We start from the raw sequence: 144,179 nt of genomic DNA, 5'->3' as shown, positions 1-144,179 counted from the left end.
GGATGAAGTTACCTGTACCCTGCAGTAGCTCGGTGGAACCTGGGGGTGGCTGGGTATTCCATGGACCCCTACAGTTCTTTTTAAATTTTTTAAGGAAAGGGTACTGAGTCTCCAAGTCCTAAAATGGCTGCCACCACATCTTTGTTAATGTGGTGGCAGCCAATCTGATCCTATTTTAAGATCTGTCAGCTCCACGGACCCTCCACGTCATGAAAAATCCAAAATATAAAAAAATGTTGAGCCTTAGTTTCTCAAAAGCTATTGAATGGATTTTCCAAGATCTTGCTTTCTGCTGATTTTGTGTAATTTAGTTGAGCAGTTTTTGCATTATTGCTGCTCAATTTTCCAATGCAAAGTAAAAGGGAAAAATGCATTTTGTGACTTACCCCTTTTCTCGGCCCCTGCTTGACGAATCACCCTACCCTTTCCAGAAAGGAGTTGAGATAGAATAGACTTGTTTTGGAAAGTTTCGAGAAGATTTGTCAAATGGAGCCAAGTCATAAGCAAACGAAAAAATGCTTCGGAAACACAGTCCGAACTAGAACTACCCAGGAGTCTTGTTGCTCATGGAATGTTTCAGAGTCATCTGTCAAGTGGGGGCTGAGAAAAAGGGGGGTAAAAAAGATATGTTTCCTATGTTAATTCTCACAGATGTCATCAGTGATGTAATTTGAGATGTCATCAGTGATGTCACTAACCATGTGATGAGTGATGTAGTATGTGAGGTCATAATCAGTGCATTTGCGGGGGCGCAACGTATTTGTTGCTCAGCTAACTATAATTGCTGGATTTAATTGGTTTTGTATGAGTGAAATTTGAGACTTACTAGAACGTCCCAATAACCTCTGTTTTTTTCAGTGAATATATATAGCCTTTTGCTACTTCAGGGACAGTATTACAGCTTTGGAAATACCACCCAAGCCAACCTGGAATGCATAAAAGCAACACTTCACACGTCTTTTGCTCAGAGAGGTATAACTTTGTCCAGACATAAGGGAGCACCCAGTATAAGTCAAAACAATGGCCTTTCAGGTTTAGAGTGCTCAATACATTATGCAAAATAGGAAGCAGAGAACTCCGAGTAGTTCCCAAATTTGGGTGGAAAGCAGCTCCTCTAAAGAGCACTCTTCAACACCAGCGATACTCTGAATCTGCTCACCTCAAATGTCTGTTTTTCTAGCAATGTTTTTATATATATACATACATATAAATATATTACCTACTGGCGGTCGCCAGTAGGAAGTTATAGTTAGGACCAATTTTCTATAGGAAATCCACAACATTCTATTTCCAATAACTTTGGCGCCGGTCAACGAATCTTCGCAAAACTTTCTGAACTCGTGGGGTGCTCTGGTCCGCTCTTATCCTGAAAGTTTGGGGGTGATTGGTCAAGCAGGGGCCCAGAAAAAAGGGGGTCCCAAAATATTTTTTCCCCATGCAATTTTCCATTGGAACCTTTAGCCGCGGCTACAGCCCGAACTGCTGAACGGAATTGCACCAAATTTGGCAAAGAGGTATCCCTTGGTTCAGACTCGTTCCTTTATGTTAAATGTTGTAAATCCATTCAGTAGTTGCTGAGAAAATCAAAAGTAAAATCATATATAAATCTATGGGCACGCAGGATCCGCGCACCACCCCGATCACCAGCTGTATGCTAATTGGATGTCAACACTCCAAACCAGGAAGTGTTGGCAGCCATCTTGTGCCTCGGTAGAACCAAGGCACAAGAAAACAGAGAAAAAAAACTGCGCAAAACACGCAAAGGGGGCAGGGTAGAAACACCCTGACCCCCTAGTCCCAAAAGGACTCCCAGGGCCCCAAAAACTGTTTTTTTTTTTTTTTAAATCAGCAAAATCCACGCAGGGTGCATGGATACTGCCATGAAAAAAAAAAAAACAAAGCACAGGCTCCCGCGCTTCTTTAATAATTAGAGCTATTCCATAATCTATACTTTTCAATGGGACGTTTTATGGAATTAAAGGCTTTACTGCCCTGTGCCCGCCACTTGCCAATGTCCCCTTGAGGCATATTGTTTGTGTGCCCCACAGACTGGGGAAAGACCCGAGGAGAGATCGTACATTGTAGCCACTAGGGGACGCCCAAACATAGTCTTTTAGTTAGTCAGAAAGAAGGAAGAAAGAATGGAAGATGTCTGCGGACTCAATGTTGCTGCTGACCAGGGGTCTCAGATCGGCGTCTGCAGCGATGCATTCCGTGGTCCCAGGGACTTTAAAGGCAGGGACCCGAGCTTTGCATGTGGCGGGCATACTGGACAGGGGGGTTGTCTGTGGCATCCTGCCAACGCTCTGCAGAAATAGAGGGTTCAGCGCACCATTTGAAGGCTCTGGATTCAGCACCGCCGGGGGGAAGCGGCGACACTCGTCCAGCACCGGGGCAGAGAGATCAAGGTCTGGCACCTGATGGGGGAGCACGCGGGTGAGTGACTTGAACCCAAGCTGCGGCGGCGACACTTTCAGTCATAGAGACTTTCAGACAGCTACCAAGTGGCTTCATGCCACGTGAAATGCTGCAACCAATGCTGCCTCTTTAGTCAAACACAGCTGTGCATTCAAGGACTTGAAATGTTGCTTTGACCGTAAACAGTGGCTTTATAATATAGAAATAAACGTGCCTGACGAAAAAGCCAGATTTGTCTGATGCTGTAACACGGAACCACTTGGCAGCTCCCTCACCAGTGCCAGCATGCAGACACAGCCAGAAAGAGGTGGGGGAAGAGGAAACTTACAAGTAGTGGAGCAACTTTGAAATTATGTCAGGGAAGGCAATATGATTCTCAAGTAAGCGAACCTTGTTCTTCTTGTTCAATTCTGGTACTTAACTAGGCATCACACTGCACGCCGAGAAAGCAGAACTTCAAGTCCCAGCATGCACAGCTCTGTTGGCTAAAAGAAAGACTTGACAGAAAGTGAAGATTATGATAGTGGTTTAATTATTTGTGATTTCCGGATGATGTGTCTCTCACACATACGTGTCGTTTTGAACTACCAAGAAAGGCCTTTAGGATACTTTTATCTCCTCACCTTACAGACAGTGTGATTTCAAAATGCAGTGCTTTAAACATAAATAGCAGTCATGCGTGCAAATCAAAGAGGGTCTTATGGAAGTGTAAGTTCAGACGCCTGCGTTTCTCACGTTTAGACTGCCGACAGATGCATAGTTGGGGTGAAGCCTATTGGCAGAACAACATGTATTGAGGCCCCCTCCCCCCGCGTAATGACAACATGAAAGGGTGATTGGGGGATGTGGCAATCCCCTTCCTTCCCAGATTGTTTTTATTTTTTAAAGTATACAAAAAGGGGGCAGGATAGAAACACCCTAACCCCCTAGGCCTGCTTAGGGGGTCCCCCAAATGTATTTTTATTTAAAATCGGCAAAATCCACGCAGGGTGTGCGGATCCTGCCGATAAAAAAAAAATGAAGCGCTGGCACCAAGTCACGGGGGCAATAGTGTTATGTAATGGGGTCCCAGAGGGTCCCCCCAGGGACCGCCACCCCCCGGGGCTTTGTAAAGTTATGTGGGGGGCTCCCAGCCCCCCCAGCCCCGGGGACTGTCAGCCCCGGGGCTACAAAAAGAAATAGGTGGGGTGGCTCAAAGGCCCCCCCAAGCCCCGGGGACCGCCACCCCCTGGGGCTTTATTTACATATTTGCGGGGGGCTCACGGCCCCCCCGCAGGCCCGGGGACTGCCCCCCCGGGGCTTTAAATATGAACGTGGGGGGCATCCAAGCCCCCCCAAGCCCCAGGGACCGCCACCCCCGGGGCTTTAATTAAATAATTGTGTCATGGGGGCACACGGCCCCCTGCTGCCCCGGGGACCGCCACCCCCGGGGCTTTTTAAAGAAAAAATAAACCTGTGGGGGTGGCTTGAGCCCCCCACACGCCCCGGGGACCACCAACCCCCGGGGCTTTGAATTAAGTTTGAGGGGGGCCGCGTGGCCCCCTCGGAGCCAATGATGGTCCTGGGGACCGCCACACCCCAGGGCCGGCTCCTGCAGTGTCCCGGTGTGTGCCCACCCCCGGGGCACTGCAGTTTGCTATGGTATTTGGAAGAGAGAGCAGGAAACCTGCATGGTTTTGTACAAGTGAAATGTCCAGCTAACTATAACGCCCCTGAAACCTATGGTTTTTTCAGTGAATATATAGATATATATATATATATATATATATATAGAGATAGATAGATAGATAGATAGATAGATAGATAGATAGATAGATAGATAGATAGATAGATAGATAGATAGATAGATAGATAGATAGATAGATAGATAGATAGATAGATAGATAGATAAAATAATGTGTTGCGGTTGTTTTTACCATCATGCCTGTGAAAAAGTTAAGGTGTTCACGAAACACGTTGGTATTTGTATTGATGCAAGATGGCCATAAGTCCAAGTTGCAGCTTCCTGAAATAAATATGAAGAAATTCACCTACCTGTGTGTGGCTCATCTGAAAGGGTAACTTCGTTTGGTGGATATAGATAGATATGTATATATTTGTAATTTCACTGCTGGGGAAGAACTGAATTTTATCAGGGAGGACTGGAGATACACCTTGCGGCCCCGCAAACCTCAAACGCAGCAAGGGGAACAACTAACCAGCATGGGAGGGAAAGGCGGGCCAGACACTGGCAACACTACCAGGAGAGGGAAACCAAGACAGAACTGGAGGTAAAAGGCCAAGAATGTTTCAACAGAGTCATTAACCTTTCGGATACTGTATTGAACAACGCAGAGATCCAGTTGTTATCTCTCGGTCTCACGTACTGTCTACCTAACCAATTCTCTTATAATCAAACCAGAATTGATGTTTTCAAATTTATCCGTAAAGTGAAACGTATAACATTTTTTCGTTTGAACAAACCAATTGAAACGTTGCCTAGTTTATCCAGTTTATCGATTACTACAGATGCCCTTCAACTAAGAGATATGCAGAGCCTACGAACGTTACATTCTTTGTCCACAGACACTGCTGAATTATCGATACAGGAACGCATGTCAGAAATGGAGATTAGAACTAATAAAGCAGCTATGAGTCCCTTTAAACCGGCTTCCACATTTCTCCCCCTTATGCCCAAAGATGCGGTGGATATTTTCAGCGATAGAGTGGTTGAGGAATTAAAGTGTCTGAATAGAGCTGTGATGTCAAGCAAACATGCCAGAACTTATAAAAATGCTCAATATCAGTCCCTCATTAAAAAACTGAATAATAATCATGACATTATAATCAATAAGCCAGACAAGGGGAGCAACATAGTTCTCTGGCCTCACCAACAATATATGACTGAAGCTGATCGACATCTTTCTAACGGTTGCTGCTATAGAAAATCTTCTAAACAAGACATGCGACTGGTCCAAGACAAAGTGTTCAAAGGTTTGTCAAAGTTGAAAAGGATGGGGCTCCTTACTAAAAATGAATATGAGTTTCTTAAAGTTGAGCATCCTATTACCCCTGTTTTATATTTCCTTCTTAAGTTGCATAAAAAACTGTCCCTATTCTTGGACGTCCAATTATCTCAGCACAGAAAAGTCTGCTTGAAAATGTGTCTAAATACGTAGACTTTTTTCTCCAACCTCACGTAACATCATTACCATTTTATGTCAGGGACACTACGGACTTTCTGGGCAAACTTGATAAAGTTATCTGGCATTCCGGGTATTTACTTGTGGTTATGGATATTGAGTCCTTATATACTAGTATAAATCATCTGGATGGATTGTCAGCTACTAAGTATTTTTTGGACAGAAGGGATATTAGTATGAAAGAACACAACAATATGCTAATTGAAATGACAGAAATGTGTTTGAATAACAACTATTTGTCTTTTGATCAGACAATTTATCAACAGCTTAGAGGTATGGCCATGGGGGCATGTTTTTCTCCCAGCTACTCATGTCTCCATGTAGGCTGGTGGGAGGAGCGTGTCCTCATGGCCACACACAGGGAGATGTATGAGCATGTTGTATATCACTGCCGTTACATAGATGATGTTTGTTTAATTTAGAATGGAACACATGAGATGGCTCAGGATTTTGTTAACATCATCCATCAAAACGAGTTAAATTGGAAATTCACTGCTCATATTAGTGACACAAGTGTGGAATTCCTTGATACACTAATATATATTGATAACAATTCAGTTCACACCAAATTAAACCGTAAACAAACTGCTGGTAATTCTGTACTGCATGCGGAAAGTTCTCATCCCGTCATCTGATCAAGAGCATTCCGTACGGCGTATTTTTGTGGATTCACCGTATTTGTAGTTCAGCTAATGACACACATATCTGTCAGCAGGAGGCTCTCTCTAGATTTTTGGGTAGAGGCTACAAAATGTCACAACTGACTATGGCCCTGGAAAAAGCGAACAAACACCCAAGAGAAGAACTGTTAAAACCTAAAGAACCTATCATTAACGTGGATTAAGCCTCCACTGAAAACAATATTGAAGATAAACGGCAAATATGATTAATAACTACCTTCAGTGTACAGGAGCACAAGATTCGTAAAATAATCTACTCCCAATGGCCTATCGTGCTCACCGACATGACTTTGGGGTCTATTTTACCTACTTTACCCGACATTACTTTCAGGTGGGCTCCATCAATGAGGGATGCCCAGGTAAAATCGAGCGCTGAAACTCTCCCCAAATGTTCATTGTTGGTTAGTAAGGATTTCCATAAATGCACTTCATGCCGCACATGCACTTTTGCATGCAATATGGCCCATTATGTGACGGCTTTTAGTGATAAAAAAGTTGAGATTATGGATAATCTGACTTGTCATACAGAATTTGCTGTATACATTCTTAGATGCACCTGTGGCCTAGCGTATATAAGAAGCAGTATACTTCCTGTACACAAGCGTATTCTTAAACATATCAGGGCTATTGTGAATTCTGATGCTAGTTACCCGGTTGCCCGACACTTCAAGCTAGTTCATCACAATAAATTGAAAGATTTTACTTACTCAGTGCTTGGTGCTGTTCCCAACCCCGGCCGGGGAGGGAATAGAGAAAAGAAATTGAGGCAATTGGAGATACATTTTATCTTAGCCCTTGATACTAGAATGCCTAATGGATTAAATACCAATGAAGATATGCATAATTTTTTATAAATTTTGCCAGTTTTCTTTTCTTATCTTTTATGCATATCTATAAATGAATGCTTCTTCAAATATCAGTCTTTTTTAATCATTATTCATCAATTTATTGGCTCACTTTTAATCTGACCTCTAACTAAGACTTTTCGACTTTTATATCTTTTGAATTGTATGATACTGACTTATTTAGTTTTAGGGTATCAGATGCTGCTATTGAATCTTACTATTTTGCACATTACATATTTTGCACACCTCTGCACATTTTGTACAATCTTTTCTACACTTTAAAAAGATCTGTATTTTTCTGCTTCTAATATAACATAAAGCGTTGCTATTGAGTTTATCTCTTTATGACATATCATTATTATGCTTCTAATGCTGCTAATGAATGATATCAATTCCCATATATGTTGAGCGTTTTTAAATGTATTGATATATTATGTTGTTAGTCGGTTTTAGATCCTGTGTTTTAATATCATATGTCCCACATTAGAACATTGTATATTTATGCACGTGCAATGTATTAATTCATCGATTAGCGAGCAGATAAGTGCATTTGCACTTCTTATTTATATTTACATGTGATTTTATTGCTGTTCGCTACTATATGCCCCGATATTAAGGGAAATATACAATCTTGCAGTGGTCCTTCTATTGTATATTCATGCACTAGCATTGTATTATTCTAGTTAAAATAGTGGGTCTGTAACTTCAGGAACGGTTAATGCACTAGCACCTTATTTACATTTCTACATTGACATCTCATCCAATGCTCATGGGATTGCATGTAATTTTCTTTGCATTTTTTTGCAAAAATGTGTTTTGTTGCAATGATGTAGTTATACAATACTGTATAAAATGTGCATATTGTATGATTTCTAAAGTTTTTTTAGCCATTTTTATATTAACTGAAATGCTGCTATAGTTGTTATTATGGGTAATAATGCCGATATCTAGTCTGTCTTTCATTTTCTTTCACGGTGTTTACTTGTGTTGACAGGCAGTTGAGCACTTTCCCTGCCTTGTTCTGCTATTTAATCTGCTTTCCGATCACGAGACACGTCATGTGATCAAGCTTGCGTGATGCGAGCGAAATGCGTCATGGCAGGCAATATGCCTGATCAATTGGTGGTGATTACTGCTTAATAAATGTTCACTGCTTTCTGCATCAATTTGATGTTCTTGTGATTCTGTGCTGAGTACGCTGAGGTTCGTGCCTGTGGTTTCCTGGAGCGACTGCCGGGCCAGGATTTGAAGTTCCGATATATATATATATGTACATAATATACACACACACTCACACACAACACGAACACACACACACACACACATCCTCACACTTGTATCCACGTAAAATGCTCAAAAGGGGGCTGTGCACCCTTCCCCTTACAAAAAAGGTCCTGGGGTTTCAATTACAGGGGCTTGTAGAGCTTGAGAGGGGGTTGGGCACCCCACCCTATATGAAACAAAAACTGCCCTGGGGGATGAGTCCTCCGAACCCATAGTGGCTCGGGCAGGGGGGAAACGCACCCGCCTCCCTTAACATATAAAGACAACCCTGGGGGATGGGGCCCTCGGGCCTGTAAATGCTTTTTGAGTGGGGCTGCACACACCCTCCCCAATATTTACGAAAAAAGAGTGTCTCAGTTCGGTACCAGCACACAAAAATGAATAAATGAGGGGCAGGAGCTGCAATAGCATTAATCACTGCTCCATGAAGAAGACCCCTGTAAAGCCCCGAAAGGGAATTTTCAATACCTTTTGCTTAGCTTGGTGATGCCCATAGAATAGGGAGGGCACCACCAAGCATTGTTTTAATGTTAGGGAATTGCAAGTAGTGAACGAGCCTCCGGCAACTTAAAAGAAAAGTCTCCTGGGTCATTAAATCCATGATCCTAGCTGGAGCTCTGTGCTCTTCAGCTGACAAACATGTCTCTGAGTTTTTATTTCAACATTTTTCAGCTCACAAAATGCAATCATATAAACAACCACAAGAGGGCCTTGTTCTCCATCTCAAGAGCATAGAGCTCTACCTCAGAGTGCTTTACAAATATGGTTCTTCTGGATTCATGAATTTAATGACTCTGGAGACTTACTGTTTATTTTATGTTCCTGGGGGCTGCTGCAGTTTCTGCCGCCCCCCAAAACATTACAAAAATGATTGCTGGTGTCTCTGCCCCTTCTAGGGATTTCACCAAGCTAAAATAATAATAAAGCTAGCACTCAGAGGGCATTATGGGGTGCTTCTTCAAGGAGCAGTGAAAAATAAATGAACATCACCTGCCACTCATTTATTATTTACTTTTTATCCAGAAAAAAAATAGTTTTGCGTGTCTCAGTGCCCACCCAGGGCACCCACATGTTTAATATTAGTTGGGGGCATGGAGAGAGCCCTAGGACCGTAGGGGCCCCTGTCGGCTCTCCTGCTGGCACACATCATCCAGATATACAGATCATTTTGTATCTTAATTTCTCAAAAACTACTGAACGGATTTGCACCAAATCACAAAAGACATAATTTCTGGACCAAGAGCTAGCATCCTGCCATAATTGGTGTAATTTTGTTCAGCAGTTTTTTTGCAGTAGCACTATTAAAAAAGTCTATGGAAAATGCATGGGGAATTTTTGTTTTGAGTCCCTTTTTTTGGCCCATTTTAGACTGATCTCCCTGAAACGTATGTTTCCATGAAGAAACTAGGCAAAAAAGAGCACTTATTTGTAAACTTTTGTGAAGGTTTATCAAACAGTGTCGAAGTTAATAGCCAACCAAAAAAGGCATTTCCTAAGGAGAATCAGATCCATCTGTAACTACCCAATGGGGACCGTCATTAGTTAATGTCATATATATATACATATATAGATTTTATGCATAGGATCAGCACAGTGCTATCCACGCCGAAGATGGCAGTGTGGTAATCCGAGGCTTAAAAACATTGCTAGCCTAGAGGTGCTAAGGAGGTTTATCCAAAGCCCTCCTGGACTTATGTCTGGGTAAAACTGACGCTAGTCTGATTTCTAATTTGGCTGACAGTGCTGATGTGCTTAGTACGGATATTTGGTGGTGATTATGTTGTGGACATGAGGATCCCAATCTAGCATCAAGGAAACTGAGCAAGCAGTAAGCATTGCACATAGTTTGTCAAATGAGTCTCAGCCCAACTGAGTAAACTCACTGCTGCAAGATTTTTATTCGGTGGACCTTGGTTCAGATTTTGGCCATATGCCGTACACCTTCCAATTGAACCTATATAACATCTTAATTCCGGGGTGGTTCACTAGTGACTGGGATAGGAACACCAACATGAAATTGTTTCTGATTAACTGTCTGATCTACGGTCTCATGCTTTCCTGTTTAAGGCAGATCCTTATCTCAGAGTAAACAACTGTAAACACATTTTATAAGAAGTGCCCTTTTTGGATGGTTGGCCTGCACTTTCTGCTCCAATGCTGATTGTAATGACCCCATTGACAGTGCTCTCTCCCTAAAACTGTTATGTGTAAATTGGCAACCCAATTGACAAAGACTTTGCCCCCCTTATAAGTCACTAGTATATCGTACCAGTGGTATCCAGGCCATGGGTGTGAGGTTCCGTGAGAACCATAATGGCACTTTTTGGGTGTGTTCGAATATGGACGAGTTTGGTATCTACGAACCGCAAATGACGAGTTTAGTGGGTGTACGCGTTTTCGCTACGCTACTATGTACGGTTCGTCTCATTCCTGGGCATGTCCATCTGAACCTTTGGGTTCCATTTTAGATACGGCATCCATTTTGTTTCTTGCCCTCAAGTAGCCAGCGAACAGACCTTGTCCGCTTTGTGACCCTGGGATTCCCAAGCTTTTGTGGAGGACACGTGTTCCTTTGAAGGTGTTTTATGATGAGGGGGATGACACAGCAAAGGCAGATGGTTCCGCTCGAGGCTCATCTTACCGTGCCAGTCTATTGTTTCAGTCATGCATGCATTAGGCACGAGTCCTTTGATCCTGCAATTGAGTTTCCGATATTGCTCTTTACACTCTTTTTCAACCTGTTATACATCCTTGTTTTTCCCTTTGCATCTGTTTCTGTCCCTTCTCCTAATTTGTTTACAGCCAGAATGGAATGTGTTTAATGTGGGGATAGTATGCTTTTACAGTTGGGAACCGGCAATGTTGCTGTAATTATGTTCCGGGCTTCTGAAACATGAATGCGACCCTTTTGAAGTTTACTGTGGGAACTGAGTTGTAACATTTTGTTCGTCATGTTGTGCAATGACGAAAATGTGTATAAAAGGAGCGATCCACTTGTTCAATTTGAAGCAGTCTCTCAGAACCTACACGTTGTGTACTTCTTGCGATTTCTGTATCCCTGCAGTAAATAAACGCTGATCTTTGACGCCGCAGGAAGTGTCCGTGTCTCTGTGTTTTGTACGCCGGAACAGGTAACCCACAAAGGTTTCAGGTGTTGTCCCCTGGCACCGCTGGGTCTTAGAATAGCCCAGTCCTTCAGTTGGCGCCCATAGTGGGGCGACATCAGCGGTACCGGTCCAAAGCCCGACGATCGTGAGGAACTTCGTGTGAAATCTCCGAGGGAAGGTGCACCCCGCTTCATCGATCCAGTTGTCGAAATAAGTGGCCCGAAGACTTTTCCCGCGAAGATTCCCGCCTCCTGACGGCTGCGACGGACTGATGCCCTGACTGTCGACCTGTTTTGGCGCCTGGCGTAGTCCTTTGTACGGCGAGACGATAGACGGGCCTTCCTGGTGACGCCATTGCTCTTTCAGTTAAGTATTTGTGGGTCGCTCCCAGAGTTCTTGGTTAAACTTGGTTGTTTGCATGGTTCCATTGCATTTGTGGTTCTTAGTTGTTGGTTCTTAGTTGTTGGGTTTTATTTGACGATTGCATTTGCCAAAAACCGAGGGTCTTGCATTTTTTTGCGAGGACATCGTAATTCGATAGCCCTTGACGTTTGTAAACTCGGTTAGTGTGCACGATGCCTGCCCGTAGTACTTTGTTTGGTTTCCTTAAATGTTGCAGCACGGATTCCCGATTGGAGGATTCATGTCCGATACCTCCAGTTGGAACTCCAATTTATGAGCTCTATAGTCGCCACGGAGTAGGTCCTATTGTATACAATGACTATTGGATTTGTTACACTAAAAATGATGGTGTTCTTAGTTGGCCATCACATGGTAGCTTCGAAACTGCAATATTAGATAATCTTGAAGCTAAATTGTTTAAAAAGAAGGTTAGGCCGGCCATGTTTGATTCCTTTCGATTATGGCGTTAAGAGGCCAAGCAGAAAGAAATCAAACAGATTAAGAAAAATAAGAGAGAAGGTGTTATTACGGTGATGCGAAATGCAGAACAGTATCAGAGAGACAAAGACGAGAAGGAGCAGGAAGTTTGTGCTAGACTTCATCATATGGCGGTGGATAAATGTTATCCGGTTTTACCGTCTAGTTCTGATAAGACGGGAGAAGAAGCGATAGAAGATCCCATATTGTCTTATCTATTGAAATCACCACCTCCCTATGCACCAGATACTGTGGGTCCTGTGATTCCTCCTGTTCCTCAACCTGTTGTTCTGGCGGCTGCTGGTCAGCCTGTCGTTCCTCCTGTTCTTCCGAATCCCCTTGTGCCACAAATTGTTCATCCTCCTTTACCCGCTCTTTTTCCTACTGCTCCCTTGCCCGTATCTCATCAGCCCAATCTTGCTACTACTCCCGTTATCCCGACTACCGCTACTGCTTCTACGTTTACTCCTAATGTTGTTGCTCCTGTGCTTCCTTCTTCTTCTCCTTCCGTTCGTAGTCGTATATTTAATGCTGTCACTAATCTTTATTCTCCACTTTTCGGACCAGTACTCGGGTCTGATCTTTCTGATGTCGCTCAGAGGCGCTGTCAAATTCCTGATGGTAGGGAACGTGAGTCGTTAGTGAAAATGGTGCGTAAATGGATTCGGCATCCTGCGAAGTACACTTCGCGTATAGTTTTTGAGACATTTTCCCAGTTCAATGAGCCCACACAAAGATTTGTGTTCGAGGAACTGTGTAAATCCTTGAGAGAAGAGTGGGATAACGAGGAGGTAGACAATGTACCGCCCGAGCTCACTGAACTTCAGAATCAGTTTTCAACTGGTATGATTGTGGGTGGTAATGTCCGACGTGCTTTAGAGCGACTGTTATCTTTTCGATCTACAGTACAACCTCGAGCATTGTTTAAGGACGAAACTGAGGAATGGATGGCTCAACCTGGTCAGTATCCTATGCGGGAAGTCCCCCCAGTATGGATGCCAGGTGATCCTGCTGCTAATCCTGCTGTTCCACCGCACTTTCAGAGAGTTTGGATACACCTCCCATGGAAGCGATCGGAAGTTTTGCAGGTAAAGCAAACTTTGCCTGACCCCCGCAAAAATCCCGCAGGTTATTATAAGGAGTTGTCCCAATTAGTGGATGCTACTGTCATGAACCTTGCCGATATCGACATGTTGTTTGGTAATGTAGTCCCTCAACCGATTTGGGCGAAAATCCGTCAAGAGAATCACGTAGCTGAGCTAGGCGGTGATTGGGCTGCTCTTGCGGCGGCTGACGGACGGCAAGTTGGTGGGGCAAAACCTGAACAGATCATTGAGAATCTGCCCCAGAGGATAATTACACTTATGAAGACACTTATGCCAGCAATACGCGTTAATTGGGACAAATTGTCTGCATGTAAACAAAAGAAGGGCGAGAGTGTCTCCGATTTCTTTACGAGATTTGAGGAGGCATTTATCGATCATAGTGGTCAGGATATGAGCTCTGAGGGAGGTCAGCGATTGTTCGTTGATAAATTTGTATCGAATTTGTTGCCCGAACTAAGCAACAAGTTGAAGAATTCTGAAAGTTCGTGGGCCATTTCTACTACTGCTCAGATATTAGCCACTGCCCAATACTACGAAAATAGAGAGAAAGAAGAAAGCGAACGCGCAGATAAGAAAACGAAGGATCTTAAAACTAAGGTCTTATTGCAGCAAGCGTATCCTCCGCGCTCGAATCAAAATGACTCACTACAGCCAAATCGATTACAATCGCAGTTTTCTAGATCGCAGTCGCGTACTGACTCCTCTACACCTCGCTTTATGTTGGGGTATAACCAATGCACATATTGTAGGGGTGAGGGCTATATGAAGTTTAATTGTCCAGTTTTGCGTGACCGAAACAATGGTATTTCGGCTCGAGGAGGTCGTAGTGGTCCTCAACAAGCATCGCGTGGTAGAGGTCGTGGTGTTACTCAGAATCAGACTGAGCGTCTTGCCACTTCATCAGACTCGCAAAATTGCTTTGATCGGCGCGATCCATTGTCTGGTAGATCTGCACAGTATCATGTGGACGACTATTATGTCGAACATGATGTTGATGCTGACGGTACTTACTAGGAATGCCATAGACAAAGAAAGGGGTTAGTATCAGTTCCGGTTGATCAGAGAGGGCCTTATGTCGCAGTTGCCACATTGGGCGTAGTTGAGCCTTTTCTGTTGGACACTGGTGCAGCGAAAAGTTCCATAATGCACTCGAAACTCCCTGGCGCGCCTTTGTCTGGCTTAACGAATGTTTCCGTTGGATTCTCTGGCGCCCCTGTTAGCAATCCAGTTTCTAGCCCTTTGCCCCTTACAATTGGGTCTCGTGAGTTAGAAGCTCCTCTGATTTTGACTACTGGTTGTGGTGAGAATCTCTTGGGCTTGGATTTGTTGAAGCGGTTATATGCGACTTTGTACTGTTCTCCTGCGGGAGTGGAGCTTACGTTGGGTCAGAGAGTGATCTCTCCTATGTATTTGTCGACTGATAAGCTCCCACCGGAATTGAGTTCTCTTCCTGAGTCTTTGTGGGCGACAGGTCCCAATGATGTGGGCCTGTTGGATATACCACCTTATGTTGTTCAATTGAAATCAAATGTGCGATTGCCGCGCATTCCCCAGTATCGTATCTCTCTTGATGGAGAACGAGCATTATTAGCGATCATTTACGATTTGATCGATAAAGATGTCATTGAAGAAACTCGGGGTAATGTGTGTAATAGTCCTGTGTTACCTATTTTGAAACGAACTGATCCATCCAAGCCTCCTGTGTATCGTTTTGTAATTGATTTAAGGGAGGTAAATAAAATTGTTATTCCACAGTTTCCCGTGGTGCCTGACATTATGGCTTTGCTGACTCTGATTCCAGCTTCTGCATCATGGTTCTCGGTAATTGATCTGAAGAATGCTTTCTTTAGCATTCCAATTGCTGAGGAAAGCAGAGATCTATTCGGTTTCTCATTAGGTGGTCGCAGCTTCAGGTTTAAGCGCGCACCTCAGGGCTATTGTGAGAGTCCATCGATCTACAGCCAAGCTCTTAAGAGTCAACTTGATGCGTTTGTGTTACCGGCTGGTGCGGCCCTGATTCAGTACGTTGATGATCTGTTGGTAGCTGCTGACACTGAACAGATTTGTAAAACTGCTACAGTATCACTGTTACAGCATCTATGTGACTTACATCACAAAGTGTCACCTTCTAAACTACAATATTGTTGTCAAGAAGTAACCTATCTAGGTCACTTATTGTCAAAGGCGGGAAGAAGGTTGACCCCTGAAAGAATCGCAGCAATTGCTCGAATGACTGTGCCAATAACTCAGAGAGATGTGCGTGCCTTTCTCGGTATCACGTCATACTGCAGGCAGTGGATTCTGAGCTTTTCACTGTTAGCGAAGCCATTGATAGCTCTCACGTGCAAGGATGTTTCGACTCCTTTGCCATGGACGGAAGAATGTCAGAAAAGCTTTTCTGAACTACGTGATGCGCTGTGTTCGGCTCCTGTGTTAGATACTCCTGATTACAGTAAGCCATTTACACTATACGTTCACGAGAGAGAAGGTTGTGCGTTGAGTGTTTTGACGCAACAATTTGGTGGTAAGCAGCGTCCGTGTGCGTATTTTTCCTCGACTTTAGACCCGGTAGCTAGAGTGTTGCCGAGTTGCTTGAGAGCGACAGCGGCAGCTGCGGTGTCTATTCGACAATCCGCAGGTCTGGTCATGGATAATATGCTCATAGTGATGGTTCCGCATGCAGTTGATACTCTTTTGAATCGGACAAAAACTCAACATCTGACGAGTGCAAGGTTGTCCGGTTATGAGTTGACCCTTTTGGCAAGTCATATACAGATCAAGCGTTGTAATGTGCTGAATCCGGCGACATTGTTGCCGACTAATATGGAATCAGATGATGTACCACCACATGATTGTTATTTACGAACTGAGGAAGAAACGAAGGGTCGGGTGGACCTGAAAAACACTCCATTGACAGACCCCGATGGCACTTTGTATGTTGATGGTTCATGTTTTAAGTTGCCGAATGGTGATGTGACGACTGCGTATGCTGTAGTGACGTTGAGCACGGTTGTGGAAACTGCAAGATTGAGTTAGAATTCAGTGCAAGCGGCAGAATTGATTACGTTGACAAGAGCGTGTGTTTTATCTAAGGGAAAGCGAGTGAACGTGTTTACCGACAGTCAGTATGCGTTTGGTGTTGCACATAGTTTTGGTCGATTGTGGAGAGAAAGAGGATTTATGACATCGCATGGTACGAAGATCCAACACGGACAGCTCGTGAACGATCTTTTGGATGCACTTACATTGCCTAAACAGGTGGCGATCATTAAATGTAGTGCGCATCGGAAGGTTACGGATGACGTTGGTCGTGGTAATGCATTTGCGGATGAGATTGCTAAAGAAACGGCTAAGAATCTTGTAACCCGAATGTATGTTACGAGTTCAGTAAGGTGGCTGACGGAGACTGGTATGTAAGACACTGTTGAGAGTGTGAAAGCAATTCAGAATGAGGCCACTGAAACTGAAAAGATCAAGTGGAAAGAAAGTACGGGAAAGTTAGACACGCATGGATGTTGGGTTGACTTGTCGGAATGTCAGAGGTGGATGTTACTGGATGCATATGTGCTAGCTGTTGTGACTATGGCTCACGGTTTGTCACACATTAGTGCGAAAGGTATATGTAAGTTATTGTCCCCTGTATGGAAGAACGATGGTATTGCCAAATGTGCTGAGAGGGTGGTTAAGAGTTGTATGGTGTGTTTGATGCATAATCCTGGCAAGGGCACTCCCACTCCACCTGGTCATTTTGCTCCTCCTGCCTGTCCCTTTGAGGTTATCCAACTGGACTTCATCCATATGGAGAGATGCAATAATCTGAAGTACGTTTTGGTTGTGGTTTGTGCGTTCTCCAGATGGATCGAGGCCTATCCTCTTAAGGATAATACTGCCCTGTCCACAGCAAAAGTCCTACTGAAGGAATACTTTCCTCGGTATGGAATGCCACGGATTGTGTGGTCAGATAATGGAAGTGAGTTTGTGGGAAGCGTGATGCAGAGTGTGTGTAAGGGCCTTGGAATTCGACAGAAATTCCATAGCGCCAATCATCCCCAGGCAGCGGGTTTGGTTGAAGGGTACAATGGTACTCTGAAGCTGAAACTTGCGAAGATACAAGCTACGACTGGTCTGTCATGGCCTGATGCCTTGCCTCTGGCTCTCTTATCGACCAGAGCGACTGTGCACTCTCGAGTAGGGCTCAGCCCATATGAGATAGTGTTCGGCCGCCCTGCGAACATTTGGGGAGTCCCGAGGCCTAAGGCCTTTGATAGTCTCGAGTATCCAATGCTAATTGATTATCTTCATGATCTGACTGCTAAACTGAAGTTAATTCATCAACAGGTCTTTGAAGCTTTACCGGCACAGACAGAGGGTCCTGGACATCGGCTTCAACCGGGTGACTGGGTTGTTACCCGAAATTTTGGCAGAAAACGTAACTTGGAGCCGAGATTTGTGGGACCCTTCCAAGTGCTGTTGGCTACAAGGACTGCAGTTCGGTTGGAAGGCAGAAAGAACTGGGTGCACGCCACCCATACCAAGAAAGTTCTGATCCCTTTACCAACAGACAGTTGGGTGAGAACTGGTATTGCGGCAACGGAAACCGAGACCCCTCTATGTTTTGTGCCATTCAGTGATGCTCAACCTGTAAGAGACAATTCATCGCAGCCAGACACATCTGTTGAGTCATCAGTTTTGGAGAACTCAAGGTCTGCATTGTCATCTGATCGACTGAACACTGTTACAACAGTTGAACAATTATTTGAGGAGCAGACTCGATCTGGAAGAAATCGATATTTTCTTCGCCCACGTAATAAAGACTAATACATTTTTCCTCATTTGATCCTTTACTGTTGCTACGAACATTAAGAACAATTACATCCTTTTCTGATTTTTGAGTTCCTTTTTATGTGTGCTTTTTACAGCTAAGAGATTTTTATTAAGTTGAGCGTTTGTTTAAGGAAACCTATCATACGGGTTAACCGTAGGGCCGTGCGGGTACTCCTTTCTGTTTAGCAGGTTCCTGACACTAGGTCGGTTACTTTTTGTCGACTCCTGGGAACTCCTGGGAATTGATAATCGCTACTCAGAACGAAGTGCGTCAAGGACGTCACGGACGGTTTTTAGAGGATGGCATTCTCTAAGCTGTTGGAAATGGAAAGGATGTCGGCGCAAAGATCAAAATTGCATAAGATTATACGAACAAAATGTTTTTTGTTTCAGGTATTCCTGCTGTTTCTGACTGTGTCTATGCTATTTGTGGGGGGAGTGTATTTTGGAATACAGTCGTTATTGCCTTCCATTTCACCTACTTTTTCTCCTAAACTAAGTTCTATTACCACTGTTTCTCCACATTCTTTTCATCCTCTGCCTCAACATGAACAGGTTAGATGTGCGGAATTCATGAATAATTCCTTCGTTCAACTCCTACATCAGCATCAGTTGGTGATGAATACTACCAATTGTTGGGTGTGCGGGTTAATGCCACATACCATGGATAGGGGTATTCCGTATTTGGTTCTTCCCTATAGCTCCCAAGGGTCAGCTCGAGCATTCCAAACTATGTTCCGTAGTGCACTAGCTTCCTACCCCAGTCGAGAGCCACGCTCTGCAGACTTCAGTCCTGGTCCGTACCACAAGCCTTTGGCGATAGCGATTGCTGATTTAGATAGAGATATTTTTGATGCATCGCTTATTCCAGTTGAAGAGGTGCAAGCCTATAAAGATCTGAGTGAGGCTGAGTATAGTATGTCAGTGGGTGATAGACAGCTTAAGAGCTCGTCTCCAATATGGATCGTACCCCACCTCGGTAACTTCTGCTTGAAAGGTCTTGGTCGAAATCCGAGAGCACAACTTGGGGAGAGTGCTTGTACTGATACGTATGTTCTACCGATGCTCTCTTCCCCTGTTTTCCTGACTGCCAAGGGTACCTATTTCGTATGTTATGAACGTGCATATACATGGTTGCCCCGTGACTTCTCGGGTACCTGTTATATTGCGAATCTTTTGCCACTAACTTTTACAGTTGCCTCAGACTATCACAAGACTAGAGTTGTGAGAGGCGTCATTAGTAAAGAGGACACTGCGGGTCAAGAAGCAGGAGACTTCTTTAAGGGTTTCTTGCCGTTTTGGGGACCTATGGTTAATAGTAGGAACCTGAGACAGTTGACCCGTGTGGTAGAGTCGACTGCTAACATAACTGCGAGTGCTCTTGGTAATTTAACAGCAGAACTTCAGGCGGATAGACTTATGACATTGCAGAACCGTATGGTTCTAGACGTTGTTCTTGCAGATAGAGGTGGTGTGTGCAAAGTGATCCATTCGAGCTGTTGCATTTTCATTCCTGACAACGCTCCAACTGTTTACCAAGCCATCTCGAAGTTACATAAGATCTCCGAGTCCATACACGTGGACGAAGGTGGTTGGACACTTCTAGGATGGTTTTGGGGCCTGATATCAACTTGGGGTTGGAAGATTCTGATGATCGTAGGGGTTGTTGTAACGTTTTTGTTCACGTGTTGTCTTTGTGTGCAGTGTGGTCCTGCCTTATGTGGTCTTTGTGCCACAACGTGTATAAGACGGCCATCTGTTACCAAGGAGACATTGATGGATAGAATGATGTTTCAGCAACACCTGAACGATTTGATGAATATCGAAATCGATTCTGATCTCGACTAGTGCTTGCCTACATGAGGGCAAAAGGAGCGTCTGAGGTTCCGTGAGAACTGTAATGGCACTTTTTGGGTGTGTTCGAATATGGACGAGTTTGGTATCTACGAACCGCAAATGACGAGTTTAGTGGGTGTACGCGTTTTCGCTGCGCTACTATGTACGGCTCGTCTCATTCCTGGGCATGTCCATCTGAACCTTTGGGTTCCATTTTAGATACGGCATCCATTTTGTTTCTTGCCCTCAAGTAGCCAGCGAACAGACCTTGTCCGCTTTGTGACCCTGGGATTCCCAAGCTTTTGTGGAGGACACGTGTTCCTTTGAAGGTGTTTTATGATGAGGGGGATGACACAGCAAAGGCAGATGGCTCCGCTCGAGGCTCATCTTGCCGTGCCAGTCTATTGTTTCAGTCATGCATGCATTAGGCACGAGTCCTTTGATCCTGCAATCGAGTTTCCGATATTGCTCTTTACACTCTTTTTCAACCTGTTATACATCCTTGTTTTTCCCTTTGCATCTGTTTCTGTCCCTTCTCCTAATTCGTTTACAGCCAGAATGCAATGTGTTTAATGTGGGGATAGTATGCTTTTACAGTTGGGAACCGGCAATGTTGCTGTAATTATGTTCCGGGCTTCTGAAACATGAATGCGACCCTTTTGAAGTTTCCTGTGGGAACTGAGTTGTAACCTTTTGTTCGTCATGTTGTGCAATGACGAAAATGTGTATAAAAGGAGAGATCCACTTGTTCAATTTGAAGCAGTCTCTCAGAACCTACACGTTGTGTACTTCTTGCGATTTCTGTATCCCTGCAGTAAATAAACGCTGATCTTTGACGCCGCAGGAAGTGTCCCGTGTCTCTGTGTTTTGTACGCCGGAACAGGTAACCCACGAAGGTTTCAGGTGTTGTCCCCTGGCACCGCTGGGCCTTAGAATAGCCCAGTCCTTCAGGTGGTAGAGGGGTCCACAGGGCTTGCAGAACTGATTTTGCCCTCCTGAGTGACCTATGTAAGCTACTGACAGCAGTGGGGTAGAGTCAATGCGCTGTCTATAATATATATCAGTCACCCATAAGGATGGTCTACTAAAGCCCAAGAGGCAGAGTCTGGCATATTACAAGTGTGGATATGTATGTGCAACCTTATATGTCCTGGTTGTGCCATTTACTATTGGAGGATACAATGTGTGATAAAAGGTCCATAGGATAACATGGGTTTGTATCCGAGGTTGGCAACTCCATTATGATACTGCCTAAATATGTCATGTTTGGTATCATACAATGTGCCTTCTTACCCTGTCATGAATATCATGCCAGGGTTGATGTGGCATGCACCCAGGTGGCTACCTTAGAGGCTGTCAACCTTGTTGCTCCAGGTTCCTGTGCTGTGGCTGATATCCAGCACTTGTTGCTGCCAACACAGGATTCGGACTTCCTACCAGGCAGTTCGAACACTCCCATGAGTGAGGAACAAAGAGCTAGGCAGGAAGGAGGTCACACCTCCTCCCTCCAGACAGTAAAGTGGCACATCAAGTGAGCTTCAAAGGCTACACTGGCTCTGATATGCATCCAGGCTGCCTCCCATAGGAAGGACCAGCCATCCCATTGCCCCCAGGCACAATTGCACCTGGGCAGGCAAGAAAATGAGATAGTAAGGAGTCGTACACACCTCGAAGGCTAGCCACACATCTAGGGTGGGTTACCTGGTCTGTAGAGCAAAGGAAGACTTCTTCTATTTTAAATGTGGTAGAAATAGTGGATTCTGAGTAGAAAAGGTGACCTACACCCCTAGATGTAGTCACTTAAGGGGTGGATTAGCCTCTTGGACTAGTGGCCTATTCGGCAATAGCACCCACACTCCTCATGCAGCTAAATCTATAATTTAAGGCTTACCCTGACACCAGAACCTCCGTTCTATACAACCTGCATCGAAGAGGACAAAGACGAGACCCATGTCAGTGACAACACGACTTGCACAAAGCAAAAGAGGCATACTTTGTCTCTGTGTCAACACTCCTGGAACTGCCTGATCGAGACCCGCCCAAGGCTAACTCTCGGTTCCCCAGACAGAGGGACCCCTATGAGAGCATAAAGCACCCTCAGACTCCCATAGAGTAGAGACACTAGTCCCTTGCAATCTGCTGGTAAAACAGTGCTCCAAATCCAAAGAATTGATGGCCATCTGGCCCTCTGAGAGATCATCCAAATACAGAAACTTAAGTGCATTGAAGAAACTGCAGTCCTGCGTATCATGAAGTTATAGGCAGTTACCACATTCCCCGGGACCACTAGCCTTCGAAGTACCTTTTTCCAAGGATTACCACTGCCAAGGGTTTTTGGTCACCAGTCTAGGAACCAAACTCTGCACTCGACACTGCACCTAGAGGGAACTCCATCTGACCTTCGACAGACATCAGCAACCACCCCATTGTTGTGTTTTTGCATCTTGGTCCCCACAGCACCATGTATGCGGTAAAGGCAGCTCTCCCATTGCTCCCATTGAGCACCAGGGACAGTCAAGGCAACTCTGTACCCGGGCTCCACGGGCTAGGTAAAATTAAACTGACTGTTGTGGCCAGGTCCTGGGACCCACATCACCTTTATCCTGCAAGGTTTCCACACAATTCGACCTGCAAGTGACCGATTGTCACTAGTGGTTTGTCCAATTGACCTCAATGATAAAGTTCCACTGTATTATGTTGCACTAATTTTATATTGCTTCTAAAATATATCTATCTATCCAGTTACATGTATTCTATTCCATTCGTTTTAGTGTCTAAATTAAGATAAAAATACACTTAATTTTTACTAATTTGTGTTGTCAAGGTATAGGTTTGACCCTAACACATCTGTATCCAAAATTACAGAAACTTGACTTGTATGTTTCTTTCTAGAAGATGTACTCACTTCCATTTTTTAATGAAATATGCTGAACAGGGGTTGTGATTTGGGATAAAGTAATGCCATCATAGTCGGTATAGGAATTGAGGGTTGACACCATTCTACAGACCACGTGTTTTAGATTGCAAATGTTAGAGAATTATTGCTTCTGTTGCTGCCTAGACTGAAGCATTAGCACTCTACGAATTAAGAGGCGAAGGGAACATTGAGCAGTGAAGAAATGCATACACTGATTTCTAATTGTACATTAACAGTGAAGGAACAGTAATTCCTAAATCTAAAGTAACGAGTTTCGAATTTGAAAGAAATTAATGGCATAAAAGAATTGTTAAAGAATTTGTAGGTGCACTTGCTAACAGTATTGATCCTAGAGATGGTCAGGTTCCTACTGACACCTATAGTATCGGTAATGTATGCCAACATTTGATTAACAATCATACACTGGCAATATCCCTGGACACATAGAACATTTCATAAAGAATAAATGCTTTTATTGAAAGTCCAAGCAAATGTATCGGTCCTACAGAGATCTGATGTCCCCAAATCTAATGGCATTGATGCAGAAATTGTCTAATTCTGCTAGGGTAGCAGCGAGTAAAACTAGAGAAATAGGCTCTGTGAATGTTCAAGGAACACTCAGGGTAATAGATTGTGATATTAGAATGCTGAAGGAGAAAATATATTCAGTTGCAGAACTAACCTATTTATCTTCAAAATAGTAGAGGACACATTGGAAAAGTACAAACATGAGTAATAACAAAATATAGCAATATTTTCATTACAATTGTCTTTATAGGGGTTAAAATCACACAGAGTGCCTTGGAACCTTATTAACAACTCCATTATTTTTTACCTTAAGAATAGAACATACATCAAGGAAGGTTAAAATAAAGTTGATCCAACTTATAGTTTAGCCTCTGTACAAATGTTTGAAATGTCACCATTCATGTCTTATGAAAAAATAAATATTACATGGATGATACATGGCTTTATTACAATACTGATCAACCTTTTACATTTTGAAGGTTGTCTTGGGAAAAAAAGGTGCAAGGTGGTATATACAGTTAAGGTTATTTGTCTTTTTTGTGGCAAATGCAATACAAGCAATTTGAATGACATTTGTACACTTGAGATGTCCCCAGTTCATGAAATGTTTGAAATATTTACAACGATGAAGGACAGTACATATATTATTAGATTCACAGAAAAGTGTTGTTCTTTAAAGAGATGCTACATTTATCTAGTGATTGTGAGTGAAAGAGTTAAATGTTGTGGTTATAAGTTATAGCCACTGTTTCAAGAAGTATTCACTTTGCTCCACTGGCCATCTATTAACAAAATTCCCATATGCAAGGTTTGACAAGCTAGCTAACATACTTTAATTATTACCGAAATATGGTATAGAATTAGAATCACTCATACACAGTGCAATGTAAGTAACACAGTAGTTACGAACTGCCTACTTCTAGCTTTATTGAAAGATTAGAAGCTATTTTTCATGCTTGACTACAATAGGGCTTAATTGCCATTCATAAGCAACTAGATTATTAGATACATGTAATTCTACATTAAGGTCAGCTTCACAAATACAAAGATATTTAACACCAAGTTGCTTAACTGGATTGACTTAAATTCTGATAGTATATTTGCGTTTATTTTGGTGTTATTACTGACAAAATAAATTAGCTTAATATACCAAAAGAGGTGCTTAGAGTGTGAATCAAGAAATAAAGAATTATGGGTTAAATACAGCCCACAGGCACAAGTGCTTCATCTGAAGTATACATTTAACTTGAAAAAAAAATGTGTATCTTAGCTTTTCTGACCTGAAAACTGTCGTTTTACAGAAGCGCACCTATAATGACATTCAGCACTTCACTAATTCACTGAATAACAGCATCATGAAGAAATGATGCTCAACAGCAATATCTAACAATATAGCATAGACACCACACAAAGATAAATACATTTTTGTAACAAACAGTTTAAAATTGTTTTAGGGGCTGAGTTAGGGTTTGGCAGAAGGGTATTCGGCCCCAAACATGATAGATAGCCTGTCTACCTTTTTGTTAGACTTGGCATCCTTGGTGTGGTTTCCCCAGACTTTTTGCCTTCTGACCTCCTCTTTTTGACTGGCTTTAGGAATTTGGGCACTTTACCCCTGTTAACCAGTGCTAAAGTACATGTGCTCTTTACTTAAAACAAAGTAAGATTGGTTTATCCACAATTAGCATATATGATTTACTTATAAGTCCCTAGGGCTGTAACTTAAATGCTGCGAGTGGGCCTGCAGCATGGTTTGTGGCACCCTCTTAAGCAGCCCTTTAAACATGTCTCAGGCCTGCCATGCAGAGCCTATATGTGCAGTTTAAACTGCCATGTTGACCTGGAAAGTTAACCTACTTGCTAGACCCAAGCCTTCCTTTTTAGGTCTCGCCTAGGTAGCGCGCATTCGCTGTCTCTCCGAGACATCTAGTGATTAGTTTGCTGTGTGAAACTTTGCCCATTGCCCGGAAATTTGTCCTGCCGCATGCCATTAGTTTAACTGTTGCATTGCTCTTCTTAGCTGCCTTTTTATTGGCTGTTGATCCGATACTAACTTCCGTTTATTCCGGAAGCAGCACTGCCTAACTACAGTCTCATTACGCTTACACACCGTAATTGTTCTTTGGAGAACTCTTTGTTAATTATTGCTTGTGTCAGTGCTCATTGTTTCCTCCCTGGCGCTGCACTTTAAATTTAGCACGGCGCGTGCTTTGATTGTTTCTTGCTTTGTGCCCAGTTTCACCATGGCGTTGCATCACCATGCACATAAGTTAAATAAGCACGGGCGAGCCCCGGACCGCTTATTTTATTTTAACTGTTTCCTCTCTCGATGTGTTTTTTTTCATATCTGCATGGCACTGGCGCTGCTCTTTAAATTTAGCACGCTGCCTGCTTTGATTGTTTCCTGCATCGCTCTCTACTCCTGTGTGCATGGTGACTGTGTCCTCAATGTGTCCCCGTAGATGACTCGCTCTGCCACCCTTTGTGTGCTCCCAGTCCGGCGTTGCGCATGCTTTTCTTGTTTTATGTGTTCACACTGCCTTCTTCCCTCTGTCCCACCCTCCACCTCCTGCCCGAGGTTGATGCAGTCTGGGAGTGCCCCGTGACTTCTCGATGCTCTCACTGGCATCCAGTGCTTCCCCTCCGGTGTGCATTCTGCCCTCACATAGCTGTGAGCTGAGCTCAACCAATAGATAGCGCCTAAAAGCACAGCAGCCTTATCCAGAATTGCCATTAATACTGTAGTAGGACTGTCAAGACTGTAATCCTGTTAAAAGAGTAGCAACACACAAGTTCTTATGTAAAAATACACCTAATTAACTGTAATTCGTAATACGGTGGAAGTTTTGATGTTTTAAATTCAGCTATATAGTTGGTGTGTTGTCAACGTTGGTTTTCAGAATTTCATAATTATTTGTATGTGTGTGATTTTAAAAACCATGTGTAAACTGTTAAAGCTTGTATGGCATTATTATCACATAACATGTAAAGCGCTATGATACCTTCGGGTCCAGCTAGGGCTATATAAAACTCAAAATAATAATAATAATCATTATTTAATAATATTTATTTTAAGTTTACAATTATTTTTTAACATTAACATGTTTTAAACCAGTCCACACAGAGACTACAACCCGGTTCCCCAGGGTAAAGTCGGCAGCTTTATTTGTTAGGCTGCAGGCACAGTTGCACACTCCCCCCCCCCCCAAACTCATCAGAGGCTTCCGAGGGTGCACACATCATTTGCATCTCATTAGACAATGTTGTGGTGCACTTCCCCCTCCCGTTTCTTTAACATAGCTGTCCTCATCATCTTATTTATCATGAATCTACAGTTTGAGACCGTTAGTGCTGCAGTAGTTCGGCGCATTACGTTAGAGGCGAGAAGTTCTGGGCTGGAGCTAAAGTACATTTGGCTCTTATTAACCAAAACCTTTAAAGTAACCATGTTGTTCTTGCTTACATTTCACATGCTTTAATTAATCTTGCATTACCTATGTTCACGTTTTTATGCAGCATATCACTGTTGTCTCCCCTCCCTTATAACCTATGTCCAGGTTCTCAAGCGCCACAAAGTCTTGCAAATGGCAATAGCACTATGCAAATATAATCACCCCACTGCAAATAAAAAGACAAAAGTAAAAAACATTGTCATTTTCAACGCCAAAAACTCTAACCTTCAACAAATGAGAGACCTATTGCACTGCAAATTCTTGTTATTACATATAGGTCATACCTAAAAGAGGCCCTTGACAGCCCATGGCCAGGGTGCAGTGTATTCAAAAAGTAGGACATGTACTTTGCAGTTTTACATGTTCATCGTAGTGAAATACTCTTAAATTTGTTTTTCACTACTGCATGTCCTATCTCTCCCATGGGATAACATTGGAATTGCCTTATCACATTTTATACGTGCAATTTCCAATTGTGAAAAGATGGGACCCCCAAATTTGGTGTCCCTGGAATCACAATTTAAGAGCACAACTTAAGGTGAAGGTATATTTTAAAATACAATTCTGAAAATGCCACTTTTAGCAAGTTGGCATTTTCTTCCTGTAACCATTTCGTGCCTTCTGCCTGTCTCTGTAATGCATGTCTGGGGTAGGTGACAGATGGTGCCCTTAGAAGTGAGTACCAAGTGTTGCAACTAAGAAAATCCACACATCAACAATGTTGCGCTGATCAGAACTGGAGCATTTCCCTCGATGCGCTGGGGACCAGATCTATCCGGCAGTTGTACTCCCAATGAGGGGGAAGCTTGCTAGTTTTCTGTTTGTCAAAGCCTGTCCGATACTTAATATATACAGAAGGCAAGGTTGCAGTACAACATAAATGAGCGTCCTCCATACCACATGTAAGCTATAGTACAGGATTGTCAGACTTTTGCCAACTTAAGGCTAGATGCTCAGTAAAGTTCTCTGTGCAGATGGATGAGTCCATAGTTATGGAGCAAGCAGCCCAAAGAACTGTAGGATCATGCAGCCTGAGCCATGGCATACCCAATATAAGACGGAAATGAGGGACATTGATAAGGTAAAACTGGATGGGTTTATGATGCTCTTCCTGAACTGCGTGATGACTGTCTGAGTATGATACCACACAAGTCCATGATGTGATTTTGACTAAGAGTGTACTGGGTCCCTGTTAACCAGGTTCCCAGTACCAGAGCTCTTTCCTAAAACTGTGCCACAATTGGCACAACTTCAGCAACCCTTGTAAGTCCCCAGTAAATGGTACCTGACGCATTGGGACTGAAGAGGGTCCACTACAGCTGAAGCACAAATTAGGGACCCACCAAGACTATACAAACTGCCATTGCAGGCTGCGTGTCTAGGGGCAGAGAAAACTCAAGAGTCAACATGGCACACATCCCTGTGTGATATGCCCACAGACACTGCATGAGGTGTAGGTAAGTCACCCCTACTGCAGGCCTTACTGCCCTAAGGAAGGGTGCACTATATTACATGTGTGGTCATTTCTGCCTGAATAGATATATAATAAAATATCTAAGTCTATTCTTGGGTAATAAAAGTGTGCAGGCAAGCCATTGAGAGTACATGGGCTGGACTACTGTCGTTACGAGTTCCCCAGCACCATGATGGTTTCACTGTACCTAGGGATGTTTGGTAACAAACATCTCATCTTAATAAATCTTAATAAATCCATACAGTGTTGGGTTTATCAATAAATGCACACAGAGGGCACTTTAGAGGTGTCCCCTTAAAACACTGGTGTGCTCTCTGACTAGTCTTAGCCAGCCTGCCACCACCAGACATGTTTTGGACCACATGGGTTGAGAACCTGAGCTCTCAGAGGCCAGGAAGAATGCCTACTCTGTGCAGCTTCACACCTCCTCCAGGCCTGAATGGCATTCCAAGTTGGGAAGCTTCAAAGGTGATGCAGCCTTTGAAATGCAACCCAGGCATCTCCAGAATAATGGAGCATGCCAACCCCCCCCCCCCGTCCTGCTCCCTTTTTTGGGGAAGGTGATGTGGACCCCACATTTTAAATTCCTCCATCATGGGATGGAAAGAATTAGTCTATCAGGGTCAGGGTTGTGCTCCTTACCACAGGAAGTGGTCATATAGAGGGTGTAGACACACTAAAGGTAGATAGCCCATTGGTTACTACCTGTCACCCCCTTTTAACACCCCTAAAGTTAGTATTTAGGTGGCATCCCTAGGCCAAGAACTTTAGATTTGACAGTCCTAAGAGGAAAATGGACAAAGAGGAGCTGACCCGAGAACAGTGTCTGCTGCAGATTTTTGGCGCAAAACCCTGCCTGCTGCCTCAACCTTTGTGGTGTGCTGACTCGTTCTGCTGCTTTGGGTACCCACAAACAAGCCATGCTCCCATGGTCCTGAGGCCATTGCGACCCAATCCCTCATTTGGGGTACCCCGGACTTACCTGCTAGTCCCCTTGTGGAGCCTGTTTTGAGCTGGCCCCCTTCTTAATAGCGCACCAGATACCAACGACCTCAGTGCCCTGATTCTGGCCAAATCCGGGACACACCAGATGATCTGCTGGTGGAACATTAGACCTTTGCCAGCTGCTACCCTAAACCTCTAAGGGGAACCCCTAGAACTGACTGTGTGATTTAAATAATTTTTTTGGTATTTTTCTCCGCAGACTTTCATTGTGTGTAATTGCGCACAACAGTGAGTTATTTTCTAAACTTTGAAAATCCATAACTAAAAAAGTACATACCTGTGAACGAAGTACTTGGTCCTAAAAATTATATACAAATCCATGTTATTTGTGCAAATTGGTCTCGGATTTATTTTAGAGTGTGTGTCTCATTTATTGCCTCTGCGTAGCACTTGGCATTTGTGGAGCTCGCAGAGTTCCACTCTGCGGAATTCCACGGAGTTGCCGAAAAACTCTGCCAAATTCCGCAGAGTTCCGTGAGAGTATTGCTCGGCCATGCCTAATGAAGTCCCCTCGGCTGCTAAGTGTTGTTGGGGACAATAACCCCTATTGTTGTGACCAGTAAGTCCCCACTGCTGAGATGTCGGAGGCTCTGCCCCCTTTCTGAACCCGTCGGCACCGGGGCCTCCTGGCACACTACTGATTGAAGGATGAAGTTCCCTTGGCTGATGAGGCTCGGTAGGGATAAAGAACCCCTATTTTTACCCTACAGCCCTACAGCCGGATTGCTAAAATGTCGTGGATCCCTGCCCCCTTTCCCAACCACTCTGCACAGGGGTGTCCTGGCGCACGACTGGTTGGGGGATGAAGTTCCAGTGGCTGCTGAGTGTTGCCCGGCTGCTCGTGGGCACATGTTAAGTCTCATCACGCTCCCCGCACACTCAAAAGGACACGACAAGTGTGGCAACAGAAAAAAATGACACTCCTTTGCGGAGTGAAAAATTAATTAGTAACTCCGTCTTTTCTGCAGAAGGAATCCCCAATTCCGCTAACTCCATCAGTGGAGTGGAGTATCAAGCCCAAGCCTACTTATCACTACCCTCTGATAAACCTAAATGCTCACCCATACTACCACAAATATAGCATTAGTATTATCTACTTTTGTCTCCTCAAACCAATCTAGGGCTCGCTGGACTCTGCACAGAGTATTTACATAGTCTGAGGCACTTGTGTATATTTCAACAGTTAGTTACATAGCTGTGTATACAACCAAGAAAAGTGTGCATTTTTTAAGCTATCAATTTATTGTCCGGTTCTTCAACCTCTTCTTATTTTGACAATCTTGTAAGCTTAAGCCAACTAGTGTTTCGTCGCAAAGCTATCAGAACTAGACTAATTATTCCGGGGAGTAGGGCATTTCTTCCCTTTTTTAGAGCACCGTGGGACCTATCAACTTTATACCCAGTCACTTTTGAAGGTGACTGTCAATTGAGCGCCGCATAACTATTTAATGCCCACTGTAACTGAAGCTCCGCACAGAGTATTTCCTTTTAGTACACTATATTGAGAGCCAGCTTCCTACAATTTAGTAACGTTGGTTAGCAGGTCTTGGGATCCCTTCTTAAGGGTGATTAACTTGCAATCCAGAGTAAGGAGATGGGTCTTGCAATCAAACAACTTTGGCATTTCCCTACAAAAATCATTAATGTCATACAATAAGGGGTCATCTCTTTCGATCAGGGGAATGGACCAATTAGCTGGATTTCCTCCCAGATAAGATAACACAAAGGTGGTCATTGTGTGCTCATCAGGAAATGTAGGAGGTTTGCACAAGAAATGGAGCCCGCATAGATTTCTGAAGATGCTGTATTTCCTTTGGTCCCCACAAAAGCATTCAGGAGGGGCCAATGGGATTTGTGGAGCACATGCTACTTGAATGGGAGTAGGACTGGTCAACACATTAGTGGGACCTTGTGCAGTGGAGTTCAACCCTGTGCCCTCCATCCACCTCCTGTAGGCAAGTGTAGGGTAGTCTGATATGAAGAGGTTCCTGAGGAAGAGGGGGTGGCAAGGTCCATGGGTTTATGTGAGCTCCTCCCTACTCAACACCTGTGTTAGTTCCCTTGCTAACTTCCCTCTGATCCAAACCTATCTCTCTTCTTAATTGCTGGTTATCAACACGAGAGGCGTGTACCTCTGTAAATTTGTGATGATTCCTAATATGGTGGTAAGAACAGTATTGAAATTCATCGCTCAGGTCAGCTAATTACGTGGGCTTGCCAATCTGTTGGAATAGTTAGTGCTAACAGATATATTCTATCTACAACACTAACCTCACAAATCAAGCTGACAGTAATGATGACCAGTAGATAGTCCAACCACTTCCTGTGATCCCCTGCCAGGAGAACAAATGACACTGTTCCCCGTAGCAAGTGTACTCAAGGGAATAGGGGAGTGAAACAAATAATGGGGAAGATTTACAAGAAACATATGCATCTGTAGAGATGCACCAAATTCCCTGTGCCATCCTGCGATACCCTTGCACCACCATTGATGCACCGTATTTACAATATGGCGCAACATGGCGCAAGGACTGACAGATGTGTCAGAAATTCTGACGCATCTGTTGGTCCAAAAGTCACGCATTACTGGAGTCGTTTTGCAAGCAGGACACAACTATAGCAATGCATATTGAGGCCTATACTTATTGAACTGCGTCACTCCTTACACCTGCTTCAAGCAAGCATAAGGTTTTGACGCAGTGGCGTCCTAGAAGAGGCACAGTGAAATCTTATAGATTTCTCTGCGCCACTTATATGGGGCTTTCCTGCGTGGGAACGCCCACCCTGCATACAATTATACTTGACACAGGTACAATGTGACGCAGGGCTTTACAATGTGACGGATCTCCCTAGATGTGTCACGTTGTAAATTGGCCGCATTGTTTAAACAGCCGCTGCATCACAAAAGTGATGCAAAGGCAGCACAAAAGTGTTGCAAGGGGCTCGCAAATCTGCCCCAATAAATGTCAGCCTGTAAATATTCTGCAGTCAGGGGGTACCTCTCGTAGTGCCTTGTCCTACACGCTATGTGGACACCCTTGAAACACTGAAAAAATACCAATGGAGCTCTCCGCAGGGCAACAGACGAAAAATAGGGTACATGATTAACTAAATGTGCCTCCCATACACACCACGTACACAAAACCAGGCAACTCTAGTATTCCCTCAAATGCACTAGATAGGCTGCAAAGCTTAATCACAGTCATCACTAGTTTATACAAGTCACAGTTTTTTTTTGCATATGAGTAGATAATACGTCTTATCCTTTTCAGAGAAACAATGCAGGTATTCTGGTAATCCAGGTAAAGTGCAGCAACAAGGATACTTGTCAGACAAATAGAAATCGATCCTTTAGCACTGAATGTCATGATACACAACAAAGTGTAGCATATGTGTGCCCACACAAGCAGGCGGATCACTTGGTTTATCCAGGTATTATGTGGATTCGGGAGACAGCTTTCCGGAGCTGCATAAGCCACAGCGGGTCACGGGGATATGGCAGGCTAATTCAGTGTGTGTCCAGTATCAGCGAGGTGCAAGCAGCAGCTTCGGGAAGAGATGAGAACTCAGCAGGGCACTGAGTAACGGCACGTCAACTCAGTGTGCTAGCGATTCGAGCAGGAAGCAAGAGACGGCTTGCTAATCGAAACGGGTTCCGCCTAAGGCACAGGTCAGAGGCCTGTCACATCAAGAGCTCCAAAGTACTCCTCGTAAACAATGTGTTCAGCCAGAAACAGCTGCCGCACATATTGTAAGGCAGCTAGGAAGTTTGGCGAGTGAGGACGCAATCAAGGAGTGTGGCTAAAATGCCCAAATATTCAAAATTTCCACCAAGGTATGTGCCACTCATGATCGCATCTCATTCTCCCAACAGGAGTTTCTGGTGATTGTAGTTTGTTTACTATCAGGCAGAGGTGAGTGAACCACTCAAGCACACCAATTTACCATGGTGCCCATAGGCTCTCCGGTGCTGTCCTCATGAATAACATAGCATAATGACAGTGGAGTCTTTTTGTGGTGTTTTCACTGTGTTACTGTTTGAAGTGTTACACAAATAATTTACACATTGCCTCATAGGTTAAGCCTGACTTCTCTGTGCCAAGAGGGTGAGCACAGGTTAATTTTTGTTATGTATGACTTACCCTGACTAAAATTGTGGTTCTCTCTTGGACAGGGTGCATACCTCTGCCAACCAGAAATCCAATTTCTAATACTTATGACAAGTGCCATATGATACAGAATACTTGTAAAATGGGAGCCCAGGTTTCCATCACACCTGTGATGGAGTATCCCATCCACCAAACTATAAATTGGGTCTCTAGTTTTTTGTATTTATACAAGATGGGCAAATAATTGTCAATCATGATGATCAGTGCATAAGATGGAGGTGTTGTGTGTGGCATGTCTTTCATATGATGATGATTGTTAGAAACTGGGTCTCCAGTTGGCAGAGATTTGCTCCCTGTCTAAGTAGGGGCCACAATCCTACTCAGGGTAAGCCAGATACACAGCCCAAATTAACCTGTGCTCACCCTCTGGTAGCTTAGCACAGATCAGTCAGACTTAAGTTAAGAGGCAATAGGTAAAGTATTTGTGCAACACTTAAATTACCGTAACACAGTGAAAACACCACAAAAGGCTCCAGACCAGTTTAGAAACATAGAGAATACTTATCTGAGTAAAACAAGAGCGGAAATGACAAAACTCCAAATTAGTAGAAGGCGAGATATGAATGTTTCAAGATTAAATCCAAAGAGGTCCTTAGAAGTCAATAGCTCTAAAAGTTTACTCATGGTCGCACTGAACTGGGGTGAATCCAAAGTTTAGGCCAATAGCAATGAAGGGCAGGCTGACTACAGGACCCACACAGGGCCCGCTGAAAAACTACCTTTGCATGGAGCAAGCGTCAATGTCTTGATGCATCGGATCTGATTCATGCAATCTCCCCATGTGTCAGTCGAGCCTTGCAATCAGTGTCGAAGGATTGGTGCTGCGTTGAAGTCGAGCCTCACAGAGGTGTCTTCAGTTGGGCACTGCGTCATTTACAACAGCATCTAGAGATAGAAGAAGTATTGCTTCATTGTTGACTGTGGGACATAGAAAATGGCCTATTGAAAAAAATGAATCATTTTATATACATGCCCAAAATATTAGAGGTACAATTACTCAACCTGTATGGCTATACTTTTTAATGATGTAGACTGAATACTGGCTGTATCAAATCAGTGCCCTATTTGTTAAAAACGATAAAGTTGTAATTAAATGATGATCAATACAACTCTGGAACATTAGTTATGTCAACAGGCCTATAAAGCCAGTGCATTTTGAGAATCAGATATTTGGAAATCAGATTATGCAGGATTTATCTGTGATCCCCTGCAGTGATGCTTCTTTTTCGGGTTGAATTAGGCTTGAATGACAATGTAATTACAAACAGCCTAGTCATTTACTCTAGACAATATTTACTTGCCAATCATTGCTACAAAGGCATCTGGCACAAAATTGATTCACATTCAGCTAGCTATATAGATTTTTTTAATGTACTTATTTCTTTCTTCAGTCTTAGAATATCTGCTATTTAGCCAGCAATCAGATAAAGTAAAATGCATTAAACACCCAAGCACACATAAAATTGTTATTGAAATTTCTTCATATGTCATAGTATCATGAAAGGTACAAAGAAACAATCCATTGCTTTCTGTTTTTTTCTTGTTTTTCCTTATATTTAATAGTTCTTCATGTTTCCAGTCAATATGCAGTTCCCAAGCCAACACGTGTTTCGTGGCCTCAGTTGGTTGTACATGCGACTTGATCACGGCTAGGTAGAGAATAATATATACTTCATTTAGTTACACCTGTTGTTGCTCGCGATTATTTATTACTACTCATAAGACAAGGGAAAACACTCAATAAGAAAGTGCTACCAGGGGAGTTGGAGTGGCGCGGTGCCGGTTTAAATGTGAGCACCTTCTAGTGTAGTGTTCAATCATGCACAAAGTGCCTTTTGTGACATCATAATCACGTATTCGTAAAAGGGAAGAAAAATATTGGGTTATGTCTATTTATGCATCTCAGAAAAAAACACACATTTGAGAAGTGTTTAAAATGTGAATGTGCACGTGACGGTGATTAGCCTTATGATCAGAGTCCAAATCTAAAAGAGGTAAATGCAGTGGTGTTCTTCATTTTAAAACTGAAAGATCACCCAGTGACAGAAACCGAACTGCCACCTCTGGAGAGAATAACAGGTCAAAGACCTTATGAATTCGAAAAGACCACTTAAAACACAGTGTCTCACTGACCTGAAAAGAATCGGTATATTTATATCTGTGCGGAGAAACAAGAAGCAAAAACCCCAAAAGGGATTCATATTAAAATACTGCAAGATTCCTGTAAAAACATGTATCAATAGGTAAGTACTATGCGTAAAAGTTAAGTATCCAATGATTGCAAAACACCTACTTGAAGTGAGGCAATAATTTCTAGGCCTGGGCGTAGTTCGCGAAGTAGCACTTCGCGAAGCTACGCAAAGTGAAGTTCGCACTACGCGAGCTACGCGTAGCACTTCGCGAACTGCGTAGTACCTTGTTCGCACTGTGCCAGATGTCGTTTTCAATGATTGCACAGTGCGGACAAGCAACCGGCACTGTGCAATCATTGAAAATGGCATCTTGCACAGTGCGAGCTGTAGTTTTCTGCTGCTCGAGTAGATTTTTACTCGAGCTTCAGCTTTCTCAACGCGAACTGGTTTGTTTCTCATCGCGAGCGGTCGCAAGCATACGCGACCACTCGCAATGAGAAACCTGACCTCCTCGCGTCGGGAATCTCGCCGGGAGGTTTATTTTCCATGCTCGCGGTTGCCAACTTGAAGTTGCTGATCGCGAACAAGGAAAAAGTCTCGCCGGGATGTCATTTTGATTGCTCGCGGTCGCCAACTTGACGTTGAGGACCGTGAGCAAGCAAAAAATGACCGCAGCACTACGCAACACTACGCTACGCTTGTTCGCACTGTGCTACGTGCAGTTCGCGTAGTGCGAAGTAGCGCAAACTTCGCAAACTACGCGAGCGTAGCGTAGTGCTTTGCCCAGGCTTAATAATTTCAAGCCACACTGGTTCTGTGGCATGAGGAGAAAACCCAATAAGGACTGTATGGCCATTATCCATTGAGTGTTCTTGATTTATTTATAGAATTTTCACATCTAAAGGGGTAATGGTCAAGACAAAAAGGGAAAGTACCTCCTTGAAATATAAGGCAGTGGCAAAATGTTCTCGGGCATAAGCCAAGATTGTGTAAGATACAGAGTTCCTTAAGAAACCCTGAATCGTCCGGCCAGAGCGCTTGAAAGAACGGGTTAAGTCAGAATAACACGTACCTGTATTGTATGAACGGTCGAGCCGCCGATAAGCGTGCCGCACTCCTCAACGCCGGGATCCAAAATGGGAGTAACGGCGGGTGGAGAAACCTCATGTTAAGTTCCTTTCGAGAAAGTCACGTGACCGTGTAAACAGTGCGTGGTCACGTGTGTCTAAAGAGAAGAACAGTTCCCATCTTGGAAAGTGCATGGTATAGTTGCAAAAAATACTAAAGAACATTTTAAGGAACACCAGCCCCGATTAATAATGGTATGCGACTCTCTAATAGAAGATCAAAATGCACAAATCACTCACGATTGTGAACCTTAAAAAGAGTGAAATCGAATTCTCGTATCAAAAAGTGACAGTTTTATCGCTACTTAGTACGTGAATTTAATACTCGTACAAAAATGGAAATCTGTAAAAAGGTCTGAAAATTAAGGTTGAAGCCTGTAACCGGAAGGAGGCTGGGCACTAGTGTCATATATAAACTATTCACTGGCTATAGCTAAACCCATTATTGGGAGTGATGATTGTAGAACTGGCGGCCATATTGGGAAGGGAAAAGAAAAGGTAGAATATTCCTCAGTTATAAATGGAAGTACTTGCTGGGACTTTTAAGTCTCCATTATGAAAGTCTCATGAGGTCTAATATCTTGGTTAGCAACATAAGTTATTTTTAGTAGCATGGGAAATCTTAACATTGAAAAAGGAATCCGCAGTTGGTCATTCGATAGATATTTAGAATGTGTTCTCCTTACACTAAATTTGCTCGTACAAAAGAAAAGAAAAGAGAAGGAGCCCCAAGTGTCTGGATATTGCCAAATGGGAATCTTACTTAGTTCAAAGGCTAAAAATTGTTAAAATTACTCGTAGTGATTTATGTGAAAAAGTGACATCTATATTTGTGCCTTTTGTTCATACATGCTTATCATGATATACGCTATTGCCATTGGTCTATACATTGATAATATACATATATGTTATGGTCCCGTTCAAATTCATAATTACTTATGTTTGCATCAACTCGGAATATGATTTTCACTTAGATTTTTTAGAAATATCAAGCATATTCTTATATCTGCATCAGATCGGATCACTGACAAAATATTGAAGGTCAAAAAATCGACCTACAAAAATATCGGAGCTAAAATATCGATGTCAAGAATATCGACATCCTATCTACAACATGGTAAGTACAAAAATATCGAAAATAAAATATCGAATGTCAAAAATATTGTTTTTAAAAATATAGGGTATTTTTTAGTTAAAAAAAAATATGTTAAATAAACCAAATAATACTTATAAATAAAATAAACATAATCAAATATATTTTATAATGTTTTAAATTAATAATTAATATATATAATTTAATAAAACATTAATTAAACATATACATATAATATATAATATCATCACGCAAGGTTGCCCCCTTAGAAGATGCCACACAGGTCGGGGTTACTGCACAATACGTCCCAGGCAGCCTGAATTACAGCATGTGGTAGGTATCCCATGAGCCATACGCGTTTCGAGCATCCTAACTGCTCTTGATCACTGGCAATACTGACACGAGGCGGGCTGTTTGAAAACAATGCTTTATTGCTAGTTCAGAGTCCCGCCCACATGGGCGCAGGCATTGTGGTCTTTGTAGTCAAATAATGCCCCCAGACTCAGCGTGTCTCTCCCCCAGTGGAAACCCAAGCCAAGGTCAGTGAAAATGTCATACCCGGTTGGGTGAGATTCCCGTTCACAAGACTGCATTCACGCCAATATATTCCTGCGATAAAGGCCCCCTGCCTTCCAACGAGCGTCAGTGGAACCCGGCACTCAGGATCCGCTTTGCAGGCGGTGGGGCATCTTCGCGACCGGGCTGGCCGCATTAAATCATCACGCAAGGTTGCCCCCTAAGAAGATGCCACACAGGTCGGGGTTACTGCACAATACGTCCCAGGCAGCCTGAATTACAGCATGTGGTAGGTATCCCATGAGCCATATGCGTTTCGAGCATCCTAACTGCTCTTGATCACTGGCAATACTGACACGAGGTGGGCTGTTTGAAAACAATGCTTTATTGCTATAACATAATTATAACATAATTATTTAAAATAATTAGTGATTTAATTATTAAATACCTCACAATTATTTACAAATACCAATAAATTATGATTACAAACATAACCACAAATAAATTAATAATAAATACCAATACAAAATAATTAATAAATATGAATTACCCAATAAGAAATATTAAATAATAAAATATTTTTCATAACCAAAAACAAATGAATTATTAAAAAGTAATTACCAATTAAAAAATATTGGACAATTAACAAAAACGATACTACAAAATAATAATGAAACATTAATTACCAATTAAAAATTACTTATTCATATATTAATTAGAAATATCAATACATAATATTTAATCATATTTAATTCACAATTAATGATTGATCAACAACAAATTATTTTTCATAACTAAAATTTTATAATTTAAAATATTTACCAATTAATAATTAATGTCCAATTAATTGATTATCAACACCCAACAACAAATTTAATAATTACTGAATACGATTTCAATTACTTCCAAGACTATTCCCCTATAAACGCACAACACACTCCAATAATAAAATAATACACTTAACATAATTATCAATTAATCAATTAATAAAAACGAATTACCAATTAATAAAAATTAATTACCAATTAATACTTAATTAACAATAATATAATTATCAATACCAATAAATGAAAATAAATTATTACTTAATTACAATTAAATTACTTCCCACCCTATTCCCCTATAAACCCACAACCCGCTACATAACTTAAACGCAAAAATTAATTACAATTTATTTATAATTCCTAAAAATGTATAATTAATTTCATATATTTAAATTACTTCCCACCCTATTCCCCTATAAACCCACAACCCGCTACAGTACTAAAACACAAAATTGACTTAAAAAACCATTATTAACATATACAAATTGTATATATATATATTTTAAAACCAGTAAAACACTTAACAAAAAACATATAACACATGCATATTAAATACATAATAAAATACATGACAATAATATAAATATCGATATTAGTAACATCAAGATTAGTAACATCAATATATTTGATATTGATATTACTAACTTCGTTATTACTAACATCGATATAAATATACTTACCTTAGGGTCGATATTCTGTCCATAGATATTATTGACATCGATATTCTGTCCCTTCGATATTTAAAACTCGATATTAGTGTAGGTCGAAATTTTATTTTCGATATTTTGACTGTTTACCCATCAGATCACATCATGAACATAAGCAGCATTTAGAATCTAGTTCCACACTAGCATTCGCTCAGTGGTTATTCTTTACCAAGGAAATAGTGCATCTCATTGTCAACATTCATCCCAACATCAGTCGTCCGCAATTTAAGAATCCAAGAGGCCTCATTACTGCGTAACATTAGTTCTCTATTCCCGCCCCTTGGGTTCCTCGGAGTTTGCTCTATTCCATAAAAGAGAAAGTCTTTGTGTGGTCCCTGTGTATGGCATTCTGCAATGTGCGTCGCAATGGGGTACCTTTGGTCGTTCTGTTTGACCGCCCTCATGTGTTCCCCAATCCTCTCTCGTAATGGTCGAATGGTACTCCCCACATATTTTCTGTTGCAGCGGCATTCAATTACATAAACCACGTAATTGGTGTTGCAGTTTATGTTGGAGGTGATTTTGTAGCATTTGTTGTCCGGGCCTGTGAAGTCCACGACTTTACTCTTTGCCCATTTACATACTGAGCAGTGTCCACACCCATAAAAACCCACCATACGTGTTGTCAACCAATTATCTCTAGTTTTTAGTGTAGGGTAGCTAGGGCTCAAAAGGTTCCTGAGGCACATTCCTCTCCTGTACGTAATCTCTGGTCTATTGTGAATAGTACCTGTCAGGGTTGTGTCTTCTCTCAGAATATGCCAGTGTCTGTTAAGACTCTTAGTCAAAATGCTTGAGAAATTGTTGTAGTTCATGACAAATCTGATTTTGTTGTCACTTTTATTTTTCATATTCATAGTGTCTTTCAGGGTAGTCTCTCTCTTTACCTTATCTATCCTTGTTTTGGCCTTTGCTAGGGTCCGTTTGTCATATCCCCTTTGTTTGAAATGGTGAGTCATTGCCTCTGTACACGTCTCAAAGTCTGATTCCATACTGCAATTGCGTCTGGCTCTCATAAATTCTCCGTAAGTTATAGCGTTGATCTGGTGAGAGGGGTGTGCACTTGATGCATGCAAAATTGCGTTGCAGGCTGTACTCTTACGATACAATCTGCTGTGTATCTGGCTGTCCATCACATATAGTTCTGTATCAATAAATGTTATCTTTTCCCTGCTGTGTTCGTATGTGAATCTGATGTTCCAGGTGTTACTATTGAGATGTTCTACAAATTCAACCAATTTGTCAGTGTCCCCTGTCCAAATCATCAGACAGTCATCGATGTATCTGCCCCAGAATAAAATAGAGTCTGACCAAGTAGCACCTGCTGGGCCCCAGACCCAAGTCTCCTCGAGCAATCCCATAAAAAGGTTGTCATACGAGGGAGAGAACCTGGAGCCCATAGCTACTCCTTGTGTCTGGCGATACCATTTGTCTTTAAATAAAAAGACATTATTGTCTAGGATCAGTTCTATCATAGTTATCAGCATTTCCGTGTGTTCCCACGTACTCGCCGACCTTGTAATCAAGATCTTCCTAATGGCCTGAAGTCCACATTCTCCCTGGATACTCGTATAGAGTGCGGTAACATCGAGTGTTACTAGTGTCATATCACTAGCCCATGTTATATCTGATAGTAGCCCCAAGATGTGTTTGGTGTCCCATATAAATGATGGTAGGTTGTTCACCATAGGTTTGAGAAAGATGTCTACATATTCATATATTTTTTCGGTTGGACCCTCAATCCCTGAGATTATCGGCCTCCCTGGTGGAAAGGGCAGATTTTTGTGTATTTTGGGAAGTGTATAGATACATGGGTATCTGGGCTTGTTGATTCGTAAATAAATGTATTCATCTTGATCTAAAAGGCCCATCCCATGCCACTGTTTTAGATGGCGATTTAAGTGGTCTGTTAGTTTCCAAATCGGATTCGTGGTGAGGGGTTCATAGCAGCCCAAGTCTCCTAACTGGAAAAGATTCTGATTGTCATAGTCCACACTAGACATGATGACAATATTGCCACCCTTATTCGCCTCCTTGATGGTTATGCTGTCATCCTTCCTAATTTCACGCAATGCTTGCCTTTCACCATGTGTTAGGTTGTCATTCACTATGCGAGGTGAGTGTTTATTTGAGTCTGATCTGTCCAAATCATTCAGTACTAGTCTATGGAAAATGTCAGTATTGTTGCCTGAGTGGAGAGTGGGTGTCCATTTAGATTTTTCTTTCAAACCACTTTCAAACCGAACATCACTTATTACATTCAGATCTCTCATGACAATATCAGCAGAAGTTATTTCATCCTCACAGTCAGTAAGTGACAAGAGCAATCAGGTGTCTAGTATTTCTTGAATAGTGATTTCCCTCAAAGGGTGTGTTTTCTGTTCAACATCCAATCCTTTATTCATTCCATTGCACTTCATGAAATGCTTTTTGATTTTCATTTTCCTTATGAACTTATACAGATCAATCTTTAGATCAACAACATTCCCAGTGCTCTTTGGACAGAAACTCAAACCTTTTCTTAGAAGAGACAAATCATCATTTGTTAAGGTTTTACTGGACAGGTTAACAATACTGATCTCATCTATTTCCTCCTGTTCCACGATCTCGTCCTCATGCCCTGTTTCTCTTCTTTTTCTGCCCCCTTGTTTCCCTCTACTTGTTTTGGGCTTATTATAGGGCGTTTGTTTTGTTCCCTGTTGCCTCTCTTGATTCTTAAAACCTCTTTTAAAAAACGGTTCTGGTTGTTTGTTGTTTCTTCTGAGGCATCCCCCTGTTCTGAACCACTAGTAGCTTGTGCATCGAGTGATGTGTTGCTGGAGCTAATAGATGTTACTACTCTTGGTGCAGTGACATTTTCATTGGTCATTAGGTAATCATATCTTTTAGCGAAGGTAAAGATTCTACCATTAAGGTAGTCCACTTCATCTCTTTTCATTTTTTTGTCTTACGTGTCTTGATCTCTGAAATATGGTGCTTTAAAACATCATTCAAGATTTTGTAGTTCTTCTCTGTTGCTTTCTGGAGGTTAAGTGATTTGATTTCGATTTCTAGGGTCTCTATTTCTGCCTGTAGTCTCGCTGTTTTTCTATCGCAATTTACTATCAGTATGCCCATTAGTTTATTGGAATTATTTGTTAGTTCCTGTTCACAGGATGTTAATAGATCTGGATCTAAGTCGTCATAAGTGGGAAGGATTTGAGAACGGAGCCTCCTAGGTATCCGTTGTACTTTGATATATTGCCTTAAAGTGGCTCCATCCCACCATTTGGATGCTTCGTTCCTGCGCAATCTCTCTAAGCGTAGGAATTTGTCTTTGAGACCCTCATTTGGTCTAGTGGAAACCCCTGGTGTTGCCGATGTGGAAGGCATATTCCCTGCCCTATTATTAAAAAGATCATCTGCTTCTTTGTCCCTGTTGTTCCTCATATCCTCAAAGCTAGTCATTGTGACCCTAGGCTAACCTCCAACTTGACACTTGTGGTAACAATAGAGATGGTGGTATAGGTGATAGGTTACAGGCGCCTCAAGGTAAGTTTACCAAATATTATCAATTATAACTATTGGTTTATATTGGTGCTTAAGGGTTAGAGAGAACCACCTGCCTCTCCAAGGTTTGTGGCAAAAGCAACAAAGAAATATGCATTAAACACCCAAGCACACATAAAATTGTTATTGAAATTTCTTCACATGTCATAGTATCATGCAAGGTACAAAGAAACAATTCATTTCTTTCTGTTTTTTTCTTGTTTTTCCTTATATTTAATCGTTCTTCATGTTTCCAGTCAATATGCAGTTCCCAAGCCAACACGTGTTTCCTCGCCTCAGTTGGTTGTACATGCGACTTGATCATGGCTAGGTAGAGAATAATATATACTTCATTTAGTTACACCAGTTGTTGCTCGCGATTATTTATTACTACTTATAAGACAAGGGAAAACACTCAATAAGAAAGTGCTACCAGGGGAATCGGAGTGGCGCGGTGCCGGTTTATATGTGAGCACCTTCTAGTGTAGTGTTCAATCATGCACAAAGTGCCTTTTGTGACATCATAATCACGTATTCATAAAAGGGAAGAAAAATATTGGGTTATGTCTATTTATGCATCTTAGAAAAAAAAAAACATTTGAGAAGTGTTTAAAATGTGAATGTGCACGTGACGGTGATTAGCCTTATGATCAGAGTCCAAATCTAAAAGAGGTAAATGCAGTGGTGTTGTTCGTTTTAAAACTGAAAGATCACCCAGTGACAGAAACCGAACTGCCACCTCTGGAGAGAATAACAGGTCAAAGACCTTACAAATTCTCACCAGATTAATGCTATACCTTACGGAGAATTTATGAGAGCCAGACGCAATTGCAGTATGGAATCAGACTTTGAGACGTGTACAGAGGCAATGACTCACCGTTTCAAACAAAGGGGATATGACAAATGGACCCTAGCAAAGGCCAAAACAAGGATAGATAAGGTAAAGAGAGAGACTACCCTGAAAGACACTATGAATAAGAAAAAGAAAAGTGACAAAAAAATCAGATTTGTCACAAACTTTAACAATTTCTCAAGCATTTTGACTAAGACACTGGCATATTCTGAGAGAAGACACAACCCTGACAGGTACTATTCACAATAGGTTTAGAACAGGGGGAAGCCTCAGAAGATACGACAAAGAACCAGAACCATTTTTTAAAAGAGGTTTTAAGAATCAAGAGAGGCAACAGGGAACCCAACAAACACCCTATAATAAGCCCAAAACAAGGAGAGGGAAACGAGGGGGCAGAAAAAGAAGAGAAACAGGGCATGAGGACGAGATCGTTGAACAGGAGAAAAATAGATGAGATCAGTATTGTTAACCTGTCCAGTAAAACCTTAACAAATGATGATTTGTCTCTTCTAAGAAAAGGTTTGAGTTTCTGTCCAAAGAGCACTGGGAATGTTGTTGATCTAAAGATTGATCTGTATAAGTTCATAAGGAAAATGAAAATCAAAAAGCATTTCATGATGTGCAATGGAATGAATAAAGGATTGGAAGTTGAACAGAAAACACACCCTTTGAGTGAAATCACTATTCAAGAAATACTAGACACCAGATTACTCTTGTCACTTACTGACTGTGAGGATGAAATAACTTCTGCTGATATTGTCATGAGAGATCTGAATGTAATAAGTGATGTTCCGTTTGAAAGTGGTTTGAAAGAAAAATCTAAATGGACACCCACTCTCCACTCAGGCAACAATATTGACATTTTCCATAGACTAGTACTGAATGATTTGGACAGATCAGACTCAAATAAACACTCACCTCGCATAGTGAATGACAACCTGACAACACATGGTGAAAGGCAAGCATTGCGTGATATTAGGAAGGATGACAGCGTAACCATCAAGGAGGCGGATAAGGGTGGCAATATTGTCATCATGTCTAGTGTGGATTATGACAATCAGATTCCCAATTAGGAGACTTGGGCTGCTATGAACCCCTCACCACGAATCCGATTTGGAAACTAACAGACCACTTAAATCGCCATCTAAAACAGTGGCATGGGATGGGCCTTTTAGATCAAGATGAATACATTTATCTACGAATCAACAAGCCCAGATACCCATGCATCTACACACTTCCCAAAATACACAAAAATCTACCCTTTCCACCAGGGAGGCCGATAATCTCAGGGATTGAGGGTCCAACCGAAAAAATATCTGAATATGTAGACATCTTTCTCAAACCTATGGTGAACAACCTACCGTCATTTATACGGGACACCAAACACATCTTGGGGCTACTATCAGATATAACACGGGCTAGTGATATGACTCTAGTAACACTCGATGTTACCGCACTCTATACGAGTATCCAGAGAGAATGTGGACTTCAGGCCATTAGGAAGATCTTGAGTACAAGGTCGGCGAGTACATGGAAACACACGGTAATGCTGATAACTATGATAGAACTGATCCTAGACAACAATGTCTTTTTATTTAAAGACAAATGGTATCGCCAGACACAAGGAGTAGCTATGGGCTCCAGGTTCTCTCCCTCGTATGCCAACCTTTTTATGGGATGGCTCAAGGAGACTTGGGTCTGGGGCCCAGCAGGTGCTACTTGGTCAGACTCTATTTTATTCTGGGGCAGATACATCGATGACTGTCTGATGATTTGGACAGGGGACACTGACAAATTGGTTGAATTTGTAGAACATCTCAATAGTAACACCTGGAACATCAGATTCACATACGAACACAGCAGGGAAAAGATAACATTTCTTGATACAGAACTATATGTGATGGACAGCCAGATACACAGCAGATTGTATCGTAAGAGTACAGCCTGCAACGCAATTTTGCTTGCATCAAGTGCACACCCTTCTCACCAGATCAACGCTATACCTTACGGAGAATTTATTAGAGCCAGACGCAATTGCAGTATGGAATCAGACTTTGAGACGTGTACAGAGGCAATGACTCACCGTTTCAAACAAAGGGGATATGACAAACGGACCCTAGCAAAGGCCAAAACAAGGATAGATAAGGTAAAGAGAGAGACTACCCTGAAAGACACTATGAATAAGAAAAAGAAAAGTGACAACAAAATCAGATTTGTCACGAACTACAACAATTTCTCAAGCATTTTGACTAAGAGTCTTGACAGACACTGGCATATTCTGAGAGAAGACACAACCCTGACAGGTACTATTCACAATAGACCAGAGATTACGTACAGGAGAGGAATGTGCCTCAGGAACCTTTTGAGCCCTAGCTACCCTACACTAAAAACCAGAGATAATTGGTTGACAACACGTATGGTGGGTTTTTATGGGTGTGGACACTCCTCAGTATGTAAATGGGCAAAGAGTAAAGCAGTGGACTTCACAGGCCCGGGCAACAAATGCTACAAAATCACCTCCAACATAAACTGCAACACCAATTACGTGGTTTATGTAATTGAATGCCGCTGCAACAGAAAATATGTGGGGAGTACCATTCGACCATTACGAGAGAGGATTAGGGAACACATGAGGGCGGTCAAACAGAACGACCAAAGGTACCCCATTGCGACGCACATTGCAGAATGCCATACACAGGGACCACACAAAGACTTTCTCTTTTATGGAATAGAGCAAACTCCGAGGAACCCAAGGGGCAGGAATAGAGAACTAATGTTACGCAGGAATGAAGCCTCTTGGATTCTTAAATTGCGGACGACTGATATTGGGATGAATGTTGACAATGAGATGCACTATTTCCTTGGTAAATAATAACTACTGAGCGAATGCTAGTGTGGAACTAGATTCCAAATGCTGCTTATGTTCATGATGTGATCTGATGCAGATATAAGAATATGCTAGATATTTCTAAAAAATCTAAGTGAAAATCATATTCCGAGGTGATGCAAACATAAGTAATTATGAATTTGAACGGGACCATAACATATATGTATATTATCAATGTATATAACAATGACAATAGCGAATATCATGATAAGCATGTATGAACAAAAGGCACAAATATAGATGTCACTTTTTCACATAAGTCAATACGAGTAATTTTAACAATTTTTAGCCTTTGAACTAAGTCAGATTCCCATTTGGAAATATCCAGACACTTGGGGTTTCTTCTCTTTTCTTTTCTTTTGTACGAGCAAATTTAGTGTAAGGAGAACACATTCTAAATATCTATCAAATGACCAACTGCGGATTCCTTTTTCAATGTTAAGATTTCCCATGCTACTAAAAATAACTTATGTTGCAAACCAAGATATTAGACCTCATGAGACTTTCATAATGGAGACTTAAAAGTCCCAGCAAGTACTTCCATTTATACCTGAGGAATATTCTACCTTTTCTTTTCCCTTCCCAATATGGCCGCCAGTTCTACAATCATCACTCCCAATAATGGGTTTAGCTATAGCCAGTGAATAGTTTATATATGACACTAGTGCCCAGCCTCCTTCTGGCTACAGACTTCAACCTTATTTTTCAGACCTTTTTACCGATTTCCATTTTTGTACGAGTATTATATTCACATACTTAGTAGCGATAAAACTGTCACTTTTTTATACGAGAATTCGATTTCACTCTTTTTAAGGTTCACAATCGTAAACGATTTGTGCATTTTGATCTTCTATTAGAGAGTTGCATACCTTTCTTAATCGGGGCTGGTGTTCCTTAAAATGTTCTTTACTATTTTTTGCAACTATACCATGCACTTTCCAAGATGGGGACTGTGCTTCTCTTTGGACACACGTGACCACGCACTGTTTACGCGGTCACGTGACTTTCTCAAAAAGAACTTAACATGAGGTTTCTCCACCCGCCGGTACTCGCATTTTGGAGTCCGGCGTTGAGGAGTGCGGCACGCTTATCGGCTGCTCGGCCGTTCATACAATACAGGTACGTGTTATTCTGACTTTACCCGTTCTTTCAAGCGCTCTGGCCGGACGATCCAGGGTTTCTTAAGGAACTCTGTATTTTACACAATCTTGGCTGATGCCTGAGAACATTTTGCCACTGCCTTATATTTCAAGGAGGTACTTTGCCATTTTGTCTTGACCATTACCCCTTTAGATATGAAAATTCTATAAATAAGTCAAGAACACTCAATGGATAACGGCCATACAGTCCTTATTGGGTTTTCTCCTCACGCCACAGAACCAGTGTGGCTTGGAATTATCGCCTCACTTCAAGTAGGTGTTTTGCAATCATTGGATGCTTAACTTTTACGCATAGTACTTACCTATTAATACATGTTTTTACAGGAATCTTGCAGTATTTTAATATGAACCCCTTTTGGGTTTTTTGCTTCTTGTTTCTCCGCACAGATATAAATATACCGATTCTTTTCAGGTCAGTGAGACACTGTGTATTAAGAGGTCTTTTCGAATTTGTAAGGTCTTTGACCTGTTATTCTCTCCAGAGATGGCAGTTCAGTGTCACTGGGTGATCTTTCAGTTTTAAAATGAAGAACACCACTGCATTTACCTCTTTTAGATTTGGACTCTGATCATAAGGCTAATCACCGTCACGTGCACATTCACATTTTAAACACTTCTCAAATGTGTGGTTTTTTCTAAGATGCATAAATAGACATAACCCAATATTTTTCTTCCCTTTTACGAATACGTGATCATGATGTCACAAAAGGCACTTTGTGCATGATTGAACACTACACTAGAAGGTGCTCACATTTAAACCGGCACCGCGCCACTCCAATTCCCCTAATAGCACTTTCTTATTGAGTGTTTTTCCTTGTCTTATGATTAGTAATAAATAATCACGAGCAACTACTGGTGTAACTAAATGAAGTATATATTATTCTCTACCTAGCCGTGATCAAGTCGCATGTACAACCAACTGAGGCGACGAAACACGTGTTGGCTTGGGAACTGCATATTGACTGGAAACATGAAGAACTATTAAATATAAGGAAAAACAAGAAAAAACCAGAAAGAAATGGATTGTTTCTTTGTACCTTGCATGATACTATGACATATGAAGAAATTTCAATAACAATTTTATGTGAGCTTGGGTGTTTAATGCATATTTCTTTGTTGCTTTTGCCACAAACCTTGGAGAGGTGGGTGGTTCTCTCTAACCCTGAAGCACCAATATAAACCAATAGTTATAATTGATAATATTTGGTGAACTTACCTTTAGGCGCCTGTAACCTATCACCTATACCACCATCTCTATTGTAACCACAGATAAAGAAAAATGTTTTCTTGCTATTTGCACATCCCATAGCAAGACAGTGCATCATCTTTACTGTTTAGCCAGTGGACTGATAAATAGTGAAAATTCTCTTCTATCTGCAAGTCGGTCAGTCAAATAATAAATAGTTTTGACTATTTAGTCAGTGGCCAGGTAAACAGCCGAGAAAATTCACTATTTACCTGACTTCATAGCCACCGCCGTCTTAATAATCTTGAAAGATCTAAGACCACGGGTGCCAGAGTGCCTGGCTCTAAGATGCCCACACTCTAGTGAGGCTTATTGTGCATGGTTCACAATCTGACTACCTCTTAGTAGCAGGGGTAGTTACAAAAGGCTCCCCATTTAATACAACAATTGTTTCAAGTTGGCGACTGGGGAAAGAGACTGAGAAACAAAGCACGACATCCTGCGCAAGCGAGGCCCAAGATGGTGGGCCTGGCTGCTTGCTAAGGATGAAAATATTATCATGCCACAGGGTGCATTAGTCCATGGGGATCATGCACCCACCTAGAACTTTAGCAGAAGAAGTTTGGCCTTCCAGCCTGAGAACATAGAACTTTCAATGATCCCTGGACCAGTGCAATAACACACAGACTGAACCAAAGCCTTGTCTACGCCCATGGAAATTAAGAGAACAAGTGGCGGACCACTCTTCACCATTAAGCGGTGTGGGGGCTAAAGCGGAGGCTGCACAAGCCCTCCAATGTTGTTTGGGCATGGGGGTGGGGGGCAGGACCTCCCTGATTGGTACTCTTGGTGCACAGCAGACAGCTTTGAATGATAAACAGGCCCTGCAGACAGTTTACTCATCCCTTGGCCAAAAAAAGGTGCTGCCTGACCGAGCCTATGTAATTCAGTCCATTGCCAGCTAGTGGAATAGACCAGTGGTTCTTAACCCGTGGCGCGGGGACACCTGGGGGTCTGATAAGCCCAATTAGGGGGGCCAAGGTTACTTAGAATATTACATATTTACAGATTAATAGTGTATATAATTAAAGAAGCAAAATGTACACTTCATATTTTTTTATGTTCTGTTAGGAATTTGAAATTGGAAGCTAAAAATTAAGCTAATATCTTTGGATTTATTTTTTCACAAATCTATTAATTGGATTAATTGTGTCGTAAACCATGTCTTCCCTTACATAAAATGAGTTCTTCTTAACAATAAGAACACCTCCGACTTCTCGAAATTAATTTTATAGGCTGTCCACTTCGTCCCTAATATGTACTGATGAAGACCCGCATTGACGCTGTCCACTCTGCACTATTTGAAGGGTCGAAATGTCAACATTAATGTTATCCATGTTCACACGGTCTCCTTGACCCCAACCTTTGAATCAGCATTGGGGTTAGGACTCATGATAATAAATGTATATATTGGACAGGATGAATGTATTCTTGTAAATTCATGCCACTTATGGTTGTCCTGCATATATTTCACCAATGATACCACTCGTCACACTTTTTTCACTTTATGTCACAAAGCTCACTTTTTGGTTATTGCAATACTCTTATGCAATTTGACAGCCATATTTGTTTCTCTCTCTTTTTTGTAAAAAGGAAAGGAGTAAATAACTCATTTTTGCTAAATCTTTCATTCTTGGTGTGTTCTTATTGTTTGTTTTCAAAAAAGTCTTTGTAAAACTTTGATAGCACTTAGATTACTTCAGATGCTTTGATATTAATTATGCATTAACTCAGTTATTGTACTACCCAACAGAACCAATTGTTTGTTATATCATAAATACCCAGGTTCTGAAGGACACAAGGTCACCCCATTAACTTTCATGATATTTTATATATGAACATGAAATAAACTGAGGGAAACTCAGATCGATAATGTGAAAATGTTGAATATTTTAATTCACTTAATAATATAAGAACGTGGAATACATCTGTATGTTCCAGGCACACTTGTCCCATGGAGCAGAAGTGCAGACAGAGATACATACTTAATAGCAGTATTTCTCCAAAAACAGAATTACTCTGATTGCTATTACGATAAATAACCGGAAGCTTATTCAATGCATGGCCCCCACAACTGTTCATCTTTGTCCTGTCATAGAAACGCAACACCATACTCACAGGTGAAGAAACGACGCTACACAAATCCTGAATTGATCGATTGATTGATACTTAACTCCCTAGCCACTCCCTTTAAACAAGCCCCCTCCAGCTCATCAAACACATTCTGCCTTCACTACATAGCTGCCTAGCTATTGCCCACTCTCACTTTTCAGGTTACCGTTCTCCTGTGCCAGCCGTTCTTACTAACCATGAATTCTCACTCAAATGAACTATGCGTTATTGTACAGTAGTTGCCTTCTCCCTTGCTAGCATGTATCCCCTTTTTCCCCTATTTTGTACTATCAAACCTCCATCGCCCTAAAATATTATCTCTTCTCGCGGCTGCTTCTCTCCACCTCATTTTGTTTCTTTCTCATCCACCACCCCGCCGTATGATTTATAACAAAAGTGCTGCTGGAAAACTTGGGAAGAACCTCCGGAATGGCCTGCCCGCCGTCCAAATTTTCAATTGCACTCTCTCTGCAGCTATTTGCCTGTGGCAGCGGCAGCATCTTTATATTATGCAAACAGTCTGCTCCGTAATCGAATAACATCTGTCGCTACATCTGAACTTGTTTTCAACCTATGTGCGTTCTGATCTCAACAAAGCTTTAAAAACCAATTCAAAAAAACTTTCACAGATCACGGGCTAAATATGCGTGCTCGCCGTCTTTCATGTTTGCTTAAATATTTCTTCTGGGCCCGCATCCCCAAACTGGGGGTAGTTAAGATGTGTACCCTAGCTGCAGTTTCAAGGCCTTTCATCCGAATGGGCGGGAGCACTAAGCGTGAAAGACGGGCGCTTGCTCGGGCAACGAATGGAGTCATCGTATCCTTTCCCGGTGCCAATACAACCCCTTCCTGCCAAAAATTAGAAAGACCACTGCACCTCCCGGATCGGGTAGGAGTGGGTAGGTCATGTGACTACGTGGAATTCGCAGAAATATTAGTACGAAGAGCTAAAACGCGCTCGCCGCCTTAGGTCTATAACTTTTGTGCACGCGCATTAACCGAGGTCAGACCAACAATCTCTTCACGAGTCATGACCAGGGGCGTAGGAGACACTAAAATTCTGGGGGGGACAGGGACAACCATGTGCACTTTCCAGTGACCCTATACAAATCACCGCCCGTTAAACAAATACAATCGCATACTTTCGAAGTGAAATATTGAGAAAAGCAGGCATGTAGTCACAGTTTGCATGTATGCTTTATTGTTATTTACATTCATATAGTAATGGGACCAAATGTTTAAAAAAAACATATATATGAATCTTGCATCTTAATGCACAAAGCAAACAAAGGCCGCTGACTAAGGGTGGGGGCGTCGTGTTTGAAAGTGCATTAGGGTTTGAAAAGTACCTGCTGCTGCATTCCTGGTCTCCAGCAATTTTCAGGCAACAATAAAAATGTGAAGATAACTTTGGTGATTAATGTTCTTTTTTTGAGAGAGATCGAAGGCTTGTCTAGTGAAAGTTTTAATTCAATAGGTCAGTGAGTTACTGCTTTTGTCTGAGATATTCCTTTGGTATTTGAAGTTTATAAGTTAAAATCATAACATTGAACAGTGAGCTATTAACCGTCATCAAAGAGCTGCATAAAAACTTCAATGTATAGATTAGAACGTTATGATTTTTCCCCAGTCTTTCCCTATCCTAATGTTGGAAAATGGGTTCATTAGGATAGAAATCAATTCTGATTATTGAAGAGAACCCCCCAACCATGGTGTTATGTTTTACATTCTGAGTTTGTGTTTCTCTAGTGTTGCAAAGCCGCCCTGGGCACTCCCCAACTTTTTGCTGACTGGTACTGGTGGTACCTGACTGACTGACCCTGGCCTCTGCCTAAACAGCCAGTGCTGTTCTGAAAGAGGCACTTAAAAATACAGTGAAAACACCTACATACACTAGGGTGCACTATGGGTTAGGGTACCCCTATGATTGGCATGACCTCTCCTATATGGCCCTAGTACATAATAGGGCAGGGGGATTAGAACTACTTTTAAGTCCCTAGAATATAATAAGGCATAGCAGTTTAGAGGCCAGCAGCCCTTTCTGCGCTTGCATGTGTGCACTGCTGAAGCCTGAGGTCAGTTTAAAAGTAGCCCTGTGTTATAGGGCTGCTTTTAAAAAGCAAATTGTGCCCAAACTCGACTTTTGGGTTTGGGGAACTTACAAATTGATCAACTACAATGTTGTAGCAAAATTAAGTGGAAAAATGTTTTCCACTTAACTATGGCTGTATCATATTTGCCACATAATACATCATCTGCTGCATAATCTAACGATTTCCTCCAAAACAATTTTGTAGCTCAAACGGATCCCAAATTACTAAAAGAAATGTGACTTGTGTTGCTGTGAAGTTTAGGGCCCTTTACAAAGGTTAGTAAAGAAAACAATTCCTAAGAAAACAATTGGTCCCAGACAATCCTAATGACACTCAAATTAATACCTGTAGGAGAGTGTAGTATGCAATCAATTCATACAACCAAAAATTTATAATTTAAAGGCACATTCAACAGGGAAATCTCATAGATAAGAGGCCAACCAAAGTCAATTAAATTGCAAACATCAATTTATTTCCAGCTGAATCATATTCATAAAATGCAAACTTAGGGGCTGACTACGATGGCAGGCGGACTTCAGTACCACCGCCATCGAATCGGGGAATGGGACCGCTGGCCTTCAAGATGGAGGCCCCACGATAGGCATTACAATGCGACTGCCACTACGGTGTTCGCAGTGCCTATCTTTTACATTGCAGCAGGTGCTGCTGCTCCATCATCCGCCGCAAAGTAAAAAAAAAGGAACATGTTAAATATATCGGTGCCTGCCACATGGTGCAGTGATATGTTGTGGGGCATCATAGATGCCCCCCAGGACCCATGTCTGAGGGCTAGGGGTAAAGGGGCCTGCTACGGGCCCCCAATGTCCCTTTCGCCAGCATTTCCATGGCAGGTGAACCGCCATTGATAAGCTGGCGGGTAAGGGACATCGTAATCCCTGCTGCGGTGCATGGTAGGTACCACCAGCATTGTAGGAACCACGAGCCCCTCCACCACACCGGCGGGCTCAAGAAGCCCGTCGGGTGTGTGGTGGTTGGTCTTTCCGACCGCCAGGTAACCACCCGCCATTGTAATATGGCGGGCTGTGATGCAGTCACCAATGGCGGTGGGACCGCCACCGACGGGGTGAAGTGGCGGTCCCACTGCCATTATAATCACCCCCTAAGTTTGGTGTGCATGCAAATCCTACATTGCCAACCCCTGGCAAGTTGCACTGCTAGTGCTGGAAAAAGGCCAATGGAGGTACCAATGGGTGAGGTGGACTGCCTCAAGGGTCTTGTGACCTCAGTGACAGATTCACTGTCGATCTAGGATGTGCTTCTTCATATGCCTGCCCGTAAGACTGGAAGTGAACTGCAGTATGGATTGTGGTGGACAGGTCCACCTGCGGGTGCTAAGACACCAGGGCTTCTAAGGTCTATCGGGCCTTCTAAGGTGTAGCATCGGAATAAGCTCTGTCAGGAGTGTGTTATGGTGAACTGGTCATGAAGGTCTGAACATGGTTCTCCAGTTCCAAATTCAGCAGCTCTGGCCAGAGTGCCACATTCTCTCCCACACTGAACACCATACTGCCCCACTGAGAGAAACTCGCACTGCCTTCAGCACAACTCAATTGTGCTGCGACTAAATTCATAGAGAATGCAAGAATAAGCAAAGCATGTGAACTGTAATCAGAAAAAAACATGGTTACCTTAACGGTTTTAAACTCATTATTCAGAAATCAGTAAGTGATTTTGCCTGAAAAGTTCAAGACATGGCTACAGGACCAGGAAGGGACCCCTTTCAATGTCCATTGCTTATATCCTTTTAAAATATATGCAGTTTGGTTTAAAAAAGACCACATCCCCAAACACAGAGCCGCATTTTATAAGCTAAAATAATTAAAAAGTTGAAAACGATCATATTAAACGTTTCCACTCTACCCATCAACCAGGTATTGCAGTCCCTTTAGGAATGGCACACTTACCCACCCTGGGAAAACAATGTTGTTCAAAGAAAGAAGAGAAAAAGAAAGTAGCGCTTTCACTGGCAAACTCTGTAAAGTGGCGCTAATGTGTGTGGGTGTAAATAACAGTCTGGCCTGTATGCTGTCCACTCTGTATTGCTTTATTTAGGTATTTAACTATTTTTTCTCTCCATTCCGAGGTTTTTCTTTTCAATAGAAAACGGTCAGAAAATGAGGAAATTTACAGCCAAAGTGTTCAGCCTTTTTTGGATCAATTTCACAGGGGAACAAATAAAGAAAAGGAGAGGCAAGAGAGAGTACCTTAAGAGCTGCCTCTTGAAATCAGCACGTAAGCAGGAGCGAGACAGAGACAGAAAGGGATGGAGGAATAAAGAGAGGAGGGCAGCCGCCAGAGGCAGATCAGGAGTAGTGGACACGGTCCGTGCCATGAAGGAAATGAGACAGCGTTTATTTTTTCTCCGTTCTCTGCCCTTCCCAGAACGGCTGAGCCTTCCTGCAGCATAACAAAAGGCAGAGGGCGGGTGGCCTCTGACTCCAGGCAGGTCAAGTGCAGGGCCATTAGGTAGCGCTTTCGCGTGCTAATGGCCCTGCGATAACAGAAGGGAGAGGGGAAATTCCTTTGTCCCCTCGTCCCCCCCCACCCTTGTCCCCCGTGTCCCCCCCACTCCAAAATCTGGGGGGGATATATCCCCGCGTCCCCCACACTTCCTACGCCCATGGTCATGACACACAGTGGACGCTGAGCCGGCATACTAATCTACCCAAGACGGTATTCCCAGCATGCAGAATGACTGTCCACCATCACGAAGGGCCAGATTAGCTCCCGCGAAAAGGGCGCGTCCAAAACAGGCCCGATTCAAGTCCGTGAAAACCTGACGGCTTATACAGCCCCCGTCCACATTAGACAAAGTGTGGCCACATATAGGGCGTGCTCTGAACTGGTTGGCATTTAATCAGTTTTCAGCCCATGCCGTTCGTTAGCATGCCGATAAATCTAGCCCACATTCACTCATGACAAATCTTGACACAGCGCGGCAGAAGTAACCGTCACCCTAGCTGAGAGTAGGGCCGGTTAAGCTACAGCATGCCCCATCCCCGAGATGCTTAAAGTCATGGGGACAGGGGTCATAAGAAATACACCAGACACACTATTATGCGATGGCCTACCCCCCCCACGATACCCTAGATGTCATGGGGACACGTGTAATAAGTAATACTCAAGGCTACATCCACACCCAGGGGGAACCAAGGAGTGCTCCATCACATTAATTAATGATACACAACACGAACCTTCAGAAGCTAATAAGGAGTACCAATTCTATCTGGGATGGTTGCTGGCTGTCGATGATACGTGATCATGTATAATGGGTTTTACTAAGACAACAAAGATACCGGTGCATTAATTGATGTTGGCGCCCTCTTTCCGCCCTCTTTTTGTCTCCTTCCTGATTCAGTTTAAGACATAAGAAAGTCTCATTTCTGACCTACCGGGATTCTGTTGAAGCCTGGTTAGTCTACATAGTTGGGTGAGTCCGCATGGATGTACCTCTGCTACTTTATACAGTTGCCACTATGCAGTGTTTTAAATGGGCCGGTACTCACCGGTACTGAGTACCGGCACCTCCGATTTATTTTGCCGTCAGTACCGGCACTTCTCTGTAGCCAGGGAGAGTACCGGAACCATGATCAGCACGGAAGGCGCAGATTAGGTTTCTCTTCCAGTGCAGGGCAGATGCAGCTCTGCTTCCGAGGAGCTTCTAATGAGTTAATCTGTTTTAGTGACATAAACGCATTTGTCGTGTGCTTTGATATGTGCTGCAAATGATACAGAAGTCATTATGTATGATCATATCTTGCCCTTAGACCCGCCCCTAGCCTCGCCCACTTGCCAAACCTCTATTTTAGTGAGTACCTGCACTTATTTTTTTTCCCATTTAAAGCACTGCCACTATGGCTGTAGTTCACACTAGCTCACTGTGGGCACTCACGATGCGGCACTGTTTTTAAACTGTTTTAACTGTTTTTAGAGTCCTCAATGCAATTGCAGTCACGGTTCACCGATTAAGATAAAAAATCAAAGTCACAAGGGAATTGATAATGTATGTATATATGTATCATACCAAATTGAACGATGTCACATTTTTGTCTTCCCACACAGGTAGTTCCAGGTCTGACTTGTACACTAAATAGGTAGATACACAGTTGATGTGAGTATGATTCCATCTCACCAACTATAAAAGTGCAGATAGTCTTCACTGTTCTGGTCCTGAAGAATCACACATAGAATATACATTCAGCGAGAAACATGTTGACCTTCACTCACCAATAGGGACGCTTAATCCAAGACATAAAACTTAGGAGAGCGCCCTAGTGTTTGTTTTTGCCTAGGGTAGGAGACCTAAAGAATAAAGTTTGGTTTCACGGATACTCCCAACCCTATTTTCAATCACTTCTAATCATATACATCTACACATTTCTGGCCCCTCATCCCCACTTCACCAAATGGCAATTGGAAAAAGATCTCTGCGAAAGCGCCCCTACTATAGGGAGCCCTTTGGGTATTGCATCGCCGACCCAACGAGGAGCAGCCCAGATGATGAAGCATGATACCTGAAATGGTGTGTGAGGGCATTAAAATCATCCAATATATGGACTCCCAACTCTGACCCCTCAACGTCAAGTTGGCACTGTTTCCCTTTCTCTGATACCTAATCATTGAGGAACAGCATAACCTTCATTTCCAATAAAGCCGAAAGTTGATCAGCAACCATACCACAATTACTCAAAATTACACTGCAGATGAAACGGCATTCGAGGGGAGAATCAACAGCGCAGCTTATGCACGGCTTAAGTATGTTTGAACAAATGGCGAAGTCAAAACAAGCATTTGCAATGCAATAAGACTCGCATTTACGCAAGACCTATTGCATTGCATCACGGACAACGGGGGGATGGGGAATCACGGACAACGGGGGGAGGGAGGGGACCATGGACAACAGGAGTGCGGGCGGGGAGAGGAGGCGAGAAGGCAACAAAAGTGGTGCTCACAGTCTAAAAAACACATACCGTACCCGTGTAACACTTGAAGTAAAGGGGCCCAAAGCCAGGGACTAACAAGCCTTATAATCAGTCAGAAGGCAGCATTTACGAAAGACAATGACACAAGCCAATTAAAAACATCGGCGAAGAGTGGGCAGAGCTTCCACTCCATACCTTATTACTGCATGGGTAAAAAAATGACTTGATATGGCAAAAATGCTTAATGAGATCTAAACCAACACAAATACTTGGAGGCTAGGCCCAGGCACAATAACTTACTCATAGTAGGTATCCCAGAGTCAACAAACACTGGAAGCATGGCAGGCTATGTTGCATCACTCCTTAAATCACTATATGTATCTGACAGCTTCTCCCCACTGTTTGCCATGGAGCGAGCCCTCTGCTTCCCGGGTCCAAGGTCTTCTTCGGCGTTACGCCCTGTCCATTCATGGACATATTGCTTCATCCTATAGATTGCGACCTGGTGGTGCAACTAGGGTGGAAGAAGCAGACATTGCTGTTCCAACCATTCCATATTTCCAGATGTTACCCAATTCCAGTTCAGGAGGGGTGCCATGAGTGTCTGACCCTCAAACGTAAATTGCACCAAGCATGCATACAATATACAATGCTATATCTGGTGCACCTTAAGATTAGCTACCAAAAAAACACTCCTCTGTTCCCTACTTTGTAGAGGATCTCATTATTTGTGAAGAGACTCATAACATACTCAAGAACCATGACCTCCAATAGGATTGAAGCGTCTGATGAGGGTCGAAGTGATGTGGAATAAGTAAAATGTGAAACTTTTACATCACCGTATGTGCAATAGACCATTATATTTGTGTTATCTCTGTTAAATGATCCTCTTTGCTGAGCTGGGGCAATGCTGATTTTACAAATGCTATCCATGAGCTGAGGGGAATGTGCTAACCTAGCTATCGTTTTGTGGGTCTGCTGACAAGAGAAAAAAGCGGATCCTCTTGGTGTCCGGGCGGTTGAATACTGGACAAGAATCTTCCTCAGGTACGGGGGTAAGAACACTTAACCCCTTTGGTGCTCATGACGAGCTGGACTCGTCATGGCACACAGTGGCCGTGTGCTCATGACGAGTACAGCTCGTCATGACACCCACCCACGGGGGAAGCGCTGGCTCTCCCCCGTGGGCGGCCGATCAGGGTATTTTTACCGGGGAAGGCAGGGGAAACCCTTCCCCTGCCTCCCCCCACCCCCCTCTCCGCGTCATGAATGATGTCAGCACGCGACGCACGCTGACGTCATTGGAGGTTTCCCTTTGTTCCCCAACGCGCAGGAAGCCATTTGCTTCCAGCGCGTCAGGGAACAAACAGGTATGTTTTGGGGCTGGGGAGGGGGGGGATTTTACCAAAAGAGGCAACGGGGGAAAGGAAAGGGTTTTGCATTCCCCCAATGCCTCTTTTGTGCATTCCTGCTGTGCGATCGTGCAGCAGGAATGCCCACTAGCGCCATGGATATTTTTTTTTTAAATGCGGCGTGATTTGTGTTGTTTTGGGGAGCGGCCCCTTAGGCAAGAGTCTCTCCCCTTATGGGGCATATACATTTTGGATTTCTCTTCCCCCCTGGGGGGCAGATTTTAATTTATATATTTTGAAAACGGCCCACTGGACCACCAGGGTTTAGCTAGTGGGGAGTGGCCCCTTGGGCAAGGGTCACTCCCCTTTGGGGGCCATTTTAATTTTATTTGTATGTGTTTTAGTTTTGTTTGCGGGAGCGGCCCCTTAGGCAAGGGTCGCTCCCCTTATAGGGGTAATAATTTAGGCTTTGTCTGCCCCCCTGTGGGGGGCAGATTTTGTAGATATATAAAAAGAAACACTGCCCCACCAGGGAGTGTTTAGTGGGGAGTGGCCCCTTGGGCAAGGGTCACTCCCCTTTGGGGGCTATGTTTTTGGCTGTCTGCCCCCATGGGGGGGCAGATTTTGCCATTTTTAATGTAGGGCCCACTAGGCCACATGGGAGTTATTTGTGGAGAGTGACCCCTTTGGCAAGGGTCACTCTCCTTTGAGGTCAATATTTGTGGCTGTGGCTGGCCCCCAGGGGGCCAGATCGCCATGTTTAAAAAAGAAAATTAGGCCCACTAGCACACCAGGGATTTGTTTGTGGGGAGTGGCCCCTTGGGCAAGGGTTGCTCCCCTTTGGGGAACATTAATTTGGCCGTTTCTGTCCCCCTGTGTGGGCAGATCGGCGGATTTTGTTTTGTAGGGCCACTAGGTCACCAGGGTTTTTTTAATGTTGGTGAGCGCCCCCTTGGACATGGGTCGCTCCCCTTTATGGGAGGATGATTGTGGCCATTTCTGCCCTCTTTGGGTGGCAGAATAGCAGTATGTTTTTAAGCCCATCTGCCCCCAAGGGGGGCAGAAGCCACTAGACACCAGGGTTTTTAAAATTTTGTTTTTGGGGAGTGGCCTCAAGGGCAAGGGTTGCTCCCCTTTTATGGGGGTGAATATTTAAGTTATACTCTTAGGCCCACCTACCCCTTAGCTTGGCTGGTGGATTGTGTGTGGACTGGTGCATTACTTGCATATGTGTTTGTAATGTTTTTTTCTCCTTTTTAATCTAGTGTAAAGCTTTTGATTCCTGTTTGCGGTTTCGACAGTGGTTGTTCTGCAGTTTTGCGTAGTTGCATTTTTTTGGTAAAAAAAACATTTTTGTTGTATTTACTCCAAATGAGTAATATTGTAATGTATGAATGAATTATTTTGTAAGTGGTGTCATAATGGCAGCATATTTAGTTAGTCTTTTTAAGCAGGAAATTCTTTGCGATGTGTTTTGCATTGTCTTATGTGTAATTTTCTTTTCACTTTCTTTTTTAGTGGGATATTGTTGATCCATACTGTGTCTGTGCAGAGTAGGTGGTGGTGAGTTTAGCTGCTTCTGGCAAGTGAGTGGTATCGTTTTGGAGTATATAGGTATTTCTGATAAAGGTTGTTAGAAATGGGATTTCTGGTTGGCTAAGGCTTGCGCCAAAGTCAGGCAGGAACCACCACTCTAGTCAGGGCAAGGAAGTTACACGCCAAAGATAACCCCTGCTCACCCCCTTGGTAGCTTGGCACGAGCAGACAGGCTTATCCCTGAGGCGATGTGTAAAGCGTTTGCGCGCGCACCCAGCAACAACACCCAAGGCCCACCACAAAGGAAACTCCACACAAGGTATTCTATAAAAATAGCCTTTGTATTATACACAACACATCAGATAAAAACACACACTTTACAATGTGCCAACAGGCACGGGCAGAATTTACAAGGGATTATATGTACAGGGGACAGGACCACATGGACCACTGTCCGAAATTAGCACTCTTAGAATTTAGGAATAATACTTTAGAACATAGCACACAATAACATATAAAACACACAATCAGTAACTCCTGGTAACCAGAAAGTACCACCTACGCAACCCTAACCACCTTAGGAAAATACTGCGCAGGAAATCAGGACCTCACCAGCACCACCTGTACTAGGAGAAAAACAACCACCTAAGTATCACTCTACCTGTAGGGGTCTAAGCACATAAACACAGGATGCATAAAATACATTCAGAGGTGTAAAGCAAAGCACATGACGCATAAACACATTCAGAGGTGCAGGAAAGGAACAATGGCGCAAAAACTCACATTAGCCACTATCTGTGGCAGTCCCTAGGCCAACTGGCCTTGTCGGGGCAAGGACGCCCTGCGTCCAGAAAAGTCAGGGCACGGCTGCGCAGGCTGCGCAAACCAGGCGCACAAGTCACAACCTACACGTAGCAGTTGCCACTAAGTGCTGGGCAACTGGAGAGATGCTGGGGCACCACTGTGCCTTCCTAAACAAATATTGCAGGGGTTGGAGCCTCCTAGGCTCTGAAATGAATAATGTGCCTTTTTGGGAGCCTTCTAGGCTCTTTCAATGATGTGCCCCCTAGAGCGTTCTAGTGCTCTAGAACAACGATTGCCCTCCTCGTTGGAGCGGCCCGCTGCCTTCCGGGGCCGCTCTGCGTACCAAAGGAAATGCCCCCGTGTGCGTTGGAGCCCTCGCCGGCTCTTCAAAACATAGCCCCCAACGGTGGAGTCCTTCTCATGGACTCAAAGAGAATAATGCCCCCAAACGTCGGAGCCTGCAAGCTCTATGAAGCAACCAATGCGGGAGACGTGGGAGCCCTCTAGGCTCTCTAACAAATAATTTGCCCCCAACGTTTAGAGCGTCCATGCGCTCTAGACATTCATGCCCCCGGTAGCTGAGCTCACTCACCGGTGTGCACGCGCAGGTCCCGGGCGACGGTAGTGCTACAGTAAAGATCGGCTCTGGGACTCGGGAATCCTTTGCGCACCAGCACCACTCCCCGGATCCGTTGGCTTCCTCCGGGCGACGCGGGACTCTCCTTCGCCGGCCGAGGCGGGGTAGGCTCCTGCCCTCGTCTTCCTGGTCTCCGTCACAGGAGCGCGGGGTAGGCTCCCGTCCGCTTCCTGTTTGAGGCGAGGCCCCGCCCACGTCCCTCACAGATTTGCCTGACTTCCTGTGCGTCCCGAACCGGGCTGCAGCGGTGATTTTTCCCGTCACAAGAGGGGTGGGCTCCCTCGTAATAAGCAATATACGGTGGGGTGGGCACCCGCCGTAAGAAAATAATTAAATAAGCGGGGTAGGCACCCGCAAGCGCACCACAATGCCGGGTGGGCACCGGCCTCCAGAATAAAGCGCTCCTAGCGCTACGGCCAAAGTGAAAGCGCTCTAGAAGCACTGGGGGCACCAAATAAAGCGCTCCTAGCGCTAAGGCAAATAAGAAGCGCTTCCAGGCACTTTGGGGGCACAAATAAAGCGCTCCCAGCGCTTTAGGATAAAAAGAACCACAAAGTCCAGCAAAGTTCTTCCCTGCATGCAGCAGGGCAGGGGTGGGGGGCAAGGCTGGACCCAGAGCCAGCTCACTGGGCCTCCAGGCAGGGAGGTAGTCCAAGTGGTGGTCCTCTGGTCCAGCCGCAGCAGCAGCCCCCCTCAGGTAAGATCCTGGCAGAGAACAACTTCTGTGGGGACACAGCCCCATTTTTATACATCTTTTCCCTTTGTTCTGGGTTCAGGGTGAGGGGGAAAACCAGTCGCAGCTGGTTGGGGAGCACCCTTGATGTGCTCAGCCCCTCACTCTATTCACTGGCAGGGCTAGGGTCATCAGTCGCACCACAGGGGGCGGAGCCAGCATTGTGTGGGGAAAATCCTGCCCTATTCAGGACCCAGGTGTACTCCTCCCCAGCCATCAGTATGCTAAACTCCCCATTCACCACTGGGTGACTCCTCCTGACCCTGGGGATTTCCCTAGTCCGTCACATGACCTCCACCAGCCAATCGCCAGACAAGCCACACATTTTACACTGCACACCGAAGTGCTCACTTCTAGAAGTGGCACTTCCATACTAGGTACATGCACGCCGCACACATCATCGCGCAGCATTCAATCACACGAGTCCGCACATACCAAACTCGGGCCTGCACACCCCACGCATCAGGAACTACTAGGGACACATACATTCCCCATGCATTCCTATGGGAGGACAGGCCTATCTCACGAACATGCACTCAGAGTGCGCACGCACTTTACCCTGGGACACAGGGAAAGTGCGCAGAAACGAAAAATCACCACACCAAGTCACCAATAAAAAGCAAAAAAGTTCAGGGGTGAACCTGCCAGAAGGGCCAAGTCCAACACAACCCCCTTCCAGCCAAAACGCAGGGCAGACCAATCACCACCGTGATGGACTTCCCTGCTTGGGGCGATAGAACACGGACGCGGGCCCGCAACTGCAGGGACACCCTCCGGTTCTACGCCACGGTGAACCCATGGAATTCTTTCTAACACCACTGTCTGGACCAACTGGGCTACCCCACTGGTACTCCCAAGCTGTCCGCGGCCATGACCAGGCCCTAGGCCACCCAGGTGCCCCCGGTCTTTGCCTAATCACAGAGTGGGGGTAGTAACCCCTGGCACATAGCGGCCATTCTCCACTGTTCCTCTCTGCAAGACAGGACTAGACTGCCAATGGTTCTCCAGCCTAGGGTCTACACCCTCAGGCGGACCAGGAGTCTCAGGGAAGGCTCTCCTCCCCCCACCTCTTCTCCTAGGGTTCCTCCTCCTCCGGCGAGGGGTACACCTAGAACGCCATTCCAACCCAGGGTTTAACCCCTCAGGTTGTACCGGGGCCAGAGGTGGGCTCTCCCACCCACTGCACCCCCTTCCAGAGCCCTGCTCCCTACCAACTGGGGTGGTACCTCTGGAAGAAGAACCGGTCGGGACGCTGGTTACAGACGTCCCACCCTTCAGGTCAGGCTGATCCTGAACCTGGCCTCCCAACCTCCGGCCTAGAACCTTTGGTGGAATAATTGCCTGGCACTCCAGGACTTCTGGGGATTTCCACTCCATCCCCCTGAGGCTATCAAATGACACATATGTCGAGCGACTGTCTGTCTGGCGCTGATCTCCCGTCCCCTGTCCACCTGACAGTGCGCGGAGATCCCCCAGAACAGAAGTGGTGTCACCCTGGTCACTACACGGGATCCTAGCCCAACTGGGTAGTCCCTGACCCACCGGCTCTTCCACTGGGGAACTCATCCCCCAATCACTCACGCTGGACTCCTGTACCCTCCCTACCAGAGCGGTACTGCCAGACTCCAGAACCACAGGAGCCCTGTTTACAGGCGCTCCAGGTCCTCTACTCACTAAGAGATCTTCCTCAAGTGGACTAACAGGACAGCCTAGGTCCCCAACTTGGTGTTCCCTCATGAAACCATCCAAGTCCTGAGGCAGGGTTTCGGGCGTCTGGGGACCCTCGGTCACCCCCTCACTCCTGCTCCACTGAGCCAGGCAGTGAGCCCCTACATCCTCCTCGCTATCCTGGGACCTAGCTGGGCTACACTGAGCCTCCTCCACCACACTGGGCTGGAGGATCTCTGACCCACTATTGTTGGAATCACTCACTAATGACTCTAGAGAACCTCTGGCCCTTTCCCAGCGGTCTGCTTCCTCTGCAAGTTCCCATGGACAAAAAGAGCCATACCTCAACAGGTGTTGGCGCAACCCTGGAGAACAACTACTGAGCATCTGCTCTTTAATAACCATATCATACATGGCGGAATAACTGCGTTCTGGGCTAAGCCTCACCCAATCGTCCAGTGCATCATCACATTCATCCGCAAACTCCTTCCAAGTCTGGTAAGACAGCTTCCTACTGCCCCTGAATTTCAACCTATACTCCTCTTCTTGGGAAACAGGTACCAGACTGGGTGAACTGGGAATGGGACTCTCTGTACTGCACTCTATATCGCTGCCACCACTGGGCTCCACCCTCACTGGGGAATCCAGAAAACTACCACTGTGCTCAGGGGACAGGGAAAGGGATGAGGCGCTATCTCCTACGCTGGACCCAGCAAGGGACTCCCTACCTACGGGGTCCTCACTCTCTACTGGCGTCCAGGTACTGTCATTTTCTTCTGAATCTTCAGGGCTCCCCACAGACCCACCACCCTCCAGGTGAGAGGCCCGGGCCCTGTCTTCCTCTCTGCGCTCCCGTTTCCATTCACCTGCTTGCCATCCAATCATGTGGTTCCTCAGTTCGTACACAGTGTCTGACTCTCTCACCCCTATGTTTCTCTCTCTACAGAACCTTTCCAACTCCTGCATACTGTAATAATCTAGATCACTGGGATCAAAAGCAGGCTCCATTCTGGCAGACGTTCTAGAGAAAAGATCACACAGGGAACCTAGGGGTCTGCGTTTAACACAGGAGTACACAATTCACAAAGGATTCAGCAAGCTCTCTATCCCAGAGAACTCACACTCACTTGCCTAGTGCCACACACCATTCATCCACACACAACCCTCCCCTCGGAGTGGTAAGGCAGTTTCTACCACCCCTGATTCCTCAACCTGACCACCACGTGACACAGGTACCAACTCTGGGCGCAGGGCGGGGGACAAATGTACTGGACACTATTACGCTGCCACCACTGGATCCCACCCTCTGGTGAATCCAGAAAACACAATGCACTTGGGGGGGATGATCTACCCTCCCGAGCTAGGGACACCTAACTCACAGTGCACAAAAACACATTTCCAAAGAAATGAAAATTAAAAACAAACTTAGAACAATAATCCCTGTACCATGTGATTTATCTAAATGCAGAGTTTTGTAGTGCGGCCAGTTGCCGCTGCGGTACAGCGCAAACGCAAGTCCAAATCCCACCGCTGATCACCAATGTTAGAAATGGGATTTCTGGTTGGCTAAGGCTTGCGCCAAAGTCAGGCAGGAACGACCACTCTAGTCAGGGCAAGGAAGTTACACGCCAAAGATAACCCCTGCTCACCCCCTTGGTAGCTTGGCAAGATCAGACAGGCTTATCCCTGAGGCGATGTGTAAAGCGATTGCGCGCGCACCCAGCAACAACACCCAAGGCCCACCACAAAGGAAACTCCACACAAGGTATTCTATAAAAATAGCCTTTGTATTATACACAACACATCAGATAAAAACACACACTTTACAATGTGCCAACAGGCACGGGCAGAATTTACAAGGGATTATATGTACAGGGGACAGGACCACATGGACCACTGTCCGAAATTAGCACTCTTAGAATTTAGGAATAATACTTTAGAACATAGCACACAATAACATATATAACACACAATCAGTAACTCCTGGTAACCAGAAAGTACCACCTACGCAACCCTAACCACCTTAGGAAAATACTGCGCAGGGAATCAGGACCTCACCAGTACCACCTGTACTAGGAGAAAAACAACCACCTAAGTATCACTCTACCTGTAGGGGTCTAAGCACATAAACACAGGATGCATAAAATACATTCAGAGGTGTAAAGCAAAGCACATGACGCATAAACACATTCAGAGGTGCAGTAAAGGAACAATGGCGCAAAAACTCACATTAGCCACTATCTGTGGCAGTCCCTAGGCCAACTGGCCTTGTCGGGGCAAGGACGCCCTGCATCCAGAAAAGTCAGGGCACGGCTGCGCAGGCTGCGCAGGCTGCGCAAACCAGGCGCACAAGTCACAACCTACACGTAGCAGTTGCCCACTAAGTGCTGGGCAACTGGAGAGATGCTGGGGCACCACTGTGCCTTCCTAAACAAATATTGCAGGGGTTGGAGCCTCCTAGGCTCTGAAATGAATAATGTGCCTTTTTGGGAGCCTTCTAGGCTCTTTCAATGATGTGCCCCCTAGAGCGTTCTAGTGCTCTAGAACAACGATTGCCCTCCTCGTTGGAGCGGCCCGCTGCCTTCCGGGGCCGCTCTGCATACCAAAGCAAATGCCCCCGTGTGCATTGGAGCCCTCGCCGGCTCTTCAAAACATAGCCCCCAACGGTGGAGTCCTTCTCATGGACTCAAAGAGAATAATGCCCCCAAACGTCGGAGCCTGCAAGCTCTATGACGCAACCAATGCGGAAGACGTGGGAGCCCTCTAGGCTCTCTAACAAATAATTTGCCCCCAACGTTTAGAGCGTCCATGCGCTCTAGACATTCATGCCCCCGGTAGCTGAGCTCACTCACCGGTGTGCACGCGCAGGTCCCGGGCGACGGTAGTGCTACAGTAAAGTCCCGCTCTGGGACTCGGGAATCCTTTGCGCACCAGCACCACTCCCCGGATCCGTTGGCTTCCTCCAGGCGATGCGGGACTCTCCTTCGCCGGCCGAGGCGGGGTAGGCTCCCGCCCTCGTCTTCCTGGTCTCCGTCACAGGAGTGCGGGGTAGGCTCCCGTCCGCTTCCTGTTTGAGGCGAGGCCCCGCCCACGTCCCTCACAGATTTGCCTGACTTCCTGTGCGTCCCGAACCGGGCTGCAGCGGTGATTTTTCCCGTCACAAGAGGGGTGGGCTCCCTCGTAATAAGCAATATACGGTGGGGTGGGCACCCGCCGTAAGAAAATAATTAAATAAGCGGGGTAGGCACCCGCAAGCGCACCACAATACCGGGTGGGCACCGGCCTCCAGAATAAAGCGCTCCTAGCGCTACGGCCAAAGTGAAAGCGCTCTAGAAGCGCTGGGGGCACCAAATAAAGCGCTCCTAGCGCTAAGGCAAATAAGAAGCGCTTCCAGGCGCTTTGGCGACACAAATAAAGCGCTCCCAGCGCTTTAGGATAAAAAGAACCACAAAGTCCAGCAAAGTTCTTCCCTGCATGCAGCAGGGCAGGGGTGGGGGGCAAGGCTGGACCCAGAGCCAGCTCACTGGGCCTCCAGGCAGGGAGGTAGTCCAAGTGGCGGTCCTCTGGTCCAGCAGCAGCAGCAGCCCCCCTCAGGTAAGATCCTGGCAGAGAACAACTTCTGTGGGGACACAGCCCCATTTTTATACATCTTTTCCCTTTGTTCTGGCTTCAGGGTGAGGGGGAAAACCAGTCGCAGCTGGTTGGGGAGCACCCTTGATGTGCTCAGCCCCTCACTCTATTCACTGGCAGGGCTAGGGTCATCAGTCGCACCACAGGGGGCGGAGCCAGCATTGTGTGGGGAAAACCCTGCCCTATTCAGGACCCAGGTGTACTCCTCCCCAGCCATCAGTATGCTAAACTCCCCATTCACCACTGGGTGACTCCTCCTGACCCTGGGGATTTCCCTAGTCCGTCACATGACCTCCACCAGCCAATCGCCAGACAAGCCACACATTTTACACTGCACACCGAAGTGCCCACTTCTAGAAGTGGCACTTCCATACTATGTACATGCACGCCGCACACATCATCGTGCAGCATTCAATCACACGAGTCCGCAAATACCAAACTCGGGCCTGCACACCCCACGCATCAGGAACTACTAGGGACACATACATTCCCTATGCATTCCTATGGGAGGACAGGCCTATATCACCACATGCACTCAGAGTGCGCACGCACTTTACCCTGGGACACAGGGAAAGTGCGCAGAAACGAAAAATCACCACACCAAGTCACCAATAAAAAGCAAAAAAGGTCAGGGGTGAACCTGCCAGAAGGGCCAAGTCCAACACAGGTGCATTTTGTTTATTACTCATTTTACAAAGTGTTTGTTGTTGTTGACTTGTTTGACAAGTTACCTTTATTAGTAAGCATTATGGCTAGCCGTAGAATGACTGCTCAGCAGGTGGTTGGCATGCTTCTTGAATCTTCCTCTGAGCAGGATTATGAGACTGACAGTGCGTCTGAGGGAGAGGAGGAAGGGGAAGATTCCGGCAGTGAGTTTTCTCTCAACATGGAATCATCGGATGATGAAGCTTCTCTCAGTGCAGATGAAGCTATTCTTGGTGTGGATGAAGGTACTCTCAGTGCGGATGAAGTGCCTGTTTTAGAGGAGGATACTGTTGTGCCGATGGTGCAAGAGGCATCTGGATTACAGCCTGAGGCTGCTAGGCTTCCTACTGGAAGTGCTGGACTCTGGGTTGATCCAAACATGGTGCAGCCGGACTGCCTGCCTTTAGCGGTGATGCAGGGTGTAGAGTGGATTGTGAATTTTTTTTGCCTATTCAGTTTTTTCAGTTGTTTATGGATGATGTATTTTTGGGTGAGATTGTTGAGCAGACTAATTTGTATGCTGAACAGTTTTTGAGGGACAACAGTGACACATTTAGGCCCCACTCTAGAGCTACCCGGTGGACTCCCACAAATCTGGATGAGATTAAGAAGTTTTTGGGTTTGACTTTATTGATGGGTTTGATAAGGAAGCTATCCCTGGCTTCATACTGGTCTTCCAGTCCCTTGATGGCAACAGCCATATTTCCTGCAGTTATGACTCGTGATCGGTATTTACTTTTGCTACGTATGCTGCATTTTGTTGATAATTCTTTGGCGTTGCCACGTATTCTCCCTGACTGTGACCGTCTGTTTAAGATTTGGCCTGTTCTTGATCACTTTGTAGATCGATTTTCAGAGATCTATACTCCAGGGAAAGAAATATCTATTGATGAGTCTTTGGTCTTGTTCAAGGGCCGTTTGGTTTTTAGGCAGTACATTCCTAGCAAGAGGGCACGCTATGGAATTAAGCTGTATATGTTGTCTGAGAGTAGGACAGAATATGTTTTTAATTTCCGTGTGTACACTGGTAGAGATTCCACTATTGACCTCCCTGGTTGTCCGTCCACTTTTGGAGTTTCAGAGAAAATTGTGTAGGATCTTGCTAGAAGACTGTTTAACAGAGGTCACCATTTGTACCTTCATAATTTCTACACTGCTGTGCAATTGTTTAAGGAATTGTTTAAAGTGGACACATTTGCATGTGGCACAATCCGCTCAAACCGTAAAGGTTATCCAAAAGAGCTTGTTTGCAGTTCCTTGCTTAGTGATGAACTACTAGCTGTGACATTTGTGGACAGGAGGGATGTGTACATGCTGACTACCATCCATGATGAGAGTACTTCACCTGTACCTGTTTGGGGTCAGGTTGCTGAAGTGCTCAAACCTGTGTGCATTGTAGACTACAATAAGCACATGGGTGGTTTGACAGAGTAGATCAGAGGTTGGAACCTTACACTGCTATTCGTAAGGCTTAGGTTTGGTATAAGAAGTTGACCTTCCATCTCTTCAACTTAGCAACTTTCAATGCCTTTGTTGTGTTCAAGGAGTGTTCTCCTGCGTCAAAGTTGACATTTGTTCAGTTTCAGCAATCTGTGATAGGCAGCCTTGTTGTTGTGGAACAGGCAAGTGTTCCTAAAGTTGGAGTGGTGGAGGATGAGGCTCGATTGAAAGATCGCCACTTTCCTGATTACATTCTTCCCACACCTTCAAAAGACTTTCCCACTAGAAGATGTAGAGTCTGTTGGCGAAGAGGTTTGCGGAAGGAGACTCGTCTTTTCTGCCCAGAGTCTCCTTCTAACCCTGGGCTTTGTGTGCCTGCTTGTTTTAGAGCGTACCACATGCAAAATAATTTTTGGGAGCATTCATGAGTGGTAAAGTGAACTGCCTGGTCTGTATTGTTTAAAAAAAATTATTCTGTTTCAAGGTTGGCATTAGTGCAATGTATTTAGTTTCAGATTTTGTGTTAGTAGATTTGTATCTATTTGCAATTTGTTTGTGGTTTTTTTTTTAATAAAAAGAACCTAAATGTGATGGCGGTGTGTGTAGGCTGGCGCTAGGCTGGCGGTGTGTGTGGACTGGCGCTTGGCTGGCGGTGTGCGTGGACTGGCGCTTGGCTGGCGGTGTGCGTTGACTGTTGCTTTGCTGGCGGTGTGCGTGGATTGGCGCTTGACTGGCGGTGTGCATGGATTGGCGCTTGGCTGGCGGTGTGCGTGGACTGGCGCTTGGCTGGCGGTGTGCGTAGATTGGCGCTTGGCTGGCGGTGTGGGTGGATTGGCACTTGGCTGGCGGTGTATGTGCACTGGCGCTTGGCTGGCAGTGTTCGTGGACTGGCGCTCGGCTGGCGGTGTGTGAGTAGTGACTTGCTGCTGGTCACTACACACACTGCTAGTTGAGCGCCACTCCACGCAATCCATCAGTTTGTGTAGTTGCTTTGTCAGGAATGTGGGCGTATGAAAGTGATGGACCCTTGAATGGCGCTGTCTGCTGGTGTGAGTGTTGTAATGTGACGGGCCAACAGCTGGTGGTGTGAATGTTTTGTATGTGTCACACGTATGAAAGGTGTATGAATGGCCTGTAAAGAGGTTGGTGCCTTGTCATGGCTTTACAGCTCACGAGCTGTAAGTCAATGGTTCAGTTTCCCGTCCTTTCAATTATTAACAGTGCATTTCATTTTTGTGAAGTCACTTGCTAATACAATTGTATATACTGGACCATCACTATCCAACCAGTATGTGTGTGTGCTTGAGGATTAGATGGCTGTGCAGTAATATCGAAGTAGGGTGTACCTTGTCCCTTTTTGTGAATGTTGTGATGTGTTGGTTCATGCCTGGTGGTGTGAATGGTCTTGTGTGTATCACGTAGGAAAGATGTGTGAATGGCCTGTAAAGCGGTTGGTGCCTTGCCTTTACAGCTCACGAGCTGCGAGTCACTGGTTCGTTTTTTTGTCCATTTAATTATTGACAGTGCATTTCATTTTTGTGAAATCTCGTTAATAACATTTTATATACTGAACCATCACTCGCCCTCGTGCCAAATCCAACCAGTATGTGTGTGTATTTGAGGAATAGATGGCTGTGCAGGAATCTTTGTCTTTTTAGTCTCTCTGCCAAGGTGTACATTCCATCTAAGAATAACCTACCAACTGTAGATATTGTCGTAAACCCATGGGAGTACATGGTGATGTCTCTCTTGTGAATTCCAACAAGTTATTTTATCCACAATGTCCTGCAAACCTCAAAATGTCTGTCACAGTTTCCTTGCAATATTGTGCCAAAATTCTCACTTTGCAGAAATAAACAACTAATTATGTCAAAACGATCTGGTTTTGCAAGGGGGGGTCAACTGTGTTTTTGGCCCCATGCTCGGCGGTCATCTATGGAAACCTACCAAACCCACACATTTCTGAAAAGTAGACACCCGGGGGCTTACAGGAAGGCATGGCCCAAAACGATTTTTTGATAGGCAATGTTGATGTTGCCTCAAAACATTTTGTGTCCTTGCCTGTCGCGAGTACTTGGGACTCCCACACAAGTGAGGCACCATTTTTATCAGGAGACCTGGGGGAACGCTGGGTGGTAGGAATTTTGTGTGAGCCCGGTGATGCCACACTTTCCCACACAAAAATGTGTGAAAAAAGTGTTTTTTCAGCTAAAATTGAGGTTTGCAGGGAATTCTGGGAAAGGAAACATTGAGGGATTCACGCAAGCCATACCTCCCTGGAAGCCCCCGGGTGTCTAGTTTTCAGAAATGTGTGGGTTTGGTAGGTTTCCCTAGATGGCCGCTGAGCACGGGGCCAAAAACCCAGATGACCCCCCCTTGCAAAACCAGGTGGTTTTGAGATAGGCAATTTTGATGTCACCTCACTACGTTTTGGGCCCTTGCCTGTTGCGGGTACTTGGGCCTCCCATACAAGTGAGGCACCAATTTTATCGGGAGACCTGGGGGAACGCTGGGTGGTAGGAAATTTGTGTGAGCACGGTGATGCCGCACTTTCCTATACAAAAATGTGTGAAAAAAGTGATTTTGTCAGCTAAAATTGAGGTTTGCAGGGATTTCTGGGTAAGGAAACGTTGGGGGATTCACGCAAGCCATACCTCCCTGGAAGCCCTCGGGTGTCTAGTTTTCAGAAATGTGTGGGTTTGGTAGGTTTTCCTAGGTGCCGGCAGAGCTAGGGTTAAAAAACTACAGCTAGGCACTTTGCCAAAAAAGGGGCATTTTTCACTGCAAAATAGAGGTGTGACCACGTTGCATTTTGCGCCGTTTCCTGTCGCAGGCACTAGGCCTACCCACACAGGTGAGGTACCATTTTTCTCGGAAGACTTTGGGGAACGCGAGGTGGGTGGAAATTTGTGGATCCACGCAGATTCCACAACTTTCCACCACAGAAATGTGGGGAAAATGTGTTTTTTTTACAATTAATTAGGTTTGCAAGGGATTCTGGGTAACAGAACCTGGTGGGAGGCAGTCAAGTCACCCCATCCTGGATTCCCCTGGGGGTCTAGTTTTCAAAAATGTATAGGTTTGCTAAGTTTCCCTAGGTGCCAGCAGGGCTAGGGTTCACAAACTACAGCTAGGCACTTTGCCAAAAATGGGTCATTTTTCACTGCGAAATTGAGGTGTGACCACGTTGCGTTGCGCGCCGTTTCCTGTCGCGGGCACTAGGCCGACCCACACAAGTGAGGTACCGTTTTTCTCTGAAGACTTTGGGGAACGCAAAGTGGGTGGAAAATTGTGGATCCACGCAGATTCCAGAACTTTCCACCACAGAAATGGGGGAAAATATGTTTTTTTGGACACATTTTGAGGTTTGCAAGGGATTGTGGGTAACTGAACCTGGCGGGAGGCAGTCATTTCACCCCATCCTGGATTCCCCTGGGTGTCTAGTGTTCAAAAATGTATAGGTTTGCTAGGTTTCCCTAAGTGCCGGCAGAGCTAGGGTTTAAGAACTACAGCTAGGCACTTTGCCAAAAAGGGTAATTTTTCACTGCGAAATTGAGGTGTGACCACGTTGCGTTTTGCGCCGTTTCCTGTCGCGGGCACTAGGCCGACCCACACAAGTGAGGTACCATTTTTTCTTGGAAGACTTTGGGGAACACGAGGTGATGGAAATTTGTGGATCCACACAGATTCCAGAACTTTCCACCACAGAAATGTGGGGGAAATGTGTTTTTTTGGACAATTTTTTAGGTTTGCAAGGGATTCTGGGTAGCAGAACCTGGTGGGAGGCAGTCAAGTCACCCGATCCTGGACTCCCCTGGGTGTCTACTTTTCAAAAAATGTATAGGTTTGCTAGGTTTCCCTAGGTGCCGGCAGGGCTAGGGTTCACAAACTACAGCTAGGCACTTTGCCAGAAAAGGGTCATTTTTCACTGCGAAATTGAGGTGTGACCACGTTGCGGTTTACGCCGTTTCTTGTCGCGGGAACTAGGCCGACCCACACAAGTGAGGTACCATTTTTCTCGTAAGACTGTGGGGAACGCAGGGTGTGTGGAACTTTGTAGATCCATGCAGATTCCAGAACTTTCCACCACAGAAATTTGGGGAAAATGGTTTTTTTTTAATAATTGTTTAGGTTTGCAAGGGATTCTGGGTAACAGAACCTGGTGGGAGGCAGTCAAGTCACCCCATCCTGGATTCCTCTGGGTGTCTAGTTTTCAAAAAATGTATAGGTTTGCTAGGTTTCCCTAGGTGCCGGCAGAGCTAGGGTTAAAAAACTACATCTAGGCACTTTGCCAAAAAAGGGTCCTTTTTCACTGCGGAATTGAGGTCTGACCACGTTGCGTTTTGCGCCGTTTCCTGTCGTGGGCACTAGGCCGGCCCACACAAGTGAGGTATCATTTTTCTCGGAAGACTTTGTGGAACGCAAAGAGTGTGGAAAATTGTGGATCCACGCAGAACCAGAACTTTCCACCACAGAAATGTGGGGAAAATATTTGTTTTTGACAATTTTTTAGGTTTGCAAGGGATTCTGGGTAACTGAACCTGGTGGGAGGCAGTCATGTCAACCCATCCAGGATTCCCCTGGGTGTCTAGTTTTCAAATATGTATAGGTTTGCTAGGTTTCCCTAGGTGCCGGCAGAGCTAGGGTTCAAAAACGACAGTTAGGCACTTTGCCAAAAAAGGGTCATTTTTCACTGCGAAATTGAGGTGTGTTCATGCTGGGTTTTGAGCCATTTCCTGTTGTGGGCACTATGCCTACCCCCACAAGTGAGGTACCATTTTTAATCGGGAGACGTAGGGTGATTCAGATTTGCAAAGCAACTGTTATTACCTATTAATTTTTGATGCATTTCTGCCTTCCAAATGAAAGACATTGTGTAAAAAAGAAGTCATTTTGAAAAATGACCGATAATTCTCATGCTAGTATGAGTATTCCCAATTTCGAAAATGTTCAAATATCTACTGTTTCTAAACTCTATAAATTGTTCCCATTTCAGAAATACATAGGTGTCTTTCATACTGATTTTTCCATGTATACATTTTCCCACAATAATTGCTATATACCCGGTAAATAATAAAAAGCCATGGCAAATTGCTTCTCAATTTTTGACTCTGGGTTCGTCGGGTTCTTGGTAAACCTATAAGTCCTATATATCCCCACAACCAGGAAGGTCCAGCGGATGTAACGGTATATTGCTTTCAAAGAGCTGTCATAATTAGAAGAAGTTACAGGTGAAAACGTTGACACAAAAGGCTGTTTTTTTCAACTAATTTTCAATTTTTCCTATATTTAACTGTCAGTTTCTATGAAAAAACCTTGATGGATCTACACAAATGACCCCTTGTTGAATTCAAAATGTTGTCTACTTTTCTAAAATGTATAGCTTTCCAGGATCCATTATTGCTTTCACACCCATTTCTACCATTAACTGGAAGGAGGTTAAAAGCGCAAAAGTAGGCTATGTCCCAGAAAAATTCTAAAACTGTGCAAAAAATGTTGGTTTTCTGACAAAAGGGTGTCATTCCCAAAAAGCTGGGAAAATGGTGATTTCAGCCCCACAAACCCTTTTTTGATACCATTTTCAGGGAAAAACTTAGACGCTTTCATTTGCAGCCCGTTTTTCCCGTTTTTCCCTCAAAAAAACAAACTTTTGCTGTATTTTGGCCAATTTCTGGGACCCTTCCAGGGAAATCCACAAACCCTGGGTACCTTTAGAATCCCCATGATGTGGGAAGAAAAGGATGCAAATCTGGCGTGGATACCTTATGTGGTCAAAAAGTTACAGGGGCCTAAGCGCGCACTACCCCAAATAGCCCAAAAAAGGCTTAGCACAGGGGGGAAGAGGCCTAGCAGCGAAGGGGTTAAGGAGACCTTATTAACCCGCCACTTACAGTTGGACAATATGTATCAGTTGCTGCTGCTCACTGCTTGTACACCTGGAAAGCACCCCCCCTGTAATGGTACTGAATGGTCAGCACTTTGAACTCCCCCTAGTGTAACCCCTCTGGAGATAAAAGGACAAATAGAAATGTTTGACGTCCATCAGATGTCAGGTCAGAACCTGTTCGCCTATGTTGTATGGGCAAAATAAATATACTGGCAGATTGGGGTGGCGGGTTCGGTTCAGTAGTACTTCCAACATATAAAGTCTCTGTTTTTCTGTTTTTTTGTGATCAGGCTTTGATAGCCACTCATTAAACACACTTCACAATATGATTTATAGAACACCTTCTGCTTACACCTATAATTTACTCTTACGATCTCTCATGACCGAGAGAAATAATACTAGTGTGCCAATCCATTTTTGACATGGAATGTTCATGGACTAAATGACCCCGCAAATGAAGACAAATACATGGTTATCTTGGCCGACATAAAATGTCTGTGGCTGTTCATGAAACACATTTTGGTGCTTAGAAACCACTCCCTTTTGAATTAAAATGTGTTTATGCATCAAATTGGTGTGACCACTGATCACTAGGAAATTACTCCTCATATGCCTATGGGAGGACCCTTTTGGTCAGAAATGGCTTCCATTCACAATGCTTCATGAGGATAAATATTCACAAGGTTGCTTCAATCTAATATGAGCTCTACTGGGTCGGAAGCCCATCATGCCAGTTAATACAAACTGCTTGAATACACAGGACTCAGATTTCCTCAGACAAATCTCTAGTAAATGCCTTGTGCTGTCTCTCCGGACTTTACTGAGCGGGGAGATTTCAATGTAATCCTAAACAAACACCTTGATTGTTCAAATGCCGAAATGCATGCATATCACTCAGCTGCTGCTGTCCTAGCAGATATAATGGACAATGACAGGCTAATAAATATATGCAAGTAAACATTCTAAACTACTTATGAGGGCATGCATGTATCCGTAGCTCACTGTTCATGGGTGATGCTTGACTACTGTTTAAGCACATGTGATACATGTAGCTGCACCAAATATATAGAGCATCTACCTTGCACTTTTTTCAGATTACTCGCCCATCAAGTTTACAATAGAAACACCCTCATCTAAGCACTGTGCTGTCACTTCACATTTTTCTCCTCTTGCTTTACTAGATATCACCTTCACAGAGGAGGTAGAAATGGTAATATTGAACTATTTCCAAACCAATAGATCCTCTGTCCAGTCATTAGACACACTATGAGATTCCTTCAAATCATAGATCCACAGGATCTGAACTGCGAAGTAACATGGAGTTTGTAAAACTTGACAGGATAGACTGGACAGATTATAGTGTGATATTCATGCACTTGAAACACACTACATGCACTGTCATACTACCCATACATAGTGGAGATTAGAGCAAAAACCACAGTGTTCACTGAGGTTCCATACCAAGAGGTTAAGCATCTGCATAAATATGCTAGAGCCAGAGTACCTGGGTTGGCAGAGAGAGTGAGTAGGACCATTGTCCTATTAACACACCAACCATGGTTGCCCCAAAATATAACACAGCTAGATAGGGATAACAGGGACTTGTTGAATTAAAACCGCTAACATACTAGAGGAATTCATTAAATACTACTCAAGGGTTTATTCATCCAGCACATCCACATCCCATGAGAATTATGTAACATTTTGGTGTAGGTCGAGGGCCCGCATAGGCAATTTCTATAGGCGTCCATCATAATTGAGGTGGTCACAACAGTAATATCACGGCTACCCACATGCAAGTCCCGAGGGAAAATGGGTTCCTTGTACAATTTTTTTATGCATAATCTCCACTTCTGCCCCCTCGACTCCTGCAGGTATATAAAAAGGTAATACAGCAGAGTACCCTCCTCCTTCATTCAGAGACACTATACTTATTATACTCTTGCTTCTCCTAGACCTGGTACTTTCAGACCAAGCAGGGTTCATCCCTGGTAGGTCCAGTGCAGATAACCTCAGAATGATTTTTGCCTAAAGTCACCAATTAAATCTGGAGAAAGAGGCAGTGGCTGTAATTTTAGATACGACAAAGGCTTTTGATTACTTAGAGTGGCAATATATATTTACAGTACTAACCCATATGGGGTTACCAATGAACAATTTAAAACAGGTATGGCTTCTATATAATGGTAAAAACAACAGTTGATGGACAGAATGCAGAACAATGTCATACATTCACCCCAGTATAGAGATCTGGGCCTAAATCCATCGTTTATTTGCTCACCATGCCATTCCAGTTTGAACCCAGCCATATGCAAATCAGTCTTGACCCTGTGCCTCATGGGAACAGTCCAGCCCGAAATGCCAAGCCAGGTCCTCCCTGGACTGGAACCAAGCATCCTAGGACCGGTTTCGGGGTTTCACCCCTCTTCAGCCAGGATAGCCTGATTCCAGTGGCATGGAGAGCACGGGACTCACGTCTGAGCATACCCGTCCCACTCGGGGTGACAAATGCAAAAACAACAGTTGATGGACAGAATGCAGAACAATGTCATACATTCACCCCAGTACAGAGATCTGGGCCTAAATCCATCGTTTTTTTGCTCACCATGCCATACCAGTTTGAACCCAGCCATATGCAAATCAGTCTTGACCCTGTGCCTCATGGGAACAGTCCAGCCCGAACTGCCAAGCCAGGTCCTCCCTGGACTGGAACCAAGCATCCTAGGACCGGTTTCGGGGTTTCACCCCTCTTCAGCCAGGATAGCCTGATTCCAGTGGCATGGAGAGCACGGGACTCACGTCTGAGCATACCCGTCCCACTCGGGATGACAAATGCAAAAACAACAGTTGCTTTGTTCGCCATAAATTGGCAGGGTATGCTCAGACGTGAGTCCCTTGCTCACTTTGCCACTGGATTCAAGCAAGCCTGGCTGAAGACGGCTGAAATGCCAGAAACCGGTCCTAGGAAGCTTGTTTCCGGTCCAGGGAAGACATGGTTTGGCAGTTCGGGCTGGACTGTTCCCATGAGGCACAGGGTCAGACTGATTTGCATATGGTCATGTCTGAACTGGGGTGGCAGAGTGGGCTAAAGAACGGTGATGGATTAAACCCAGATCAGTTGACTGGGGGTGAGTGCTTGCAATGTTCAACACTCCGTCCATCATTTCCTTTGGTTTTTGCTTTGTTCGCCATAAATTGGCAGGGTATGCTCAGACGTGAGTCCCTTGCTCACTTTGCCACTGGATTCAAGCAAGCCTGGCTGAAGACGGCTGAAATGCCAGAAACCGGTCCTAGGAAGCTTGTTTCCGGTACAGGGAAGACATGGTTTGGCAGTTCGGGCTGGACTGTTCCCATGAGGCACAGGGTCAGACTGATTTGCATATGGTCATGTCTGAACTGGGGTGGCAGAGTGTGCTAAAGAACGGTGATGGATTAAACCCAGATCAGTTGACTGGGGGTGAGGGCTTGCAATGTTCAACACTCCGTCCATCATTTCCTTTGGTTTTTGCTTTGTTCGCCATAAATTGGCAGGGTATGCTCAGACGTGAGTCCCTTGCTCACTTTGCCACTGGATTCAAGCAAGCCTGGCTGAAGACGGCTGAAAAGCCAGAAACCGGTCCTAGGAAGCTTGTTTCCGGTCCAGGGAAGACATGGTTTGGCAGTTCGGGCTGGACTGTTCCCATGAGGCACAGGGTCAGACTGATTTGCATATGGTCATGTCTGAACTGGGGTGGCAGAGTTGGCTAAAGAACGGTGATGGATTAAACCCAGATCAGTTGACCTGGGGTGAGTGCTTGCAATGTTCAACACTCCGTCCATCATTTCCTTTGGTTTTTGCTCTATATAATGGTATGCATAATGAACATTCAGTCAACTCAAAAAATGATTCTTAAATAGATTATCACAGATGTCTTCTAATCACATTCATGATTGGTCGCTTTATGCGATAGATGGGAATGCAGTATTTACTTCCAGCCCCCACTCTGAGGGAATAGAAGCGGTTGAATGGGCTTTACTTCAGAAAGAAGATATTGGTTTTAATACGATTTTTTATTGGAATTGCTACATTTTGCTCTGTACCACACTCACCTTTAATAGAAGGATTGTTTTTTCCTTCAAAAGAATGGGACATCTATTGACTTTTCTGGAACATCAAGTCATGGCAATATTTTTATGGCCAAATTTGCAAATCAATAATTTTTCCAAATGAAGCTTGGCAAGAAAATGTATTGATTTATCTACTATTCAATGATGATATTTTTTCGATTTGGTGGTGCATCTAAAGAATATTTGGAGAGTAATATAAGCACACTTCACTGTAGAAATCCCCAAAATTCACTCATTACATTAACAATTTGGAGATTTAATTTCTGGGTATACTTTTTACACTTTCATCTTTGAGTATCCAAACTAAGGTCTCTAGAAAATTTCCGGATAGAAACAATAGGCTGCATTTTCAGGATTATCATCCTCAAATTCTCAATCAACCTTTTTCGTATTCTCAATTCATGTGAAACTACTCTAGATTTCTACAAGACCAGAATCTTGAATAGAAGTTAAGTATTCTCAAGCAATGCTACAGAACTCTGTACAATGTGTGCATTCCATTGAAAGGGAAACATCATTGCAAACAACACAAAACATAACTTCATAAGTATGTTTTTTGTCTAAACAATTCCCACTAAATCTTATGCTATCAAAATAGTATCATTAAGCTTTGGGGATTACTGCAAGTTGAACCTGACTTTCAAGGGTTGTTTCATGATAAACCTCTTAACGCATATAATCGATCTAAAAACATCAAAGAGATCTTAACAACCAATAAGCCCATTCATATGGAAAAGCATTTAGGTACAACAAAATGTCACAACTGCATCCATTGCAACAATGTCTTACCTGGTAACACTGTGTCCTATCCTAAAAAAGGATATACAATTCTGCTTAGAAATTCAGCAGACTGCAATACGAAAAAGGAGGTTTACTGTTTTAAGTAACCATATGGCATTTTATATGTTGGCAAAATGGTGGAAGATAAAAACCAGAATCACAGAACACAAAACAGCATCAGAAATAAAGCAAGAATTCCAGTTTCCCAAATATTGGTTTCAACTTGGTCAGAACATCTCTCAAGTATGTTTTCAAATTTTGGAAGTGGTAAAACTTCAACAGGATACTGATAACCACAAGAGACTTTTACAAAGAGAGATTTTCTGGATCAAAAAATTGGATACATAACTGCCTAGTGGCATGCATGATAAACTGGAATAAGCATGTTTTTTTAATTTCATTTATTGACTTCTACTTTTCTAAAACATTGTCATTAATGGATACTGTTTGTTTAACATACTGGCATCAATATTTATCATGTCATGCATATTTCAAAATATACGTTTATTTATCCTTTATTTAATTATTCTCGATAATGCTCTACGTGTTGTTACATTAGATTTATTGTTCAATACATTTTTTTGTAGAATATGTTAGTGAGATTTTTTTGTTTAAAGATCTCACCCTCAGTAGTGGTCTTGTAACTCACCTTTTTCCTTTTCAATTCTTATATGCATATTTAATAACCTGTTGCTCAGGGCTATCTTCACTATTAGGTCTCAAAGGAATTTATACTGTGGCAGCTGTGGCAGAGTGTGGGGAAGCACAGAGCATACTAAGGAGTGTTTTAATTTCCTGACAGCACAAGGGGTGGGATGATTTTTTTCCCTGTAGCTGGGGTGGGGTTTTGTTCTTAGAGGGTGGATACCATTTTCATTTGGTATCTTGGATGGGTTTTTTGGGAGGTTGGGAGGCTGCAAGGAAAAAGGAGTTGCTGTGATCATTTATTTTCTAGCTTTATTTGTGGATGGCCTTAACCGCCCCCTTAAGTGCTGATTGGTCAGTGAGGAAAGTTTTGCCTATAAGCCCCATATTGTGTGTTTAACTGAGATGCAGCTTGGGTATAAAGATCAGTCTCTTTTAAGGCAGCGTGGGTATAATTTAACCCTGGTTGGTAAAATCCGCTCCTTCTCGCTGAATTGTATTTGCTGGTAGTTCTGCGATCCGCAGCGTAGCGGAATTATTTCCTTTTTTGCGCTTTAAAAATGCATTTTCACGTGCGCAATAGTGACTTGCAGGGATCCATGCGTTTGCCAATGAGTTTTCCTATCCGTTCGCCTGCACCATGAGATTTTGGTAGCTGGCCGCGCCATCCCGCGAGAGTGTGCGATCGCGAACACGTTATTCGGACATCCGGTGGAAGTTTGGCGAAGCTCCCAATGCCAAATACGCAAAATTTGCAATCTGGAGAAGAATAATATCTCGAGCAGCATAAAACCTTCTCTAAAATGATGATTTAGATGAAAAAAAACTCCTCAGATTGACATTTGACTGTACTTTTTTGTGCAAGGAGTCCTTTTTTAAAAAACTTTTTTTTGTAGAGGAAGGAAGTGCCACAGAGTATCCAACTTCCTGTTCCTGTCTAGAAGGCTCCTCCCAGTGCTTTATCCATCTCCTGTTCATTTTTCATTTGGATTTTGAGCTGGAAGGATCACTCTTTGCTTCTGCTGCATCATATATCATTGGATTTGAGGACTTTTGGATTTGAGATTTTACAAGTAAGTTGGTGTTGTTGTTTGTTTGATTGGGGCATTGCAGTTGCTGCAACTACAATTTTGGTACTTTTCATCATTTAAAAAAAAAAAAAAAATTATTGTGGGTAGCCACTAGGCCCAGAGCTAGTCATTCGTGCGTGATGAAACAACTGTTCCTTTGGCGTGTGTTGAATTTATTTTAAACATCATTTAGGGCAATGTATGGCATTGGATTGAATTACAAAATGTGTAATTCAGTTTTTGGGTGTGTGTTAAATAAATGCCTTTGTTGTGTGTGTGGTGTGCTGTGTATCTTGAACACCTTATTAATCGCTGTGGATTTTCGTTTTTGCATTTTATTGCATTAAATCAGTGTTGTTTAGCGTGCCTCCTTTGCCTGGCTACTATAGGCCTGTTTCAGTTCATTGTTCTCCAGGCCTCCTGCTTGTTGCTTGTGACTGTGAGTGTCCATGTGGCTGGTGGCCATTTCTGGTGGTAGTTACAAGTGTGCTGCCTTTGCCATATAGGCCTGCATGTGTTTCTTTTGTTCCTTTTTGGCCTAGGCTTCTTGTTGTTGTGGGCCTGGCCATGTGGCTGGTGGCCATTTTGAAGCCAGGCAGTGTGGTTTTGCCATAAGCCTGCATTGTCTGTCTTCCCTTTATTGTTGTTGTGGGCCTGGCCATGTGGCTGGTGGCCATTTTGAAGCCAGGCAGTGTGCTTTTGCCATAGGCCTGCAAGCTTGTGGCCTATTCTGCCAACTGGCCTTTCATCCAGTAGGCTCAGAGATAGTCATGGGTGCATGAAACAACCGTTTCTGTGTGTTCTGTTGAATTAAAAACATCATTTAGGGCATGGATGGCATTGGATTGAATTGCAAAATGTGTTTTTTTGGGGTATTTCACTTTTTTGGAGTGTTTTAAATAAATGCCTTTGAGAGCTAAAGATGTATATGGTAGTGCACTTCTCAGTTAGGTTTAGGCTAGCATGTTTATGATGGTTGAATTCTTTTGCTGTATCTTTCAACCTATGTATTCCTCTCATTTTTCTTTAAACATATTTTATTGATTTTTCGGTTACTTCAATAATCACAATTTATAGAAATAATGTTGTAGTAAGGCTGCATTTCATACGTTTGTTAGGTACATGTATAATACAACCAGCAGCTTAGTGTAGATTGTTATAGCTACATTAAGGTAATATATTTTGTTCATGAAATTCAAAGGTTCCAATAACCATATTGGCATTAACACATTAACAACTGCCCAACCCCCTCCCCCTGTCTGGCTAATCTGGTCTAATCACAGAAGTATTGCTACGTCTCGGTCTGTACTATGCTGTGTCTTCTGTATTAATGAACATGCTAACTAGTTAGGCATCCTGCCCATGCGTACCCTAGGCTCTATCACACAGTGCAGCGGCAGTCCAGCGTGCATCTGCTATACATTTGGTGTGTTAGGTAGGGGAGTCAGCTCTATGGCTTTGAAGGCATCCATCATGATATCCTAATCCATAGAGGATCCATAGGATCAGTATAGCCGCACTCTCTGCACTACCCCAACGCACTACATCATTATGCCAGGTGTATGCCGTTGGGGGTTGTACTGACTTCAATGTCATTGTTATGGACCCCTTGGCAAGAATTAGGGCTGGGTCCAAAAACAGTAGCTGTGCTTTCTGTGAGGTGATGCGTCTGTATAACCCTATTAAGCATCCTGTGACTTTTTGCCCAGGCTGGATGTTCATTGTTGATTACTTGTGTCGCCGCACTTCCTCCCAGTACCCTCTAAGGCGTGGGCAGGACCATAACATGAGGACTAAGTCTGCTCCCTCTGCTTTACATTGGGGGCAGCAGTGTTGTGTGTTCGGGAAAATCCTTTGTAGACAATGTGGCGTTAGGTAGGCCTGGTGCAAAATCATGTGTTGTATAAATTCAAATTTTGCATTTCGAGTCACTTTTTTGGGGTATTCTAAAATGCTGGCCCATTCTCTGTAAATATCACCTTATCTATATCCCTTGACAATTTGTCTTGCAAATCATTGAGGGACACCTTAGCCTGTGCTTGGACACCAGTATACAACCATTTGATGAGGTGCCGCCCCTCTTCCATTAAGTACATTGCCTGCACTAGTTCATGTGTTGGGGGTTCTTCCCTGTTGGGAGCCTAGTGTTTCTTCACATATTGTATTATGCCAGTGTGCGTCATATATAAGTGGTTGGGTGTCCTATTCTCTCATATGAATTTCTCCTGGTCTAGTAAGGTGTTGTCGCTGAATAGTGTCCCTACTGTGTCAACTCCTTCCTCAGTCCATGCCAGAATACTGCTCTCTTGATCTGCCCAGTGCATATTGGGTTCTCTATAAGTGGAATGTTATTTGCATATGGAAGACAGCGGTTCGTGTACTGTATTTCATTTTTCCAGTATTTCAGCGCTATTCGGCGCATCTTGAGGGATCTTGCTTTTAGGCAACAGTATTGTGTGTAGGGTTCCCTGATTGATATCATGTGTGGTGTATTCTAATTCCTGCAGGTTATGACCTGCGGTCCAGTAGGAGAGCCACTGCAGCTGGATGGCGTAACAGTATGCACAGAAATCTGGCACCCCCAATCCTCCCATGTCAGTCCCAAGTTGCAGCTTCTTTAGTCCCACCCGTCTTCGTCCTGACCCCCATATGAGGTCCAAAAGTATGGTGTCTAATGTATTGAAAAGAGAGGGAGGAACAACTACTGGCATGTGAGTAAAGAAATACAAGAGGCGCGGTCGGACCACCATTTTTGATATAGCTATACGGCCCATTTGCGACAATGGGAGTGACGCCCAGAAGGCCACTTTAGACCGAATTGCTCTGATCACTCTGGTCAAATTTCCCTGTAGCAAGTCCAGCTGTGACCTAAAGCGGTGTATGCCAAGGTATTTGAACGGATGCGGAGCAACTGATAGGGTGTACGGCCCCAGACAAATCGCATCAGGACGGCGGCCCTCTTGAAAAAAGAAGGCATGTGATTTTGCCTCATTGATGGCCAGTCCTGATAATCGTTCAAAGTGAGTGAAGATACTTGGGATCGGTTCTATCGTATCTGTCAGGTCGCGTACATATATAATTATATCAATATGTGTGCTGTTACCTAGTCGAATTCCCTTTTGGTACGTGTCCTGTTGCAACGTGAGAGCTAACGGCTCCAACGCTAATATAAATAACAGTGGTGTCAAAGGACACCCTTGTCATGTGCCTCTGCATACTGGGTATGCCCTTGATATGTGGCCTCCAGGACGGACCCTAGCAGTAGGGAGCTCATATAGTAGTCATACCCATTTGAGATATCCAGGAGGTATATCAAACCTCCCTATGGCCTGGAACATATAGTCCCATGTTAGTGCATCGAATGCTTTCTTCAGGTCAAGGGTAATGCATTCTGCATTTTTATAAACTACAAGGGGAGCTTCCATTATGTGATGTAGCCGCCTGATGTTTAGTGACGTACTGCGTGTTGGGACAAATCCGCATTGGTTTATGTGGATGAGTTTGTTCAAATATGGGAGAAGCCTCCAAACTAGTATTTTGCCAAATATTTTGTATTTGGTAGCAAGGATTGAAAGCGGGCGATATCCCGCTATGTCCGTTGCATCCCTTCCTGGCTTGAGGAGCAAGACCACCAATGCTTGCATGGTTGTAGGGGGAAGGTGGGCTACTTTCAGTGACTTGTTGTATAACTCCTCCAGTTGGGGGACTAGCCCCCCAGAAAAAGTATCAAATAACTCTACAGGTAGGCGGTCTAATCCTGGTGCCTTGCTATGTGGCAGCTCCCTGATAGCAGCTTTGATTTCCGTTTTTGTAATGAGTCCCTCCAGTTCTTTTTGGGCATCTGCACTTAGTTGAGGGTAGGGTAGGCCATATAAGAATGCGACTATGAGTGTATTCTCCAGCTGGGCAGGTGTGCAGTATAGTGTGTCATAGTATGTGTAGAAAGCCTAATTAATACCCTGCTGGGTGTGCACTGTATCCTCCCTTGACATGACAACTTCGTATATTACTGTAGTTGGTGGCGTATCCCTCAGTATCCTAGCAAGGAGTGTGCCCGATTTGTCCGCTTCTGTCTGTTTTATCTGGGTGTACGCTCTATGATCTACAACCCTAAGACTCTCCAGCAGCTCAGCATGTCGTATGTGTGCCTCCTGCAGCAATGTTGCCTTTGTAGGGTCGCTCACTGCCTCCTGCTCTAAGGTATTAATGTTATTCTCAATGTCCTTAAGGGTCTTATGTACCTCCTGTCTTGCTCCCACTGTGGTGCTAATTGCTGTACCTCTTACAACTGTTTTGAATGAGTCCTATTCAAATAGGATCGAGGAGACTGTGTTTGCTTTATGTGCAAAGTAGTTAGTGATGGTGGTGGACAGAGTGCTACGAAATACGGTGTCTTCCAGTGTTTGAGGCCAGAGTTTCCATGTGGGGACCGGGGTGGGGATCCTGCCCCATGTGAGAGAGTCCTCCAATGGGTTATGGTCCGAGAAGGTTTTCCCCAAACAAGTGGCGTGGGTTACCTGCGCAGCAATGCGGAGTGAACATAGTATTCGGTAAATTTATGTATGTAACTGATAGGTTGGGGAGAAATATGAGTAATCTTTACTAGTCGGGTTCTTCATTCTCCACACATCCCCAAGTGCCCACCCATTTTCCCATCTGCATAGGGCCTTGGCTTGTTTGGTAGGCCCCACTCCATGAGCGATCCAATCGTGTGTTCATAACTGCATTACATTCTCCACCCATGACTTATGGATACACCTCCCAGTCTGCTAGTATTGTGTTTAGACGTGTAAAGAATTTATCCTGGTCGAAATTCTGGGCATATAAACTGCCTAGTACCACATGCGCACCATCTAGCAGCCCATGTAGCAGTATGTACCGTCCCTGAGCGTCTATTCTTTGCTCTATTATCTCGAAAGGGACCCCGTGTCTAATCCAAGTCAACACCCCTCTAGCAAAGGCAGAATATGTTGTGGGGAAAACGTGACCTTTCCACTTTTTCCTTACTTTCGCAGCTTCTGACTCCGTGAGATGTGATTCTTGCAGTAATACTATTTGCGCTTTACGCCTATTCAGTTGCACGAGTACCCTGTGGCGTTTTTGCACTGAGCCTAGCCCATGCACATTCCTGGTGACTGTTATATGAGCCTTCTTTAATGTCATTAGTGTGTTGCATGTTCAATATAGGTACCGAGATCTGCTGTGTAGGACACGCTTCCTGATGTAAGACAGAACCCCTAAACTCCCATTTAACTGTGAATACTAGGTCCAGCCCTTGAACTATGCTGGTCCAAACTAAAAACACAACTAAGTTAACATTAGTGCGTTTAGATGGTGCTTTCGCAATTCTAGGGGTGTCACTCGCACCAAGCATGAGACTGTAAGCTTTGTGTGGGCTCCGCAGTGCCAGGGCATTGTGTTTGTTTCCATACATTACCCATGTCACCCATTCAGGATATACATGTCATCATCAGTAGCTGTCACCTCTATTACTTCATTTGTCCGTGTGGCGAGGGAGACCCACCATCACGTGTCTCGTTATTCTCACATTTCAGGCGCCGTCTGAGGCGTTAGCATGGTGAACAGTGCTGTGCTGTTCTCAGAGTCCGATTGACAGCACTTTCCTCTGAAGATTCAGATGCTGTACGAGGGCAACAGTCTCTAAACGTGCTTGCAGTTGCCAGGGCCTCTTCTTTGCTCCTCCGGGCTTAATCAAGGTTAAGGCTGCTGATTGGCGGTGTGTGGGTATTTTTCACGTTACGGCAGGATCGCCGTCTCTGAGTTCCTTTGGGGCTATGCATAATTTTTTTATTTTTTTATATCTTTTATTGATTTTTTAAACAACCAACGACAGAAAGCAGTATTGCAATATCAAATAGGTAAATGACAGTATATTATGTCTCAAGCCACTTCTCTCTGTGCCCCCGACCCTCAGCCCTCCCCTGCCACCGGTGTGCCGTTAGAGCATGTAGCATAAACAATAAGGTGCATCTGAGTCATTTACAGTAACAGTATTGAACAACACTAATGTGGTACAGGGGATATTGTTTCATTAGAGATCACTATTCATTCCACTGTTCACGTTCTGGGTCATTCTTCTTGTGCCAAGGTGTCAGTTGAATCTCCCCGATCCTCTAATACCGACCCCCTCCTCTGAGCCTGTTTCCGGAGCCTGCAATATTGCAACTAAGGCCTCCCACGCCCTCGCCGCTTCCTGTGCCTTTTCATTATTAGTACGGAGGGCCTGTTGTAGTCTAATGATACCTTCACTCCGCGCCCACCTGAGTAATTCCGCCGCCATCTCCCCACACTTGGTCCCCTCACTGATTTCCAATGAATTGTGATTTCCCTCTTGGCTAATACCAGGCCTAGGTCTAGAAATTTACTTGTCACTTTCATTTTAGCGGTATGCGGGAACCAGTGCAGTAAGCAAGTAAATAGTTCTAGTTCAATTGTACGATCAGTTATACTACACAGCAGTTCCAGCACTTCCTCCCAATACGTAACCAAACTCGTACATCCCCACATCATATGCTGGAAGTCGGCTCCCTCCAAACCACATCTCGGGCACTGAGCGGCCGCCGCCTTGAAATATTGGTTAAGCTTAGCTGGTGTCAAGTACACTCTATGCAGGACATAAAAATGCACCAATTGAAACCTGGCATTCCTCGTGCTCTTCCAGGCTCTTCTAACCAACTGGGCCCATGTCTTCTCAGGAATTTCCCTGCCAAGGTCCGCTTCCCACTTCCCCTACAATGCGCGCAATGGTTCCAGAGCCTCAGTCAACATGTGCCTGTAAAGGCACGTGATAGCCTTAAAGGTCCCCGCGGCCATTACCACATATTGGCACACCATACAGGTTCGCGGTTCCGACAGTCCTATCCCCCAGTAGCGTTGCATTGCCGAGACAAGTGCTGAATGCAGCAAATAATTCCCTCTCAGGAGATCATATCTATGCTGCAGGGCCTGGAATGACAACAGGGTTTCATTTTCGTAGAGGTCACCTGGCACTTGTACTCCCAGTTCCTCCCAGTTAGCCAGTGCCGTCCAATCCCCGCCATGTGGGAAGGCCGTGCACATACCCAGCGGTATCTCTGGGGCATACAGGCGAGTGAATCCAGCTCGACGCTGGCTTCGGTTCCAGCACAACCTCAGTGTCCTCTCCTCAGCAGTGAGCGGTTCAAGCCGCACCTTCTGCTGGAGCACTATAAAGGACAAGACATAGCGTGGAACCCACCGACCTTCAGGGCCATCCGGGCCCCGGAACTCCCGGGGTGAGCCACTGCAGCTGTGCTGCCAAATTGTACCACTCGAAGTCCGGCACTGCCATACCCCCATCAGATCTCGGGCGTATCATTGTAGCCATTGTAACCTGCCACCTTCCCGTCCTCCAGAGAAATCCTCCAGCCATAGAGCGAAGCTGTCGGAAGATGGAGCCCGGCACCCAGATCGGCAACGTCTGAAAAAAGTACAATAAGCGCGGGACCGCCACCATCTTCAGGAGCGCCTCCCGTCCCGCTACCGATAACAGCAACGTACTCCAAAACGCCAAACTGCCCTTAAGTCCACGTACGGCCCGACCCAAATTACCCTCCAGCAAATCCTTGGGAGTATGATAAATGTTGGTGCCTAAGCTACGGTAAACAGTGGGGCTCCCACCGAATACCTGCCACCTGCGAAGGGTTCACCTCAGTCGGCGCCACCAGAAACAAGCAGGTCTTTGCCCAGTTCACCCTCAGCCCTGAATACTGCCCAAACACATGGAGCAAGTGTAGCGCACCCTCCAAGGCCGTGGCCGTGTTTGCGAGAAAGATTAACAAATTATCCGCATAGAGGGAGATAAACTGCATGTCCCCGCGGAGGTATAATCCAGGATAATGCCTCCCCAACCGGGCAGGAGAGGCCAGAGGCTCAATGGCCAAGGCAAACAACAACGGAGAGAGTGGACATCCCTGTCGCGTGCCCCACCCTATCTGACAGGCTGAGGAGATCGTCGTACCCGTCCGCACACGCGCCGTCGCCGATCTATAAAGGAGCTCCGTCCACCCTACAAAGGAGTCCCCGTGAAGGACCCGGTACAAATATGGCCACTCTAGGCTGTCGAACGCCTTTTCAATGTCAACAGAGAGAACCGCTGCAGCAGGGGTCTCACTATGGTACTCTCCCAAAATCCGTAGAAGGCGTTGTACATTGGTCACGGTAGTGCGCTTCGGGATAAAGCCCGCCTGGTCAGTATGGACCAGTTGCGCCTTATAGGAAAGAAGCCGGGTCGCAAGAATCCTACTCAAAATCTTATAATCAGCTGTTAACATTGATAATGGGCGGTAGGCCGACCTAGCCAATGAGTCCTTACCCGGTTTCAGCAGCGGGATAATGATAGCCTCGTGAGTGAAAACTGGCAATCGCCCTAAATCCCAGGCCTCCCGATAAACCGTCAGCAGTTTGAGGGCTAGGATATCGACATAGGTAGAGTAAAATTCAATCGGTAGACCATCTGCCCCCGGAGTTTTCTTGCGTGCCATATGTTTTATCTCACTACATAATTCCCCCACTGTGATCTCCTGTCCCAACGTATCCCCCTGGTGTTCCTCAAGACGCGGCAATCGTATCTTGACTAAGAACTCACTCAATCCGTCACTTGTATCCTGCAACTTACGCTCGTATAGATCTGCATAGTATGCCAGGATCATCTCATTAATCCCCTGTTGGGTATACTCCGGTATGCCCGCTGGGGTGGTCAAAGCCAGGATGGGCGTACTCTCGGTGCTGGGTTGGCCAGCCATGCCTGAAGGGAGCCCACCTTATCCCTTTCCACGTGTGCCCGTACCAAATATTCCTTATGGTCAAAGCAGCGCAACCTCTCCACTTGCGTCGCCACTCCCTCTCTTGCAGCTAAGACCTCGGCCTGTACTCCCGGGTTCTCAGGGTGGGCCCTCTCCGGCCGACGCAGTCGCAGATCCTCCCTCTCGATATCCTGCAAAAGCGTTCTCCCCCACTCCTGCTGTTTTGGCAATACATAAGCCCCACACCACCACCTTAAAGGCATCCCATTCCAGAGCCAGAGTGGAAGCCGTCCCCTCATTCTCGAGGAAATAATGCACTATACCCTCCCGCACCTCTGCGCGAAACACCAGGTCTTCCAAAGCCTCCGGGCGTAATCGCCAGGTAGGGATTGCAGGACGTCCCCGAGACCATCTCAACCCCAAGAGCAGCAGGTTATGATCCGATATTGTCTTCGCCAGGTACTCACTATGGCGTACCAACGCATGAACATCCGGGGAACACAACACTGCATCCAGCCGCACATGCAAGTCTTGTAGGGCAGAATAATAAGAATAGTCCCGCTCCCCTATATGTTGCGCGCGCCATGTGTCTATCAGTCCCCACTCAGCCTGCAAATCCCTCCGGAGTTTCGAGAACCTATGTATGGGTGCCTGAGGTAGCGGTGGATGTGATCTATCTATCTCAGTATCTGTAACAGAGTTGAAATCGCCCCCTAAGATCACTGACCGGTCAGGAATGATGCCAACTTCCCTGATAACCGTGCAAAATAGGACATCTGTTCCGCATGCGGGGCATACACACTGCATAATGTCACGTCCCTCCCATCCAACCGCCCCATAATAGCCACAAACCTCCCTTCAGGGTCCACTATCTGTTGAGTCAGCTGGAATGGAACCCCCGCCCTCACTCAAATCAGTGCACCCCTAGCAAAAGCAGAATACGTTGTATAAAACAGCTGCCCTCTCCACCAGCGCTGCAGTGCCTGGCCTTCAACTTGGTCCATATGGGTTTCTTGGAGAAAAGCTATCTGCACCCCTCTGCGCACCAAATAAGCGTGGACCTTGTGGCGTCTCAACATCGTATGCATCCCCGTACATTCCACGTAATGCATTTGAACTCAGGTGATGACCCCATTGCGCGGATTATCCCTGTTCCACAACTGCACTCCCTACATTGGCACACCGGTGGCTCTAACTACCCTAACAACAACCCCCAAATTCTCCCCAACACCCCTTCCCAGAACAGGCTCTAAACGGCTAGTACCCATCCAAACCATCTGCTAACAGTCCCTCTGGTAGCTACCAGGGAGTCGCTCTAAGAGCGAAACTAAGGGGGGAGCCCTAGCGCCAAGAAGATCTGGTCTGCGGCCTCATTGTATCCAAACGCCAAACCCCACTATAAGAAAATCTTCAGCTCCCCGGAAGGGTTCCCAGGTGGGTGGGCAGTTGCACAGTGCAAATGACCCCGTCTAATCCCACCGAACCCTCTTGTCTCGCCCAATTCCCCCCCTCCAGGGGCAACAGCACCAGGACCAGTCTACCCCTCTTATTAGTTACTTGAAACACTGCATAAGTTCAGGCATCAACGATCTCGTCCGCTGTCCCAGGTGTGATGTGCGGTAGAGTGACACTACCCGCGTCCGTTCTATCAGAATCCGACCCTGCCGACCCGCTTTCCAATCCGGTCACTCCCATCAGAGCCATGCCGCTTGCCTGTGAGATCTCTGTCACTGCCTGCAAGGCCGCCGACCTCTCCCTCTCTGTCTGAGTCGTAGAAGGCTTCTGTGTCCCAGGACGCTGTCTTCGGGTGCGTCTTGCACGGCGCGGTTGCGGTGCCTCCGTTGTCCGCCCCCCAGCACCTCCTGCCTCACCCGTCCCTGTCCGGTAGGATTCCAACCAGCTCCATGCCTCTGCAGAGTCGTTATGGAAGAATGTTTTGCCATCCAGCACCACCCGCAAGGGCCCCGGGAACATCAGGGAGTATTGAATGCCTTCGTCTCGGAGGGCCTTCTTGACCGCCAGAAACGAGGCACACTGGCGCTGCACGTCAAAGGTGTAATCCGGGAACAGCAACACATTGTTATTTTCCACTCTATACGGGCCTGCGGTCCGTTACTTCTGCAATAGGAGATCCCGGTCCTTATAGTGGAGTAGACGAGCCACCACAAGCCTGGGCAATCTGCCAGGCACCAACGGTCTGGTTGGTACCCTATGTGCTCGCTCCAGTGTGTAAAAAGGTGTCAGGCCCTCCAGAGCAACTTCAGAGCGGAGCCAATGTTCCAAGATGTCCACCATGTTGCTCCCTTCCACACCTTCCGGGATGCCCACCACCCGTATGTTGTTTAGTCTAATATGCCCTTTGGCATCTTCGGCCCTCATCTCTAGTACCTGCAACCGGCGAGTGACTTCACCCATTTGAACGTCCAATGCTTTCTGGGAGGGTCCAATGTGGTCTCAGCCTGCTTCACCCGATCGACCAGCTTTGCGTGATCCGCCCAGAGGAGACCCAACCCCAATGTCCTGCTGGAGTGCTTCCCCGTGTCCGTGATAGCTTGGAGAATTTGGTCCACTTGTTGCTGCTTCAGCCCCTCCGATTGCAAGTCAGCCACATCCTGCTTCCGCTGCTCCGTGGATTCATCTTCTGGCTCTGGTTGAGCACCCCCCTGCCGGCCTCTGGGTTTCCCCATGGTGATCAGGCAATCCAGTCCCAGCCTCAGTCCCACCGCTCAGGTCCTTCTGCACCTCAGTGATCAAGTGCCCCTCCTTCAGCTGGGGAAGGGGGCTCCTCCAGTCGCCAGTCCCCGCCATCCACCACGCCACCGGGGGCTTTTTGTCCCCTCACTGCGCCCCACAGTAGCCCAATGGAGCAGGTCACCTCAGGGCCAGGCGTCCAGTGATTAGGAGAGGGCAATCTCAGCCCCCAGATCCAAGCCCAGGACAGTTACCGCACTGGTGCTCCCCGTACCTGGTGCAGGCCGGTGGGTTCTGCCAAGTCAATGCCCCCAAAAGTCCGCCTACTCCTCGAGGGAGGGCCGGCAAGTAGTGACCAAGGAAGAACCGCAAAGCGACCCGCCAGGGCGCCGCATCTCACAGCAAGATGTAAGCTCCGAGGGCCGCCACCAGGCTTCAATTCAGCTCCCGGTCACTCTTACCTCCGCCTCCGGCGCTAGGGCTCCACAGGCTCCACCTGAATCCTCCTTCACATTGCCCAGCAGATGATGGCGCTCTACCAGTATTTCACCGCTGGACCCGGGGACCGATCAGACCACCCGACCCCTCTCAGGGTGCCCAGCAACTCTCTGCTTCAAATTGCCAGTGAAGACTGCGGCCGCGCACCGCAGCCCAGCGTCAGCAGCCCCCGGCGCCCCCACAATCAGGCACTCGCAGAGTCACTTCTGGGCCTCCGCTCCTCTCACCAGTGTCGGGGAAGATCAGGGCTCCACCACCTGTAGATGCAGCACCCCAGCAGGCGCCATATGAGAAGCGCCACTCCAGGACCCCACCGCCAGACCCGAGGGGCCGACCCCAGTCTCCAGCATCGGTGTTGTGCGGTAAGAGCACCCATGCAGGGGCCGCAGCGACAAGAGTGCCCGCTATCCCTCCCAGATCGTCCGCTAGGTTAAGTGCCATTGTCCTCAGTCCACCGCCATCGTCAGCTGTCCATGGCGTTGCCACTGGGTGCTCCCAGGATCACAAAGATGTCACAGCGCCGGAGGCTTCACCACTGTTCTCCGTGGCCACAGGGGACATCAGGGCCACCAATTAGGGAATAGCGCCGTCGCGTTTTAGGGCTGATCGCTCAAGTGTGCACAGCCAGGCTGCTGCCACCTCCCGGACCCCTCCGGCAGCTCCGCCAGCCAGCACGGCCGCCATTTTATCATCCATGCGCAGGGCAGGCCCCACTGCACCCGGGTCCGCAGAGTAGCACCGGAGTGTCAAAACACCCTCAAACTCGGATGTAGCAGGTCTCCGCACCATCCGATACCCTCCCAGGTCAGCAGGAGAGCCAGTCCGGCCCTCTGGTCAGGATAAGCGGTGGGGTCGGCGCAGAGCTCTCAGCTCACGCGACCGTCCTCATCGGCGCCTAAGCCACGCCCCTGGGGGGCTATGCATCATGCTTTGTGACGAGGTACCGGATGCCATAGATGAGTTCATTACCTCTATCCATTCCTCCTCCTCCTCTGGACTATCGAAGAAATATTACTTTTGTTCATGAATAATCTTTAGGCGGGGGGGAAATAAGAGCGCACATTTAAGTTCTAGGGCTCTGAGCTTCTTTTTTACTGTTTGGTATGAGGACCTGCGACGTTGGACCAGGAGTGTATAGTCAGGGTATAGTGATACGCAGTGATTCTCATATTGTATCGGAGACCTTTCTTGCGCCTTTTGAAGGAGGACTTCTCGATCACGATAGTTTAGAATTCTGCCTATCAGCTACCGCAGGGGGCACCAGCCATAGGGCTGCCGGTTGGGATTCTGTAGGCCCTTTCAAGACAAAAAAAGTCCGATAGACCCTCTGGGTCCACGTGGTCATGGAACCATTGCTCAATTAAAGTGGTAGCGTTGGATCCCTCACAGCGCTCCGGAAGTCCCACGACGCTGACATTATTTCGTCTTGTTCTACCTTTGGCATCTTCAGCTCTGTCTTGTAGCCCAGCAACTTGTCTTTGCAATTGCTTCATTTGTGTCCCGTATTCTTGACGTTGTAGTAGTATCTCCACCAGAGTGGTTTTGTTGGCCTGCACTGTGGTCACCAGCTTATTGTGGTCGGCTTTGAGTAGCATAAGGCCAGTCGTGAGGGAGCCTATCGCGTTGCGAGACTCCCTGACCTTTAGCAAGATAAGGTCCAGTTTGTCTGGGGCTGACTCTTTTCTTGTGGGTATACAGCTGAGCGTAAGTGGCTGGGTGGGGTCCTCCGGTTCTTCTGGCTGCTGTGTGTTTGTGGAAGTAGTTTCCGGTAGCTTCCCTTCAGGGCGTCCTATTGCGTATTGTGTTTTACTCTCGGCGGTGGGAGTTGATCTGTACCTCCTGCTGTTGGGTGGGAGGTGGTGTGTGTATCATCCGCCCCTTATTCCAGCAGCTGCGCCTTGCCAATTTCTACAGCTTGTTGTGCTTTTGAGGGGAGGGGAGGGGAGGGGAGGAAGGGACCCTTTCTTCTATCAGGCTACTGAGTGATTGCGGCGTCTTATTCTGAAAGACAGGTGTTAGACACTATCAATCAATCAATCAATCAATAGTAACTTTATTCGATCTTAAGCATCAAGATCATAAAAGTACAGCAATATGCATAATCAGTTAAAAACAAAAATACATCACAAACAATGCAGTTAAAACTTTAAAAAAATTAGTCAATAGGATAGGATACCATATATCTTGCTAACAGTAACTATTGTAAACACTACCAATACATTAGATGCGATTTCTCACATTATCCAACATTTCATCTAACACATATTGAGGGCCTAAAATACCTAGCTTCCCGCAATCAGCTGTTATAATGTGCATTAGTGCAGTGCGCCTTAGTGGAGGATCCATAGCTGAAAGAGGATTGCTTTTAAATCACTGTGCATTGTGTACAAGGCTGCACATATGATAGGTCTGGTCTACTTAAGGAAAAAAGCTCAAGAACTGTCAAACAGGTTGCCAATTAAGATTAACTGAGGCAGGTCTTCTGATAGTTAGGGGGCATAGATTGACTGATCGCTTCTTATATTTTGCACCAGGAAACCTTACAAGCAATTGTGTGCCTTAGGAATATAATTAAAAATAATGATAATGAGCTGTTGTACCTATTCTATAATGTTTCCATAACCTTAACTCTGCATTTTTTTTTCAAAATGCTTAAGTCACACATGATTACTTTTGCTTGGGTGGGTAAACCATCTTGAGTGTCGAGGATGCTGACGCTGCCCTATGATTAAGGTGCCTTGACAGCACCTCATTTTGGCCTTTGCTCCTACTGTGCTCAGGCATACTTTGCTCATTACTGGCTATGGCCACACCCCTTACATAACACATCTAGCAGTAGAACATGACATAGCATATCCTACCTCACTAGGTTCAATTATTGGACAAATCACCCACAACGACCAATCTGAAATCAAGTCAGTGGTAAACATGCAGTTGGCTGAGATGGGCTTCAGAAAATACTAGCATGTCCAATACTTTAAGGCCCTGAAACAATCTTTGACACATTTTCTACTAATAGTACTTACCAAAGAGAAAACAGCACTCTATAAATTGAGGGAGCATCCGTTTTGCAGGTGATATTTCGCAGACAAATGTGGCGATAACTACCTTTCTTTCCCACAGGAGCCGGTCTCCTCGAAGTCACTAGCAATGCTTTTAACCACATTGTCGAATCATCACTTAGTGGCAAATTTCCTAATATTTCATGCAATGTGGCGCAGCAAGAGAATGTTGCATGAAAGGGAGAGAGCAGAATGCTCCACTTTTGTAATGATAATGGGCATTTATGCTCTCTCCTTGTGCTAGCACACTGTGTGTTGCCTGTGTTATTTGCAGGATTGTGTTTGGACAAGAAGGACCATGTTTTTCTTTCTACATGTGCTGCAAAATGCAGTACACACGGAAAGGGGAAGTAACGCCTCTATCAGGTAGGCTCACCATTTTTGCCAAAAACCCAGTTTTTCAAGTCTATGTAAATATAAGTTTGCATCAAAATACATGGAGGGATGCATGAGAACACCCATTTTTCAACCATGTATCGCCTACTCGAAGCAAAGTAATGCAAGACAGTGCTATGAGCTGCATTGAGTTACTTTGTATTTACTAAACCGCACACAACCACAAAGTGTCACTGCAGGGCTTAGTAAATGGTACAAACGATTTTGCGGCAAAGCTGCATCACAAAAATGACACAACCCTGTTGGAGAATCATAGCAAATCTTGGCCTTGGTAACCAGACTTTACTTGGCAATGCAGGGGGAGATCCCAGTTACTGTACCCTGCACTAAGGCACAGTGGAAGGCCGACTTATGATATATAGTCCCAGATAAAGAGCGGCTAAATTGTAACAGCCAAACTGAGGTTCTCCCCCTAATGGCCAATTACACCTATTACACTTTTAATATATACACTGTTCATATCACACGCCTCTCAAATTCTTCAAGAAAATATTCCAAGCTAATTCTCACTGTGTAAGCTGTAGTGTGCCAAATGCAGATTGTATCCACTAGGCCTGGCTCTGTCTGCTGAATAACACATTTTGGTGCAAGGTGATTCAAATCCTCTCGGTGGCCTTGCTGCTGGCGAAGAAAGAGGTGGCTTGTTTTTGGGGCAGGAGCCATGCTTCGGCGATGAAAACATGTTGAAGTGACCTGCTCTATTGTAACAAACAGCTGGAGCTATACTATTCTATAATTTATTGGGCCAGTTGGCCCAAGAACAGTTGGTCCCCTTGAAGTTATATTTACTAACCCATGATATGACTGAATTCTGAACTGAGTGGGAAGCTTGGATCAACTTGTTGGGGAAGGAAAGCTTTGTGAAATGATAACTTAATTTTAAGAGGCAATTTATGTGACCCAGTTCATTGAGTTGCCAGAGGGCTATACTAACATCTGGAGGCGACAATGAGCCTGATTGACAAATGTAAACATAAGCTTTAGTGTACGTTTAGAATTTTTTTGATATTCACGAAAAGTAAGTTGAATTTTAGTAATAGTAATTTTACTTTGTGAATACCAAAAAAGTAGTAAAAGGACTACACAATGTAAGTTTAACTTTGTGAGACAGGTCCTCCTTTTAAATAATAATAAGTCACCCCTAAGTAGGCCTTGATGCCCATGAGGCAAGAGCACATTATTTAAAAGCAGGACATGTAAACGTTTAATGCTGAACATGTCCTTACAGTGACAAGGCCTCAAAAGCTATTTTGACTGTAGAAGGATTAGCTGTTCCATAGAACTGATTTGGGATACATTATTACATCTAATCTGTTATCTCCTCCCGAGAAACAGCTACAAAGTCTATTCTTAGACTTCTATTCTTAGACTTTATTTATTGCAAGCCCAATTTATTGGTAAAGTTGGATTTGTGATAGAACTTTTGAGAAAGGTACTTTTAGAAAGCCTCAAACCTCTAGCCTCTAGATACCCATTTGCATAAGCTTCCAGCTGCCACTTAGGAGCTGAATAGCCCCCTTGGTGAGTTGTGAACTTGCTCTCAGAGCTTAAACAAAGAACTTGAGTTCCTTTGACTAGATGACCATCTGGACTGTGAACGTACTTAACTTCAAAGAGTCACCCTGTCATGGGTAGCTAACACCAGGGCCTGCCCCCAACTTTGTTCCTCAACTCAGGCAGGCACCAATCTCAGTGGGAGAAGAGCTGCTCTCAGAACCAGTTTTGAGTGGCCACAGAGGAGGTTGGTAATTTCCCTGGCCACACCTCTAGGGTGGACACAGGAGCTCTGCACTGGGGAAGAAAGGTCCTTCCAATTTGGTTTTAGGAACAGAGGGAAACAGTGGGATTGTTTACAGTAGTGCACACATGAACTGCTGCAAACGTGGGTAGGCTTACTCCTGGGAACTTTTTCCCCATTGCTAAGGAGAAGCCAGGAGTTGTGACGCCCACAGGTTAGTCTCATGCATAAAAGACATGGAAGTAATTAAAAGGAATGCACCTGCTGTTGAGGCCTGTGAAGACCTGTGATGCTACCTGAAAGACTGAACCCACTCCCATTTGTACACAGGAGACAGAAATGGACTCCAAGAGTCAGCTGGCTGACCTCCTGTTAAGCTTTAGGGATACATCAGGTTGCAAGAAGCCCCTATTCCTGAAAAGCCAAGCTGACCAATTCCAACTGGCCTGCCCTGGACCCTGCTGGTGGCTTCTGCTGGAGTGAGTCTTGACCCTCCAAGTGCTTCCTTCTGAGGTCCTGTGACCCTTGGTTGTGTCAAAGTGTACTCCGTTTAACATTCTGAAATACCTGGGATTTAGAAACATTTTGGTGCATTGGAGCTGGGCCAAAGATTCAGGTTGCTTTGACTCAGAGCTTTTCTGTAGTAGCAAATACATTAGTGCAGAGTCCTGTTTGGCTATAGATTGCAGTCTAACCCTGCTGGAAGAATTGGAGCTTGAAAAAAGTGAAAAAGTCTAAATGTAGAAATATTCACTGGGGAAAGGCACAAAAAAGTATTCAGCTGGCGAGGGACCTTCCGTAGGCACAAATTTTGCATTTCTCCTGCTCAGAGCTTTCCCGTCAAAAGTCAAAAGGCGAGTCGCAAAATGCTATGGACAATAGTGTCTGAGACACTGTTTGCGATTTCCAATGGGGTCGCAAATTGCATGCCTCATGATTATTAATTGCTAGCACTCCCATGGATGGTGGCCTGCTGAGGTCAGCAGACAACCATGTTTGGGACTGTTTTGTCAATAAAGCAGTTTTTTTTAAAAAAAGCAGCCCGTTTTCTTTAAAGGAAAACGGGATGCATTTAAAAATTAAAAATGAAACTTTTCAGTTTCAGTTTTTTAAAGGCAGGCAGTGGTCCCTGGGACCACTGCCTGCTCATGAAAAATACCTGTTCATTCATTCCGAAAGGAGGAAGTGGTTCCCTGGGGACCCCTTTCCTTTTGCGAGTGCCTTACCACCCTTCTGAGAAGGGTGGTAAATTTCAAGTGTTTTGAGACCGCAATTGCGATCGCAAAACAATCATACATGGGTTCTGGACTCGCTATTAGGAAGGGATGCCCTTGGCTCTCCCCGTCCTAATAGTGAGTCACTAACCCTATTTTGTGAGTCGCTAATTGATCAGCGACTCGCAAAATAGGGTGAGTACATTGGCCACATGTTTTTTGCAGTCGCAAACGGACCTAAAACTACTTTGCAACCTCAAAAAACAGTAGTACATCTGGCCCGAAATCCTTTTAGGTGTGTGCAAAAAACTTCTTATTCCAGACCCCATAACATACACAGAACGTAACTGCTCTTTAATGTCTAGAATGGATACAATGAACTTATAATATGCCAATTAGTACTGTTTTACATGGTCCTGTGCACCTACATGGAGTTGTGCTAATGTTACATTTGAAGTCGCCGACTAAAAATGTGGGAAACATTTTAGCAGGCCTGTCAGCATAAAAGGGTGTATATCCAGAGATCATCATCGAAGCACATATTTGTGCAGGGGGGATAGGGTCTCACATTTCTGCCCAAAAATCATTTTGAAGTGAACAAGCAAATTCTTTGTTGATAATGGTCAGTCTATAATAATGAAGGAAACATGTTCTTTATATGTTGGCGAATGCAAGGCAAGATACTTTATGCTAATCTAAATAAAAACATTCAAATTATGCACTATAATGACGTTCAAATTCATCACATTAAATGTATGAAAAATCTGTAGCTTTTCTTCTATTATCAATGAAGTAAGTTTTCCAAATGCCAAAGGAGGCAGTGAGAGATATATTCCCTGCAGTAGACTAAGTACGTGCAGAGTCTATTAAGTGCCTTATAAATAGACTTCATGTCAGTAGCAGTTACTCTGTCAGTCAACAGATAAGTTGCCTTTATAATTTGGGAATTGTGAATGAAGAAAAGATGTATAACAAAAAGTGCTTGTATGAGTCAGTGGAGCCGGGTGAATTGTCAGTTGAGTTATATTGAAGCAGAAGCTAAGGTCTCAAGATGCTTACTTGAGGTAAGGATGATACAAACACCAGGGCAGAATGCTGCAGGGCAGAGAAGAGAGAGGTAAAATAAGTTGATCGCACATTTTTAACAGAAGTAAACAGATACGGCAGACAAAAACATTAATGGATTTCAACTTGTACAATCTTTGGAAAAGCAGACTGAGTGATCAGCATTAAGAAATAATGGATCTTGGAGGGTTGGAACTTAAAAAATAAGAGTAAAGAATTTACATATGTGTTTGTGTTTTCTTTCCTGTTTTGTACGTGGAGAACGGAGACAATGTGCCATTTAGACTATTATACATTCCACAGGGTTTCAGAAAATCTAGAGTTTGATTAATCAGACTTCAGATTGCAGCCAAAAGATATTTAACATGGCTGCTTACATTCTGAGTCAAGCCCCGGGGTGACAGCATCTCTAAATTAGACAATGCGCCAACCGAGGAAATCTAGTGGCGCAAGATCTGGTCAAAGTTGAAAAATAGGACCGACCACGAGTATAGTGCAGTTTTGATACAGGAAGTGGATCGGGCCCGGTCATTGCTTACCTTCAGACTTAGAAGAAATTTTGTGACAAAGTGTTCTGAGTATGTAAAGTTCAGTGTGGCAAGGCTGCAGGAGGTGCCCAAGGGGGAGCAATTGCTAAACACGGGAACATTTGGGAGCCTTAGGCTAAAGCAGCAGTGAAGATTTCTATGTTTGGATTTAGTCTGTTTTTTGGAAGTCGAAAATCTCCAGTGGGATGAGGCAGAGGTCTGCAGCCGAAGACAGCTTCACAAGGCCGTATACTCCTCTGTTGAAGGACCGCTGAACAGGATTGGCTGTGGAGAAGAATGGAGTGTTAGAAGCCATGAAGTCAATCCAACCGGCGATGCACCTTGGACAGATAGGCAAGCAGGTTGGTCCCGGTCACCTCCTGGTTCTCCGAGGAGTTTTTGCCACCTTTAGTACCAAACTCAAGGGTCCAAGACTGGTGGTACACCACTTGGGGGTTCAAGACTAATTAGCCTGGGTCCAGCAGCGGGTTCAAGGTGGTGAGAGTCTTTTGTGCCCCTATAGCTATGAACAGGAGGCTAGCAAACTAGCCTGTCTGGGAGGAATTCACAAAGTCTAAATCATATTTACACCCAGTCATGTGACCCAAGACAGGCTGCATTTTTTTCAAAAACACAAGGGAACCCAAAAGGTAGATAAGGACCTTGGGGAACAGTTTAGTATTAGAACAGTGGTCCCTAAAAAGAGAAGTATTGTCATAAGGATAAATATAGACCCTAATCAGTGCTATATTAAGAGTGTCCAGCCGGACAGTCAATGTAATCATTCAAAAATGTAAAAACCAAAAGTATAAACACATCAATACAGTGGGACACAATCTTGCATCCTACATAAACACATGACAAGTACACTTTAGGACAGGAACATATCAGGCAAGAAAGGGTAGCTTGTGGAATATTGAACACAATCTCTAACAAGCTTGAGGAAACAGTAAATACACTTTTTTTAATCAGATTCGATTAATGTGCAAACTGTTTACATTAGTCGACAACGTTTCGATGCTATTTAAAGAATAGTAGGATCATCATCAGGAGAGTAAGAGTACAAGCCTGAATAATTCGAGATTGCCTGTGGGAAATGAGGAGAAGGGAAGGAGATTAGGGATCGTCTAATACAGACCGAAAAACATTGTGCTGTCCAGGGGGTCAGGGACCAGCCCTGGTGTAAAGCAATCGCACTGTGCTCGTGATTGAACAAACGTTATTAAAATCGCAAGAAGACTCACAGCAAGGCTATGACTGTGAACGGAGATGGCTGGTGTGAGTGAACGTGAGCGTCAGGGCTACATTATAGATTGAGATGTAAGTGGAACCAAGCGTGGAACCAAGGACACTCGCAATCATTCATTATAGGATAGTGAGAAGCTAAATAATCTGAGCGGTACAGGCATGAGCAAGGTGAAAAGGCCTACAATTGTATATAGATCCAGTGCAATCATCGCATATGAGGTGACGCTCGCATCATTCAGTCCAGGATTGTGACAAGGGAATCAATATGGGCGGTACAAGCGTGATACAAGCGTGAGCAAGGTGAAAGGACCTACATATGTGTATGGGCCAAGTGCCCGCATCGCGTTTAAGGTGAAGCTAGCACGCAAGGGAAATTGACTAAGCTTAATTAGGCTTGCAGAACGTTAAGCCGCATACACATTTGTTGGCGGTAGCCAAATTATTAGGATTTTCTGTGAAAGTTCAAAAACTGAGCGTGAGATAACGGAAATACTGGATAACATCTGGCAAACAAGGAGACAACTTAGCGGGAATTCTCACCTGAGGATGAATAACCTGGCGTTTAAACTGTGAAAATAACAAGTTCCAAAGCAGCAAGTGGCGATGCACTATAGGGAAAAAGAAGGGGAGGGATGAGTGAAGAATCATACGGACGGACTAGCAAGGAGTCGGGTGACTACGCAAGGCAGTGCGCTTACCGTTATGTTGTTTGATCCAAGGCTCGATGGCAGGGATTACCATCGGCTAATGAAACATTCCTATTTATGTGTTGAGTGACAGGTGACTCAGCAAAAACCGGGGGGTGGCCATATTGGATGAGGGTTTTAAGGAGTATGGAAGAAAGACTTGATGTGGTGGAGGATCCACTAGAGAGCCAATTGATGGCAGTGAACAAAATTAGAGGATAAAAGGGAATTAATGCATATAGAACAAATTAAATTTTTTAGACAACAGGAAAAATTAGGAAAAATACCAAGCAACTTGAATAATATGGAGTACTTCGTAAAGTAAGGTAAAAATGTTCAGGAACCATGTTAATTGCAAGCCACAATACAGTTAGTGGTAAAAACATACAGATGACAAACTTGAAGCAGAAACAGTAAAGGCGGAGCTTGGTGCTTGATGCAAGGAGTGGTCTAAAGCAAGGTGGTTCAGACCTCATTTCTGTTCAGTCCATTCCTGATGCTGTTCATGCAGATAATACGTTTAAGCTCCTCTTTATTCAGGTGTTGTGCAATGTCTCCACCTCTTAGGGGTTGTTTTACAACGTTCATGACTGTCCACTTAATGTCATCTTCATTGTGTCCTGCCTCGGTAAAATGATCCACTAAAGGCGCGTTGGGAGTTTTTCATCGTACTCTGCTCCTGTGTTGTCCGTTTCGTGTCTTCACTTTTTGCATTGTTTGACCAATGTAAATAAGCAAGCAAGGACACTGAATCAAATAAATGACATTGCAAGTATAACAGTTGGGAAATGATTTTGATTTGATTGACACATTATTAAAAGTAAAATCCTTTCCTTCTAGAGTAAAATCACAAACATTACAATTGCCGCATTTGGCGTTCCCAATTAGAGGTTCAAGGCCCCAGTGTGTATCAAGAGTAGTGGAGGGTCTGGAGTTGGGTAGAGCAGCCCGTACCAGGTAGTCTTTGAGATTGCAGCTTTTGCGGCAAGCAAATAAAGGGCTCTCAATGTTCAAATTGCCTGCGTTCACAGTGGGCCAGTGTTTGATGATAGATTTACGAATGGGGTTGGTGATAGGGGAGTATGTGGTCACACAAACTATACGATTATTCTCAGACTCGATTTTGGGGGAAAGCAGGATTTCTCTTGGGCAATACCAGGCTCGCTTCTGTGCAGTTCGTACCAAGCATTTAAGGTAGCCACATGCTTTCAACTTGGTAGATAAGATTGATGCTACACGAAAATAGTCCTCTTTGGTGAGGCAATTACGTCTTATCCGCAAAAATTGGGAGTAAGGGAAGGAATCACGTAGTGCTCATGGGTGATTACTTTCGTAACGAAGTAAGGTGTTACGCTCAGTTGTTTTTCTGTATAGTCTGGTTAGTAGTTCACCATTGGAGTGGAATATGGTGAGATCTAGGAAAGGAATCAAAGATTTGTCATGAGTGAGGGTGAAATTGAGACCTAGATAATTATTATTCAGCCAGTGTAGAAATTTGTCGAGGGTCTCGACGTTATTGTGCCAAATCATGAAAATGTAATCGATAGACCGACTATGTCATTTACCGATGATGTCATTTAAAGAGATTGCAGATTTAACTGCTAATCAAGCGGACACCAAAGTTTATTCGTCAGAAGATGCTGCAAGCATTAATTAACTCATACAGGAAGCAAGAACATTCAGCACCACTCCTGGAACAGTTCAACAATTGCTACGTCAATTAGAGTACACAATGCGAAAAGAAATAAATCAACATTTACATGCATCAACACTTATAGAATACCATAAGGTTAAAAGGATACCTAGGGGACTCCTGATCGCCCTCAAGCCAATGCTTTTCAAATTTAATAAAATCTTTATGGCACGTTGGTATGCCATTTTGAACAAATGTTCATTGGATCTCATCCTCTTGATTATTGAAGAGTTATCAACAATTCAGGGGAACTAGCTACTGAGACTGACACACTAAAAGAAGAAATTTCCAACCCAATGACCACTGAAGATTGGACCAAAACTTTGAACGACATTAACACTAGACTGGATCAACACGCAAAGGAAGTACATGCCCGTAAATTACGCAAATTTAAACGAGACACCATCGATTACAAGCTTGATGAAGTATATACATGTGTTGAGTTTCAATGGGGTGGCCCACAAAAACTACACGACCTGGGTCAATATTACAGTACAATAAAGCAATGGTCGTGGTAGCAATTTTTTTAATTTGGGTCTTCTCTAAAATATGTTTGAAGTTCAAAAATGTTTGATTGAGCACACCAGTTGTAAATGAACTGCATTAATTATATTTCGTTTGTCATTTGAAACCAAGATATTGTAGAATGATATGTAATTCAGCATAATGCATTAAATAACTATGTTTCTGATGAAAGTTTTTGTATCTATTGTACTATCATATAATTTGGTAGAAGCCTTAGGGACTTCACATTAGTGCGCTGAGTGATAGGTATGCAGCTTTCCATACCTCATTGTGACATCGATATACTGACGCCATAATTTGACGCCAGTAAAGAAAGGGTTAGTGGGAGATAAGATGGTAGTCGTTTCAAGGTGGTCCATGAAAAGTATAGCTAAGTTGGGGGCGAAAACGGCCCCCATTGATGTACCTTTGACTTGTTGGTAATATTCTTTCTCAAAGGAGAAGCAATTTCTGGTAAGGCAAAGTTCCAGTAGTTGCAGAATGAACAAAGTAGGGACAGTGTGAGGGCGGGGCCTGGAGTCAAGCACTCCCATGATCACCGTCATCACCAGAACATGCGGGATGTTATTGTACAAGGATTCTATGTCCATTGTAGAGAGTATATCATTGGTGGGGTCAAAAGGGTGGTGTTCGACTAAGTTAATCATCGCCATACTGTTCCTTACATAACATGCAGTCCCAGGTACAAAGTCTTTGATAAAGTAGTCAACGTATTGACCCAAAGGTTCAAGTATGGAGCCGCACCCCGAACTATAGGACGTCCAGGGGGGCTTGTGAGGTTTTTATGTACTTTGGGAAGTGTGTAGATCTCTGGCATTTGAGGTGATTTTACATTTAAAAAAAAAATCATTTTGACTTAAAAAACCTTCAGATTTTGCATCTGTGGTAATCTGTAAGATTAGGTTTGCAGTTCCCTTGTTGGATTATTGGGCAATCTGCAGTAATGGTCAGTATTAGAGAGCTGACGCAGGATTTCAGACTTGTATGTTTCCTTCTCCTGCAGAACAATCCCACCGCCTTTATCGGCAGATTTGATAATTAAAGATTTGTTTCTTTTAAGAGAATCAATAGCTTTCTTTTCACTAAGGGAAATATTGTATGGAATGAAACGTTTCATTGGTGATGATTAACTTAGTCGAACACCACCCTTTTGACCCCACCAATGATATACTTTGTACAATGGATATAGAATCCTTGTACGCTAACATCCCGCAAATTCTGCCGATGACGGTGATCCAGAGAGTGCTTGACTCCAGACCCCGCCCTCACACTCTCCCTACTTTGTTCATTCTGCAACTACTGGAACTTTGCCATACCAGAAATTTCTTCTCCTTTGAGAAGGAATATTACCAACAAATCAAAGGTACATCAATGGGGGCCATTTTCGCCCCCAACTTAGCTATACTTTTCATGGACCACCTTGAAACGACTACCATCTTATCTCCCATTAACCCTTTGTTTACTGACATCACATTATGGCGTCGGAATATCGATGACATTTTCATGATTTGGTACAATAACATCGAGACCCTCGATCAATTTCCACACTGGCTGAATAATAATTGTCTAGGTCTCAATTTTACCCTCACTCATGACAAATCTTTGATTCCTTTCCTCGATCTCACCATATTCCACTCCAATGGTGAACTACTAACCAGACTATACAGAAAAACAACTGAGCGTAACACCTTGCTTCGTTACGAAAGTAATCATCCACGAGCACTACGTGACTCCTTACCTTACTCCCAATTTTTGCAGATAACACGTAATTGCTTCACCAAAGAGGACTATTTTCATGAAGCATCAATCTTATCTACCAAGTTGAAATCATGTGGCTACCCTAAACGCTTGGTACCAACTGCACAGAAGCGAGCCTGGTATTGCCCAAGAGAAATTCCGCTTTCCTCCAAAATCAAGTCTGAGAACAATCGTACAGTTTGTGTGACCACATTCTCCCCTATCTCCAACCCCATCCGTAAATCTATCATCAAACAGTGGCCCACTGTGAACGCAGGCAATTTGAACATTGATCGCCCTCTATTTGATACACACTAGGGCCTTGATACACACTGGGGCCTTGAGCCAAATGCGGCAATTGTAATGTTTGTGATTTTACTCTAGAAGGCAAGGATTTTTACTTTTAATAATGTGTCAATCAAATCAAAATCATTTTCCAACTGTAATACTTGCAATATCATTTATTTGATTCAGTGTCCTTGCTTGCTTATTTACATTGGTCAAACAACACAAAAAGTGAAGACACAAATCGGACCACACAGGAGCAGAGTGCGCTGCAAAACTCCCAACGCGCCTTTAGTCCATCCTTTTACCGAGGCAGGACACAATGAAGATGACATTAAGTGGACAGTCATGAACGTTGTAAAACAATCCCCAAGAGGTGGAGACATTGCACAACTCCTGAATAAAGAGGAGCTCAAACTTATTATCCACATGAACAGCATCAGGATGGACTGAATAGGAATGAGGACTGGACCACCTTGCTCGGGACCACTCCTTGCATCAAGCACCAAGCTCCGCCTTCACTGTTTCTGCTTCAAGTTTGTCATCTGTATGTTTTTACCACTAACTGTATTGTGGGTTGCAATTAACATGGTTCCTGAACATTTTTCCTTACTTTACCAAGTACTCCCTATTATTCGAGTTGCTTGGTATTTTTCCTAATTTTTTCTGTTGTCTAAAAAATGTAATTTGTTCTATATGCATTAATTCCCTTTTATCCTCTAATTTTTTTCACTGCCATCAATTGGCTCTCTAGTGGATCCTCCACCACATCAAGTCTTTCTTACATACTCCTTAAAACCTTCATCCAATATGGCCACCCCCCCCGGTTTTTGCTGAGTCACATTTCACTCAACACATAAATAGGAGTATTCCATTGGCCGATGGTTATCCCTGCCATCGAGCCTTGGATCAAACAACATAACGGTAAGCACGCTGCCTTGCGTAGTCACCCGGCTCCTTGCTAGTCCGTCCGTATGATTCCTCACTCATTCCTCCCCTTCTTTTTCCCTGTAGTGCATCCCCACTTACTGCTTTGGAACTTGTTATTTTCACAGTTTAAACGCCAGGTTATTCATCCTCGGGTGAGAATTCCCGCTAAGTTATCTCCTTGTTTGCCAGATGTTATCCAGTATTTCCTTTATCTCACGCTCAGTTTTTAAACTTCCACAGAAAATCCTAATAATTTGGCTACCGCAAACAAATGCGTATGTGGCTTAACCTTCCACAAGCCTAATTGAGGTTAGTCAATTTCCCCTGCGAGCTAGCGTCACCTTAAACGCGATGCGGGCACTTGGCCCATACACGTATGTAGGTCCTTTCACCTTGCTTACGCTTGTACCACGCTTGTACCGCCCATATTGATTCACTTGGCACCATCCTGGAATGAATGATGCGAGCGAGTGTCACCTCATATGCGATGGGGGCACTTGGTCTATATACAATTGTAGGCCTTTTCACCTTGCTCACGCCTGTACCGCTCAGATTATTTCGCTTGTCACTATCCTATAATGAATGATTGATAGTGTCCTTGGTTCCGCGCTTGATTCCACTTACATCTTAATCTATATTGTAGCCCTGATGCTCACGTTCACTCACACCAGCCATCTCTGTTCACAGTCATTGCCTTGCTGTGAGCCTTCTTGCGATTTTAATAACGGTTGTTCAATCACGAGCACGGTGCGGTTGCTTTACACCATGGCTGCTCCCTGACCCCCTGGACAGCACAATGTTTTTCGGTCTGTATTAGAAGATCCCTAATCTCCTTCCCTTCTCCTCATTTCCCACAGGCAATCCCTAATTATTCAGGCTTATACCCTTAATGTCCTGATGATGATCCTACTATTTTTTAAATAGGATCGAAACGTCGCCGACTAATGTAAACAGTTTGCACATTAACCGAAACTGATAAAAAAAAGTGCATTTACTGTTTCCTCAAGCTTGTTAGAAATTGTGTTCAATATTTCACAAGCTACCCTTTCTTCCCTGATATGTTCCTGTCCTAAAGTGTACTTGTCATGTGTTTATGTAGGATGCAGGATTGTGTCACACTGTATTGATGTGTTTATACTTTTGGTTTTGAAATGTTTGAATGATTACATTGACTGTCAGGCTGGACACTCTTAATATAGCACTGATTGGAGTCTATATTTATCCTTATGACGATACTTCTCTTTTTAAGGACCATTGTTCTAATACTTAACCAAGACAGGATGCAGGCACAAATGGCTAAAAGCAGGAACATGCCAGCTTTCTCTAAGTGTAAAGACCAAGGGTCCAGCTGCTTCTATTCAACATTTAGAATGTGCAAATTGAATTACTTGTCTTGGCCCATGTATTTATTCACTCATTCTTTTATTATTATTTCAATAATATTTATTTAAATTTGAACATGTCTTAAGGGGCAACATTTAAACAATATTCATACACATGAATGTACACACAGCTTTTCAATGCTAAGCTGCGGTTATGCAGTAGATTTTTTTTTGCACATACCTATAGATTTTGCTCAAAATGGGAAACTAGAAATGAATGGCGCACATACAACAAATCAACAATTCGACATAAAACCTAATAGTGCTCTTAAGACCAGTCAAAATTATGGCATGACATTGCATGGGAAACTAAGCCGAACGTTTGTGTCTTTCGATGTTTGTTACAAGCTGTTTAAAGCTTCTTAGTCTGCTCTCTTTTTTATGACTCTCATTCTTTCTTCATTTCCAACTGTTTCACTTGCTTATAAAACAGGAATTTTACCATGTCGAACACTACCATCTGTGATGTGAGCCCTTAAATTCAAGCAGAACATTGTAGCGGTTATATAAAAAGACATCGCCACTGTGTCACTAGCTTTTTAAGCAGGACCATTTATCGTGTTGCCATACACGCGTATCTATGGGGCAGTGCGGGTAAATTAGAGTAAAACATTGTAACGGTTACCTAAAATGACATCTACAATGTATCCTTGTTCTTTCCTTGTTTAAACTGTGTCTTCGTGCGGGGCCGCCTGCTTGAATTGGGAATTAGTTATTTTTGAGGTATTTTTTGTACCGTTAAACATATTCTAGCTCAATAGACAGTGTCTATGCCTTCTTATGGATTGCTTCCATAAGTCGAAAATGCACGTATTTTTTATTTTTAAGTTCACATAGTAGAGATCCTTGCTCTTGTCGAGTTCAGGCATGAATAGTCTCCTTGTTGTTTGTATCATATAATCTGATCTAAGTGATGGAGTGCCATCTTCCTGTGGAATGATGGTATTTCTGACCTTTGATAGATATGCTTACAGTCTAATGAATAAAAATCTTGAGAGGATTCAGAATTCATGATTATGACATATCTGAAGCATGTAAATGCTGGTGTCTTGGAAGCCCTTTACAGTCTGTTCACTTTTGACATCTCATAAGATCAACATTTACTATGTTGACTTTCAAAATTAAGGTGTAACTAACTTTTGTTCTTTTGACATGACTTCCATGGTTAAGAATGTCAAGCTGCTTTTGTTTTTTTCATGCTGAATTTGATATCAGAGCTCTTAATATCCTAGAAGTCATTCACATTTTTCTTATCTCCACTCCTCACCACCACATATTGTCAATGCACCATAAACATTATGTGATATAGATGGAAAATTGATTGTTGTTATAAATTAATTTCTCTTCAAACATTGCCATAAAAAGTACTGCTATTGCTGGAATGACGGGACAGCCCATGGCGGTTCCCTTTTTCTGCAAAAAGTATTCATCCTCATATTCAAAATAGTTCCTTTTGAGGACTATGGTGGCCAACCTTATTATAAATGGTGTGGGAACTCGATGGGGTTGATGCCTTGTTTCAAAGTAGTATTCATTGGCCAAAAGGGTACCCTTTGGGCCGATTATCCGTTCCGCGCTCACTATACCAGGGACTGTACCACAAAAAACCCTAATTATAAGAGGGAAACAACACAGCGACAATTTTACAAAGAAGCTATACAAAATCCATACGAAGACGATAAAGAAAGTTTTAAAATCGCGCATACCTCATCCTAAGGTTGGTCAATATATACCATAGCAGTCCTTATAAGTATATCGGACAATGAACAGTGAGTTTTAATTAACCAGAACACTGCAATTTAATTTAAAAAAAGGATAAATCGGAGGAAGAAGTGGTTCAGTGAAATGGAAGAATAATCTTAGGGTTTCGCAGACCACTGACAGGATCTTTCCATATATGAACAGTGAAAACCACTGATTAATTATATCGATGTTAGCCTGCCCCAACTATATGAGGTACAGACTTTTTACTGTGCCAATTCCTGGTGCTTTTAATATTATGAAATGAGAGTCATGAATTTGGTCTTGAGAAAGATGGAAATATAATCAAGCCATCGAAATGCATCGACGCTTACCTTTCTACACTAATCTGTTTACTTGGGCGACAGTCAACGAGTACTAAGCACAAAAGTACCAGGTTCTACGTCCCACATAGCGTTATGACAGATGTGTTATATTTCTGATGACATATTGTTTTTGTCTTTACTAGTGACTCTCACTCTTTTATGCTTTTTTTAAATTATTGTGATGAACTTAAGTTGCTCATTTTTATTGTGATTTATTATTGATTTATGTTCAATTATTGTCTGTACTAAACAAACTTTTTGCCTCTAATATATTTTGAACAATTAATAAATGTACTTGTGAAACCAGACTTTTATCAGTTTATAACTGTGTTTTATGTATTCTTGTTGGCACGCAATACAATCCTCCTCTGATTGGAATGAATGAATGATATTACTGGGTTTGAATCAGGATACGTACGTCATTATTATTTATTATATTTCCTTGATAGTTTATCACTTGGTCCAAAGGGTACCCTTTTGACTCACTTTACAGTGCCCTACCCCTTTGGTCTAGAAGGGGCCCCTCTTTACTTAGACAAGTATTCGTTGGCCTCCAGTCCTTCATCGTGAGGATGAAGTGAAAATTGAGATTAAAGCCAAGGTTTTTAACCATCTGTTTTGAATATGGGGCTGAGCCTCATTCAGTTGGCCATCAGTCCGCAATTGGTATAATTGGTGCAAGTGCACATAAAAAGATAGCATCTGCAATTCAGTTGAGTTTGCTGTGGATACTCTGACACTGACGTACATGCACCTTGGTTGTTCAGAGGAGGTGCTGCGCACCACGGTTGTCCACCGCTCCTCAGCTCCCTGTTCCAGGCCCCTGGGTCCCCGCTTGTGAGAAAGTGCCCTCTTTCTGCATGGTTCCCCCCCCCACTTTTTGCTGAATTGCTGATGTCCTTTGACTGAGTGTGCTCTGGGCTCCTGCTAATCAGGTACCCAGGGCCTATGTTCTTTCCCTCAAATTGCATTGAAGCCAAAACCCAACTGGCATCTCTGGCCACAGGTCAGCCCCTGGTAAATGGTACCACAGGTACCAAGGGCACTGTGACCAGAGAAGGCCTTTGTGGGCTGCAGCACTTATTGTGCCACCCTTAGAGGTTCTATACCCTTATACACACACACACTGCCTTTGCAGGCTGCATGTTTTGGTGCAGAACAAAGTGAAGAGTCGACAATGCACACATGTCTTGGTGCCATGCCTACAACCCAGCTGCCCTGGCATAGATCAGTCACCCCTCTAGCTGGGTGCACTATACAAGTGGTGAGGGTACAGGCGCATGAGCCCTGTACCCCTACAGTGTCTAAGTCCATTCTTAGACATTGTAAGTGCAGTGATGCCATTAAGAGTATATGGTGCTGGGAGTTTGTCATTACGAGCTCCACAGCACCATAATGGCGACACTGAACACTGAGAAGTTGTGTATCAAACTTCTCAGCACATTAAACCCACACTGATGCCAATGTGGGATTTAATGTAAAATGCACACAGAGAGCAACTTAGATATGCCCCCTGAAAACTAACCCACCACTGGTGTCCAGGGTGAGTGGCTGCTTTCAGCTGCCACCACCTGACATGTGTCTGGACCCTTAGGTTGAGAGCCTGCTGCTCTCTGGGGCCTGAAACAATGCAATCCTGAGACGAGGTGCCAAGCTTCCTCCCCTAGGATGGGCGGGGTTCACGAAGGGGAAGCTTCAAAGGCTTGCCGCCTTTGTGAGCTTCCCCAGGCCACTTGCTGCTTTCAGCAGCTGGTCCCCAGTGGTTCTGACCCCCACTTTGGTTAAGAGAACCGGCGGGAAAAACAAGTGAGGAAGAGCGGTGTGCCCACCTCTGCCAACTCCATCTCTCAAGTGGGGGAGGCCAGGTGAAGCACAATTCCACGTCCCCGCCATCTTGCAGATGGGGGGACTCAGCCAACAGGGACTGGCTCATGCCCCTCTCCCATGGAGGGTGGCATAATAGGGGGTGTACCCACCCCAGGGAAGGGACCCATTGGTCTACTATTTAGGGGCAACCCTGAACTCTGCTTCCTCAGACAAGAAGAAACTACAAGAAAAAGAAGGACCAAACAGCCGTGCTGCAGCTAACAAGAGGAAGACGCCCACTAACTTGGCCCCAGCCCTACTGGCCTGTCTCCCCCTCGAACCTGCTCCTTCTAAATTCCAGTGTCTACTGCAGCCAGCAACCTCGAAAACCCTGGAGGACTTGCCTGCCTTCAAGCACAAAGACTTTGTCTCCTGTGAACACCAGATTTGTTAATCTGCAACCTCTGGCTCCGGCCGGACACCGCAAATCCGCCCCACTCTGCACCCGCCGTCCACGGCCTGAGCTCGAGTGGGCAAACACCACGAGGAGGTCCCCCTGGCGATCCTGACTTGAGATTCGGTGACTCCTGATTTGCCTCAAGCCTCCAGCTGACGCCTGCAGCTTAAATCCAGAAGGTCCCCCCAATCACGACCAGGAGCTGGTAAGAAGATCCGACCCCAAAAGGCACCCCGGCACCCGAAGCCCCACATCCTTGGGTGCCCAAACCGAAGGTGCCTAACCAACCCCTAACTTCGCAACTTACCTCTCGAAGTGGTGGTCACACCCAGAAGACCTTCGTCCCCAAGCCTGCAGTGCATTTGCAAACCGGAGGTTCCCCATTGAAACCAACAGGGCGCCCGATATCGAAACTGCACCCTGCACCCGGCTGCCCTAGTGCCGCTGAGGGTGCACCTTTGGTGCTACTTAGTTTCCCCATTTACCCTGAGCTAAAGTCCAGGAGCTTTGCTCCCACAACCAAATGGTCTGCTTACCAGCAGCCACCAACTGGAGGCTCCCTATCCCCCATTGGATAACATTGGGCCTCAGCACTCTTCACCCGACCGCCCTAGTGTGGCTGAGGGTGTAACTAGAGTGCATTCTTGACCTTGGGGGACCCCTGAGTCTACCCCCAGAACCTCAACTCCCACTACCAAATACTTACTTCACAACCGATAACACTATTTTCCTCCATAGGATAACATTGACTGTTTTTCTGTGAAAAGGTTTTAAGTGCGAAGTTTGAAAACCTACAGAAATTCTTTAAAATTGTTCTGTTTAACAAAAACAATTTTACTTACCTGTATACAGAAAATGTCCCAGAGTGGTATCCAGGTATACAACTGTGTGTAAGAAAAGTAATCCAAAAGTAATTTACCTGTAATCTTACTGAAAATCCCCTTCAAAGTTTATGTACTGCATTCTGAAAAGCATTGCATTATCAGTAACACTACTGTAATCTAATCAAAATACATTTACAATTGCAATCCAAACTGTGTTACAATCTGTGGGCCCGATTCACAGAACTAACTTAAGACAAAATTCTAAACTTACTACCATTTTTGTATTCACAGAAGGCACTTACTCATTTTGGTATTCACAGAAGGCATTTACTCATTTCGGTATTCACAGAAGTTAGGAGTCCTAACTTTAGGACTCCTAAATGCCTTCTGTGAATACCGAAAGTCTTAAAGTTGGGATTTTTCTCAGTTTAGTAGTAGTATAGTTAGGACTCCTAACTTTAGGACTCCTAAATGCCTTCTGTGAATACCGAAAGTCTTAAAATTAGGATTTTTCTCAATTTAGTAGTAGTAAAGTTAGGACTCCTTACTTTAGGACTCCTAAATGCCTTCTGTGAATACCGAAAGCCTTAAAATTAGGATTTTCCTGAGTTTAGTAGTAGTAAAGTTAGGAGTCCTAACTTTAGGACTCCTAAACTGAGAAAAATCCTAATTTTAAGACTTTTGGTATTCACGGAAGGCATTTAGGAGTCCTAAAGTTAGGACTACTAACTTCTGTGAATACCGAAATGAGTAAGTGTCTTCTGTGAATACCAAAATGAGTAAGTGCCTTCTGTGAATACGAAAATGGTAGTAAGTTTAGGATTTTGTCTTAAGTTAGTTCTGTGAATCGGGCCCTGTAAATTTACTGCAAAGTATTTATCACTTACCTGTGCCAGGCTTACTTGATGCAAAACAATTGGTTGAAGTTTAGTCTTTGAGTGTGTGAATTCATTTTCTAACTGAGTGTGTACAACAAATGCTTAACACTGTCCTCTGATACTGCCTTACTGCTCGACCACACTACCACAAATAGAGAGTGAGGTGCTATCTAACTTTACCTCTGCCTACCTTAGGGGTTCCACTGGACTCTGTGCACACTATACCTCACTTTGGTATAGTATATACAGAGCCAGCTTCCTACACTGTTCCCTCAACACATTGCCAGTGGTGATTCCCTGGTGTTTCCCAGGTGGCTGACAACCAGGTAGACAGCCGAGTTTGTGATTCATGGCCGGCTCATTGAGAATTCCGATTAGATTTGCCCCAGCCTTGGTCTGGCTCGTGGAGGACCTGGTGGACCGGGTGTCCCAGGTGGGTGAGGCCGATGTGAGACTTGTCGGACCAAGCCGATGGCCCGGTTCACCGTTTCCTGGGATCCTTGTGAGGTCCTTGTGGGCCCAAGAACAGCCAGAGGAGGGATTGGGGACAGAAGAGGTTCGAGCAAGCATGGCGTCCTTAGAGTGCCACCACTAAGTCAGTGCCCCTGGCAAGCTTGATGGAGGTGGCCAGATGTTCTGGGTAAGGCTTGTGAAGCCCGGAATTCCCCGCTTTGCTCCCCCACGAACACCACCTACATTCTCCAAACCATTGGCCACCTCACAGTGGCAACTGGAACAGCGGGAATATCGTTGGGGAGTTCTTGGACCCCCGTCTGACCTGAAAACCTTCAAACCTGACCATTCGAAGCGCTGGCAACTATAACAGGCACAAGCAACAACATTGCAGCCACACTAAGGGCCTCTATTGCAGTACAGGCCAAGGAAGTGGGATAATGAACAAGGGAAGAAGAAAAAGGTAGGAGGTGGACACAGGGAATCAAAAGGTCCCCCAGCAGGAGAGCTAAGGTGAGCCTTTTGCTATTATCAAAAAGAGCAAAATACATCAACCTACATCAAGCTCACATATTAAGGGTCAAGCGTGGTTTTAGCACCTGGCTACCGCCCAAAACTCACTGCATTTTTTCTGATGAACATGGCACCCAAAAAGAAGACTTCTCGCTACTTACGGATTGACACTGACAAGAACTAACTCATCAGGCAAACACAAACAAGGGTCACAAGAAGTACGCCTCTGTCATTTAAGCAAAAGCAACCCCCAATAAATGCACCCCTACAAGATCTCAAAACTCAATACACCCAAACACCTGGTAGTCAACTAATAATCCTGGACAGCCCATTGGAGGGGACAGATGATGTGACAAATCATAAAACCTTAAGGTTAGGCTCAAGCCACAGAATGGCCGACTCCCCTACTCCTAGTAATCTCGCCTTTAAGTGCAGATCCCACTCATGCCCCAGGGAATGGAAAACGGAAGCGTTTGACCGGGTCCTACCCAAGGGGAACCAGGGGGCAAACAAAGGCAATAGTTGCATCTCCCGCCAAGAAAGGGACAACATAACACCGCCCAGGATGAACTCATTGAACATAGAGAACACCAGGGAGACACTAAATAAGGCAAATGGTCCTCACTCAACAGAAGCACTAAAGGATGTAGCCTTATGGCTAGAGTGGTTGACATCTAAGCTAGGGTACCGGGGTCGAGTCTCAGCAACAACGCTCAACATCCTCTGATTGGGCAAATCACTTAATCTCCCTGTACCCTAACACAAAATGAATGTGCTGTTGTGTAACGAAACTGGCACTAATGTGAAGCGCTCTGATACCCGATATCTTTGGGTCTAGTTTGCGCTATATACAACAACATTTTTCTTTTTTTTTAAACAAGTGAGCAACACTCAGAAGCTCCAATTAAGGACCTATTGGTATCTACCCCAAGGTCTGCGTTATATGCCTCACCAGCAAATAGTCAAAAAGTCAACATCTTTGAGGTAGAAGATTTTATGGCCTCCTTTCTTCAAAAACTGTAGTTAACAATCAAAAGAACCATGGAATTCACCCCAAAACAATTTGAGAAGACTGAAGAAGCAAAGGGATCTCGTATAAGCCTGGGCAAAGCACTATGCTACGCTCGCGTAGTTTGCGAAGTTCGCGCTACTTCGCACTACGCGAATTGCACGTAGCACAGTGCGAACACGCGTAGCGTAGTGTTGCGTAGTGCTGCAGTCATTTTTTGCTTGCTCGCGGTCCTCAACGTCAAGTTAAAAAAATCACGTTCCCCCCCTCCTGGTGCCCCAAACTGACCTTTAAAAATGCATCTACAATTAGGTACATTCTACTTAATGAGAAATTGGTCAATAAGCTGTGGGATTTTGCAGTCGATGATAGAGGAGAAAGCGATCATAGGCTACTGCGTACCTCTTTTCAATTAGCAATGCAACCAGCTGCTGCGCAACACATGATAGGAGAACCCACAGGAGAAGAGCGGCACAGGGTGCTCCATAGAGTCAAATGGACAGCTAACCTCTGAACTAAAATGAAGGAGTGGGTGGAAAAGAGAGAAGCAGACCCAGAGTCAGTCTCCCCAGCGAAGACAATAGGACACTGGAAAGCCCTTATAGCAGACTTACAGCAGAACCCGGGGGAGGACCATCATAAAAATAAGAGAATGAGATTAGGAATACCATTTCAGGGGCCATGTACCCTGAAGGCCCTAACTCAGTGTAAACGTGCTCTTAGAGAGGCGCTTAGGGCAAAAAAGAAAGGAGGCAAATTGTTGGAGGTGAGCCCCATGGCCATCTTGAGAGCAGCACATAGGAAGAAAGTATGGGAGTGCAAAAGAAAGCTCTTGGAAGGGAATGGCTCAAAGTGTTCTCCTTGCTGAAAGAAAAGAATCATTCTAAATTATGGAAATGCATTAATCAGCTTGACACTCACGGTACTACATAAGAGAATGGTGTAGCAGGAAACATGTAGGAAAAGTAGGTGAAAGGACTGTACACAAAAGTTTTCCCAGATGATGGTCCGGACCCGGAAGCAGGCCAAGATATCAGTCTAATCACTAAGAGTAACTAGTTAACAGGCCAAGACATCACCTAAGGCACCTTATTTACAGAAGGCAAGGGAATCAAGAACATCAAGGCAATGAGAAACTATGGAGCCTAATGGCCAAACGGGATCCACGCACGAGTATTCAAACTGGCTCAGGTGCGCTTAGTTCCAACCCTGACTACCCTTTTTAACCACGCGTTCACGACATCAAAAACATCGCAGTCATGGAGAGGATCTATCCTTTTCCCCATCAATAAAAAAGGCGACCACTCAAACCCAGCCAGTTATAGGCTTGTTGATTTGCTTTAGACAGGAGTCAGGGCAAACAGCTCAACCATGGACAACATCATTGCACTGGCTTATCTTTCCAAATAAGCAGCTAAGGAAAAGCACGTGCCCCTGTTCTGCTGCTTCATAGATTACAGCATGGCCTTTCACAGGGTGGCCCGAGGTAGGCTTTGCAGAAAACTGACAGCTTTGGGGATCCCACCTAAGCTCCTGAAAGCGATTATATTTCCACATGAGGTAACTTGGGTCAAGGTCAAAATGAGCCCCACTACAGTAACATCAAGAGTCAATAACAACGATGGGCTTAAGCAGGGCTGTGCTTTGACACCCCAACTCTTCAACCATTACACCGCTGACCTAGGGACTGCCCTGAATGGTGCTATCTTAGTGGCTCAGAGGCTGGGCAAGGTGAGGCTCTGCATTCTTCGGTACACAGATGACACAGTATTAATGGATTATATCAGGGTGGGTTTCCAGAGAGCCCTTAATGATCTTCATAAGTATGACAAGGAAAACCATCTGTAAGTCAACCAGAGCAAACCCAAGATAGTTGTATTTGGAAAACATCCCCATAAAAGGCAAGTCCACAGGCAATTGGGAGATCATCAAATTGGGACAACATCTGCCAACAACTACCTAGGGGTTTGGCTCTATGAGAGGGCCACTCCGGCAACCCACATAAAACATCAAAGTGCAAAGGCCGACCGTGTTATCTTAACAATGAAGTAACTAAGCCTACGCCTGACAAGCCCAACAGAGGAGCCAATTGTTGAAGTTCATAAAAGAAAGGCAGACTCCGTAGCAGGTAAGGTACAAGAGTCTTTAATCTGATCATCCACTCTCCACATCAAGGTTCTGAACATTCTATCTCAAGCTCTAGGGGAATGTTCTATGGGAGTAGGAAAGGGAAGGGGAGGCGGAATGTACCAAGAGAAAATATACCAAACTACTCTGAGATTACAACACATCTCCTTATATAGGGGAACACAAGGTCAGGGTGGAAGCAACATTCTAAGCAATGTCCACAATTCTATCATTACTCCATGTCTGTCCATTTTCCAGGCAAACAACATTCTTGACAGCCTTTTCCACTCATAGGGCAGCATGGTACTTGCTCGACCCAGGTTGCACATGAGTGGGTTTCTTGACAACCACCGGAGTACCTGCCTTGTACTCGTGGACCTTGACTCCCTGTTTTTTGTCATACAAACTCTTATATTTTTGTTGGTGTCGATAGATTTTCTCCTTACTCTGGTCAAGATCAGGCACTACTCTTTTACCCCCCTCCAACGACGTAGGGTTCATTTTGGTGCTGGGTTCCCTCCCTCTCAGGGACACAAAAGGCGACACTCCAGTGACAAGGTTGGGTGTGGTGTGGTATGCCCAAATACACTCACTTAGAGAATCTTCGACATTGAATCCATTGGTGATGGCTAATTGAATGTGTTCTTTCACCATACGATTCGCCCTCTCCACCAGGCCATTTGCTTTAGGACAATAGAGTGCAATTTTCTCGTGTTTTATGTTCAAATCTTCCAAGGATTCCCTCATTGTCTCCGAAGTGAATTGCACCCCATTGTCTGTTACAAGAGTGGCTGGTATGCCTTCATAGACAAAAATATTTTTTAAGAAAGAAATGAGATTGCTTGTCGTGGTGGACGGTGTAAACTTGAAATGTACCCAATGGGAGGTGTAATCGATGAGAACAAACATGAACTTTCTCTGGGGATCCAAGGCATCCATTAGACCAATTATGTACATGGCCAGCTTGGTCCATGGCACTTCCAGAACATCGACAGGAGATAGAGGAGCTTTATGAAGAACTTTGCTTTTGTCGCTTTTAGCACAGCTGATGCATTCTTTGACCTTGAGTTTGACCATTGAATTCAATCTTGGAAACCAAAAGCAACTTCTGACTTTGTTTTTTGTGAGGCTCCTGCCTAAGTGCCCTTCATGGACTAAGTCGATTATTTTGTTCCTCAAATCCATGGGTGGAATAATTTTTCCACCTCGATGTATCCTATCGGACGTGAGAGATAATTCATACCTGACCTCCCAATAATCTTTGCCAGTATCTGGAACTTCAGATCGACTTTTAGGCCATCCATTGATGATGAAGTCTTTGAGAACCTCCATGTCTTTGTCTTTCTTCATACTTCCATCCCACCCTCGTCGCCAGTGTTGAAGTTCATTAAAGAAAGGCAGACTCCATAGCAGGTAAGGTTCAAGAGAGTCTTTAATCTGATCATCCACATTCCACATCAAGGTTCTGAACATTCTATCTCAAGCTCTAGGGGAATGTTCTATGGGAGTAGGAAAGGGGAGGCGGAATGTACCAAGAGGAAATATACCAAACTACTGTGAGATTACAACACCAATGTTGACAGTCCTGAAGGCAAAATTAATTCCGGCCCTCAACTATGGCCATCTGGCTTTTCCGGGAGCCTTAGATACATTCATAGCAGTGGCCCAGGTACAAGCCTATAAGGCAGTGCTGCAAGCTCCAAGACAAGCCAGGAAAGCCAGGCCAAGGTTGGGACTGGCCCTCAGCGGTCCCAATCTGGCATTACTAGGGGACTTGATAAAGTTCTACATCTGGGTCCTAAATGCCCCGGATAACACCCTTAAACATAAAATTGGACCCATCTTTAAGACAGAGGACTCCCCCTGTCATTCCAAGCCGAGTCAAGCAATTGGGAATTTGAAGATTGAAGCCAAGAAGTTGTCTTCACCTGAGGTCCCGATATCTGCGTGGACAAATGCAGTGAAGTGGCAGGTCTGGGTCATCTCTTTCGAAAAGGATCGGGCCTCATTGGATCACAATCTCAATTCATTGGCATTGGACGCGTCATACATTGAGGGTAAAGCCCGACAATACCTATGAGAGGCACTTTCAGCCTAGGCTTGCAGGAAAACTTTATATACAGGGCTCACTGCACTAAGAATCACAGATTTCAACCCAGCCTGGGCATGCAAGGATGGAGCAGTCTCTTGCCGGTTATGTTCTTATCACAAGGAATCCTTGGTTGCACCTGCTGCTGATCTGCTGTCCTAAATTGTCCAGAGAGCTTTAGTGGCTGCTTCACCCCATTTTTAGTGCAGAGGGCACAAGGACTTGCAAGGAGGCCTCGGACTGGTGCTTTTCTGACATAAAGAACTGCATCCTTGCAAGAGCGGCGAAGTTCACACACTTAATTAGACTGGCACTTGTGGACCCGGCACAGTCTCTATTGCCCTTCAAAAGGACAAAATATAAATGAGGAAAATCACCTGGGTGCTTCATATTAAAATCAAGTAGACAAAGCCTGCCAACAGAGAGCCGTCAGCAAGTGCCTTCGAAGTGTACAGCATAAGAAAAGAAGATCGGTCCTCCAAACACCAGCTCCTCTGGTGAACATTGGCTGGCTGTCAAGGCATCACAAAAGGCAAGTGGTGTGAAAACATAGCACTTTATTGTTTTGCACTAGAACATTTAAGTGGTGGAAAAACATGCCCCTATCCTGGGAAGGGGGTCATTACAACCAATAGCACCCACTAATGAATTACTTTTAGGCCTTCTGAGTTTAATTTACAAGGGCTCTGAAATTATACTTTTTTTATTGGCGTTTTATGAAATGTAACAAACAACAAGAGAGAGAGGGAGAAAAATCACTCTTCTTCCCCTGGATAATACTATTAATCCACAAAAGAGTGACTGTTAGTGTGGAAATAAAGTAACAATGAAAAGGGGGGCAAGAGTAATGGGAAAAACCTCTTCTATTTAAAAGAACCCTCACTTACCAACCTAGTTGGTGACATGCTTCCTCATCGGGTTCCCACCAGGGAGACCGAATGTCCCCCTGGTGTGCTACAACGTCTGAATTACAGCGGAGCTAAGTTTTTTGGCAATGTGATAGTGCAAAAAAAGGAAAAGTGCAATTTTAAAAGATGGCAAACTGCACCTAGAAAACAGGGCAGCTCCCAATCGTTATAAACAAGAGAAGCGGACACGGGCTGGCCTTTACAATGAGCCAACTGTATCCTAAATGTTACTGCGAAGGAGTGATTTTATGAAATGTCACATAACATAAAATACTCCTCTTTCCCTGGTATGTATGAACCAACAACAAACCGTGAGAATGTATAAATAGCGGGTTCAAGCTACTGTGTGACTCAAGGGGTAGGGAGGGGAGCAGGGGGGGTTGAGCTAATTTTTATGATTATTTTACTGTAAAGATTTTAATTAATTGAACGGTCAATAAATGTACTCGATTCAGTTGAGCTCGCTCTTCAAAAGAGTGACATGGGTGTTATAGTTACAGTACTTTTGTAGACTTTTGAGGAACAACCTTACAAATCTCATGTTGCTTTATTAAATCATATTTATTGTCTTCCAGGGGTTCCTATCTTCACATTAAACGTGGTTAGGTATATTTTCAGGACATTTTACAAACACATATGTTAAATCATTATTGTGTTTAAAAATACATTAGTTTGCACATGTAACAATATATTTGCATGTGTTGAGTAACATTAGTAAGGAGGAAAACATTGCCATCATCAAGTGTTGCATAGTATTTAGGGGCAACATTAAGTACAGCACAAACAAAGAATACTGTCCTGAGTTCCAAAGAGAGTGTCATGATGTCCTACACAGGGCAGATAGGAAAACTGGCCAGGAGGCATTCACAAATGTTTATCAGGATGTTGTTTGTCAGAAAATTGCAAACTCTACATCTTTCTCCTCTGATGTGTGTTCTGCCTTCCCTGCAAGTTGTGTTATCTGGATGGGAGGCAGTTGAGAGATGTTACTAGCCTAAGGCACACACATACACATACACCAGAGGCAGACGTTGTAAATCCCATGTTCCAAACAACATTTGTGAGTGCTAGTAGGGTAGCATGGTAGTCCCTGGCAAGGGTTTGCTGGTTAAGCAACAAAGCAGCAACAGTGTTATTTAGGGCACTCATTGATGCTATGAAGGAGTCAAGCTTGGCCTCAAGGGACTGGATGGATGTATTAACAGCCCCCAACTGCCTGACCGATTAGCTCATGTGAAATGAAAAAGGCTGATTCTTTCATTCCTTCTGCATCATGACACCAGCAATGTCAACTAGGGGCTCATGAATTCCATGGAGTCAAAATTAGCTGTCTGTGATAGGCTTTGTCAACCCGCTACTAGGGATAAGACACCTACGGAGTTCTTCAAGAGTGCCCGCTATGGTCTCCATCTCTGACCGACCTCATCAGCCATTCGCTGCTCGACCCCTACCACTCGCTGTTGAAAAGCACTTTTGGAGTCCTTGGAGATCTAGGCTGTTATGTCATGAGTTGATGGTCCATGTCCAGTGTGTGTTGGTTCATCTGAAGACCCAACAACGTTGTCTTCCCTTGCCAGCTCTGGAGGAGAAGTATCAAAGTGTCCAGGAGCTGTTGGATGGTGTCTTCATCCATGCGGGGCAAGATAAGGGCCTCAACAGGTTGGGCATCATAGACAGGCTGATCTCCAGAAGGTGCTGGTTCCTCTGGAAATAAAATAGATATATGTTACAAAGATTCCATGATTGAATATGACATCAGTGATTTTTGTAACATGAAAAAAAACTGCAAAAGGAGAGAAAGGGTGTCACCTGCCTAGCAAATGAGTCGAGCATAAAACGTCTCTCTATAACTGCACAAATGTCCCACGGAGGGATTAGGACCAGAGAAGGTACAGGCACCTGAAAGTAACAACACATACTAAAAACAGGTATAACTAATACAAAAATATATTTTATTTAGGTTTGAGTGATTAATAAATATTTTAAAGAATATTTCTAATATTTTAGCTACATGATAGAACACATCAAATAGCATGATCCTACACATTTTCTTTTTATCCTAGCACCCACAAGAACAGTAATGAAATTAATAAAATGTCTCCCACTCTAAGTGAATCACAGCAAAGGAACAAATAAAAAGTCATCCCATCAAGTGTGCAAACAATATTCTTTCATAAAGTCAATCATACCATACTCACATCCATACATCTATCATACTCACAAAGCCAAACAATAAAAACTACATATATAAACAGGAGCCTCAGAAGAAAAATGGTAGAGAGAACATGTATGACCCAGAGTCTGGGCAGTATCTGTGATGCTATGTATAGTTATGCAGACAACAATTGGTTGAAATGCTGCAAAAATTGAAATAAATGGACAGGTATCATCATATTCGTTAAATCTATAACATTAATTCAATCAGAATTCCTTTCATATGTCCATAGAGAGATGTTGATAAATCAAGCACATTTAAACAATGCAAAAGTCTCTCTTTCTTTGCATGTAACTCTGCGAGGGTCCTGTCAGGGCACAGTGCCGACACTCGTTTCGGTGAAAGGCTTCTATGTAGCCACCACCTTCTTCAGGGCACAAACAAATGGATATCCAAGCGAGTGCCACGTGGAAGATATGGAGGTAACAAGAGGGTACCTGATGAATAGTAAAAGTAAGGACTCCGTTCTAAAAAATGAAAAAAGAATGGGTTCAGGTGGTGACAAGCTAATTAACCTTGTCCAACCCCACAAGCAGTAGACAGGATTTTATTTAAAAGAGAGGATGATACTTCCAATACATGGAACTCTAGTGCCTACAATATGCCTCCAGGTGTAGGAAGAAAGGAAAATGAATGTGACTGGAAACGTGACCAGTAGAAACGACCACGAAAGAAAGTCTAGTGATCATAGAACAGTAGAAAAAGGCTTGAAGAGATAAACCTCAAGTAGGCAACCTTCACCGAATAGAGAGGAAAAGGGGTGTGAAAAGCTAACAGACGTGGTGAAAAAGAAATACATTTGACAAAAACTTACAGCAACAATAGAGGGTATCTAAGCATGGAGTCACCCGTAATGGCTCACAAGAAGCGTACGTGCACAGAATAAATTGGTGATAACACTCAGCTTCTGATGAGAATTCAGGATAAGAAAACACTGGCAGGTAAAAGCACAAACAAAATTCAAAGAGATTAATTCCTATAGAATACGGAAAAAATGCTGTTAAAGTGGATAGGTAGAATCAACCAATACCTAGAGCCAACAGGATGAAATGAATACAATATCCTTATACGAGAAACCTCCAATCATCTACTCGAGGCCAGAGGGATACTTGTTAAACATCAAGAAAAGCAGGTGTGGAACACGCTGAATCAGGGTTCCAGAGTCTGGTCTTCTAAAGTAAAGAAAAAACGTAAAAAGGAATCAAACAATCCAGGCTGCGTGGAAACCCAGGTTATAGAGGCAGTGTGGCAGTTCTATTATAAAGAACATAAAAACACACGAAACAACATGATGGAAGAAATAAAGTCCCAATGTGAGAACAGAAATGCCCAATAGATGAAGGCCTTACCCGTGAAAAGAAAACGCAGACCGCTGTGGGTCCATCCGGGGGCAGAGACCCCTCTCTGTAAAAAAATATGTCCTGATGCTTCCAGCATCTTGGGAGATCGGGCCACAAGGAGAGGATCTCCTCTCTGGAGCTGCATGGAGGACCGGTGTGTAAAACTCTACTTCCAGGGAGTCAAGGGCAACAAACCGAAGGCCCAAAGGCCTTTAAAGCTCCCGCCCATGGACGTAGCATGCAGCCGGAAGTGGCCTGGTACAGCTGGTCTCTAAGAAACTAGTGGATGGATTTGGTTGCCATATTGGAAGGGTCAAGCAAACAAGAGAATGGTATCTATTAAACGAGAAAAAACACAAAAGAATACAGGAAAGGGGGAATATCCAAAATGAATGTATAAAAACGGAAAAAAACGGATATAAAGAAAATTGAACACAGTCGAATCCAACCAGCCACTTAAAAAAATAAAGAATATCACAGTCATAGTTTTAAGCCCATGAACAGGAAGATGTAGAATAGCGATATGAGCCAAGATGCTTCTTATCAAGATCATGTGAAAGGAAGGGAACAAACTCTTCAGGCCAAGGTGATGAGTGTGAAGGGGAAAACCTGCACCATGAAAAGAAAAGGTAACTATCAGTGGCCAACAGAGGAAACAAACTGGGCGAAGTTAAAGATTAAGAAAGATGAAAAATATACTAATGGTTAGAGTAAGAGCAGCGGCGGAATAAAGGAGAGTCCAAGGACCGGACCAAGATCCTAGGAGACAGGAAAATGATAAGGGAAAAAATAAGAAAAAATAAGGAAAATTGAAAAACCTACACAAGGGCAAAGAAGTCAGCATAGATAGAGTGGACCAGAAATTGGCAGTTAGGAAAAAATACAGGCAAGATACAATCTAAAGTTCAAGCCAGATGGTAGGGAGGAAACCCAAAGTCCCCACAGGGGGGATTAGATAGCTTGTTCCCATGGAGTGGGTACGTTCAATCCTAGTGTTTGCGAGTAGAGGAGAAGAATCCAGAATACCTCCCTTTTTTACGAAGTTTGATATTATGGCATCCTCTGGTTGTTCTGATTTGGTCCAAGATGGTCCATCTGAGTTCTTTGTCGATATGTCCTAAATCAAGCCAATGCTGGACCAGGGGGTGCGGTAAGTTTTTTAGTGCGAGTATTTGACTTGTGTTCTCTGATGCGAGATCTTATCTCTCTACCAGTCTCGCCCACATAACATACATGGGCAAAGGATACAGTATACCACGTTAGTGGTCCTGCAGTTGGTCGTATTGCTTAGTTCAATCATTTTGTGTCCAATGTTAATTTGGTTAGATGTAATGGCATTGTCAAGGTATTTTCTATCTTAGGTTTGGCTCTCACTAAGAAGTTGTGTAGATTCATATTCCGCCTGAAGGCAAACGTGGGTCTGGGTAACTTCGGGACATCCTCTCTCATATTTAGGAGGTGCCACTCCGAATATATGGCCTGTTTGATTTTTGGGTCTATGTTTGAGTGTCTGGTAACACAAACTAATTTCTCTTCGGTGTTGTTACTTTTGGGGGCAAACATGGTTTTCCTGTTGTAGTATCTGGCTCTTTTGAATGAATCGCGAATCAGTCTTTTGGGGTATCCTCAATGTTTGTGCTTAAGGGTCTCAGCATGTCTAACGAACTCCAAAATGTTCGTACAGTTTCTGCTTAGCCATAGAAATTGGCTAAAAGGAATGGCGTCCTTCTGACAGAGCGGATGGAAGCTGCTGTAATGAAGTAACAAATTTCTTGCGATAGATTTGGTATAGGGAGATACCGAAAGATTTCTGTGCTCGGACCGTATTTTTCTACACTTTTGAATACACAGAGATATAGGCCACATTTTTTCTACTAATCTGTATGTCCATGTTGTACTATTGTTGCTTTTCACATGCCAATACATGTCCATCGTTCACCAAACCTCATTTTTCACTTTTTTACCTGTTAGGACTGTACATTTTAGCTGTCTATCTGCACTGAAGCAAATTTTGCCTCTTAGCACCATTGCAGCGACCATTGCCCCATGCAGCCTGCGTTTGCTCCAGCCATCTGTTTGCAGCCCAAGACTATTTAAGACATAGCAAATGTTATTGTACTTCACACTTTCCTGCACTCTATGTTTCACACAGCACTACACACCAAGCTGCCTTGCTGCACTGTCTTGCATGTTATTTGTGCAATATTGGGCCCAAGGGTTCATAATTCCCAAACGTGCACACAACACTACATGGCAAGCAACTTTGCTGCACTGCATGTAAGTGGAAGGGCCTGTACATGCCATAAGCAAATTTTTCTTGTAAATCCTGTATTTTTCTAGCATACACACAGTCTACTCCAGACTTCACATCACTTAGACCTAAGAAGCATCTCTGAAGTGGATAGCCTCCTTCATGATTGGTAGTATTCAACAGCTTATGCTCACTCCATTCCCTCAGAACCCAAGGAGCTTATCTACAGAGTCCAGCAAATCTCTTCACTCCGCTCCACTCTCTTGGACACGACTCCTCTGGCAAACATCATTCAGACCCAGGGTCTGTGCATCACCTCTTGCACTGAAGACACCCAGATCATACTATGATTCTCAGGAGACAGCAACTCCACCAACAATAGTTAAAATCAGCGGTGGCCGTCAAAGGTAAACACAGTGGTGGGTGGGGAGGGGTGGTTGATGGGTAAAGTCGACAGACAACGGAATAGGTATAATTAAATAAATAAATAATACCTATTCCGTCGTCTGTCGACTCCCCTCCTTCGTGCTTGCCCCACTGCGCTTACCTGAGCTGATCGCTGTTGCTTAACATATACCATTTACCGACATGGCTACCTGTATGTGAGATTATTTGCTCATACTCAACCTGAAAAGATATGTTTTGACATTCTGCAACATGTATTCGCCCTGGTTGCCCACATAACTAGGCCCAAAACCCTCACCCTCCAACCACCACAGACACCTGTCCATCATCCTTGACACCTACCTCACCATGAGACTTCAAATTGCCACAATTACCTCTACCTGCTTTCACTATATTTGCATGGTCAGACATTTCTTCATATGGCTCCCTGCTGACACATGTACGACCATCACCCTGGCCATCATCATATTTTGACTGTAGTACACCAATGACCTCTCTGCACACCTGCTGCACAAGAGGCAATCTATTCAACACACTGCTGCCAGAATATTACCCAGTCTACCGTTTGGCATTCACATCACGTCTCCTCAGAAAATTACATTGCCTCAATATTCAGGCATACTGGCAGTTCAAGATACTCAGGCACACCTACAAGGCACATCAATGGATGTTGTGTGGGAACAACCACAGCAACGGCCATGGAACACCCCTTTCATGCAGAGTAATGTGTGTTTACAAGAAAGCATATGCAGTTTGTCTTATTGTATGTTTCTTTCGCTTGCCCCCTCGAAGGTCTGTGGACTAATGCACCCACTGCAGGAATATCTGTTTGACCTCATGGTCTCAGGTTCAAATACTGGAGGGTGCACTCACTGAGTTGAATACATGTTATGTTATGGATACGGCCTGATAGCCCTGAGATGGTATACCTCTTGGTTATCAAAATCTGTCAATAAATCACTTCCTCCAGCTAACTTTACAAGCTCCAAATTTTCTAGCTATTGGTCGTCCAAGAGGGTGTGTTAGAGTTCTTTTTTCTTTAATTCTCACCTGTAGTGTCGGATTGTGCTCATTGCTGGATCCCATGCTCTTTCCTCAATTGAAACTCTGCTTCACAGAGCCCTATTCTCTGTTGAAAATGAATCTCTTAATATGCCATCTTCAACTTGACGTTCCTCGATTGAAACTCTGCCTACTTCAGAAAGTCATTACTTTTAGCATTTGCAACTGTAACCCTGCCTGCTTCAGCTGTGACCCCGCCTGCCTGTCTGCAGCTTTGCTTCCGTTGAGTTCTCCCCTCATTTTACAACACTCTAGAATCCATCCCAGATCTCCACGACCGACAAAACCGCAGCTCCGGCTCCCTTTTCAACTATTAATTTTGTGCCATAATTAAAAGTGCAACGGTGACCTGGATAATCTTGAAAACGCTGAACAAGTCAAACTCGCAAATGTCTTGTTTCGCACAATTTTGTCCATTCTTCCACTTAATTCCTTATGATCAGGCTAATGAAGTAAGAACCACAGCACGTGTAATGAATGAGTTTGAAGTGTCTCTGAAATGTAGATGCTTGCTATTGCTCTATCACACCTTGTTGATATTGTATTTAATGAGAAATATGTGAAGGCTGTCTGATTCATGAGCAGGTAACAAACTCAGACAGCACAATGACACGTTTTAAAAAACTATAATTCAGAAAAGTTCCCTTTTAAAATATTTCATGAACAAGAAATCTTCTCAAAGTGCAGTGCAAAGAATGACAACCTCGTCATAGCTTAAAGACCTCTCAGTGTCTCGCTTAGATGCGGTCTTGACAGATCTGCTATTAGTGATGACACTTTCCTTACACTTTAAAATGGTAGTTGTGCTAAATTCCAGTATCCGTCATGTCATTAACAGCTACATCTAGAAATAAATGCAATGCAGTGGCTTATGTAGGTGGATTCTGTAATTACAATGAAATATAAATGTATGTATTGTATACCCAGCCTCCTTTCATATATTCCACGAAATTTAGAGCTATGACATCACTTGAAAATGATGAGCTGTAATTGTTGAACTTAGCAGAAACTGTCTTAAGATAAAAGGAACCCAATAAACCCAATCGTACCTTGCTGCACTTTATATATATATATTTTTTAAACAGCTTTAGCCTAAATAGGTTACTCTGAACCACTTAAAGGTAAAGCTTTCATTCAAGATTCATAAATGCTATATTATTAGATTTATTCTCTGGTAACCCGAGTCCTTTACGTGTGGGTAAGAGGACAGGCAAAGTAGCCACTGCTACAGGATGTGGGAAGAGGTCGTGACAAAGGGCCACTTTACACCGGGAGAGGAAGAATCCAGAATTAAGTAAATGGGGGAGTATGGGTTCACTGCTGTCCTTTTTAGGTCGAGCCTACATAGCGTTTGCGCCGTCAGGCGATCTGTTGTCTGTACTTTGTGGGGTCTGACTCCTCACACTTTGGATTGGCTATTGTGTTTGCATTTTAAAAAGCATAGCCTGCAAATGGCAAGTGGTGGGTGCATGTCTCACCTTTTCTGACAAGTTCATTCCCATGGAGTATTGACACGGGTATGGGCAGGGAAATGCACGCAGTCCCTATGTGCAGTCTGGTACTTGAAGTCATATTTATAACAGGCAGACAGAAACTGACCTAGTGTATCAGTCAAATCTAGGAACGGGCGAATTTGTCAGACCTACCATAAGACAGCTTGAGGCCTCTGCACATAATAATTTCTTGAGAATTTAAACTTCATTTATAGGTGTGTTGCACTTTTACACATTTCATAGGAGAGCACGTTTTTAAAAAACATTATACTGCCTCTTAGCTAGCACAGTTAATTCATTGGTGTCCATTCACTGGAAGATGATGGCAGAAGCTCAACTACAATGGTAGACACTAAGGTGCCAATTCCGATCCGGTAAAAACCTGGTACGAACCGTCGGACGGAGCCTTTTCTCCGTCCGACTCGTACCCGGTGCGAAATCCATCCGAAAATGCAAGTACGATTCATACGGAAACACCATTTCCGTACGAATCAAACAAAACACCGACCGAACAGAAACTAAACACAATTCCGATCCTGAAAGGCGCCGACGTGGCGTCGGTACGCATCCAGCCTACGTTTCACGAACCAGGAAGTACGATTCGAACCGACGTCATCCCGCACGGAAAATATTTACCGGCTGCCAAAAACTGCCGGGAAATCAGGACGACACACGCAAGGAGCAGCTGGACGCGACGAACAGACATGGACCCGAACCTACGTGCCATCCCTGCCCTCCTAGCAGTCCACCTGGCGTACAGGAACCGATGCAGACGCCGCAGAAGGTCAGCACAACAACCAGGGGCAAAGGGGGGGGCAGGGGCAGGACACACAACACCAACACATGGTACCAAATCACACATGGCCTGGACATACCTGACCATCTGGGCCTGGTCACTTCCAGGGGGTGGGGGCGAGGCCAGCAACGCAAGCGTCCGCCACAACGGAAGTGGATGGTCACGCGAACCGGTACGTACCCTACCCAGGCCGCAAGAGCGTGGGTACGGAACGTACCACGCGTCCCCCTACGTCACTCCAACAATGGCGGTACGGCCCGTACCCACGTCAGAAATGCCTTGGTACTGCTCGTACCAGCATTGCTGGGGTCATGTAGGGGTACGCGTGGTACGACCCGTAGCCACGCCCCCAAGGCCTGTGTACGGTGCGGACCCCACGGCACTGCAACAATGGGGGGACGCACCGTACCCACCCACCAAAGGCATGGGTACGACCCGTACCCAGGCACGCAGAGCGTGGGTAGGGGTATGTACGGACCGTACCCCCACCCGTGGAAGTATGGCCCGTACCCCCACCCGTGCATGTATGCCCCGAACCCCCACCCGTGTATGTACGCACCCAAGCACCACCCGTGTATGTACGCCCCGAACCCCCACCCGTGTATGTACGCCCCGAACCCCCACCTGTGTATGTACGCACCAAACCCCCAGCCGTGTATGTACGCACCAAACCCCCAGCCGTGTATGTACGCACCGAAACCCCAGCCGTGTATGTACGCACCGAACCCCCACCCCACCCTGGTATGTATGCCCCGAACCCCCAGCCGTGTATGTATGCACTGAACCCCCACCCGTGTATGTACGCACCGAACCCCCACCCCACCCTGGTATGTACGCCCCGAACCCCCACCCGTGTATGTACGCACCGAACCCCCACCCGTGTATGTACGCACCAAACCCCCACCCCACCCTGGTATGTACGCCCCGAACCCCCACCCGTGTATGTACGCACCGAACCCCCAGCCGTGTATGTACGCACCGAACCCCCACACCACCCTGGTATGTACGCCCCGAACCCCCACCCGTGTATGTACGCACCGAACCCCCACCCGTGTATGTACGCACAGAACCCCCACCCGTGTATGTACGCACCAAACCCCCACCCGTGTATGTACGCACCAAACCCCCACCCCCCCCTGGTATGTACGCCCCGAACCCCCACCCGTGTATGTACGCACCAAACCCCCACCCGTGTATGTACGCACCAAACCCCCACCCGTGTATGTACGCACAGAACCCCCACCCGTGTATGTACGCACCAAACCCCCACCCCCCCTGGTATGTACGCACCGAACCCCCCCCCAGCCGTGTATGTACGCACCGAACCACCACCCGTGTATGTACGCACCGAACCCTCAGCCGTGTATGTACGCACCGAACCCCCACACCACCCTGGTATGTACGCCCCGAACCCCCCCCCCAGCCGTGTATGTACGCACCGAACCACCACCCGTGTATGTACGCACCAAACCACCACCCGTGTATGTACGCCCCTGAACCCCCACCCGTGTATGTACGCCCCGAACCACCACCCGTGTATGTACGCACCAAACCCCCGCCCGTGTATGTACGCACCAAACCCCCACCCGTGTATGAACGGACCGAACCCCCCCCAGCCGTGTATGTACGCACCGAACCCCCCCCAGCCCTGTATGTACGCACCGAACCACCACCCGTGTATGTACGCACCAAACCACCACCCGTGTATGTACGCCCCCGAACCCCCACCCGTGTATGTACGCCCCGAACCACCACCCGTGTATGTATGCACCAAACCCCCACCCGTGTATGTACGCACCAAACCCCCAGCCGTGTATGTACGCACCGAACCCCCACCCCACCCTGGTATGTACGCACCGAACCCCCACCCGTGTATGTACGCACCGAACCCCCCCCCCAGCCGTGTATGTACGCACCGAACCACCACCCGTGTATGTATGCACCAAACCACCACCCGTGTATGTACGCCCCTGAACCCCCACCCGTGTATGTACGCCCCGAACCACCACCCGTGTATGTACGCACCAAACCCCCGCCCGTGTATGTACGCACCAAACCCCCACCCGTGTATGAACGGACCGAACCCCCCCCCAGCCGTGTATGTACGCACCGAACCCCCCCCAGCCGTGTATGTACGCACCGAACCACCACCCGTGTATGTACGCACCAAACCACCACCCGTGTATGTACGCCCCCGAACCCCCACCCGTGTATGTACGCCCCGAACCACCACCCATGTATGTACGCACCAAACCCCCACCCGTGTATGTACGCACCAAACCCCCAGCCGTGTATGTACGCACCGAACCCCCACCCCACCCTGGTATGTACGCCCCGAACCCCCACCCGTGTATGTACGCACCGAACCTGCAATAAGAATGGTGTGTGCCAAACACCCCCAGCAGTGCCCAGACACAGGAGGGGTGGGTGCAGAGTCCTCCCAGCAGTGCCCAGACACAGGAGGGGTGGGTGCAGAGTCCTCCCAGCAGTGCCCAGACACAGGAGGGGTGGGTGCAGAGTCCTCCCAGCAGTGCCCAGACACAGGAGGGGTGGGTGCAGAGTCCTCCCAGCAGTGCCCAGACACAGGAGGGGTGGGTGCAGAGTCCTCCCAGCAGTGCCCAGACACAGGAGGGGTGGGTGCAGAGTCCTCCCAGCAGTGCCCAGACACAGGAGGGGTTGGTGCTGAGTCCTCCCAGCAGTGCCCAGACATAGTACAAGATACCCCATCAACAAGTTCAGTGACCAACAAGGGTGATACCCCAGATGCAGGCGGAGCCATCGCTGAGCCAGCATGGCTATATTGAACGGCAACCCTCACACATCCAGGAAATGTAGACACAGCACAGCACAGCATTTGGGAGACACCCTGCAGGGAAAATGGCCTGCTCCACAGAGGATGGAACACACCTTGGGACAATGTCACCATACAGTGAGAGCAAACATGACCAAATACCATTGGCAGAGACCTTTGTGATGGCACGCAGATGGCAGGGTACACCCCATGAGCAGCACACTCCAACATTTCACAGACCCCTAACACATTATCACCACCCCAACTCAGGGAGCACCAGCACCAACAGCAAGTCCATGAAAGCATCAGTGTGCAAAACAAAAAGAAAATGCTTTATTCAGCAGGAAAATATCTCTGAGAAAATGTCCACTATGTACAAGGGCCATGGGCCAGCCCAGCAGCAAAGTCCGGGGGGGGGTACACATCGGGACGTGTGTCCCCTAGCTTGCCTGCACAGTTCACAAGTCCATTTCATCCACAGAAGAGGGGGCATCAGGGGGGAGGGTGGAAACAGGCACCGCAGGGACAGGAGGGGAAAGGGTAGGTGTTGTGGGTGCAGGGAGGGATGATTCTGCCACAGGGGGGGTGCCAGCGCCAAAGGTGGAGGACAGAATGGCGCTGCACACGTCGGCAAGTTCCCCCAGCGACTCCCCCGCACCCAATCCAACCACAGGCCCCAAGGAGGGGGGGGGGGCAAAGGGATGGGTCGCAGCGCCACTGGGGGAGGGTGTGGACAGGGTGGGGGACTCAACTCCCCTGGCCGGGTCCCGCCTCCACCGCTTGCGGGGTGGTGTCATCCTGGGGCTGGGGGGCACACTCGCAGTGGATGATGCTGTCACCGACTGTTGGCCAGGAGAGCTAAGGGGAGTGGATTTGGAGGGAGTGGGTTGTGTGGAATGCGGACTCCCACTGTGGCTGCGTGTTCTACGTTTCCCCCCCGACCCAGTGGGTGTGCCTTCCTCACCCTGTGTGTGCGTGACAGGAGGTGTGCGCTTCGACTTCCCTGGTGGTGTGGTGCCTGTGTCTGTTGGGGTGCGTGCACGCTGACGTCTGGATGTGCGTGTGACAGGCACGGGAGTGGGAATTGTGAATGGGGCAGGGGTAGGGGGGGGGTAGGCAGCGCTGCAGGAGATCCAGTGCTGCAGTCAGTGTGGAGTCTATGTACCTCAGCAACTGCCGTTGGTCAGACTGCGCAGCCGACATGCCCTCCATGTATGCCTCCATCTGGGTCAGCACCTGGGTGTGGGCATGGAGGACATTTAGCATCGCAGTCTGACCAACCTGCAACTGCCTCAGGATGTCCACAGACTCCGCACTCACCGCAGCAGTGGTGACAGGGGCAGGGGGTGCGGTGCCTGGCAGGAAGGAGACATGTGGGGACCGAGCACGGAGGGAAGGGCCACGAGCAGGTGGGAGGCCGGTGATGGAAACTGAGGTGGCGGGGGGATGTGGAGGGCTGCCATCAGCTGGGGGGGCAGACTCCGCCACCTCTGGGAGCTCAGCCTCGGACCCGTCTGCGTCATAGTCTGTGTTGGCAGTCGACAGGTCCTCTGCCTCACTCCCTTCGGCCTCCGTGCCACTCCATGTGCCAGACAGGACAGCACTGCTGGCACTGGTGCTCAATCCCTCCTCCCGGTCCGTGCTAGTGTCTCCTTCCGTGTCCCCCGGCGATGCTGTGGGCAAGGTGAAGAGACAGGAGATAATCAGACACCTGTACACATATGTCACATGAGTCAAATATACATAGGTCACATTGCATAGCCTGAAAAGCAACAGGAGTAACACCTACAAAACAATGTACACATGTAGGCCATGGAACACACAGTTTTTCGACCCACCATGCCACTGAGACACAATGGAGAGCATGACACAATAGCAAATCACTGCACCTGAAATTTTACAGAGGAGCCAGCCTCTGGGGACAAATGTGCACAGCACCTGCACCACACTGCGTCTTCAAAAAGGGATGAGCATGAATGATATACACCCAGCAAGGAGGATGAAGCTTCTGACATGTAGGGCCTTGTACGCACAAACCACCCACACCTGAGACAATCTCATTGAGACGGAGAAAGTATGTACACCTCTTACTCTGGGATGAAAACACATGGCCTCCACTAATTAATGACTGTACACACACAGCCCCTGGTGGGCATGTCCACACATCATTGACAGGCAAACATCATCAGATTGTCTCAACAACACACACAGGTAATGCCCACTGTGAGTATGCACAGGCAAAATGGGTCCCCCTGTACAGTGGACACATGTAGCAACCTGTAGGTCCTAACAGTTGAGCCCAGGGTACAATGCCACCCTACCCAACCCATGGCGAAGACACAGTGAATGTCCATATTGTTGGATGACGCACATGATACCTAGGAAGAGGTGCCCCAGGGCACAGTAGTGCCCACACTCCTCCATGGTCCAGGATGGACATGACTGCAAATTAAGCAACCGTCCCTGCACTTAGCAGGCCTCCCACTCAGGCACATCATGTCAGAGGGCACACAATTGGACATGCATGCTGGAAGGCTGTACAGTTTGGAGACACACCCCTATGTCGTGATTCACAATCAGTGCCAAGTGACATGGACACCACAATGACTGAAATTGGCCATGGCACACGCAAGGTCCCCATACCTGTGGCACATCACCCCCACACATGATGCTGATGGCATAGGTCACCTGCATGAACTGCCTGCCTAAATAACCTTGTGCAAGAGTGGCTACAGACAGACCAGGGAACACATGGCAAGGAGGGGAAGGGAGGGAGTGAGAACAGCACTGTGCTAAATTGTTGAGAAGTTGACGCACTGCACAATCAAACCCTGGCAGTGTATCCATGCAACTGCACACTTACATTGGCTGGGGACACACAACTGACACACATGTACCTACCCCCTTCCTGCTGCTGCTTCTCCTGTAGGCGCCTGTCCATTTCGGGGAAGACCACCGCCATCACACGCTTCTGGATGTGGGTCAGACGACGGCGCCCACGGTTCTTACGGCTCACAGGTGGGTCCCCCAGCAGGACCCGTGCAATCCTCCTCGTCCAGCACCGGATGTCCTGCCAGCGTTTCCTCACCTGAGACAGGCTCCGCCTCCGACCCTCTGTACCCCTCACGGCACTGACGGCTTCACTCCAGATCTCCCCCTTGGCAATGGCGCCTACCTGTGAGGATGCAAAAGTGAGAATACATTAATCCACATGAGCAGAGACACAGAGACACACATATAGAACAATCCTCTTTATGAACAGGCCATGGTATGCATGCAACTAATTGCACCTTTGTCATAGGGACATTATCCACTGTGGAAGGCCAAATGCACTACGTGCCATTGAAAGTACACGGGTGGCATGAGGGGTACCACACACTCACTGACCAGGGATCACACTGTGCCTCACAGGCTACAACAGGATTATGTACAGCACCTCACAGCAGTCACCTGCCCCAGCACACTGATGCTACCTCATCAGAGTACACAGACACACACAGGTACAGGACAATCACATGGCATTGCCAACTGGGGGTACACACCTCACTCTGCCCATGTGCCAGTAGACGGGGGTGTCACAGGTGTGGGGCTGGCTCAGCACGGCATGCACACAGCACTGCTCCCTGCTCACATTGGATGGCCAGGCTACATCCATCCCTCATGCTGCTTGTGTGCAACACTCCCCATATGCACTCACCCACATGACAGGGGACTTACACACACACCAATGTGCAGGGGACGAACACCGCCTTTGGACACTCACAGGACAGGTACACTGAACAAACACACATCCATGGGTACTGACACCTGTCACACTGGGGGGAACACAGGATCACATCAGGACTGTGGAAACAACATCCCCGGGAGGAGTATGCATGCAGAATGTGGCATGCACCGTGCATTCATTGTCACAGTAGGCACTATGCAAGTGAGGAGTGCACACAGGAAACACAGCATGCTCTGCATGGGTGACATCAGGCCTTCCACACCCTGGGACCCACTCCAAACAACAGTGCATGTCTGTCACACATGGATACAATGGCAGAAGTCACTGGCACACAAAAGGGGCACAGTCTAAGCTAGTGGAGTCAGCACTCACCTGAACCCCTGGTCGACCATACAGGCTCTGGAACTGTGGGAGGATCACATCTATCAGGGCAAGGTTCTCCTCCTGGGTGAATGGCTGTGACCTCTCCACAGTCCTGGACATGGTGCCAGAGGAATCACTATCAGCAGCAGTGGTCATGGATGAATGGATGTGCAGGCCAGTGCTCTCTCATGGGACCTGGCTGCCTTATATATGCCTGGCTGGCCTGTTCATGTACAGGAGTACTGATTGATTGGTCAGTCACATTTGCATCCTACGTTTCATCCAATCCCTTCAAACCTACCCCAGTGTGTGCCTTTGCATGGTTTCAGTTTTGATGATGATGTCAAGTCATCATCCACATTGCAACAATGTAGATTCTTTCAAACTGACTTCTGCTGGGCACCTGGTGCTCAAATTCAAAAATCTAACTCAGTCTCCATGGCAACCATCATGCATTTAGGCCCTTATACTTGTCCCTCATGTGTCCCCTATGTGTTTTCATACATATACACACAGGTACGGTGCGTTCCACGCCCTAGGGCACCCCCCAAGCAGTGATACGGACCGTACACGCACTTGTACGGTCCGGATCACAATATGGGCGCTGGCGTATGCGTACGCCACAGTAGTACGGACCGTACACGTGCTTGTACGGTCCGGATCACAATATGGGCGCTGGCGTATGCGTACGCCACAGTAGTACGGACCGTACACGCGCTTGTACGGTCCGGATCACAATATGGGCGCTGGCGTATGCGTACGCCACAGTAGTACGGACCGTACACGCGCTTGTACGGTCCGGATCACAATATGGGCGCTGGCGTATGCGTACACCACAGTAGTACGGACCGTACACGCGCTTGTACGGTCCGGATCACAATATGGGCGCTGGCGTATGCGTACGCCACAGTAGTACGAACTGTACACGCGCTTGTACGGTCCGTACTACTGTGGCGTACGCATACGCCAGCGCCCATATTGTGATCCGGACCGTACAAGCGCGTGTACAGTTCGTACTACTGTGGCGTACGCATACGCCAGCGCCCATATTGTGATCCGGACCGTACAAGCGCGTGTACGGTCCGTACTACTGTGGCGTACGCATACGCCAGCGCCCATATTGTGATCCGGACCGTACAAGCGTGTGTACGGTCCGTACTACTGTGGCGTACGCATACGCCAGCGCCCATATTGTGATCCGGACCGTACAAGCGCGTGTACGGTCCGTACTACTGTGGCGTACGCATACGCCAGCGCCCATATTGTGATCCGGACCGTACAAGCGCGTGTACAGTTCGTACTACTGTGGCGTACGCATACGCCAGCGGCAATATTGGCCCAGGGACCCTATACACACACTCCGAGCGTATGTACGGTGCGTTTCACAACTGTCAGTGGTGACAGGCGGCACACAGACAGGAATGGAGCGGTCAGATATTGCCAAGGGTGGACACCAATGCATTGTCTGTGCAATACCACATGTGTGTGACACAGGTGTGTCAGGATGTGATGTGGCACTTAACCCCTGAGGTGTGGGCAATGCACATGTACGATGAGCTGTGTACACATGTCGTGTGTGAGGGTGCGCATTGTACCACACATCCCCTGCACTCCTTTGACATGTGTGCATGTCGTACACACTAGTGGAGCCATGAGTCACTTGCATGTCCCAGTCACGGACACCCGCACCTGTCCCCTGATGCCAGGTACACGGAATATTACACATGACATGTGTATGGCTGCGTTGCACGCTGCAACCATGTCATGTGTGTGGCATGTGTTTCCATGATTTTGCTGTAGGTGTGTGGTCCAATGCATCAGCAGTAGCTGCTGCCAACTTGTGTCTGTGTGCAGATGGCCATGGCACACTGTTCCGCACACCAGCCCACATATGTGATTTGCCATGAGGTGTGTATGTATGCAACTACACGGAGTATCAACACAAGTACATATCCACATGCTCTCTATGTATGTTCTGTCTCGACATGTACTCCTCCAAGGCAATGTGTGTGGCCTGTCCTATTCCTATGACATGTGACCAGTGCATATCGCATCCAACAACCTGTCTGTACCATACGCATACTACTTCTGCACATGTGTGGATGTCTGTGAATCCTGTGATGCGTGTGCATGTTCACTTACACTGGCCCACAGCTAGTCTAATGCCATGTCATCGTGATCTTGCCCCCCTCCGTTAGTGGCTGTCCCTTGGTAGGAGTGTCTCC

The sequence above is a fragment of the Triturus cristatus genome, chromosome 4_1 (assembly GCF_964204655.1).
Source record: "Triturus cristatus chromosome 4_1, aTriCri1.1, whole genome shotgun sequence".
NCBI lineage: Eukaryota > Metazoa > Chordata > Amphibia > Caudata > Salamandridae > Triturus > Triturus cristatus.
The sequence above is the reverse complement of the archived record's forward strand: the minus strand, read 5'-3'. Positions refer to the sequence as shown.